The sequence below is a fragment of the Giraffa tippelskirchi genome, chromosome 11 (assembly GCF_054371585.1).
Source record: "Giraffa tippelskirchi isolate mGirTip1 chromosome 11, T2T-mGirTip1v1.2.pri, whole genome shotgun sequence".
Taxonomy (NCBI): Eukaryota; Metazoa; Chordata; class Mammalia; order Artiodactyla; family Giraffidae; genus Giraffa; species Giraffa tippelskirchi.
The window spans coordinates 98,173,461-98,317,639 of record NC_137285.1 but is presented as its reverse complement, the minus strand read 5'-3'; the positions used below and the strand labels follow the sequence as shown (position 1 = coordinate 98,317,639).

At 45.0% G+C, this 144,179-nt stretch overlaps 1 long non-coding RNA gene across 3 annotated transcripts in view; it reads left to right on the top strand.

The window, feature by feature from the left end:
• Window positions 1-141,393: 141,393 nt before the first annotated feature.
• LOC145525336 (uncharacterized) overlaps window positions 141,394-144,179 on the top strand; it is a 9,959-nt gene continuing 7,173 nt past the window's right edge. Inside the window, exons 1-3 of one of the 3 annotated variants that reach the window (XR_014068116.1) lie at window positions 141,956-143,061; window positions 143,311-143,419; window positions 143,585-143,730. This is a non-coding gene — a long non-coding RNA (uncharacterized LOC145525336). Of the gene's footprint in view, window positions 141,504-141,955; window positions 143,062-143,310; window positions 143,459-143,584; window positions 143,731-144,179 lie in introns of those variants that run through there. The other 2 variants (XR_014068117.1, XR_014068118.1) reach the window with 2 other exon arrangements.

The following is a 144,179-nucleotide window of genomic DNA, read 5'->3' as shown; positions in this document are numbered from 1 at the left end:
TTGGCAGGGTCCGGACTAAGACGTAGCATCCATGCACCATGCCCTGTTTCCAGCCAGCCCATCCCGAGAGCGGAAGGCAGTGTGGCCAGCTTGAAGGCCCTGAGAACAGCTGGTGGTGGTGACCCTGGAGTCTGGCCAGCTCAGAGGCGGAGCCCCTGTGAGCGTCAGGAGGCTGTCCTAGCTCAGAAGTGGGCCCGCCTGTTGCTTGGGCTCCCAGACCTCTGCACCTCCCCTAGTACTTCACCAACTCCCACCCCCCTTCAGTGGCTGGCAGGCAGCCCCATGGAAACAGTCTGCTTGATGAGACGTTACCCCTGGAAGCAGCCTCTGCTGTGGAGCCTTCACCAGCCTCTCTGTGCAGGGGCGGGCACCCTCACGGCCTAGAAATGTCAGTTCTCTTCTACCGGGGTTCCCTCTGCTCCACCCCCATCTATCTTGGGGAATTTGTGTCCGGGTGTGCCAAGTCTCTTCCTTCTCTCCGAGGTGGGAGTCACTCTGTGTCCCAGGCCTCCGTCTCAGGGCCTTTTGCCCAGAAGTCCCTAAGGAGCCCCCTTGTTCTCGCTCTCTGGGTGGAACAGTGGCGTGTTTTGAGGAATCAAAACTGCTCTTGTCACAAATATATGCCTTTAGGCCCACCAGATGCAGGTGCTGAGATGCCCCAAATTCCAGTCATGTTGTTGTTAAGGATGCTTTTTTTTTTCTCCAGAAAGACCCTGTCAAAATGCAAATGTTGCTGCTACCCGAAGAGGTTAGCACATCAACTTATTACCATCCATTATCGCATGAGTGCCATTTATCAGCTTCCCAGCTGAGAACAGGGAGAAAGAAGGGTGCCTAGCAGGTAAGGCTTGATGCTGGGAAGGGCAGGGAAAGGGTGAGAGAGGAGCCCTGGGCCGGATGGGGGGTCTGGATGAGTGGGGAGTGGCCCGGGGACAGCAGGAGGCAGGGAGGCCTGTGGGCCCGACCTGGTGCCGCCAGTGGGCAGCTTCCTAGAGCCCCGTGTCCCCTGTGTCACCTAACTCTCAGGAGGTGGATAAAGACAGTCCCTTCCAGATTATAAATGGCAATGAACAAAGCTCTGTGGGTGAGCCGGGAATTATCACATGGCTTTCTTAACCCTTTGCTTCTTAAGCAAATATAGATTACCTCTATTCCCTGGAGACACCCACCAACAAGAGAGGAAGAAGAAACCCAAACTACAGGGCAGGAAAAGGCAGACCAAGATTAAAGCCCTGCTTGGGTAATCCTCAAAGAGCATGGCCCACGCCTATAGGAGATAAGAGAGGGCTTGCTGCCTTAGGCGATGTTCCCAGCAATTCCCCTTGGGGAAGGCAGCTGAAGTCTTCCTGCTTCCTGGCTCTGACAGTCACACCAAATAGGTGTTTTGTGTTTGTTTATTCTGCAAAGAAAAGCAATGATGGTGCTTGACAGCAGTAACGTCCTTCCAAAGAAAGCAAGCCCTGTACCCACAGGCCTGCTACAGGGTAGGGTGTGGAGGTGGAAAGGGGGCGCTTCCCCCCTAGGGCAGACAGGGGCGGCTTGCCTGTGAGAGTGAGAAGAGCTGGGGGATCTGGGGACGGTTCAGAGGAAGGAAGGAGGAGGGTAGCAGAGAGGCTGAGAGGAGTTATAGCAAGAGCCCCGGGCATGGTGCCCAGGGGACTGGAGGCTGGTGGCTGGCAGAGGGCTTGACCAGGGCTCCCAGTGTGTTCTGCTCTAATTTCAGGGCGCAGGGGCTCAGTGACACCCTTCAGTGCAGTCTGACACACACACACACACAGGAGATAGAACCCAGGACAAAATCAGGAGATTTGGAGCAATCTGCAGTCAGAGCCAGTGTATCCGCACCCCAGCACTCTGCTGGGCTGGAGGCTGGAGAAGGAGGGCGTTTCCTGGTGAGAGCCCCGGGAAGGACCCACTCCCCCTGGGCACCCTCCAGGCTGAGTCCAGAGGTGGGCGTGGGTAACAGCAGAACCTCCAGATCAGTGTGGGGATCCCAAGGGTAGAGTCCTTGTGTCTCTTCCCAGTGAGAGGAACATAGCAATTTCCAGAGTTCCGGGGTGCCTCGCGGGGTGTGGGAGCAGAGACACTTCTGTGGCATGTCCAGTCATATGGGGAGGGTCCCCACAAAGCAGAATGCATGACCTGCTGCTCACAGCTGTTGGCAAGTGGCTCAGAAAAGCTCAGGAACATGGAATGGTTTGTGGCTGAGACAAGGAGGATCCAGCAATGACCTATGTGGCCCAAGGGCTGCAGTCCAGTGGGGACAAGGAGTGTGGGTGGAGGCCCTGCACTGAAACTAGAATTGCCCTCTGACCCCACTCCATGCCAGGGCACTAGAAAGCCCCTCCCCAGATTAGAGTCAGGCTCCAGTAAAGTGAAAAATGAGAGCCTGGAATTAATGATGCTTGTTTCCTGCCTGAGAATGGAAACTCAGAACCAGAAATCATTTTAGTTAGAGCAAAAGTAGTTGCATTTTTGTATAAATGATGCTGTGATGTGAGCTGAGGTTCCTTCAGTGTTTGGCTTGGGGAGTTTAGGGTCTCAGCCTGGCCATGGGAGAAGGTTCAGGGATGATATGGTGGCCTGGGGCGGGTATCATAGGGGAGGGGGTCTCCCCTGCTCCATTGTTCCCAGGGGGAGGAGGCCGTAGGTGGGCAGGGAGCTGGTTCCTGAGGTTTGCTTCAAAGCAGCCTGCTCAGACTCGGAGCAGCCGGAGCCTTCTCTTTCCTCCCCCACAGAAACCTGCCATTTCAACCCCAGAGTCACACTATCTCTGCAAAAAGGATGAAACTGATACAGGCCAGACGCTGAGATTCTCTTAAGGACACAGTGAGAGCCTGACCGCCCCCAGCTGGGCTGCAGGGGGAGTGACTCAGCCGCAGGAGAATGGCCAAACAAAAACAAGGCTGGGGGCGGTCAGAGCCACCCAAGTGTCAGCAGAGAGAAAAACTTTCAGTGAATGATCCCAGAGTGACCCACAACAGCCGCCTCAAGGTCCAGGGCTAAAAATCCACCAGGGTGGCCCTGCCTGGCAGGCAGCTGGCCCCACCCATGGATGGTGGGTGAGGGGACAGGGAGAAATCCGAGCTTCCCTGAGTTGCCTGCCCTGGAAATTCACAACAGGGGTCCCTGCCTTGGCTGGCGGCCCACCCATGCTCAGCCTCTCCTCTTGAGTCTCAGAGCTCCAAGGAGATAGGGCTCCCAGCCTTGTACTTAACCTGCTTCTTGTCTCACTGAAATCTTTTTGTACCTTTTCTCTGATGAGCGAGTGGGTGCCATTTATGCAGCAAGAACTGATCAGTTCACAGTCTTAAACTCCTTTTCTTGGCTTCTCTTGCTTTCCTTCATCTGCCTTTGGGTTTCTGAGGATCACTGTCTCAGCTCAAGGCTGAAGGGAGATACTTCGATAAGATGCTTGCTTCTTGGGGTGATTTATAGGACTCAGGGTGACAAGGGATGAAGTGTTTTAGCATTTGTACCCCAGCTATGCTTTGCACCAGACTAAGAGGGATATGGCCAGGGCACCCTCCTCCCCAGAGTTCCCATCCCCAGAGGTCAAACATTAATCACCTCCTGGAAGCCTGTTGCAGGGTTTGTAATGGAAATGACTCCGTTGTCATGGTAACCCTGGCTGGCCTGGCCAGGGGCTGCTCAAGACCTGCCTGGCTCTTCTGGGTTTCAGGTTTATTTTACAAGCTGAGTGTTCCAGCCTGGTAGGTCTTAAGATCAGCTCCTTGTGATGAGGGGAAGGCTGTGAGTGACCTAGGCCTAAATTTGTCCTTAGTCAACAATGTGATTCTAAATCTAGCTCACCCAATCCAGGAAAATGAGCCCTTTCACTACACTTCTATCACAGTGAGCATTGATTGAATGTGTCCGTAAACTGGTAGAATTGAATATTTGAAAAATCCTGGACTTTGGAGGAGACACACCTGACTGTGCCAGTTAAGAGCTGTGTGCCTTTGGGCAAGTTACTAAAACTCTCTGATCTTCAGATCCTCCTATCTCTCGGCAGGGATAATAATACCTAGTTCACAGTGTAATACTTAGACTTCAATAAGATAATCATAGAATGTGAGAGTGACAAACATTTTCAATACAGGGCCAGACAGTAAATATCTTAGGTTTTACAGGCCACATGATCTCTGTTGCAACTACTCAATTCTCTTCTTCAAGCACAAAAGCAACCAGTGTCAACAGTTAAGTAAAGGATGTGTCTGTGTTCCAACAAAACTTCAGAGTCCATCAGCCTCCAGGTGACCTTTGTTGGGTAGTCTGCAAGGAGCACGCTTTCAGGGCAGGAGGTGTGTCTGAATGAATGATTCACATCATGGTCGTGCAGAGAAGAGACTCCAGTGAAGGCCAGCCCTGGGGTCACCCAGCCGAGGGCAGGACAAGGAATTCAGGCTGCCGCGGGCTCTGCAGGGCCCTGTGTGTCTCTGAGGACATGTGTAAACACCAAGTGACCAATGTGCTGACCTGTGGTTTATTACCGCTCTTAACCTAGGCCTTACTCAAAGAGGTTTGCTGGGAATGAGGGAAGGATTCGGGGTACCTAAGTATGACTTCCCTGGTGGCTCAGATGGTAAAGCATCTGTCTACAATGCAGGAGACCTGGGTTCAGTCCCTGGGTGGGGAAGATCTCCTGGAGAAGGAAATGGCACCCCACTCCAGTATTCTTCCCTGGAGAATCCCATGGACGGAGGAGCCTGGTAGGCTACAGTCCATGGGGTCGCGAAGAATCGGACACTACTGAGTGACTTCACTTTCACTTTCAGGCTATTCATGGCACTCTGATTTACACAGGCTCCAGGCAGTGGGGTTTTCCTGGCCCCTCTAAGAGTGAAGGGGTTTTGAAGCTGTTTTTAATTTCAATTCACAGGTTCAGAACAACCAGAAAGATGCTCAGCCTTATTGAGGGGGAAGCAGGCCTCAGCCCACCTCCTTGTGAGATAAGAGGTCGGGTCCTCAGGGCCAGGAGGCTGTGGGCTGTGTGCATCTCTCTTTCCAGGGTGCTGGCTCACTGCAGTGGAGCAGAACCCGCTTGCAGAGCTCAGGCAGTGACTTTGAGTCAGACTGTTGGTGTCAGGGCATCATGAGGGAGATAGAGCTTGGTCTGGTCTAGATGAGTGACCATGTGACCACAAGGAAGGTTTCTCCCATCCCGGGGCCTCAGTTTGCCTCTCTGTAAAATTGGTTCATCCCCTGTACCCTGCCCATCTCTGCCCATCTCTGAGAGGCCCAGGAGGTGTGGGGGAGCGGGCTAGCTGCTGGGGCTGTGGGCACAGGCGGTGCACGACTCCCCGAGAGGTCTATTTCTGTGCTGATGACTTGCTGTTTTCTCCCAACAAGAGCCTAGCAGCTGTTCCTCCCCGCTCACCCCTGTGGCATCCCGCAAAAGGGAGTGTTTCTAGCCTCACTGACAGCTTTTGGTGCCGCGGGACGCTTTCATCGGCTCCTAATACCAAAGCCGTATGCGTGTACCGCACTTCACAGTTTACAAAGCAACTTCGGACACCGGACGGGGCTGATTTCATCTCCATAACGACCCTTCCAGGTTGGCTGGTAGGCAGGTCCAGGCCCCAGTTAGGAATGAGGAATCCCAGGTAGATGGGTTCACCTCGTGCCCAGTCCGCGCCACCAGCGGGGTCAGGGCTGGGACAGGGCTGGCTTACCCCCCTGTCCAGGGCCACTGCATCCACGAGACCTCTGCCTCTTCAAAGCTTCTCAGGAAACCTGCTCTCTGTAGAGACAAACACACATGATTGTTCCGCCTTACGTCTAGTTTTTCACTGTAACAAAAATATTAAGGAATACTTTGGGGGCTTTCCCGGTGCCTCAGTTGGTAAAGAATCCATCTGCAATGCAGGAGATCTGGGTTCGATCCTGGGGTCGGAAAGTTCCCCTGGAGAAGGGAAAGGTAGCCCATTCTAGTATTCTTGCCTGGAGAACCCATGGACAGAGGAACCTGGTGGGCTACAGTCCACAGGGTGGCAAAGAGTCAGATGCGACTTTGGGAGGAGTTAAAAGAGAGAGAGGAAAAAAAAGGATGAAGCTGGTTTCTATGCTGGGAAGCTGCTTTCTCTCCCCAGAACTAAGCTCCTGTCAGCATCACTGGTTCAAAATAAATTTCATTTTCAAATGTGACTGTTTCCCCCAAGTCTTCCACAAACGCAAGCCAGACAGGTTTGAGGAAGAGCGCGAGCTATTTTTACCACAGTCTGGGGTTCTCCCTATTCATTGCTGGAGGGGGAAAAAAAAAAAAACAACAGTTGAAAATCCCGAAGAATGTTCTCCGGTTGTGAATTTGCCCCCAGCTGTCTCCCTGTGTCCACACCCAACACCCTTCCGGCCATTCCGCTGTGGGCCCTGAGGTCAACACTGCTTTCCTCTTTGAGAGGCCTGCTCAGCCCTCCACCTCTGAACGCAAGCAGCAGTGACAAGCTGACCACCCAAGCCCTCGCTACGCCAGGGCCCTCCAGGTCTGCGAAAACCTGGGCACCACCTCCTGTATCCAGGGCGGGGGCAGGAAGGGAGCGCTGGCCCCACAGCATAACTTCTAAAGGGGCCCGTCCTCTGAACCTCCACCCTTGGGCCCTCTGCCTTCTCTCGGTCCCGCTTGAGTGGTGGCCAAGATTGTGAGCCACTGAGATAAAAAATAAAAACGATAGCAGAAAAGAAAAGCCGTAAGGCTGAGCCAAGCCTCCTGACAGCAAAAGGCCCTCTGAAGGAAGCGAGAACCAACACAGAGAAAATCTTTGCAAGCAGTCATCTTTCCCCACTTCCTGCCCCCTCCTCTCTCCCCTTCTTCTCCACCCCTTCTTCCCCTCATTTTTGTTTTCTCTTGAAGACCTACCTTCGTGACAGAGCAGAGCACCTGCGGTGTAGACATTTAAATGTGTTCTCATCTAGAACCAATGAGGTTTGTGCCATATTTTAACCCTAGGTAGAATTTTTGTTAGAATGAACAGTGATTTCCAAGAAACTGTCTAAATAATTTTTTTATGTTGGAAGTTTTTCTAGCAAATGTTGTTAGGAAATAGGAAAAAAAAATATGACTGAATATGTTTGAGGTCACAGAGTGTTTTAATTGTAAGGGTATTTTAATATTACAGGAATACCCGAGGTGTGATGTTGACATTTACTCTGACCCTCAAAGCTTCACTTGCCACCCCGACCAGACTCCTTTCAAGTTCCCCGAGATGCCTCCGTTCAGCAGCTGGCCAGGTGTTCCTCACAGCTGTACCATCTGCTGGAAATAATTATCCACTCAGGATTCTCTGAGGACTTCTTGTATGATTAGCACCTGGCTGGGTGCTGTGAAGACACCCAAAATATGACAAGATTCCTGCCCTCGTGGTGTTTACAGTCTAGATGAGGGAGAGGCATCAGTACATGGACAGCCAAGGTGAATAAAACAGGGCCATGCCTAGGGTAAGTGCTATACTGTGTGGACTGCAAATGCCACCCTGTCCGTCTGCCATGTGAACCCACTCTTCCAGACACAGGCAAGGACTAAGCCAGTCCTCCCCTCTGTCCCTACCCTCCCAATGCCTCACACTTCTTTGCACATGGTATACAAATCCCACTATAGATCGTATCACATTGTGTTGTGTGTTGGTTATTTTCACCTCTGTCTCTATAAAGTGTTTTGAGCTCAAAGCCTCCATCTTGCAAAGCATCTAGTGAAGTACCGGGCACACAGTCAGGTTTTAAGAAATTTTAAAGATGTTTATTGGATGTATAATGTGAGCTAAGGACTGGTGCGAGGGAACTGTTGGCTGGCTGCCCCTCCATGTGGGATTCTGTAACAGGGCTACACTCACTTCCTTCTGCTGCCAAGGTACATCAGGAAATGAGATGCTGCAGAGGGCTGCGTATGAGATCCCAGCATACTCAACTCATGGGAAAGGAAATTAGAATCCTGAGGGTCACTTCTCTGCACATAACTTTGGGATCAGGAAATCTAGTTTAGAGAAGTTGGAGGTGGAAACAGGCCTCTCTGGACCCCTCTCTTGGCTGCATCTTTGGGAGGATTGATGTCTGCATTTTAATTCTCTCCAATATGTCATCAACTCCCACCCCCCCCCCCCGACACCCTTCTCACTGAGACAAGAGCCATGATGAGGGTCGGAGGAGGAGAGACAACTCTCTTTGAGGGTCCTGTCCTTTGCTCAGTGAGAAATGATCTATTAGAGGCTGACAAATCAATAAAGGCAATTTAAGCCCCTTTCTTGGAGTCTGTGTGACTTACAGGAAGGCAATGGTGTAGCGCCTGGGTGGTGCCATGGGCCCCTTGCTCCTTCCCCTCTCCGCAATTATAGCAAATTTGCCTAATGCACTAAAAGCCAATGAATCATGTCGACTGGTGATGGGATGGGGAAGGCAAGAGGGAAGACGTCGGATGCTGGCAGATGCCCTGCTAACCTTGGTTTTAATTAGGTTTGAGTGAATAACAAACAAAACAATCCTTCATTTGCGACAACCAACCATAGTGAAAAAGAGGTCCCTAGTCGGTTGTTGCAAATGAGCGATATCCTGGGTGTTGTGAGAAGCCAATATGACTCCTTCCCTCTGGAGCACATCTCTTGAAAAGGAGCTCTGCTCAAACACTGGTGTTTTTAGACCCATATTTTCCAAGCTGGAACCCAGGTTAACACCTTGTAAGTATTCTACTTGGGAATCCTCTGGTGACTGGGTTCATTAGCATTAATCACAAAAAAGAAGTTACAGCATTCTTCTTTCATGCTAAGGATAGAATTTTAGTAGTCTTAACATTTAATAGAAAACTCTATAAAATAACTGGACTATATTGATCAAAACTGCCAAGGTCAAGAAAGATGAGGGAAGGCTTCAAGGCTATAAAGAGACAACATGACAACTAAATGTAACCTGCAATCCAGGATTTTCTTCACCCATTTAGAGCACTATTAGAATAATGGGAAAATTTGAATAAAGTTTGTAAATTAGCCAATAGTATTGTTACAATGCTAATTTCCTAATTTTGATTATTATCGTGCTATGTTACCATAAGAAAGTGTCCTTAAGTTTAGAAACTAGCCACTGACGGGATGAAGGGGCATCGTATGTGCAACTTAAATGGTTCAGAAAAAAATCTATCCAAAGCAAGTGTGGTAAAACATCACTATGTGTGGAATCCAGATGAATAGTAGATGAGAATTCTTTGTACCAATTCTGCATCTGTTCTGTAAGTGTGAAATCATGACAGAGTATTAATAAAAAGCTTTAAAAAATCCAACTGGTAAAGAGGTTGCTAACTATAGCCAGTGGAAACAAATGTCTTAGTCCCTTTCTCTCCTCTTCCCAAGCCATCCTCTCTATCCAATTCATGGTCAAGTTTGGGGTTTAAATCTCTGAATACACAGGGACTTGTGGGTGATTTCTGTAGGTAAAGAGGTTTCTTACATGATGAGGTAACATGAAGAAATTTGCTCAAAGAACCAGTGAAAAATGAAGGGGTTGGGTCGGAAGATCACCAAGTTCTCTTCCAGCTCCCACATTCTGTAAATGTCTGATTCCATGAAGTTGGGAGAAAAAAGAACTATAATAGTTTGAGGCCTTTAAAACAACTTGAAACAACACCCCTGCTTTGCTTGTGCTACTGATATTCCCCAGGACCACATGGCAGAAGAGGTGACCATTCTATTTACTGCTGTGTGGAGGGCTTCCCTTATTCTGGAAGACAAGGGGATGATATTCCCCCACTATCTCAGACAGCCCACCCCAGCTTCTTCTCTCAGGATAATCCCAGCTCAAATTTGCTGACCTAATGCACTTCCTTGGAGAAGGCAATGGCACCCCACTCCAGTATTCTTGCCTGGAAAATCCCATGGACGGAGGAGCCTGATAGGCTGTAGTCCATGGGGTAGGCTGTAGTCCATGGGGTCGAGAAGAGTCGGACACGACTGAGTGACTTCACTTTCACTTTTCACCTTCATGCATTGGAGAAGGAAATGACAACCCACTCCAGCGTTCTTGCCTGGAGAATCCCAGGGATGGGGGAGCCTGTTGGGCTGCCGTCTATGGGGTCGCACAGAGTCGGACACGACTGACGTGACTTAGCAGCAGCAGCAGCAATGCACTTCCTCAGGGTTCCCAGGACCAAGAGTATGAGAATGCACTCTGTTAAGATGCAAAGGATTTGTACTCAATGTATCTCTATAAATATACAGATGCACACACACATTTGCCAATGCCAGTCTCCAAAATTGTAACTCTGGAACAGTATTTTTAAATGACCTCCGTTATAAAGTATCTTTTAAAAATATTGAACGAGTGATAGTCATCAGTTCTGAGTTTCTTCAGACTTAAAGAAACCATCTGTCAAGAATGGCTGTGGCATCTTTTGTAGGTACTGAATAAGGTGGCTCGGGGCACTTGTGGGAATAACCCCAGGGATGTTTAGCCCCAGGTCACCAACCAGGAACTGATTCTTCTATTTACAGATAGGAAGTAAGAAGTAGATTTTTGGTTTTGAAAGGAGAACTGGCCATAGTGGATGACAAATGGTCTAATAGACATCTTTTGTCTTTGACTATGTAGCTGATAACAATGGCAGATATTGTTAGTTGACATGCCAAATAACCATTCTTTTCTTCTTCTCTATTATCAGAGTCTTGTTTTTGCTTGCGAGTAAAAATACTAACCTTCCCACACTGTCCTAAAGCTAGGAGTGCTCATAGAATCTAGTTTTGGCAGGTGGATTACAAGAAAAAATTTCAGGGAAGGTTATTTTTCCAGACTAAAGAATAGAGTCAGCCATGATAGCCTTTTCCCTGTCTTTAAACCCAGGAAGTAAGTGTCTGTGATGCCTGGACTGGAGAACAGCCTTTCTTGGAGCCGTAAGCATTGGGAACCACAAGTGGCGTTGGTGCAGTTGGGTCTAGAAGGAACTTGAGCTCTTGGCTCCTTCCTGGGCTGCCTGCTGCTGGACATCTCATTATATGGGAAAAATGTACCCCTTGAGCTGAGGATTTTACTACATGCCCCTGAATGCATTCTCAACAGAGACACCCACCCTCTCCCTCCTCCTTGTGATTTTCTGTGGCTGTGACTCCACACACAGGGCCACTTATCTGCTCATCAGACAGTCCCCTTCTCTGCTCTCCAGTGTCTGATTCAGGGATCAGAACACAGCTTAAGCAGAACAATTGGGATAAATAAAAACTTCTGTACCAAAAAATAATTTTTTTTTAATCTGTGGATTTGGAGTTACAATGGTACGAAGTCTAGAATTGCAGCGACCATGTGGTTGAGATGAGAAGAGAACCTGCTAAGTAAGGAAGCTAACATTTAGGGACATAACTCCCAGCTGAGAGATGAAGGATCTGGGTTCTCATGACATCTTGAGACCCTATGTCAAACTGTGCCTAAAGCTGGTCCTCACCTTAGACTTCCTCATCATATGAGCCAAGAAATTTCCTTCTTCCTTAAGCTAGTTAGGTTTTCCTCGAGTCAGGTAGTACTATAGAAGCCCTATTTGATTTAGAGCTCACTGAGGGTGAGAGCCAGCTGAGGGGAAATTCTTGGAGCAGCTCTTGAGGACTTGGAAAGGGCCTCCGGGCTGATGACCTGGGCTGTGCTTTGCAGGAGCAGCAAGCTTAGTGTGAGGAGAGTTTGTGTCTGCGTCAGTGTTATTCTGCATCCCAGCTGGACACACATTTTGATCTTCAGGCCCAATGAGAAGGGTTCTGTCTGCTCTGAAAATGAGACCCTTCTTGGAGAAAAAGCGAGGTCTATTTTGTTTGCCTTGGGGGAGGGTAGTGCAGGCTAATGGAACGTCCTGTGGTGAGTTATCTGCTCATCTTTCAGGAAACACAATCACTGGGGACAACACTCACTTTCATAAAATTGTCTCTGACACCATCTTAATGCCACAAATTACTGTCAACCAGAGCTGTAAGGAGCTATTTTTAAACTCAATTTACTTGGCAGGCCATAGGGCAGGCTTTCAGAGTATAGTTCATAGATGGTCCTAGAGCTGTCCAGGTGAGACACCTGGCCCTTCGTGTGTAGTTTAACCCAGAGGAGATGGGAAGGGCCCAGCCTGGAGCCGTGGAGGGAACGGCAGGGCTCAGGGGACACAGGAAAGGCCCATACCCTGTCCTGTGGACTTAAAACCTTCAGGGACAAGCCTACCTGACAGAGTGTGATGCGTTTGCTGGAGGAAAGGTGAGACCAGCAGTCCCCGCTGACGTAAGGCAGGGGGCCCCTCATGTACTGCAACGTGTCCCTTCTTTATCTAAACCCTCGCCTTGAGAACAAAATCTACCTCAGAGCTTAGCATCACCGCTCTTCTGAGGCACCATGCCTCCCTCTCATTGTCTCCCAGGTCAGCCCTGAGCCCCAGGAATCCACAGGTCCCCCAAATGCTGTGACTTGTACCACTGGCCTTTCAGAGAAGGCTGGGCCCTCCTTCCTGTCCCTCCAGCACAGCTTCTGGATTCAGGCAGAGACCACCCACCCTCTCCAGGGCCTGAATAGGAAGAGCCAGGCTTCCAGAATGATCCACACGGGCTTCCTCCTCCTAACCTGGGTAGGCACTGAGACAGACTGAGACCTAGGGCCCTTTGCTGTGGTCCTCCCGCCTGGACATACCTCTCCTCAAGCAATAAAATACCAAGAAACTATATGGGACTAAAAATAATGGCATGCATGGGCAATTGGGACAAATTCTGGACAAAAGACACAAGGAGACCAAAAAAATCCAGCTGCCACGTCTTAAGAGCCTGGAGCAAAAACAGGGTGCTGGGAGCAAAAGCAGAGTACTGAGCACGCCCCCTGCACTCAGTACCACCAGTGAAAGTGTCAGTCGCTCAGTCGTGTCTGACTCTTTGCGGCCCCATGGACTGTAGCCCGCCAGGCTCCTCTGTCCATGGAATCCTCCAGGCAAGAATACTAGAGTGGGTAGCCATTTCCTTCTCCAGGGGATCTTCCCAACCCAGGGATCAAACCTGAGTCTCCTGCACCGTAGGCAGATTCTTTATCTCCTGAGCCACCAGAAAAGCCACCAGAGAAGTGGGGAGACCACCTGAGCCACCCTCCAATCCTACCCCCGGACACGTACTTACCCTGACCCCATGTAAGGAACAAGCATGCTTCCCCTCCACGAGCAAGGGAACTGTTTGTTCCCTGTCCCCACTTGCTGCAGCAAGGGCCCCAACAAAGCCTTGCCTGATTTTCTTGCCTGAACTCTAGTCAATTCTATTGACTGGGGAAGGCCAAGACCCCTGGTTGGTATCAGATACTACATAAAACTGAGGGATGAGGGCTCCTATAGAGCTGTAGTACCCTCACCCCACACACCTTAGGGATGTGCTGTGGGGCTGTCAACGAGAACCTCATCCTCACAGCGGTTCTATATGGTGAGTGTCCCATATAGAACTTCATAAATCCCACTTCATAAATCAGAAGATGGGGCTCAGAGGAAGTGAGACATTTACCCAGAACATGCAGCCTGTACCACAGCTGGTCTCTGACTCTGAGGTCAGCGCTCCCAGGGTTTTGGACCCCTCCCTCCCTGTCAAGCCTGAATTTCCCCAGGAACCCTGTGGCCAGAAGACAGTCAGGGCTTTGGGGGCAGGTGGCAGTGTGGGTGAGCTGATGTTCACTGGAGCCTCTTGGCACCTGACAGCTAGGAAGGCGCCTGGGGGGCAGAAGAGACTGTGCTTCCACCCCCACCCCACCCCCCACTTCTCCACCTTCCTTCACTTCAAAAGGGGAAAAAAAAGAACTTTAGCACCTTTATCTCTGACCCAGGTCAGAGCTGGAGAAGAACACAAGTGAATCAGTCCTTGTGGCTCTGAAAACCCCTGGCTGCTTTCCTGAGGTTGAGTCATGTCTCTGCTTCAGGAAGGTGTCATTAATTTGGTGCAAGAAATGAACAAACGCAAGTAACAGTGTGGCAGAGAGCTCCCCAAAGGAGTGAGAACTTTCTGGGTTGTATCCACAAGCGTGGGCTGAAAGCAAAGATTGCAGAATTACAGAAAGCGCTGATGGACCTGGAGCTTGAAAACATTCCTTTGGAGCAATTAAGAGGCAGCTTAGTGCCTCACCGGGCTGTATGTTCTTTGAAGATGCCTGGAGTTGGATCAAGAAGATGTTTTTTCCTTCAAATATGGTTTTATAATAAGTGTGTGTGTGGGTGAGAGTTGGTCTCAGCCCCTGGGGCAGGTGCCCCAGGGATGTGGATGGAAGTAAGCGGGTGGCAGGAAGAAATGAAATAAAAATTGTCTTTGGAGTTTCTGTCCTGAAGACAGCAGGACCCTGTAGCATGTGACGTGATGGACTGGAGACGGTGATGTCTTTGGTCTCCCACCTGGGGGTAAAAGCAGCATTCCAGAGAGGATTCAGATCCTAGTGTACAGTTTAGCTGGGGGGGTCGGGGGTGGAAGGGTGTGTGTCCAGGACGTGTCTACTTCTGAGGGGTGACCCAGGGGAGTCTTTGTGCATAACATTTCTTGGACTTGTGCCTAAGTGCACACAGGAAGCCTGGCCGCAGCCAATCAGACCAGGATCTCCTGCTGGAGCCAGAGACGATTGGCCTAGGGATGTTGGCAGGGGGCTGGGGGGGTTGGGTGGGTAGACACTGGGTCTTGTTTTTAATTTGTCTCTATTGTTTTTAATTTATTTTTGAAATTTGAAAAATAACACCTGTATATATTTAATATGTACAATGTGATGTTTAATGTACATATACATTGTGAAATGATCACCCCAGTCAAGCTAAGGAACGTATCCATCATCGCAGGGTTACCATTCTGTGTGTGAGTGATGAGAACACTTAAGTTTTACTCTCTTGGCAAATTGCAAGTATACAATAGAGTACTGTTAACTATGGTTGCTATACGGCAGATCTCCAGACCACATTGGTCCTACTCGACTGAAACTCTGTACTTCGACGTCTGCTCATTTCCTCCCTGCTGCCTGGCCCTGGTAACTACTACTCCACTCTCTGTCTCCATGAATTTCACTCTTTGAGGTCCCACATACAAGTAAGATCATGTAGTATTTGTCTTTCTGAGTCTGGCTTACTTCACTTAGCATAATATCCTCCAAGTTCACTCATGTCGATGCAATTGGTGGTATTTTGTTCTTTTTGAAAGTTGAATTCCATACATATAGGGCAATTTTTTAATCCATTCATCCATCAGTGTACACCTAGGTTGTGTGGTTGTGTCCCTATTTAGGCTATTGTAAACAATTCTGCAAGGAACGTGGGAGTGAAAATCCCGATTTCATTTCCTTTGATACCTATCCAGCGGTGGTACTGCTGGATTATATGGAACATCGGATGATGACAAACCAACCCAGTAGGAACCCCTTTTTTTGCTGGATGTGTTTTAGGAGCACAGAGATTGGACTCTCACCCCAGCTCAGGCTGTGTTCTGGAGGACCCTGACCTATGACAACTCTAGATTTCCTGAGACCACTGCACATCCAGGCATGGATGCCTTGGGCCGCTGAGGGACTGTGGAGCTGAAGCAGTGTCTCCTGGTGTCCCAGGGCCCTGGCAAGCAGACTTTGAACTAAGCCCCATGTTGGAAGGGAGCAGACTTAGGAGGAGGATGACCCCACAGGCCATCAGAAACAGAGGGAAAATGACTCGTCTCTTCTGCTTAGACTCTCTAATCTACTGACCCAAGGCTCCCACAGGCCACTTTTTTCTCTTGTATCCCCCAACATCCTTCTCTAATGAGTTCCCTTGCCTCCCCTTTTTCTAACTTTGTACAATCCAACAGCTGGAGAGGTTTTTATGTCTCCTAAGGGAGCCACCTCCAATCATTCCTTTCCCTTGGCTGGCTCTGGAAGTCTCTGGAGCCCCAGGTCCCTGAGCAAACCTTCCAGATGCCTACCAGCAGACTTCCAGCAGAAACCCACCTGTGGTGCTATTGGGCTGAGCATATTTGTCAGTGTGCAAACTTTCAGCGGCGTGAGCCCCACTGAGCGGTCCCATAGACCCTGTTGACCCCAGGTCCATCCTTCTGAGCAGAATCTGCAGGGGAGGGCCAGGGCTGGATGCTGGAGCTGGAGAGACATCCATGGTCAGTGCTCAGGTCCAGCTCTCCACCTCTTAGCCCCATCCCAGGGCTTTGAGGGGGGCGTGCATGCTGCCTTCCCCTCAGTCAGCAGGCAGAGCTGGCTACTTTCCAAGGAGTCTCAGCCCTGGAATCCAGACTCTTCTCCTCCCCTTCCTCTCCTGCACCTCAGAGGACTTTGATCAAAGTGAGAAGAGAGGTTAATAGGTTTCATGGAAGCACAGTGCAGAAAGGCTGGGAGACGTAGTTAGCTATCTGTCAGCAATTTAAACCTAGAAGGTTCCCAGAAATGACAGAGCTGGGGAATTGACCCCCAACTTTCTGGCCTTTTGCCAGTTGGAAGAGAACTATGAAGAATGGAGCTGCAGCCTTTAGTTCGGAGCACACCCTCCAGGTGAATCTGCTCCGCTGTTCCAGGGCCTACAATGCGCACAGCCTTCCTCCCAACATCAAGGATCCTACAAGGGTTTGCGTTTACCTGTCAAGCATGAGACATGCTCAGAGGTTTGTCCAGACCCTGTGTCTGAGCCAGTAGCTTATCACCCTTCCCCTGCCCATGAGCAGAGGGTGGCATGTGCTGTCTGGGCAAATACGAGGCAAAGTAAAGGATGCTGGGGAAAGACCTGGGAATCCTTAAGTGGTGAAGAGCATGGGTTGAAAGCCAGACAGATCTGATCCAGTCTTGTCATCTGATGATCTTGGGCAAGTTACTAAACCATGCTGAGCCCCAGCTTTCTGTTTGTTGAGTAGCAGCAATCTCACCTACCCTTAGGACTTCTGTTTTGCAAATTAAGGGAGCTAGTCCATGTAAAACGCTTAGCACTTTGCTTGCCACAAACTAGACCTCAAAAAAATGTAGCTAGTATTAATTGGTTTTTAAAAGGACTTTGAATTTTAGAAGGAGACTTCAAATGCCCAGGAATTTCATTATAAAGTGTCCACTTACATACTTGAAACATAGGACAATGTGAGTCCCCTCTTCTCTGAAAGGGACACAGGAAAATGATAATATTTTGCAACTGGAGGGGCCCAGTTCCACTGTCATCCCACATCCATACTAGAATATCTGTCAGAATCCACTGCCTATATATCAGGAAGCCTTGGGGCTAGAAGAAATCTTTAATATTATCCCCAATATCCTCACAGCTAAGTTGGTAAAGAATCCGTCTGCAATACAGGAGACCCCAGTTCAATTCTTGGGTTGGGAAGATCCTCTGGAGAAGAGATAGGCTACCCACTCCAGTATTCTTGGGCTGCCCTTGTGGCTCAGCTGGTCAAGAATCCACCTGCAATGTGGGAAACCTGGGTTCAATCCCTGGGTTGGGAAGATCCCCTGGAGAAGGGAAAGGCTACCCATTCCAGTATTCTGGCTTGGAGAATTCCATGGACTGTATAGTCCATGGGGTCACAAATAGTCAGACACAACTGAACAAATTTCATTTTCACTTTCACATCCTGCCAAATAGCTCTTAACCACTTCTATACCATCTTCTCTACTGTCTCTCTTAGTGAATGCAGGTATTCCTAAGAGATATTTCAGTATTGGTTCCAAACTATTGCAATAAAACAATTATCTCAGTAAAGCAAATCATACAATTTTTGGTTCCCCAGTACATATGAAAGTTATGTTTATGCTACAATATAGTCTGTTAAGCATGCGATAACATTATGTCTAAAAAAATGTACATGCTTGAATTTAAAAATACTTTATTGCCAAAAATATGCTAACCATCATCTGACACTTCAGTGAGTTGTAGTAGTAACATCAAAGATCACTGGTCATAGATCATCATAAAAAAATACTGATTACTAAAAAGTCTTAAATATTGGAAGAACTACCAAAACATAACACAAAGATAGGAAGGAAGCAAATGCTTTTGGAAAAATGGCATTAATATCCTTGCTTGACTCAGGATTGTCATAAGTGTTCAATTTGTCAGGAACACAATATCTGAAAAACACAATAAAGCAAGGTATGTATATATTTTAAACTCTTAATGTTGTAATATCCATCCATCCATTCATCCATCCAATGAATAGTGTTAATAGTTGATTACCTGCTAAGAACAGGACACACACAACTCTGATACTTGTGAGTCTAGTGAGTAGAGGTGAACACTTAATACATCATAACACTGATATTTAATTACAATTACCATTAATGTTATTGTATACCCAATTTAACTGGGAATGCCCACAGTCTAGATAAAATCAGCTCATATTCCTAAACCACCTTCTGCTTTCCCAGGATTCCTAGTGGTGGGGGAGGGGTGGGAATCTTAGGTTCTCACGGTCAGCCTTGGGGCCAAGTGCCTGCTTCCTCAGTTCATGGACCACCTAATTCTCTTTTGTGTGCTCCTGTTGTTTTACACTGTATCACCTGGATATAAAACTCACCCTCATCATCAATTTCCGAGAAAACTCTACTAATACTACAATAATTTGTTAATGAATATATAATGTACATAGATGTAAATTCTGACATGAAACACACAAAATATGTAATGGGGAGTGTATAAAAGGAAACAGTTTTGTGTGCTTTCAAAGTTAAATTACTATCAGATTAAAGTAGACTGTTATGAATACAAGATGTTTTAGACAAGCCTCAGGGTAGCCACAAAGCAAAAGCCTATAGTAGATATGCAAAAGAGAAAGAAAAATGAGTCAAAGTTATAGGAAATCATCAAATCACAAAAGAAGACAAAAAGTGGGAAAGAAACTTCTTCACAAGAAATCTTACCAGAAAATAATTAACAAAATATCAACAGTAAGTCTATACCCATCAATAATTACTTTAAATGTCAATGGACCAAATTCTCTAATCAAAAGACATAGAGTGACTGAATGGATTAAAAAACAGACCCAATTGTATACAAGAGACTTCAGCTTTAAGAACATACACAGACTGAAAGTTAAGGGATAGAAAACGATATCCTGTGCAAATAGAAGCTAAAAGAAAGCAAATATAGCTATATTCATATGTACAAGAGACTTTAAATCAAAAACTGTAAGAAGAGAACGAGAAGACTGTTATATAATGATAAGGGAGTCAATTCACCAAAATGGTATAACATTTATAAATATTTATGTGAGAAACCTGTATGCAGGTCAGGAAGCAACAGTTAGAATTGGACATGGAACAACAGACTGGTTCATAATAGGAAAAAGAGTACGTCAAGGCTGTATATTGTCACCCTGCTTGTTTAACTTATATGCAGAGTACATCATGAGAAACACTGGGCTGGAGGAAGCACAAGCTGGAATCAAGATTGCCGGGAGAAATATCAATAACCTCAGATATGCAGATGACACCACCCTTATGGCAGAAAGTGAAGAAGAACTAAAGAGCCTCTTGATGAAAGTGAAAGTAGAGAGTGAAAAAGTTGGCTTAAAGCTCAGCATTCGGAAAACTAAGATCATGGCATCCGGTCCCATCACTTCATGGCAGATAGATGGGGAAACAGTGGCTGACTTTATCTTTCTGGGCTCCAAAATCACTGCAGATGGTGACTGCAGCCATGAAATTAAAAGACGCTTACTCCTTGGAAGGAAAGTTATGACCAACCTAGATAGCATATTAAAAAGCACAGACATTACTTTGCCAACAAAAGTCCATCTAGTCAAGGCTATGGTTTTTCCAGTGGTCATGTATGGATGTCAGAGTTGGACTATAAAGAAAGCTGAGTGCCAAAGAATTGATGCTTTTGAACTGTGGTGTTGGAGAAGACTCTTGAGAGTCCCTTGGACTGCAAGAAGATCCAACCAGTCCATCCTAAAGGAGATCAGTCCTGGGTGTTCATTGGAAGGACTGATGTTGAAGCTGAAACTACAATACTTTGGCCACCTCATGCGAAGAGCTGACTCATTGAAAAAGACCCTGATGCTGGGAAGGATTGGGGGCAGGAGGAGAAGGGGACAACAGAGGATGAGATGGCTAGATGGCATCACCGACTCGATGGACATGGGTTTGGGTGGACTTAGGGAGTTGGTGATGGACAGGGAGGCCTGGCGTGCTGGGGTTCATGGGGTCGCAAAGAGCCAGACACAACTGAGTGACTGAACTGAACTGAATGTACCCAACACAAGAACATTTAAATATATAAAGCAAATAGTAACAAATCTGAAGGGATAAATAGATAGTAACACAGTAATAGCAAGAGACTTTAATATCCTACTTTCAAAAATATATCATCCAGACAGAAAATCAGTACGGAAATTTTGAACTTAAACTTTATGTTAGACTAGATGAACCTAAGAGATAAACACAGAACATTTCATCCAACAGCAGCAAAACACAAAATACAAGACATGGAACATTCTCCAGGGTAGATGATATGTTAGGCCATAAAACAAGTCTTAGTAAATTTGAAAAGGCAAACCATATCAAGTACCTTTTCTAACCACAATAATATGAAACCAGAAATCAACTACAGGTAGAAAACTGGAAAATTCACAAATAAGTGAAGGTTAAACAACATTCTCCTGAACAAACAATGTCAAAGAATAAATCAAAAGGTAAGTAAATAACGTCTCAAGACAAATGAATGTGGAAACAGAACATACCACGGCATAGAGGAGGCAGTACAATGAATTCTAAGAGTGAAGTTGAGAGCAATAAATGTGTCCATCAGGAAAAATACTCCCTGATGCTGGGAAAGACGGAAAGTAAAAGGAAAAGGGGGGTGCAGAGAATGAGATGGTTAGATAGCGTCACTGACTCAATGAACATGAATTTGAGGAAACTCCAGGAGATAGTGAAGAGCCAAGGAGCCTGGTGTGCTACATTTCATGGTGTCATAAAGAGTCAGACATGACTTAGTGACTCAACAGCAATAACAGAAGAGCTCACATAAACAACTCAAATGTTTACCTCAGGGGCCTAGAAAAAGAAAAAAACTAAGCCCAAAGTTCACAGAGGGAGTGAAGTGAGGGTCTCTCAGTCATGTCTATGGACTGTACAGTCCATGAAGTTCTCCAGGCCAGAATACTGGAGTGGGTTGCCTTTCCCTTCTCCAGGGGGTCTTCCCAACCCAGGGACTGAACCCAGGTCTCCCGCACTGCAGGTGGATTCTTTACCAGCTGAGCCACCAGGGAAGCCCAAGAATACTGGAGTGGGTGGCTTATCCCTTCTCCAGCGGATCTTCCCAACCCAGGGACTGAACCCAGGTCTCCCACACTGCAGGTGAATTCTTTACCAGCTGAGTTACCAGGGAAGCTCAAAATGGATAATCAAAGGAAGGATACAAAATTGATATACAAAACTCTGTTGCATTTCTATACAACAATAATGAACTATCAGTAGAAAAATTATGAAAACAGTTCTTTTATAATTGTACCAATTGGAAGAAAATACTTTGGTAAAATAAGTTTAACCAAGGAGGTGAAAGACCTCTGTACTGAAAACTATAAGACATTTATGAAATAAATTGAAATAGACACAATTAAATGGAAGAAACATTCCATGCTCATGGGTTGGAGAAATAAATATTGTTAAAATGTCCATATCACCCAAAGCAACCCACAGATTTAATGCAATCCCTATAAAAATGTCAATGGCACTTTTCACAGAAATAGAAAAAGAATCTAAAATGTGTATGAAACCACAAAGATCTGGTTAGTCAGCCAGAGCAACCTCAATACAGAACAACAGAACAGGAAGCATCACATTTCCTTATATCCAGTTATATTACAAAGCTATAGTAATCAAAACAGTATGGTATGGTCATAAAAACAATGGAGCAAAATAAAGATTCCATAAATAAACTATGCATAAATGGTCAATTAACTTTTGACAAATGAGCCAAAAATATATAATGGGGAAAACATAACCTTTTCTATCAATGGTATTGGGAAAATGGATTGCCATATGCAAAACGAAACTTCTATCTTACATCATACACAAAAAATCAACTCAAAATGGATTAGACTTGAATGTAAGACCTGAAACTACAAAACTCCTAGAAGAAAAGTTAAGGTGTAAACTCAACATTGGCCTTGACAGTGATTTTTCAGATTTGACACTAAAATCATAGGCAACAAAACCAAAAGTAAATAGTATTACTACATCAAACTAAGACATTTCTGCTCAGCAAAAGGAACAATCAACAAAATGAAAAAGCACCCTATGAAATGAGAGAAAGTATTTTCAAACTATATACATGATAAGGGGCTAATATCCAAAATATTGAAGTAACTCATACAACTCAATAGCAAAAAAAAAAAAATTAAAAATAGACAAAGGACCTAAATAGGCATTTTTACAAAGATGAAATACAAATAACCAACAAGTATATGAAAATGTACTCAATGTTATTAATGAGGGAGATGCAAATCAAAATCACAATGAGATATCACTTCACACTTGTTAGAATGGTTGTTATTAGAAAAAAACATGAAATAGCATGTGCTGATGAGCATATAGAGAAAAGAGAACTCTTGAATACTGTTGGAATGTAAATTACTGCTACTACGGAAAACAGTATGCATTTCTTCAAAAAATTAAAAAGGGAACTAACATATGATACTGCAATCTCACTTCTGGGTATTTATCAGAAGGAAATGAAAACAAAATCTCAGAGCGATATCTGTACCTCCATGTTCAAAGCAGCATTATTAACCAAGGTCAACAGATGGAAACAACCTGAGTGTCCATCAGTGGATGAATGGATAAAGGAGGTTACAGAACAGAGAAACAGAGAGAGTAGAGAAGTGGTTTCAGGTATCAGAGGGCAGAAGAAATAAGGAGACATGGGTAAAAGGGCATGAACATTCAGTTGTAAAGATGAACACAGTCTGAAGATCTAATGTATACATGCTGACTATAGTTGATAGTACTGTACTGGGTAACTGAAATTTGCTAAGAGAGCAGACTTAAATGTTCTCACCCACACTAAAAAAAAGTAATTATGTGAGATAATAAATGTGTTAATTAACTCAGTGGGAAGAGAATCCTTTTTGTAATGTATTCATATATCAAATCATTATGATGTATACTTTAAAGATCTTATAATTTTTTTTTGTCAATTATACCTCAGTAAAGCTGAATAAAGAAGAAAACTGTGCTTATATAAGAAAACGTGTGGGTTGTTAGACCTACCTGTGGATTTTGTAGGAAGGAGGTATGAGAGTAGGGGTTTTTATAAGAGCAATCGAAACAGCAGCAAGCTATACATCAAGCATGTGTGTGTGCGTGCTCAGTGGCTCCAGTCATGTTCGACTCTTTGGGACCCTATGGACAGGCTCGTCTGTCCTTAGGATTCTTCAGACAAGATTACTGGAGTGTGTTGCCATGCCCTCCTCCAGGGGATCTTCCCAACCCAGGGATCAAACTGACATCTCTCATGTCTCCTGCATTGGCATGTCTCTTTACCATTAGCACCACTTCTTTCTTTTTTTAAAAATTAATTAATTTATTTTGATTGGAGGATAAATACTTTACAATATTGTGATGGTTTTTGCCTTTCATCAACATGAATTGACCACACTCCAGACATCTAAGCCCTGGGGACTCTACTCACCCACCCAAGCCCATACCTTACTCAGAGATGCTCCCAGCCTCTCAGCGTCTGTATGACTTCCTCCTTGTATTTTTTTCTCCTCTTAGAAAACACACATTTCTCTCATCTCATATGGAACAGTTTTGCTTTTCTCTCTGTGTTGTATAAGTTCCTGAAAATCCCCTGAGGTCCTCTGCTTCTCCCTGAAGCTGATCATAAGGCACGTTTCTAAGCAAAGGACTTCCCACATTGGAGGCGAGGGCTGCCAGCTGTCAAGGCATTTTTGTCCCAGCCATGCAATGAAAAAGTACAGGTTTCAGGTCTGTATCATGGGAGTGGGATGCCTGCCTTAACTTAGAAGCCAAAGAAGTTGAAGGACAAGTCAAAGTAGCCAGACAAGGCGGAAGGGGGGACAGAGGACTTGAAAAGCCAGTGTGATGGAGATAAGGACATAAACATGGGGAAGGATGCAGGTGCATCACCCCTTCCCCAGAAAAATGATCTCATTTTTGAAAAGCCTTCCAGGGAATCTTCTCCACTACAGTCTCCTGTCACTTTTACCCCAACCCCTGAAGCTGCCCAGAAGGACAAGGACAGTTGGATAGCATTCCTCTGACCCTTCCCCTGGTAGCTGAAATTCTCAATGATAATGTTGTCTTTTTTTAAAATTCTTAAAATTTTTTTTAAAATTTATTTTGTTATTGAAGGATAATTACTTTGCAGAATTTTGTTGTTTTCTGTCAAACCTCAACATGAATCAGCCATAGATATACACATATCCCCTCTCTTTTGAACCTCCCTCCCCATCCCACCCTTCTAGGTTGATTCAAAGCCCCTGTTTGAGTTTCCTGAGACATACATTCCAGCAAATAATGTGCCAGCCAGCATCTCCCTTCCTTGTCCCCCACCCCCAGGCCTCTTTTTCAATGTGAAAACTCACAGAACTGAGCCGGCCTCTGATAACTCCTTCCTTCGCACACTCTGTTCCATCTGGATAGAGCCCCTGGGTGGGAGCAGGAGCCGCACTGGATCCACCCGCCTCTGCCGCCTTCTTGGCCTCCCCCGCAGGCAGCTTTGGTCACAGTCAGACTTCTCTCCCTACCAGCTTCCCCAAGGCATCTCAACTTTCCTTGTCTCGGAACACTGGGAATGCCCCAGCCTATACTGAGCCTTTGTGCGCATGAGAGACACCCCGTTGGGGACGATGCAGAGGTTGGGCAGAGGAGCCTGGGCCGGAGTTCAGTGGCCCCCTGACCAGGCCCCTCTGGGCAGCCCACAGACTGCACACCTGAGCCAGGCAGCCTGCTTACAAGCAGCCTGGGAGTGCGGCCAGGAAGTAAGAGCTCAGCCTCACTGCAGAGGAAATTGAAGCTCTGGTTGGCTGAGCAGTTTCCTGGCCCATGATTTAGGCAGATGCAAACACACCACCTAATGGGAGAAACCCTGGTTCAGCCTGACAGGATGCAAAGGGCCAGGCAGATGTACCTTAGAATGTCACCTCTTCTTCTATGCAAACTTCGGCTTCCTGAAGCCTCTGTTTTGTTGTCTACAAGATGGGACCACAAATTCTCATCACACAGAGCCATAAGGGTTAAATGAGAGAATAGATAGAAGCTCCAGGGCCTGAGGCTGGCACAGGACATGAGTTGGTCACCTGTCCTGAGCCCTGAGTGGAGGCAGCAAGCCAGGAAGCTGGTGTGGAGGTTCGAGGGGAGGGAGGAGGCCAGAGCTATGCTCAGTGGAGGCTCCTTTTCCTAGTGACTCACAGCCTGGTGACTAGCAAGGCTGGCAGGCAGCACATCTTGGTGGGGAGGAAGCTCCCCCCAGCTCCACAGAGTCGGCATATTGTGGGGGGGTGGAGGGCAGCCTGGTAGGCACGACACAGCTCCTGAGAAATCTGTTGCAGTTTGAGAAATACAGAAAAACAGGAAACACTCTGGGCAAATATCAAAATAAGACTTCCTGTAGTGTGAGGGTCTGGGAACAGGTCCTGGTGGAGAAAGACTGTATCAGGGATGAGTGTGATGTACCAACCTGGGCTTTACCCAGACCTGAAACTCAGCAGGGACAGGGGAAAAGTCAGGTAAGACAGTTTCCTACCACACCACCTGGAGAACCATACCTCATGGGACAGAAACCTGACTCCTCCAGCCCAGGGCCCCTCTCTTGGTCTTTGGAAAAAGAGGTGACTTTCTCTAGTCACTCATGTGGCCTTATAGGGGCTAGATCTGTATCTCTTTGTCCATTCGTTGAAAGCAGATTCATGGAACACTTATTCCAGGCACTGTGCTAAACACTGAGGTTACAAATACAAATAAGATAGGCAGCATACCTTCTATTTTTTTTTTTAATTACTAACATGATATGAAGAGCCGACTCATTTGAAAAGACCCTGATACTGGGAAAGATTGAGGGCAAGAGGAGAAGGGGGCAACAGAAGATGAGATGGTTGGATGGCATCACCATCTCAATGGACATGAGTTTGAGCAGGCTCCAGGAGATAGGAGAACAGGGAAGCCTAGCGTGCTGCAGTCCCTCGGGTTGCAAGAGTCAGATACGACTTAGCGACTGAACAACAACAATGCATATGCGAAATGTGTATGTGTGTGTACATTTGGTGTCAATCTTTGTGAGTTTATGTACATATGTGGCTGTGTTTATATATGTGTTTTCATATATGTACCCATGTGTGTAAGTCTAATATGCATGCAGACTTAAACACTGAGGGGGTTAGGGGTGCTGACTTTCTGCAGAGTTGCAAATTTGAGTATAACATATGGTTGGGCCTCTGTATACACAATTCCTCCATATTCACGGTTCCACAAACACAGATTTGCCGCAGCTATCATGTCACACTGTATTTGTTTTTAAATCTGCATATAAGTAGGCCCGTGTAGTTCAAATCCATGTTTTTCAAGGGTCAACTGTATATGTGTGTATATGTTTAAGCACATATGATTATGTACATAAGTCTGTGTGGGTAGTTCTAAGTGTTTCTGTGTGTCTGCTTTTCTCTAATAACTAAGAAGAAGAGGCGAATTCTCTGGGATGGGTGTGAGGTTTATGGGCAGAGAACGGGGAAGCAATTGTGGGGAGCATTTGATCCAAGGATCCGGGGAGCTGGGAGATCATGCTGCTTCTCGTCGCCCTCACTGAGGACATAAAGAGCCATGTCGATAGAAGAGACTGACCACAGGTGAGGGCAGGAAGGAAGCCAGGACCCAGGAAGGCAAGGCTAGAGTCAAGGAATTTGCCCAACCCAAGGGCTAGAACTGGCAAGAGGTTAAACCTGCCAGCGAGGACTGAGGGCTTGGCAGCTAGCAGAGGCCTAGAGGAGTTAGAGGGCTTACCTGGTAGGTCAGATGGTAAAGAATCTGCCTGCAATGTGGGAGACCTGGGTTTGATCTTTGGATCAAGAAGATCCCTTGGAGAAGAGAATGGCTACTCATCCCAGTAGTCTTGCCTGGAGAATCCCATGGACAGAGGAGCCTGGCAGGAGTTAGAAGACTAGGAGTGGACCAGAAAGCATCGGATACCCGCACACGCTGGCCAACGGGCTGTGACTCTCTCCATCAGAGCTCAAGGTGATTTCTAGACAAAGGCTGTCTCACGCAGAGCCTTACTGAAACTTCCTGCAGGGTGGCCCCATCTCCTGGCTTGAGAGCCAGTAAGAAATCAGTGTCTGAACGTAACTTGGCTCTTCTGCCGCCTCCAGTGGAGGCTGAAACTGTGGCATGGGATGTGAAGAAGGGTGGCCGAGGAGCCCCAGATGGGCCAGAACAGGATTGGGGGAGGGTCAAGACAGGACACCAAGGTCACCTAAAACTATATGACCTTTGTTTATTATCGTCTTTAGTGTGGTTTGTCACTTGGATGGGCTTCTCTGAAATTTATATTCATATAATATTGTTTTTATTATGCAGTTAATCACAAGACGGAAAGGAAAAAGGGAGTGTATCTGAATGCTTCTATTTCATTTGCTTAATGGAGCGCTCAGAGTAGGAGAGAGAAAGCTCCCTAATCATTTATTTTAGTAATCAGAGTTATAGTCCAGAGTTTCTGACAGTGACATCCAGCCGTTCCGGGCAGGGAGACTGACGGTCTTTATCTCAGTCCCCATGAATGGAACCAGACATGCCTTCAAAGCTGTGCTGTCTTCTGGGAGTGCAGATAACTGTGTTGATAGGAAGAACAGGGCTGAGGGAAACAGCAGAGGTACACTCTCCAGTCCTCTCAGGGCTTGGAAGAGAATTCAGTCTTACTTTGCACAGTATCCCAAATTGGTGGTTTTGGGGCTGTGGGGGGAATTTTAGATATTCACTACCATTTCTTTGGCCTGGAGCTGGATTTCCTTTCAGCTGTGGGCTTGTGAACTTGAGTTGGCTTCCAGCGTTGCTTAAGTCTGTTCTCAGCACAGGGCCTGCACCCCTGAGATAGGTAGTTTCTTCCTACTTGGCTTGACTTCCAGGCTGTGAGTCCACATTTCTTTTCCAAATGAGACATGCATGCATGCATGCTAAGTCACTTTGTGTGCTGCGCTTAGCCACTCAGTGGTGTCTGACTCTTTGTGATCCCATGGGCTGTAGCCCACCAGGCTTCTCTGTCCATGGGGATTCTCCAGGCAAGAACACTGGAGTAGGTTACCATGCCCTCCTCCAGGGGATCTTCCCAACCCAGAGATTGAACCCGGGTCTCCTGTACTGCAGGCAGATTCTTTACTGACTGAGCCACCAGGGAAGCCCAAGAATACTGGAGTGGGTAGCCTATCCTTTCTCCAGGGGATCTTCCCCACCCAGGAATTGAACCATTGTCTTCTGTATTGCAGGCAGATTCTTTACCAGCTGAGCTACCAGGGAAGCCTTTGTGACCCTATGGACTGTAGCCTGCCAGACTCCTTTGTCCATGGGACTCTCCAGGCCAGGATACTGGAGTGGGTTGCCATGTCCTCCTCCAGGGGATCTTCCCAACCCAGGGATCGAACTCACGCCTCTTATGTCTCCTGCATTGGCAAGCAGGTTCTTTACCACAAGCGCCACCTGGAAATGTGCTAGTTGATAAGTGCACTGCTTCTGGAGTCAGGCTAATTGGGCTCAGTTTCAATACTGAGCCCCTAGTAGGTGGAGTCTTGGACAAGTTACTGGGAATCTCAGCTGCTGATACCACAAGGCAGTACCCCCTAGTGATAAAAGGGGTGACCTCCAGAGCAGACCTCCAATGTGTACTTGCTAAGTGACCTTGAGCAGGTTATTTATCTCCATGTCCCAGTTTCCTCATCCACAAAATGGACATTATAAAAGTACTTATCTCATCAGATTATTATGAGGATTGAGTGAATAAATATATACATATACAAGCACATACATACCGATACATACAAATAGCTCAGAACGGAGCACTTAGTATTTGATCTTATTTATTTGACTATGTCTGTAAAATGGAGATTAGGGAGGTACCCACGCCGCCCGGTTGTTATGAAGATGCCGTGAGGCGGTGCTTATAAGATGCTTTGCTTACTACCTGGCAGACTGTAAGCTCTCCAGAAATGCAAGCGGTTGTTGCTAATGAAATCAGCCTGGACGCCGCCGCCCGCCGCCGCCGGGGTGAGGTCCCAGACAGCAAGACGATTCTGGCCAGATGGGCCCACCCACCCATGGCCTCTCCTAAGGGGAGGAGGTCTGGGCGGGCTGAGCCTCCTGACAGGAGCATGGCTGCTGCAGAGACGCAGCTCAGCTCAGCCGAGTCTCGCCGACAAGCGTTCCCTCTCTTATCGACCCAGGGAGGCGGCAGACCGAGGGGCCCGATTCCTTCATGAAAGAAAGGTGCCTGCGCCTCCGAATTCCCGCCGGGGGGGGGGTGGGGGTGGCGGGGGGCAGAAGGAGGAGAAGTGGGCGAGCGTGGGCAAGGGATCAGGCGGAGGAGAAGGCGGGAGTGTGGGTTGGGGCGGGGAGCGGAGAGCTGGCTGGGCTCCTGCCGGAGGGAAGCGCGCGCTGTCGGCGCGTCTGCAGCCGCTGGATGCCCACCTGGCGAGCGCAAAGGCATCCTGAGCGCATGCCGGCCCCTCCCTAGTCCGAGGAAGACCCGCGTTCAGAAAAGACCCTGGCAGAGCACAGTGCCAGACCGAGTGCCCCCTGAAGGTTCTGAGGTTGAGAGTCGGCTCGCACCACCCCTTCTGCCAGGCGAGGAGCTTCTAGCTCATTCTTTGGAGGATTCCAGACAAGCAGGCCTGAGTGGACTGGACACAGAGGGGACGAGCATGGACTCTTAAACCCAGCGGTCCCAGCACGGGGAAGGAGCCAGGGGAGCTCTGTCCTGTGCAGCTGGTATCAGCGAGCCCCCCACCCAGTCCTAGGCTGGCGCCTCCCCTATGACCTCGGGTCTGTCCTCACTCCACAGGACTTGGCCTGAGAACAAAGTCACCGCTTTCTGCTCGAAGAACCCGTCCCATGTCAAGGTTGTGCTGCATTATTATTTAGCAAATGGTAATAGTGACGAACTGCCATTTAGGCGACAGAAAGAGGAGTGGGACTGACCTGGGTGGTTTCTGTAGCGGGCTCTGCATTCATATTGGCCTGATTCTACTGTTTATTGACTTAATTTCTAAAACCTCTGTTGCCTCACCTACTAAATGGGGGACATCCCACTGTGAGGGATTGTTGTCCTGAGGATAAATGAGATACACATGGTTAAGGGGCATAGCCGTGATGGACACCTGGATGCCTATCGAGGTGGAACTAGCAGCCTCTCTCTGGGGAGCGTGGGTGGCACTGAGCCCTCCCTCTGCTCCTTCCGGTCTGCCTCAGCTGCACAGAGCTGCTCTGGCTAAGGTCATGCCTTTCCTGAGGAAGCCTTGGAAGCCTTGGCACAACACACATGACCCCGAGGTTGGGAGATAAACCCGGAAAGACCCAGGGGCCTGCCAAATCCATAAAAGTTTTAGGGGTGCAGTACTTAGATAGCTCCATCCAAGTCAAGGACAACTGACTGAATTTCCAACCTCCTATCACAGTCATGGACGTCAAATATCTGGTGAGTCTCTCCGGGTTCCGGAAGCAGCACATTCCAAACCTGGGACACTGCTCTACCCTATCTATCAGATGACATGGAGAGCTGCCAGCTTTAAGAGAGGCCCAGGGCAGGAAAGGGCTCTGCGACTGGTACCTAGTCCAGAACTCTTCTGTGTGGGAGGTGTCAGTGATAGGAAAAGATGCCATGTGCAGTTTATGGTGAGTCCCCATAAGGGAATCACAGCTCAGGCCCCTGGGGTTTTGGAGCATATGCCTTACAGAAAATGGCTTCCGGTGTGGTGGGAGGTCTGTAGACATGGGATACCTGATCGTGAGATGACAAGGGATGATGTGGATGAAACTGACCGTGTTTCAGCTCGTCTATCATCGGGTCAGGCAGGCCCGACAACTATTCACAGTAAGATGGAAGGGGCGAATCCAAGATTGAGGAAAAGCAGGGCCAGAGGGCACAAGCAATCTGCATAAATATCAGCCCAGACCCCCACAGCACCCACTGCTGGTCACCAGAGTCCCTCCCTCGGCTCATACCTGGGACCCCATGGGGGGAATCTTCTGAGACCCACTAAGGAGGAAAAAGCCTGAGTTGGGTTTGTGCAGGGTACACTCTGTAACTAAGCACTAGTGGCCTTATAGGAAAGTGGCCTTTGGCTTCCAGGAAAATGGAGTAGACATAACTTTCCCTATTCCTTCCATTAAGTATAACTAAACACCTGGACAACAGATATAAAACAAACAGGAGAAGGCTCTGAGAGATGGAGAGAAGCAGCAGACCGGGTAGGGGTCTTGGGATCTGAGGAATAACACAGACGTGAGGGAGATAAGTTTCTTTGTGTCTCCCCTTTGCCTTTTATATCCCAGACTTGGAAGTGAAAAAGCTGGGCGCCTGGAATACCAATAAGTACCGATAAGAGAGCCCCCTAAAGACTTTCTCTCTCCAGCCAAAGGACCAGGAAAAGGAAAGTCTAGCAAGAAAGAAAACTTTAGACAGTAATCTCTCTACTCCCATCAAACACCATAGGATAAAGTGTGGCCCTACCCCCACCCCACCAGCAAAGGCCAAGCGGGGGTCCTGGACTCCCACCCTTGCCAGGCTGTCATTGGGTGGGGGCTCTAATGCCTCTGCTGCATGGTGTCAGAGAAGACCCAATAGAGAGAAGGGCATTTTACACCCCCACCCAATCTTACCTACCTTTAGCGTCAGTGGGGAGCAGTTGGGAGCTGCATCTGCATCCCCATCTGACCGTCACAAGGGGCCTCTCCCCTCCAAGTGGGTAATGTCAGAGGAGGTCCATTGGAGAGACCAGTTAGAGGTAACGAGGTCCCCCCGACCCAGTGGTGTCATGGAGGCCTTCTGGGAGCCTGAACTCCAATCCTTCCCCCACGGAAATGAGGATTTTATCCACAGAGTGTCAGGAGAACTTCTCCCCGCACCTGGCAGGGGGGCAGCGCCGATCCTTCCCCTACCAAAACTGTGTCAGAGGAAGTCCACTAAAACAAGGTTTAAGTAAGACACAAAGTCTCTTCACATGCCCCAGATGCCCAGGTTTAAGTAAAAATAAAAGACATACACATCAGAAAGGAAAAAATAAATCCCCTATTTGCAGATAACATGACTGTTTATACAGAAAATTCGAAGGAATCTACAGAAACCTCCCAGAACTACTAAACGAGCTCAACAGGGTCCCAATATATAAGAAAATATACAAAGCATAATTTTATTTTATATATTAGTAAAGACTATGTGGACACTAAACTTTAAAAATACGATACTAACAACTGCTCAAAAAATGAAATGTTTGAGTACAAATTGAACAAAACGTGCACAGTACTTGTATGCTGAAAAATGTAAAATACTGACAAAATAAAACAGGGAAGATCTAAATACATGAAGACTCATACCATGTTCATAGATTGGAAGACTCAATATCGTAGCCAACATAGAAGTGCAGCATAACAGTTTCAGCACAGCTTCTTTTGCGGTCTCTTTCCTTGGCTTGCAGGCCTGCTTGCTGTGACCTCACATGATCCTTTCTGTGCGAGAGTATGCCTGGTACTTCTTTGTGTGCTCAGATTTCCTTTTCTTGTAAGGACGAGTCAGGACACGAGTCAGATTGGATTAGGGCCCACCCATATGACCTTGCTTGACCTTAGTCATCTTTAAGACCCTGTCTGCAAATGCAGTCACACTCTGAGGACTAGAAGTCAGGACTTCAATATATGAATTTGGTGGGTTGAGGGGATAAAATTCAGTCTGTAATAGTCTCTTTTTTATATTTTAGTATTTTTTTTCTTTTTTAAACTTTTTATTTTGTATTTGAGATATAGCGGATTAGAAATGTCATGATCATTTCAGGTGAACAGTGAAGGGACTCAGCCATACATATACATGTATGCGTTCTCCCCCAAACTCCCTTCCCATTCAGGCTGAACTCTGAATTGAGCAGAGTTCTCTGTGCTATCCAGTAGGTCCTTGTTGGTTATCTGTTTTAAATACAGTAGTGTGCACATGCCCATCCCAAACTCTGTAGTCTCTTTAAGCTGACACGGGCAGTTCGCTATAGTCTGGCTTTTCCCAGTCATCTCTCCCCACTTCATTCCCTACGTCTCACTCACACCCAGACACCTTGAGTTCTTCCAGTGCCTCTTGAGGGTTCTTACCTCCACGTGTTTGTGTATTTTGTTCCCCCATCTCCAGTACACTCTCCATTCCCCACCATAAACACTCTCTACCCCCAATTCACCAGCCTACTCTGCCTCATCCTTCAGATACCAATTTAGATACCCCCCCGCTTCAGTACGTCTTCCCTGATCCCAGGCCTGGGCTACCTGCGTTTCTAGGCATCCCCACCCCAGTACCCTCGCCACTCACATGCTCCAGTAACTGCTGGCTCACCTGTCCATCTCCCCCGCCAGACTGAGGTCTGTGGAGTCAGAAGTCATCTCTGACTCAGTGACTGCTACAGTCCCAGAGCTAACAGTGTCTGGCATATAGTAAATACTCAGTATTTGTTGAGTAACAAACTATGAATTGGAGCATGGGGTTAAAGGATTTGTGAGGCTGGCTTCGTGTCCTACTTTCACAGGTCTCCTGCCTCCATCACCTGAGGGAAACAAGGTCTTTTCCCCGGCCATGCCTGAGATGTATGGTTGGGAGTCCTGCACGTCTCTGCAGGGGTGTCTGAATCTGTTTGAGTAGCCAACCACATGCAGCCATGCAAGGGCACATCTATTTTACTAGTGTTTATGGTATAATGCGAATGCAAATCATGTGATTATGGGTACTGGGTTTCATCATCTTCAGCTAACCTGACTCTATTTAAAGTGTTACTCTGTCACTTGTTTCACCCTTTTTCTAGTCAGCAGGTTTTCTGGACCTTTGAGGTCCCTACCCAATCTTGCCCATTCACTCTTCATTCTCCCTGAATTACACATCTTTCCTGCTCAATCAGAGGTGTATTTTTCTCTTTCAGTTTCCCAGGACTCTACATGTGTGTGTGTGTGTGTGTGTGTGTGTGTGTGTGTGTGTGTGTGTGTGGTAGGAAGAGGTATTTTCTGAATCTTACGTAAACATCTTAGGCTTTGGGTTGAAACTGCTCTCTACAAAGTCACGGAAATTTTCTCCACAGCCTCCATTTGATTTTGCCTCAAACCCTTGTCTCACTAGAGTCCTGTCTGTTCTGAGCCCCCAAAACTCTCATAAATTCATCTGCACTGAGCCTCTGGTTCACAATGAGGCATGCTTATGTAGCTGGGTTTGGATTTCACCTCCTCTACTGGCTGCTTTTAATCAAGTAACTAAGACTCTCTACACCCCACTTTCTTTACATGTAAAGCAGGTTTAAAAATGATGCCTGTCTCCTGGAGCCTAAATGAGGTGGCAAATTACCTTTTAATAATGTTAGCTTTCTGCTGGGTTGAGTCAGCCTTCTTACCTCCTCCCTTTTTTCTTTGAGGTCTAGAGTCATGAGACTCAGGTTTCAGACTCAGCTCTTCCACTTTACTGGCTTTGTGACCTTGGGCAAGTCAACCTTTCTGATCTTTAATCTTCTCTTGAGTCTGAAAGGCTCAGAGACTCTCTCTTGTAGGGCTGTTGTGGGGATGAGAGATCATCTGCTGTGGAAGCTCTTTCTCCACATGGTTGCCATGCAAATGGCATTCAGGTGATGGCACAAGATCCAGGAACTTGCCCATGGTCCTCACAACAGCCCCTGTCAGCATCACAAACTGGCTGTGACATAACAGCTCACACCTGCCATGCACATCCACATACTAAACTCTGGTTCTTTTCCCATCAGCTTCCCTGAGTCTATTTCCATGACTCTGCTTCCATTTTTTTCTTACAATATTGATTTGCTTAAGAGTCCCCGTCCTCCCAATCAATAGGTAGGTGAACACACACACACACACACAAACACACACACACAGGGTCTGGGGACCTCCACCAGTCTGCAGGGACTGGGGGGAGGAGGTTTGAGAGGTCCTTATATGAATCTGGAATCTTGGTTGGACTTATTGTTTCTCAGTGGTTATGTTTGGGCTAGAGTAGCACCAACATCATCATAATTTTATACAAAAAAGAAATTTTGGATCTTTGGAATCTGTAATTTGACTTCTTTATTAAAGAGGGCAGGAATCCAGGATAGAAGGGAAAGTCTGGTCTAAGACCATATGCTTGAGTTTCAAACAGGTTTGGGTACCTTTTTAGGGTGGATTCTTCAGAAGCAGATCCTGGAATAAGGATTCTTTGTAAATGATTTATAAAGGAAAGGCTTCCAGGAGGAACTGGAAATGAGGGAGGAAAGACAGAAAAGCTAACAAGTGTGCAATATCAAGCAGAGTTCATGGACACTGTCATCCGCCTGATCCTGCAGGGAATCTCTGGGATGTAAATGATGCCTCAAAGTTTGTCGGGATCAGAGACAGGACGGCTGAGTATACATCCACCAGTCAATGGCTAAGGGTCAGCAAAGAGCAGGGGACAGTGGAGAGAACTAACCTGCTAGGCACTACCTCTTGGATATCTGCACCTTTGGGCATGCAGCCACCAGGTGGGTTTTCCGGAGAGTCAGGGGTGGAGCCTTGAAGCAGAACTCACAGAAAGCTGGGGAGGAGTATATGGATAAGGTAAGAAGCTCCCTGGGCGTTTGGGTGAGCACTGACAGTATTTCCCTTAGTATTTCATTCCTGTTCTGGCTGTTTTTCCTCCTTTTCCCCATCCATTCCTCCAGGCCACCGTTCTTTGGGAAATAGTTTGTCATTGACTTCTAAATTTGAATAGCCTAAGCCCTAGCAACTCCCACCTGGTTGTAAACTTTCTTTCATGTATGGTAACGCATGCACAAGAGTATTCAGAGCACAATAGCCCAGAATTGGAAGTCAAACCACATAGTACTGTAGATATATCAATAGTACCATAGGTATAAATTGTATTATTATCATGAAATATTGTAGAGCAATAAAAATAGACAGGAGCTTCACACTAATGTATGGGTGAATTGCAAATAGATGTTGAGTGTAAGAAACCACAACACAAAAGCACATATGATTTTACTTACACAAAATTTAAGAAATAGGCAAACCAAAACTACAAAATTTAAGGTTGCTAAGAAGAGGGTCATGTTCTATTTCTTGACTTGGGGAGTGTTTACAGTCAAGTTTGCTTTGTCATAAATCATCAAGAAGCATGTCCCTGTTTTGTATACTTTCCTGATTGTGTGGTGTATGTTCCATAATAAAAAAAAGTTAAAATATCGAGGGAACACTTAAAAAAAAAAAGTTTTAATTCCCTTCCCCCTTCTGCTTTTTTCCCACTTTTTCTATTGTAGAAAACTAAACAATAATGTAAAATTTTACTTTTAACAATTTTTAAGTGTATGATTCAGTAGCATTAAATACATTCATAATGTTGTGCAACTGTTGCCACTATCCATTTCCAGAACTGTTTCATCATCCCAAGTAAAAACTCTGTGCCCATTGAGACATAACTCCCTGTTCCCCCTCCTTCCAGCCCCGGTGATATCTCTTCTGTTTTCTGTCTCTATGAGTTTGCCTGTTCTCTTTACCTCATATAAGTGGAATCATACAATATTTGTCTTTTTTGCCTTGATTATTTCACTGAGCATATCTTCCAGTTCATTTATGTCATAGCGTGTATCAGAATTTCATTGCTTTTTATGGTTGAATAATACTCCGTTGTATGTACAGACCACATTTTGTTTGTCAGTGTTGACCTGTTTCTACGTCTTGGCTATTGTGAATAATGCTGCTATGAATAATAATGTCTGAATGAATACTTGTTTGGATTCCTTCTTTCAGTTCTTTTGATTTATGCCTTTGAGTAGAAAGGCTGATGGAGAAGGCAATGGCACCCCACTCCAGTACTCTTGCCTGGAAAATCCCATGGAAAGAGGAGCCTGGTAGGCTGCAGTCCATGGGGTCGCTAAGAGTCGGACACAACTGAGCAACTTCACTTTCACTTTTCCCTTTCATGCACTGGAGAAGGAAATGGCAACCCACTCCAGCGTTCTTGCCTGGAGAATCCCAGGGACGGGGGAGCCTGTTGGGCTGCTGTCTATGGGGTCGCACAGAGTCGGACACAACTGAAGTGACTTAGCAGCAGCAGCAGAATGGCTGAATCCCCTTCTGCTTTTAAGCTAAGGGAATGGGCTCTCATTTTTGCAAGAATTTTTGCCTAAATTCCAGCCAATAAGAGGGCTGGCTGAGGCAGGGAGCAACAGATACTCCCAGTCAGTTACTCAGGACTGAGGAGGAGCATCCTTCAGGAGGCCAGGATTCTTGGGTTTTGTGCCAGTTCCATTCATCATGTCTTAGATGCTCCCATTCCTATGGCCAGTGACCCCACTGTTAGATCAGCACAATGACTCTCGTTGGTGGGAATGAAAATAAACAAGAACAGGTGGGAGATGCCAGCCCTGAAAGAGATATCTTGGTGTCGATAAAATACAAGGTGGGGAATGAGATGAAAAATATACTGTGGCTCGATGGGCTAAGGACAGGAGGAGCCAATCAGGGGAGAAGGGAAAGGGTACAAAGTGTGGGAGGGCGAAGGTGCAGAGGGATGGCAGAGGGAGTATGTAAAGAGGATGGAATCCAAAGAAGTAGAAGAGGATGATGCTTCATCTCTAAGACAAAGAAGGCATGGGGCTTCCCTGGTGGTCCAGTGGTAAAGAGTCCACCTGTCAATGCAGAGACATGGGTTTGATCCCTGGTCTGGGAAGATCCCACATGCCATGAACCAACTAAATCCTTGCACTGCAACTACTGAGCGCACGCTCTAGAGCCTGGGAGCTGAAACTGTTGAAGCATGCACAGCCGAGAAGCCACCGCAGTGAGAAGCTCGTACACCACAACAAGAGAAGCCTCTGCTCACTGCAACTAGGGAAAGCCCAAGCTCAGCAGCAAAGACCCATCACAGCCAAATCAGTAATTTTTCTCTTTTTTTGCCACTGAATTCTGGAGGAAAATAGCAACCTGTGACTCTCAGCAACTGGCATCCCACTTCATGGGGCCTAAAAGCATGGACGCAGCCACATTGATAGAAACAGGAGCATTTAAATCAGTGAAACAGAACAGTCCTCAGCCTGGCCCTCCTGAAGCACATTCCTACCTAATATATTATTGACAAGGCTGACTTTTATCAAGACGTTCTGGTCTGCTGTGTAATAAATGTGTATCGTCCCCTCTTTATCACCCATTACCTCATTAAAATAATTTTCTTAATTTCATTGTTAAAGTGATTAATAGGGCAAGTGCTAAAGGAAATTAATACTCAAAAGAAAGAATAGCTGTAGCCAAAAAAGAACTCCTCTGAATTGGTCTGGTAGTGAAGTTGGGGATTTGGTAGTTAATGAGCCTTAGAGAGTTAAATATAGAACAGTCCAGGAGATCTGCCAACTGGGAGAGATGGAGGGGTGGAGCCGCAGAGGAGGGGCAAGGAGAGGCGGGGAGAGCGGGTCCTCTGTGCCCACTCACGGCGAGCTCCTGGCGGGGACCCCAGAGTGCTGCCTGCCACCTGCACGCTCCTGGGGACTCAGTGTTCAGCTGCTGGCCAGGAGAGATGAAGGGGCCCTTGCCAAGTGTGGACCCTCTCCTCTGAGTTGTATGAGGGGGTCAGCATCTTGTCCTTTCTTCCTGTGTCCGTCCACCAGGGTCCCCGAGGTCTTTGTGGCTTCTGCTCTGCTGACCAGGCAGCTGGATCCACAGCGCAGACTGAGCCGGTGCCTCATTGGCTGTTTATCCCCAGAGGTGACCTGGGGCTGGGGGATCATTGTTCCCTTTGACAGTTTTCTCACTCCTTCACAGGGCTTCCGTGACAGCTCAGTTGGTAAAGAATCCACCTGCAATGCAGGAGACCCTGGTTCGATTCCTGGGTTGGGAAGATCTGAAGGAAAAGGGATAGGCTATTGACTCCAGTATTCTTGGGCTTCCCTTGTGGCTCAGCTGGTAAAGAATCTGCCTGCAATGTGGGAGACTTGGGTTAAATCCCTGAATTGGAGGAGGGAAAGGCTACCCACTCCAGTATTCTGGCCTGGAGAATTCCATGGACTGTGTGGTCCATGGGGTCGCAGAGTTGGACACAACTGAGCAACTTTCACTTCACTTCACTCCTTTCTTCACCATTTAATAAGCATCTCATGTTTATTAAGCTCTTGGGATGTAGCAGGTTTTACTTTAAAAATTGGGTGTTCAGCCACAGAAAGACAAATACTGCATCATTTCTCTTATATGTGGAGTTTTAAAAAGTTGAATTCATAGTAGCAGAGTAGAATGGTGGTTGCCTCAAGGCTGGGGGATGAGGGAAATAGGGAGAGGTTGGTCAAAAGGTACCAAGTTTCAGTTATACAGGTAAGTTCTTATGGTCTAAGGTACAGCATGGTGCCAGTAGTCAATAATACTCTATTGCATACTGGAAATTTGGTGAGAGTAGATCTTACATGTTCTCACCACATACACAAAAAGTTACATCTGTGTGAGGTGATGGGTATGTTAATTGGCTTGATTGCAGTAGTCATTTCACAATGTATATATATATATATCAAGACATCATTTTGTACTCATAAACATGTACAATTTTTATTAGTCAATTATATCTCAATAAAATTGGAAATCGTTTTAATTAAAAAAACAAAAGCTGGTCATATACAGATAGAGAGACTTGGCTTTTTTATTCAAAGAATTTCCAGTCTGGTGGAGACAAAGACATATGCAAACAGAAGCACCACACTGGCCTTGTCTGTTAACACTGACTCTCTTGGAAATATGTGTGTGTGTGTATGTCTCCAGTATTCAGTTGTTTAAATAGATATTTTTTTAATTCTGAAAGTTCTCATAGGCTCTCAATCAATGCAATTATTTCCAAAGATCTCCCTGCGTGTTTTGGCTGACGGATGCACCAAGAATGCCCTTGGCAGCTGATCGGCGATGCATGCTCTACACTTGGTTTGGCTCGTCTTCCAGCCCTTTATTTTGTGTGCCTGCAAACAGTTGTGATGCTGAATGCTAACCAAGGATGTACAGTAAGGATGGCGGTTCTGCTACAGAGAAACAAGAGCATCACCACAGGATGTGCACGTGTGAGCCCAACTGCTATTCAGAGTACCTGCCAGGAAATGGGTGAGGAAAGAGAGACTAAAGGGAAGCAGGCAATTAGGGAGTGCAGACGATCTTGGCCAGTATTTTTCACTACTTATTTATTTGGCTGTACCAAGTATTAGTTGCAACGTGTGGAATTTTCAGTCTTCGTTGCGGCCTGCGGATTCTTTAGTTGCAGCAGGCAGGGTATACATAGGTATGTATGTATGTATGTGTGTGTGTGTGTATATATATATTTAGTTGCAGTATGTGAACTCTTAGTTGGGACCTGTGAGATCTAGTTCCCTGACCAGGGATTGAAACCCGGACCCCCTGCATTGGGAGCATGGAGTCTTAATCACTGGACCACCAGTGAAGACCCAACCGTGGCCTTTATGAAAGATGTCATAAACATCACTGCAGCCTGGGGGAGTGGCCAATGATTGTACGAATAAAGCTAGAAGGAGCTCAGGTCCAAGACAGAGGACACGAATTGAATAGAAGAGCCCTGAGTCCCTGGGAAACCTCTGCTCAGAAAGGATGCCAGGGCCCTCTGCAGCGCTGTTCCAGGTATGCCATGCATGGACACTGAGTTCTGGAAGGCTAGAAGTTCCATACCCAGTTCAGCTTCATTTCTGACATCCTTGGATTGTGTATAACTACTCTGACCACATAGGTTACTAACATATAAAGTCAGCAATATTGGTACTATAGAACATTCCATTAAGTTTAGCTTCTATTTACATATTTCCTTTGAAATGTGGGATGGTAATAATCAAATATATGAAAAAATCTCATACTTTTTTTGTTGAAATTCTATCAATTGGTTTAAGAATAAATATGTGTTTATTATTGAGAAGTTAAAATGGTGCAATAATTCATGAAAGCTGTCAATTTTTTGTGCAAAAACATTATTTAGAACCTTCAAAGAGTTAAATAAAAAGGAAATTGAAAGTGTATTAGAGACAGAGCTTTATGTACTTTCTGAACAAAGAAATATTTGTAAAAATTTAAATAATAATACAAGCTGAATGGATAGATTAGATTATATCATAATTCTTATCTTTTATAGGATTGTTTTGTATGTTAGCATTCATAGCACTAAACAAAATAACCTTTAAAATTTGTCTTTAGTGTTTCATGTAAATTCCATTTAGACCATGAATCCCTCCTATTTGCAAGGTCTTCACATTTTAAGAGTTTGAATTAAAAATAATATGTCAAAATCAGGATTCTGTGAAGAGAAAAACCTCTAAAATCATTTGCAATAATATCCATGATAAACCATCTTATGTCAAGACACAATAAAATATGCATATGAAATGGGAAAACCCTCTACTGGAAATAACTGAAGCACACTCTAAATATCCTGGTATCCTGCCGATCTCAGTTGAAAATGAGTATCCATTAGAATTCAATGTCTGCAGCAGGCTTGTTTTTGAACTACAATGTCAAACTGCTGAAGTTGAAAAGTTTTATGAATACATCTGTAATAATAATTACTTGGGTAACATTTCCAATTTATTTCTGAATTCTGGAAGTTTGTCTTATGATGGTAATATTCAGGCTCTGGCCCATTATAGATTTTAAATTTGGTGTCTGGCCAAAATACGAGTGTAGTTGGTATACCTCTATCCAGTGTGATGGATGCTCTAACAGACATGATGGCAGGGGTAAAATCCTTCCTGAGTGTCTGAGAGAAATAGGGAAGGCTGCACATAGAAGTGAAAATGAAGATTGGTAGGATACATCCAAAGTTTGCCGGGAGAATGAGAAGGAGACAGAGATGGGGTCAGGCGTTCCAAGAAGAGGGAACAGTTAAAAAATGTATCGGATGCTTTTTGAATATCAGATACCACTTTGGTATTTTCTACACGTGTTACTTCCTTTCATCCTAAACCAGCAGGATGAAGTAGATATTCTTTTCTCCTTTTTTGCACAGGAGCAGACAGAAGCTCACAGAGGGGACGTGACTGCTCACAGCCTTGCAAGTGATTCCAGAACAATCTCCCTGACTCACGGAAATCAGCCTGAAAATGCAACATCTCTATAGCCCCAACTCCACCACCACCTCCAGTAGGGTGAGGGCCTCCCTGGGGCCGGGGGTGGGGGGAGTGGGGTGGGTTGAGACCTGATTCCTTTGAGACTCTGTGCCTTTAGCTTTATTCCTAAACAGTGACCTTATTTTTAACGTCACACCAGACTATCCTCCCTAAGGACACCATTTTCTTATTGCAGACAGGCCAGGGCAGAGGTCTCAGGTGCCAAATAGAGCCCTGGCTTCCTCTGTGGCCCAGCGGGTCACCCTGCAAAGCTCTCTTCTAATGGCCTGATTCTCTGTTCAGACGCTTTTCTTTTTTCTTGGATTTTTCTTTCTTCCCTTTCGTCTCTTCTGGGGAAGGCCTGCTGCCTGGCACAGCTATTGTATTTGGAAATGAGCCTCCTGGGCTGGTGAATAAATTGCATTTTATCCCTCCCTGTCACTTCTGGTTGGAGGAGCACTGGAAGATGAAAGCTGAGACTTCAAAAGTGCTTCTTTTGACATGGGCGGCATTTCTCATTTCCGAGCCCTGCGGGCCCTGCGAAGCTCGGCACCTCGGCGGCACTGGCAGGAGCTGAACCTCCACCATCCCCGGAGATCTTCTCAGCTTCCTGGGCCAGGCTCCTGGTGGCAACATCTTCACTCAGTGGGCAGAAAAGTCAGGGTTCCATCCTCAGCGAAGCATCACTGGTGGCAGGTGCTTCCATGTTTCTTGGCAGGAGAAGCCAGTTTCCTGCCTGGAGTAACTGAGTGGTTGGATTTGCATTGTATTGATAATACCAAACCTTATACAGCTGAAAGTCATTCATGTGGGAATCACAGGATTCTGATACAGCCTTGCCCTGAGTGGCGGGTCCCATGTCCCTCCTCCTCCTGCACTTGCCCAGCACTTACCTCCGTGCTGCCGGCTGAGGCATTGCTCATGTTAAGACTCGTGAGCAGCTCTGTTCATTCACAGATGGGCACGGATGGAAGATGCAGATGGGGAAAGCCGTCACCTTGGTCAAGCACCCATCACCCATGCCCAGGCTCCGAAGGACAGACACGTCTCCAGCACCCTTGTCTGGAGGGGCTGAGTGGGCTGGGAGAACTCCCAGGAGCAAGCTGTCTTCTGAATTGAATGGATTCCGCAGAACTGCGGAATCTGACAAAGTCAAGAGCATCTCTACCTGTAGGCAGGCTTCTACCCCCTCTGGAATAGCCCGTGCATGATGAGATCCTAGCTGGCTTAACTTCTGAGTGTTTCCGAAGTGTAGCAGAGTGTTGCATGCAGAGTGAAAAATATTGTACCTGGAAGGCAATATGTGCAGAGGTCTCAGAGGCCAGATTCTGCTCCATCACTTACCAACCGAAGATGGGTGGTGCGGAGGCTCTGCCTCCGTCTCCATGTCTATAGAATGGATGTTCCTCATTGCTGTTGTGAAGGTTGAATGGAATCATTTATATAAAGTGCCCAGCCCAATACCTAGCACAGAATGATCAGTAACTGGTTATTTTTATAACTTTCTGGCTGCACACACTTGACAGAGTGTGTGAGTTAATGGAAAGGGCACAGACCTTGGAAGGGCAGGGACTGGGCTCAAGTTCCACTTCAGTCCCTCTCAGCAGTTATGACCCTGGACACGTGTTATAAGAATAACCGTGTGTGTGTGTGTGTGTGTGTATATATATATATATATATATATATATATATATACCTATGGCTGATTCATGACAGGAACCAATACAGTACTGTAAAGCATTTATCCTCCAGTTAAAAATAAATAGAAAAATATTAACCACCATCACCAGCAACTACCATTAATGCAGTTCCCCTCATGTACCAGGTACTTGTCCTAAGGTACCATTTCATTATTGCTTATAAGGGGTTAAGTCACTTGCTTACATTTCTGCTGCTTGAAGAAGCAGGGATAAGATTCCGGTTCATGGGCTTAGTTCATGCTTCCAACCTCTGCCTCGCTTCACCATGCAATTTCCCCTAAAGGCCCGGAGCCTGTTTCCTCATTTGCAAAATGGGGATGACAATGCCCACTTCTGAGGTTTAAGATAAGAATTAAAGAAGATGACACAGGAAGGACATCCCCCAGATAGGAATCTTTCTACTACTACTAACTTCAGAAGGCAACGTTTAACATGAACGATTCCATTGTGCAGTCAGAGACTCTGGGGCTGGGAAGAGATTTTTATAGAATCATCTGACTGCAACCTCCTTCAGCACCAATGTCAGACATGAGACAGCTGTTGGGCTTGGCATGACCAGCTGGCTGATTTCTGGGAGAGGCCAGGGCAGAGTGTTCCAGAAGATGATGAAGATGTCCAACCAGGATTTGAGGATTATGTTAGGGAACTTCATGGAGCTGAACATTAGGCCAAGTCCCAAGTTTCCCACTCTTGTATTCCTTCCCCACTTTGCCCCTGCAAAACTCTTCCTAGTTGGAGAGGACCCAGGCTGCATTTGCAGTGATGTTATCAGTTCTCTTATTTAACTTATATGCAGAGTACATCATGAGAAACGCTTGGCTGGAAGAAACACAAGCTGGAATCAAGATTGCCGGGAGAAATATCAATAACCTCACATATGCGGATGACAGCACCCTTATGGCAGAAAGTGAAGAAGAACAAAAGAGCCTCTTGATGAAGGTGAAAGAGGAGAGTGAAAAAGTAGGCTTAAAGCTCAACGTTCAGAAAACTAAGATCATGGCATCTGGTCCCATCACTTCATGGGAAATAGATGGGGAAACAGTGGAAACAGTGTCAGACTTTATTTTTGGGGGCTCCAAAATCACTGCTGATGGTGATTGCAGCCATGAAATCAAAAGACGCTTACTCCTTGGAAGGAAGGTTATGGCCAACCTAGATAGCATATTTAAAAGCAGAGACATTACTTTGCCAACAAAAGTCCGTCTAGTCAAGGCTATGGTTTTTCCAGTGGTCATGTATGGATGTGAGAGTTGGACGGTGAAGAAAGCTGAGCACCGCAGCATTGATGCTTTTGAACTGTGGTGTTGGAGAAGACTCTTGAGAGTCCCTTGGACTGCAAGGAGAGCCAATCAATCCATCCTAAAAGAGATCAATCCTGGGTGTTCATTGGAAGGTCTGATGTTGAAGCTGAAACTCTAATACTTTGGCCACCTCATGCGAGGGGTTGACTCATTGGAAAAGACCCTAATGCTGGGTAGGATTGGGGGAGGTAGGAGAAGGGGACGACAGAGGATGAGATGGTTGGATGGCATCACTGACTCAATGGACATGGGTTTGGGTGGACTCCGGGAGTTGGTAATGGACAGAGAGGCCTGGCGTGCTGCAATTCATGGGGTCGCAGAGAGTCGGACACAACTGAGCGACTGAACTGAACTGATCAGTTTTCTGCCACTTAGGGTTATGGCCCCAACCTGTCCTTCATCACAACTCAAAGACTGTGGAACTGATATCTCCTGGGACATCTCTTCAGCTGTGTTCTATGCAGGAACCTTCTCTGGACTGGGGCTATGGCTTCTGTTTCTGATGGGAAGAGAGGCCACTTGGAGAAGAGACCCAAGGGGAGCTGTGGTTCTTTATTGATGGGACGGGAGGCTGAAGACACGAGAGTCAGGGAGGGTCCACCCCTTGTTGCTGGCCCTGACTCCCCTTTGAGTTCCCTGGGGAGGATGGGCCACTTGTTTAGCCCTGGTCCCCTGGGGTTTGGAAGGGCAGCAGAAGCTGTGTGACATGAAACCCAAAGGCTGCCGGACGTCACCACATGAGATAAATTCACAGAGGTAGCAGGAATAAAACCCTGATTACTGATGGCTGTGCAGCTGTGAGAGGTAAAGTTTCCAGAATTGCAATGAGCAGCCTTGTGCTGGAGTTTTATATCATTTGCTTTGAATTCCGTTTACAGTTATTTCTTGTTTTTATATCATGTTTTATTGAAATCCATTTTTTACTTTAATGCTTTGGGTTCAGTCGTGGATCTCTTCTCCCCTCCCTGCCTCTTGCCTCCTGAGCATGCGAAGGTTCACATTATGCAAACGCCACAGAAAAGAGTTTTGAAGCGTCATGGAATTTTTGTCCCTTTCTGGTTTTCTCAGAGATGAGGATTTATTTTTCTGGAAGCGGGCTGGGGATGGAACTGTGTGATTGGGTGTAGTTCAGAACCCACGGTGGGCTCTCTTGCGGGGCAGGGCCCGCCCCCTCTCACCTTTGTAACTCTCTGGGGACTCAGTCTGTTCCTGGGCTCAGGAGACTGCAGTTGCGTGACCAGCTAATTGACCGATAGACTAGGTGTTTTCCTACTCTGAACTGCAGATCCTTCAGGCAGAAAGGAGAAACAAGACTGTGGTCTTTGAGGCTCCAAGGCAAACGAGAACAGGTCTGGGAATGAAACCCAAACAGGAATCAGATGGGCTTCTCTGTTCCTGGAGCCCCCACCCCGGACCCTCATGACCTCTTACTTGAGAGGCCCCCAGAGCCTCCCATGGGGCTGCCTGCCTCCTCCAGCTCTTCCAATGAGGAGGATGTCCCCCAAATGCCACAGTCATGGAGCATCTCCCAGCTCCTAGCCTCTGGGCTCCACCATCCCTGATTCTCTCCATGGGACTCTCCAGACCGCTCACAGCCTTGGTGACCAACAGGCCAGTCTCTTCACTACACTGGTCCCTTCCAGGTTCAAGGCCAGCTCCACTCGTTTGGCCAGTGGTCCTGTCCATATGAAATGGCTTCCCTTTCTGGTCTGTCTCTCCAGGAAGCTCTCTGACTGCTGACGCCCTTTCTAAACTGTGACTATTTGAACAGCTTCTTCAGTGGTGGCTCAGATGGTAAAGAATCTGCCTATAATGCAGGAGATCAGGGTTTGATCCCTGAGTTGGGAAGATCCCCTAGAGGAGGGCATGGCAACCCACTCCAGTATTCTTGCCTGAGAAATCCCATGGACAGAGGAGCTTAGCAGCCTACAGTCCATGGAGTTGCAAAGAGTCAGACATGACTAAGCAGCTGACACTATATTTTATCCAAAATCAGGCACTTACCACATGGAGGAAGGCTGAAAACTGGGAGAGGAGAAACCAGGGGAAGTGCCTCAGAAACTGACCTGCCTTTTGTGAGCTAGAATTAGGATGGACACTGGGGACTTGGAAGACTTTCTGTTTTTTCTGTTTGTATTTTTTAGAATTATTTTCGTCTTGCAAAGGCTTGGTATTTTATAAAGTTCTCTAATCATGTAGAGACAGTTCCTTTTTTTCTCTGATTCTCAGTGCCTTGCCTTTTCGTGTGCTAAATACATTTCACCATTTCATTTACAATAAAAAAAAAAAACACCTGCAGGTACTTAGACATCTTTCCCTATGCCTCATGTTGATATAAACTGTATATTGTCCCTTGATGAAGTTTGTATAAGAATTGCGGTAGGTAGAATCTGACTATGAATCCACAAGGACTGTATTATTTTACACTGGTCTGCGAAGACAATCAACTCAGTTACTCTCTTTGTGTCTCACTTTCCTCATCCATAAACTGGAGATCATTATAGTACCTAATTTAGAAAGATGTTTAAAAATTAAATGAGTTAATATATTAATACATAGATTAGAACAGTCCTCCTGGTGGCTCAGAGGGTAAAATGTCTGTCTGCAATGCGGGAGACCTGGGTTCGATCCCTGGGTCAGGAAGATCCTCTGGAGAAGGAAATGGCAACCCACTCCAGTATTCTTGCCTGGAAAATCCCATGGACTTAGGAACCTGGTAGGCTACAGCCCATGGGGTCGCAAAGAGTCGGACATGACTAAGCGATTTCTCTTCTCTTTAGATTAGAACAGTATTTGAAAGTGAAAGTCGCTCAGTTGTGTCCGACTCTTTGCAATCCCATTCTCCAGGCCAGAATGCTGGAGTGGATAGCCTTTCCCTTCTCCAGGGGATCTTCCCAACCCAGGGATAGAACCCAGGTCTCCCGCATTGCGGGCAGTTTCTTTACCAGCTGAGCCACAAGGGAAGCCCAAGAATACTGGAGTGTGTAGCCTGTCCCTTCTCCAGCAGTTCTTCACAACCCAGGAATTGAACCAGGGTTTTCTGCATTGCAGGCAGATTCTTTACCAACTGAGCTATGAGGGAAGCAAATATAAATAAAAGTTTTATTATTATTAGTTCTAAATAACAAAAATAAACTCAAGATGGCTTAATGTTTTAAAGGATAATTTATTATCATAAGGAAGTTGTACAAATGTCTTGTAGAACCTAAGGGCAGGGGTGGATCTGGTCTTGGTTGGGTGTTGGTGCCAGGTGGGAGATGTGACCTTGGTTACCCTGTGAGTTTCACCTTCTCTGCCTCTTGGTCCTCTAGCAGGAAACACGGCCACTTGTAGCTCGTGGGTTACCTGCCCAGCCATATGGAGAGAGAGAGCTCTCCTTATAAATTTCTTGGGGAAACCTCTGATTGGCTTAACCTTTATCCAAACAACTCTCTCCAAGGGAGCATGGCAGGACCACAGTGTACAAAGTGGCTGCAGGAGCAGTGTGGTTAGGTGTGTGTGTGCAGATGCAGGGGGTGATGAGCAGGAGAAATAATGAGGTACCAGTCGGCCACCAGTCACACTGTGTCTCTCCCAGGAACAGAGAGCTCTCTCTACTTGTCCTGTATTAGCTCACATGTAGAATGGTATGCCTCACACACAACCAGTCCTTATTACAGCTTAACCAAGGTCTAGATGCAGACTCAAAAAGCAACGATCATAGCTCTTTGGATTTTCTTATTAAAGTTTGGAATGAGTTATAGTCAGAGAAATGTCCAGAGCTCCCTGGGGCTTGAAACAACGAAACGACTCTTGTTCCTGTTTCTCCTTGCCCACCCCCACCCCCCACCGCATGCCAAGATATTAGCCAATGGGAACCGCTTCAGTGAGGACAGATTGCATTCAGAACTTTGGAAATGTGCAGTTAGCAACACTCTCTTTGTGCTGAGAGCCAGCAGAGGCCTGTACCTCCCACTCAGCGGGCCGTGACCTCCCTTCTCCTACAATGAATGGTCTATCAGGCCACAGGCACTGGAAGTTTTCCTTCGGGCACTGACCGGGTGAGCATCGGCCAGGGGGGTCTGTGCGGCGAGGTAACAGAGAAGGTGATGAGCATACGTCACACACAGGAGTGAGACCAGACTCCAGGGAAGAGTGAAGACGGGCCTCCTTCACCCTGGGTCCCAGATCTCCCAACTTTTCACACTCAGCTCATTCTCATCAACAGAGAAACCCATAGAGTCTGCCGGCGCCTATGTTACTTATCTTCATTCCGTAGGGCAGTGGTTCTCCACCCTGGCTGTGCTGTGGAATCAGCTAGGGGGATGGCATGTGTGGGGGGTAAAAATCCCAATTCCCAGGCAGCACCCCAGACCAATGAATCAGATTCCCTGGGAGGTGGACCAGGCATCTTTCAGCATTTTTTAAAGCTCCCAGGTGGTTTCGATAAGCAACCAATTTCTAAAATCATTCATTCATTCATCTGTGTGATTTTACCTCTTAGATGACTTGAGAACCTATCTCACCAGCCCTACATGTGCCTGCTCTCATCCCAAACTTCTTATTGCCGAAGTGGATCCTCTCTTGGGTAACTGATGGACGTGTGAAGTTTATTACAGGTTCTGAATTCTTGTTCCTTCCTTCCTTTCCAATTTCCTTATCACCATTTCAAGCTCTTTCCTGCCTTGTCATCAAAAGCTGGTTCAGAGCTTGGCTAATCTGCTCACTCCTCTCCTCAGCACCTTCACTGTGTAAACACTTCATTTGGGCTGCATTAGCTGGTGCTTATGTCGCTTTATTAAAATATCAGTTATTATAAGCTTCTGGAGGGTAAGAAGGAACCATGTGTCCTACTTCCATGCTTTGCATACCTTCTTAGAGTACCTAGTAAAAGGTTGACTCCCAGTTAATGTAGCTGCCTAAAGACAGACAAAGGAGAATGCCAGCAAGGGTGGTTCAAGCAGAGCCAAGTAGGGGCCTGCTAGGGCTGTAGGGCCTCTTCTAGCCCTCTTAATCCAAGAGTGCGGTACACCAGCCAAGGGCAAAGAAAGAGCCCTTTCTCTTATATCTGAGAGTGGTTAAGTATTAAAGGAACCTGGAAATGTGTGCTGAGAAGTTCTATGGATGTTGATTATAAAGGGGGAAGCTTAATAATAATAGGTACCACTGATTGAGCACTCGACTTTGTGTCTGGTTCTTTATACACAATTATTTACAATAATTGTATTATTTGGATGTTTCTGAACCTCAGTAAGTTTAAGTTATTTGCCCAAGGTAAATGGCTGGGTTCCAAAGGACCCATCCAGTTTTAGTAAGCTGACTTCAGGTAGGGAGAAGACAACCAGACAGGTGAGTTTGTCCCAGTTCCAATCAATCTTCTCCTTCACACTTAAGGACAGTGGTCCAGGTAAAGGTTTGCTTATGGTCCTGGAGTTGTGTGGATCACTATCTTTTTAAGAGGAAGACAAGCCACATTTTGGGGGGAAACTGAAATCAGAGATAAAATCTATCTTTATGCACATATAATAATCATCGTGGTCATCATCATTATCGTTTTTCTAGTGAAAACTAATTGGTTGCAAGTAACAGAAACCAACTAAAGTTGACTTAAGTAAAATAAGGGGAACATTGGGCTACAGGGTCACAATGTGGCAGCCAGAGAAAGGATGTAGCTGAACACTAGGAAGGGGCTGGGTATTCCTCTTTCTTCCATCTCTGTCTCTCTGTCTCCCTCTATCTCCCCTGGGACCTTCAGACCTGCTTCCTCTGCTCCCCTGTAAACACTGCCCGGCATAGTACCCAGAACCTTTGGCTTTGCTTGTTACAGTCTTTTACACCTGGAAAGCTTGGCTTCCCTCTTGGCTCCATTTCTAGCTTTGTAGAGAGAGCCTCCCTCTGGCCCATACTAGCTCATATACATCCTGACAGCATCCCCATCATGCTGGTTGGTGGTGTTTTGACCAGAATGCCTGTGTCTCTAGATAGGAAGAAAATAATCAGGGAAAACAGAGTATTGTGAATTGCAAAGGTGCCTCAGCAAGGGGTTAAAATAGCAAAAACAGTATTTTATTGACGCAGATACTAGGTTAGGGGTTTTCAATTTTTCTCTAATTCTCACAACAACCATTCAAGGTAGACATTGTTACTCCCATTTTTCAGAGAAGGCAATTAGAGATTATCAAGCCCTGAAACCCTGATACTGGTAAATTCAAGCACTTTTGATATCTTCTTTGGGAAATGCTGCTGGGCTATATGTCAGCTATGTTTATTCTTCAGGGTTTGCTCCTAGCAGTAAGGTGTACTTGAGTGTGTGTGTGTGTGTGTGTGTGTGTGTGTGTGTGTGTGCGCACGCACACGTGTACTCCTTCTGTGAGCTTGTATGTACTTACTTTTTCCATGGCTGTGTGTATCCTGTGATTCCGAGAATGCACATTTTTCAACAGGGTGAGAATGTTCAGATGGAGCCCGCCAGCCTGAGTCAGCCTGGAGCCAGAGGCCTGGCGGGAGTGGACAAAGATGCTCTTTATCCACCAGGAATGCAGTGACCTCACTATGGCTTTCCTCTGCTGGCGGCGGCTTGGGTTAAGCAGAAGGAGAGAGATTTGGGATTGGGGCTCAATGCTTGGCCCTTTGGGATTCCCTGTTCATGGGCTCCTCTGTTCCCTTTCTTTCCCCTCATCAGCCAGTGTGGATGGAGGCCAGGAGCTCTGGTTTCATGGCTATGAGGCTAAAACAGAGCTCAGGTTGGAGCTGAGGTTCCAGCACACTGCGAGGCAGGGACACCCGGAGCGGAAAGGTCGAGGACTCCAGAACGATGAGACCTGCTTCCCACTGGGCTTTCTCTTGGCGCCCATGAGGTTCCATTCACATCACGTTACCACATAGATTTCAGGACCGTGGAGGATCAGAGGATCCTTTGGGAGAGAATGGTTACCCACTCCAGTATTCTTGCCTGGAGAATCCCATGCATAAAGGAGCCTGGTGGGTTACAGTCCCTGGCGTCGCAAAGAGTCAGACACGACTGAGTGACTAGCACTTTCGCTTCACACTTGGAAAGGTAACCCTCTCATCTACAACTGCCCTAGCCCTTTTCTTCTGTTCTTTAGAGAAAGCCACAGCTTAGAATGAATAAAGCAGGTGGGCCTGGCAGCCCTCTTCAGTCTGGCATAGAGCACAGGTACATAGAAGGACATCCTGCTTGTCACTTTAAGCTAGAGATGGAGGGGTGTCAGGAGGTTGTGGATGAGACTAGTTTCTTTAACAAGGAGAGTTTGGAAGTCATGGGCTACCTGTGTTACTAACTTTCACCTTTGGGTCCCAGCTTCCTCAGCTGTAAAAAGGAACTGCCCAGGTAGATGGTTTGCAAGGTTTTTTCCAGCTTTGCATGTCGCAGGTTGCTTGGGGAGCCTGAGGACACCCACCCTTTAGAAATCCTTCCCCTGCTTCTGTTTATGTTTACTTTGAACACACCCATTTTCTAGTCCACAGTGGTCCAATCGTTATGGCAAGAGAAAGAATATACGTGTTGTGTGTGTGAGGGAGAGGGAGTGAGGTGGTGATTCAGAGAGAGAGAAAGGCATGGATGGACACTAGGGAAAAAGACAAGAGAATGAATTTTCAAGCCTCCAGGAATCTGTCATGTGTTAATTGGTTCTCATAAACCAAAGCCATCAACTCTTCCACAGAAAACACTCGTCTGGGTAATAAACTAGAAATGATGGTCTGAATTGTTTAAATCTTTCATATTTTCAGGCCACAATCACCCACATTTGACCCCAAATTCGGATAGATGTTGGCTTAGAGACCAGCAGCAGATCTCTATGCCAGCTGGGGACACCCGGCCTGGGGGCTGGTGCTGATGTGGCCCCTCCCCCTGCCGGTATGAGGCCACTGCCAGGGGCTCCTCATCCGATCCTACTTCATGCTGGTAATTTAGCAAGTGTCAGAGCTTTTGACGCAGAACTAAAGGTAAATTGCATTTGCAGTCAGCCTATATTTGAGGCGTATCTGTAAAGGGCCGCTTCTTCTTGTGGGAGAAGTTACTATTTGGAGACTACTTTGCACATATACATGCTAAGTTGCTTCAGTGGTGTCCAGTTCTTTGCGACCCTATGGACTGTAGCCCTCCAGGCTCCTCTGTCCATGGGATTCTCCAGGCAAAAATACTGGAGTGGGTTGCCATGCCCTCCTCCAGGGGATCTTCCCTACCCAGGGATCAAACCCATGTCTCCCACAGCTCTTGAATTGCAGGCAATTTTTTTCTTTTACTGATGAGCCACCAGAGAAGACCGGACACTACTTTGCAAAGTACAGGCACAAAACCTGGTTTATTTCACTGGAGCATTTTTCTTATAATTTGTAAATAGTATTTTATTGGGACACTCAAAAGGATTAGCTGAGAAGAACTGAACTCTCACATTTGGAAATAAGCTGCACACAGAGACAAAGCTTTAATACAGCCAATTACAGAGGATATTCAGATATGATGATCTCTTAGGGCTGGTGTTAACTACCAATCTTCTTTCTAAGGATGGTGGTGGTAGGAGCTGGAGTGGAGGCAGGGAGGGAGAACAAGAGGCAAGGAATGTCTGTGACCTGGCCTGATGTGGAGCTTCTTCTTTGTCACCTCATCCTGAGTCTGTCACCACATCATCTCCTCTGAACCTCAGTCTGGTATCCATCAGAAAGGCTGCTTTCAGGCACCAGAGATGATGCCAGATTATGGAGATTTCTCAGGGTCTGTCTGCAGCTGCTCAGTACATGTAAGATAACTGTTTTCGCCAAATAGAATCCATCAATCATACTACTCTTTCACCTTCAATTTTCATTCCTAATTGTTAGTGCACAGACCTCCATGCCACAGGCACCTCAGAAAGGACAATTTCCAAATGCAAAAGTCTTGGAAAAGTCTTAGAATGTCTCTTTTGGTGGTGGGAGGACTTTCATGATGTCCCAAGGTGTTGCTTAGAACTCTGTGTAACTCAAGAGCTTAATGATGTATAGGAAAGACTTCCCATTTTATTCAAAAGCCTTTCCTCTAGACTTGTTTTCTTTGTCTCTCTTTGAATCAACTCCTCCCTCTCCTTCCCCTCCCATCTCCTCCATCACACACACACACACACACACACACACACCCCAGCTGCAGCCGCTGAATTAAAAAGGTGCCCCTCATAGCAAATTCCACTTCACCAAAACTTTATTCGTTCTTAATTTCAATTATGTGAAAGAATGTTCTATGAAATGCTGTGAGACCCTCCCCACTTTTAAAGTTAACTGTCAGGGCAAGACTAATTATAAATAGGAAACTTAAAATGCTCTAGAGTCTGGTTATACAGTTACATGGGTGAACGTTGCATGTTTCTACCTCTTACCTTATTGCTCTTAGAGACCTGCTAGCCGCCCCAGATCAAAGATGTCTGGGTTCCTGAGGCATTGTGGCCCAGGCTGAGTGTATATGAGGCAATGAGAGCTCTTGGCTGCTGTAATCACCCTCCCGTCACATCCACTGGCGCCTGACTCTCCCACCAGACTGTAACCCACGGTAGCATCTGAGAGGACTCCCCTCTCTGTTCCCCATTACCTCGTAGCTCTGACCACAGCTCCCTGGTGAGTTATGCTTCTTCAAGAGTTTAACTGATCAATAATTCTGTTTGAAACTAGCAGGCCACTTCAGCAAGTTCATCTTTTCTCCCTGCTGGTAACTGTTTTTCAGTTTTCTTCTTTTTTGCTATGGATGATGATGTCCCATGGGCAGAGGATGCCAGTGTGGGTTTGGAGGACACTAACATGGCCATGGGTCAGAACCAGAGTGACAGGGTTAAGACAGTAGTGGGGGAAGTATCTGGGACAATCCTTGGGAAAAAGAAACATAAAAATCAGATGAGAAAGGAGAGAGGAAATGTGATGAGAAGTTCCACATTAGAAAGAAATTACAGGAAAGTATTTCCATGGGATCGCAAAGAGTTGGACGCAACTGAGGACACACACACACACACACACACACACACACACACACACACGCACACACATGTGTATTGCTTCAACCAAGGGTGAAAACTTTCTTGAGCAGGTAGAAAATTTGACATTGTCTGGTACTTGGAAAAGAAGTTTCCTTGTCTTGCATAAAAGGAGATTCAAATTGCTCTGGAGGGTCCAGGTGCTTTTGTAATTGGGACTTGTGCCTAGTACCTTCTGCAAATAGCTTTGCTTCCTGAAGGATGGGTGTGGGTAAAGCTTACTGAGAGGTCATCTGACTATAGCAGGGAGATGTCTTGGGGGAGGGGATGACTTTGGATAAATTAAAAGCAACTGTATGTATGTCCCATGGGTAAGGTCAATAAGGCTAGATTCTGAATCCCTGGTACACACTGAATATTCTTATCAAAATGTATTCTGGGAATCCTCACTGTACTAGAGATATTTCAACTCAGCTTGTAGGTACCCTTTTCTAGGAAGCTTTTCCTTATCCCCTCCCCTTATTGTTTTTTATTTTCTCCTCCTCTTCATTGCCATAGCGTGGGTGACTTGATGTGCTCATTTACCCAGAACAGTCCTAGTTTGCATCTGTTGTCTTGACATTATCACAAATACACTAAGTCCCCTACATATGAACAAATTCCCTTCTGAGAGCACATTCATTAGTCCAATTTATTCACAAGCCCTACAAAGTTAGCTAGGTACCCAACTAACATAATCAGCTATATAGTATTGTACTGTAATAGGGTTATAAAACTTTTCACACAAATAGTACATACATTAAAAATAAACACAAAAAAATAAGAAAACACTTAATCTTACAGTACAGTATCTTGAAAAGAATAGTAGTACAGTACAACAGCTGGCATACAGGGCTGACATCACATTCGCATCTTTGAAAGCTCTTAACTTGAAGGTTCATATGTGGAGGACTTACTATAATGCATCCTTTTATTCTTCTAAGTATCCTGGTTTGGACAATAAATTGCATGGTCACCTTATCATTGTACCTCTGGACTTCTCCATCTCATGGTCCTCAATGATCTGTATATGATCTGATTGATCTAAATCCTTCATCATACACCATCACACATCAAGATCTTTGAGTGTGGCTACCATGACTGCCTTGTTTACTGTTGGATCCTCAGTACCTAGTACAGAGCCAGGCACACTCTTGGTGCCCAAAGATGTATATTAGATAGATGGAGGCTGTGCTGTGCTGTGGCTAGTGAAGTGAAAATTGCTCAGTCGTGTCTGATTCTTTGCAACCCCATGGACTGTAGCCAGCCAGGCTCCTCTGTCCATGGGGATTCTCCAGGCAAGAATACTGGAGTGGGGTGCCATGCCCTCCTCGAGAGGATCTTCCCGACTTAGGAATTGAACCAGGGTCTCCTGCATTGCAGGTGGATTCTTTACCAGCTGAGCTACCAGGGAAGCCCCAGTTGATGTATTCCCAGGGGTTGCCCAGCTAGAAATGCTTCATGGATTGTTCTGAGCAGGATAGACATCACATAGAGAATAAAGGAAAAGGTTCATCACCCACTGTCCCCACCCCACTGCTAAATAACTTGACTCACCTGCACCGGCAGAGCTCAGTTCCCTCTGTCACTCGGGTGTGGTTTCCACAGGCGGTCCAGGTCGTTCTCCTCTTTGCAGTCATTGCTCTATCTCAGCTCCCCTGCAGGCTGCCGTCCACGTGAATTACTCCCCGGAAATGATGCTGATCTAAGAGGCCGGCAGCTGGAGGACAAACGGGGGAGGGATGTCAGCAGGAGCACTAGCGGCAGAGTCCAGCTTTGCCATTCAATAGCTTTGTGACCTTGGTCAAAGCCCTTGGCCTCTCTGACCTTGCAAGAGGAAGATTTCCCTCCAGCTGTCACCCTGAGTCAGTGGTTGTCCTGGGATTCACTGGTAAATAGGAGCCAAAGGCTGTGAGCCAGGATTACAATAACATGTTCTGCTCATGCAAATGTCATGGAGAGAGTGCATGGCCTTCGGAATTCTCCATCTCTGCCTCCTCCCCAGCCCAGGGCATGCAGTGCTGAGTGCTGAAGCCCCCGAAAAGCCCCCAAAGTTCTGTCTGATAGGACTTCTTACTCAGCAGGGCCTTTCTCAGGCCTCCATTCTTCCTTCAGATTCCTGTTCACCGATCCTAAGGCGTTGGCCGTTCTGCTCCATCAAAGACCTGGCAGAGATGGGAAGAATTTAGGGGTGCATGATCCCAGGTGACCACGTGGGTGGTACCCAGCCTGGCCCAGAGCAGAGTCACTGGGAGAAAATTCTGAGCTGCAGGTTGAGAAAGAAAGCAAAAGATGAATCAGAGGTGGAAGTAAAGCCAAAAACAGGGAAATGGCATCATGAGATCATAACTGGAACTGTTTGGTACAGTTTAGGAAGCAGAGGGCAAAACTGGTGAAGGTGGAGAGTGGTGTGGAGGCTGCAAGGCAAGAGACTCAGTGAATGCTGTGCTCTCGTGGGGTTTAGCAGAGTGGGAGTCTCCACTGCTGAGAAGGACTGGAACATTAATGGGTAGTAAGGGTTCACATGGTACTGTGTTTGGGGTTCTTTGAAATTAAACGGAGGCCTTCCTAGAGATGCCACACCTTCGTTCAGAGCGCTAATTCTCAAATGATAGACTCTCAGACGGTGTGGTGAGCCTGGAAAGGGAGATATTTGCAGCCACAAAAATTGGACCATAAAGCCTCTTGTCTTCCCTCAAAACCAGACTTAGTAAGAGAAGTAGGATCTGGAGGGCGGGGATTATTGAATATGACAAAAGGTGAAAGGTTGTACAGGTTTTCCATGCTACAACCTTACTTGAAAGCTGAAGACAACAGCTAGTCAGTTGTGTGTGAAGAAGCAGGTCTAACTCTGGGCTTCTAAAACGATCCCTTAGAACAGAGAAGGGTGCACCTGTGCCCTGGGATTCTGGAGGGCAGAGCTTGAAGTCATTTCTTAAGAAATCTGAGTTTCTGAAACTGGTGGTCACCAGAGGGGAGAAGAGTGAGAGGCTAGGGGAAATAGGTGAAGGGGATTAAGAGGTACAAACTTCCAATTATAACACAAACAACTCACAGGAATGTAATGTACAGCATAGGGAATACAGTCAACAATATTGTAACAACTTTGTATGGTGACAGATGGTTACCAGACTTATCATGGTGATCAATCCATGATGTATATAAATGTTGAATCACGATGTTGTTTGCACCTGAAACTAGTTTAATATTGTATGTCAACTATACTTCAATTTATAAACACGTAAGTACATAAAAATTTTAAAAAGTAAAGGTTCTTGTGGCACCTGCCCTCTTACCTGGGAGGGAAAGGGCTGCGGCTCAGATACTGTGAAACTGAGGACCCTTGATTGGTGGCTGCTTCTTTTTTTTTGTTTGTTTTGGAGTATAGCCGATTAACAATGTTGTGATCATTTCAGGTGAAGAGCAAAGGGACTCAGCCATACATACACACGTATCCACCCCCCCCACACACCAAACTCCCCTCATGGGGGCTGCATCTGGGGGACCCCTGACTCTGAGAGTGGCTTCCAATGGACCTTGAAACCCACACAGTCCCTGGGAGCTTCCTCAGGAGTCAGCAAAGCCAGAGTGGCGCAGAGAACTGCCTGCTCCCTCCCCACGATCTCTCAATCGTGGAGTTTAAGAATCTCCCTGACAGTTTGGCAACACTCTAGGTAAAGGCGGCAGAGCTAATTTGTTAATCTGCCAGAGCCGTATCCAACATCCTTCTGTGCGCTGACACCCGAGTCCTCGGAAGGCACGAGTCCTCGGAAGGCACTAGCTCAGCTGCAGCTCGCCTGCTGCAACTAAGCCACGGCGTTCTCTGCATAATTCATCTGTGCATGAACTGGAAGCTTAATAGCATAAGTAAAGCACTAAGCAGAAATTGGTGGTAAATGTCTTCTTCAAGTCTTAAAGATAGACTCTACTTCACTCATAAAGCCCAACTTGGTTGTACTTAATGGCATAAAATGTTTTTCTCTGAAGCTATATCTACTGAGTGATTTTTGATCCCCACCCCGCCCCCCTTTACCAAGCCCTTGCCTGCTGAGATGGTCCATCACCCTCTCCGCCTCCCCATCCATCTCTTTCCACCTGGCGCTGAGCCCTGCATCCTCACAGGATCCCATACCGTCCCCCAGGGGGCGCCCTAGCAGCAAAGGCTAGAGGCACCCAAAGGCCAGGCAGAGCCAGGCCTGGGGGCTTTTGGCATATGGATCGCTGAGACCAGCGAGGTTCCAGGGTGAGCGCAGAGGGACATTAGTATCCATCCTGGGTCAGGAGCGGTCAGGAGCGGTCAGGAGCGGTCAGGAGCGGGAGAGCTGGAGGAGTTGGCCTCTATTACTGCAGAATCAGGAATGCCTCTGATGAGCCGGTTCTCAACAGATCGGCTTTCGGCTGAGCTGCGCCTGCGCAGAACTTGGTAGGTGCTGAGATGAGTCAGACTTCAGTAGAACTGACCTCTTGCATTGTGAGCTTCATTTCGGTTATCTACTGCTGCACACAAAAAAATTAAAATACTGTGACTTGAAACAGTCACGAGTCACATTCCCCCTGACAACAGAACTTTTGAGCCTTTTCATGCTAGAAGAATGCGCGCTTTGTTCTGACCTTAAGTTAGTTATAAAGCGTCCCTGGCTTTGCAAGGCACAATGCCTGATTACTGCTAATTCATCCCATTCTGTTTCCCTTTTCCTTAACGGTAGTAGGTGAGGAAGGGCAAGTCAGCCACAGTGAAGTAATCGTTTGAGTCGTTTCTTCAGGGCCTGATTCCACCTCAGGACAGTAAGCTCCAGGATGGCAGTGGCTTTGTCTGTTTTGTTCCTTGCTGCTAAGCGGTATGTGGGACCACAGATTCCAGCGTGTGGCAGCACTCACCAAGTGGCTGGATGAATGAATTCAGCAGCTCTCATATGCCAGGCACCGTGCTGGGTGCCAGGAATCTTGTAAGGAATAAAACACAGTCCCTATCCTCCCAGAGCTCTGATCCTGTCTGTGAGTCCGTGTATGTTTCTTGGGTGTTTCTTCCTCAGACCGGGGATCCAGGCATTTCTCAAAAACGATCTGACCATATGGGGACCATCTCTCTGTACAACATTCCAGATGGTGGCTTCACCAGGCAGGATTATTTAGGGGTGATCTTCTCCCAACCTCCCTCTTCCCAGCCCTCACTTAATTACCCAGCATGCCTCGTAAATAAAGGGGGAGGGATTGCCTTCGCCTTGTGAGCATAAATGTTTTCTAAATGATATTGTTCCTGCAGCTTCCGAGAGCCTCGTAAACATGCCTGGCCCTGGATTTATAACCCGACGGTAATCCCGCTTAGCCAGCTGCTGAGATTCACAGTTCTGACCCCTACTCTGGTGCCCCACCCTATCACCCCTTGAAGGGGAACTAGGGGCCAAAGGTGAAAGGTTGCAGAGCCTCAGGGACTGTGCCTGGGGCCGGTGTCCAGCAGGCTGATGCTCTCAACCAAGATGAGTGTTGCTGCCTCTTCCCATTACATCTGCTCTCAAAGCAATGGAGCCAGCCTTCCCCCCGGACAAACCTCCAGGACTTCTGTGGCAGCAAGACAGACCTCTGCAGTAGCAAGGGGACCCTGCCCAGCCCTGTTGCTCTTCCTAGCATGTTCGTCCCTGCAAAGCCTCTTGAAAATAACCCAGCCCACCTATGTCTATCCTGGGAATGCTCGGATCACTGCAGGCATCAGCGGATGGCTCCAGCATCCTTCCAGCCCCTCTTGTCCACCTAATTTGCAGCTTTTCCATGTTCAAGACCCTCACACACTCATTTTGGCTCCATCTTTCAGGTTCTTTATCTTAGTATTGACAGGCTGGTATGGGACCAGCTCTCATAGTTGGCCTCAGAACCTCAACTAACTATGACTTCTGTTCTCTGTGATTTTATTTCAGATGTGTGGATGAGAGATCGGGCCGCCCAGACCCAGAGGCACCCCCTTGTCTGCTGGCCTTCCTGACCGAAGAAGTACCTTGGACTTCAGGGACTGATTACTGTGACACTGAGGCCCTGTTGACAGCATTTCTGGAACGCACATCCTGTTATCTGTGTGGCAAATGAGTGTCATCCAAATATATCTGAGCCATACTGCTTCAGCCTCAAGGCCTGGTTTCCTACAGCGCCACATTAAAAAGAAAAACAAATCTAACTCCAAAAGCTGTGAAAAAGCAGTGTAATTTTTTTTTCCCCTTAAGGTTCTTGGAGAGATGGCAAAGAGGAACGTATATCACATCACACAGAGGAAAGCATTCTAAAATCCCTGCTTACTCATCCGTCTCTCTGTGGGCCTACCATATCCAGCAGCAGACTTGTAATATACAGTTATGCAGGTTGTGCACTGCACAATTCAAGGGGGCACCACTCACATTTGTAGCTATCATAGATAAGTATTTATTATTGCAGTTTTATGGCAGGTGGTACTAACATGTCTTGAAGAAAACAATGGCTTTTCCATTTTTCTATATAACAGCTTCTCTAGTTCTTTTCCATCTCTCTTCCCTCATCTCCGCCCTTTGCTGGCTCTCTTGCTTTACTACATCCATTTCTCTCACCCACATCTCTTCTTTGAAGCGCAGTCCATACATTCCCTGGGCCATCAGTTTAACCTCAGCCTCTTCCAGGTCTTTGCCATCTTCTGTCATCACCATTGCCCATGACCAGGTCTGCAAGAAATTCCCTCTTTAAAATGATACTGTTACCTCTCAGACCTCAGGGGCGATGTTGTCTAGAAGAAGATTTGGGAACCTAGAGGAGACAGAAGAAGAACACTCACCCCTGCAGCAGGAGGCCTTTGGTCTGCTGTCTGCCACGCCTCCAGCCAGTCCTTCCAGCCAGACATATCCGGGGATCTGAAAGGGCTCCACGGAAATGCTCCCAGCGCCTCTCTCTCATGCTTCCCAGCATCTCAGACTATCTCTGCAGAGTGACTTTCATTTCTTTCTCAGGAAGCTAAGTGCCTCCCCTGGCAACTTAAGCCATAACCTGTGGTTCAGACCCACAGCAGGGAAGGGCTTTCTGCTGGTGCTCCTCAGAATAGAATTTCTATGCCAGCCATCTCCTCTTCAGACCTTATACCCCAAAGTATGGGTTGGGAGGGGGGGGAGTGACCCTAACAGGGAATTCCCTAATTGGGGGCTGCTCCGAGAGTGGGCCCTGATGCCCATCTGGCCCTTATCCTCTTAGATCTTGCTTTCAAAATCAGCGTATTCTCTCTCTCTCTTTCTCTCAGTCTTGCTTGGAACAGTCTCCAGCAGACTCTGATGTCAGGAGAAGAGGGTCCATTGGACCCTTCATCATTCAGCCAGAGCTTCCAGAAGGACCTGCTTCCCCACTCCCCACCATGCTGCTCAATTCTGCAGATGCTGCCCTGTGCCAGCGCTTGCTATCTCAGGTGTGGGCAGTGGGTTTCCTCAGATCTTTGTCCCTCAGGACAACCTCCACTCAATACAGCTGATTGCTCTTAACTTAAGCTAGAGCCTCCTCCCGCCCCCGCCCCCCCCCCGCCCCATGAAGTGCATTAACCCTTTCAGAGGAGCCAGTTCCATAGAGAGAATTCCTTTCATTGGAGCCTCCAGAAAAATCCCTGCATCATGGAAGGCAGCCAAGTTCTCCTGTTTCCCCAAGGTCTCTTGGGGACTGCTGGTTGACTGGTCCCTGCCTGTGGTTCAGACGGGAGTGGGTGACCCCCAGTCTAGAGCCCACAAGGGGGAGAGGGTCTGTTCTCTCTTCCGCCATCTGCCCCTTCATTTTCTCTTTCCCTCCATTCCTCTCCATTTTCTCCCTAAAAAACACATCATAGTCTAACTGAATCAATCACCCTCGCTCAAAATCCTTCCCGGGTAGCTTCTTTGGAGAACATGGTACAATCTTCCTGTCATTTTCTCATCTGCTAAAACCCAGCAGAGATGAGCAGCGGTTCCTGTCGGCACCTTCTACTTGGAATGGGGCGGAGGAGCAGGGAGCCGGCAAAGCAAATGCAAGTCCGTGTCTTCTGCTTTCGTTCCTGCTGGGATGAGCTGGGCCCTGGAACCCGCCCATCCCCTGCCACGCACATGCATATGTCCCAGGGAACTCCAGAACCAGCATTTGAGGCTTCATCCCCTGGGACAGTCAGCGTCTCTACTCACCTGTCACAGCATTTAGAGATGGAATCATAAGGGCGGTAGAGATCAGAGGAGGACAGAGGCTGGGACACAGCTCTAGAGCATGAAGGTGAGAAAACGCACACTGGATCCAAAGTGTCAGATGGAAATGTTGAGGGAACTCAGCTACTGAAGCCTAAACACAGAAGGAAGAAGTGGAAAGGAGGTTGGAGATGATCGTGGGAGGTTGGAGAACTGGCTAATAAGAGGTGGACATTTTATTCTGCGGGTGGTTGGGAATCTGGTTGCGTGTGGGTGGTCTGACACTCAGGGAGCAGCCAAGCCTGGCTTAGATATCGTGTCTCCAGCCCCTCTGCCCCATCCCCATTCTAGGCTGGCATCATACCATTCTTCCTGTCTCTCTTCTGCCCTGGCCATCCTATATCGAGCTGCCAACAAATCCTTCCTGAGCTCAGTTCCAAATGTGTCGCTCACACCCAGAATGTTGCAACGGCCCCACACCCTCCCCCACTGCCTATCAACAGATTCTTTATTTTGACCTCGCCCAGCTTTCCGTGCCCACCATGCCTTAGTTTTTCTCTTTCATTCTAGCCTTATTTCACATCAGGTAACCTTGGACTCATCCAAGCCAAAGCCACCAGCTGGCTCATGCTCTGTTCTAATCAGAGCTACGATGTCCAAACCATCCCCACTTTTCCAGGTCCAGTTCAGAGAACACCTCCGGTAGGAAGTTTCTCTGATCACTTTCTCCTCTGTGCTCCCATAGCACTTTGCTTTTGCCCCTTCAGTCACCTTCTACCTTGACTTATTATTATTTATGTGTGTGCGTTACCACCCCTATTCTATCCCCCCCAAGGCGTGGGGTCTGCATCTGTCTCTTCCCCTGGGCTGAGTTCAAAGCCTGGACAATCAGTAAACATCACGGATCTGTCCCAGATAAAGACTCCTTTATGTCATAGGTTAGTGGACATCGGTGGTCACCTTGGCTTCCATTCTAAAGATAAATAAATAAATAGGAAAAAGACAGACATGAGATGGAGGCTCTGAGAGACAGAAGTACGAAGATCTGGGTGTTTATTTCTGGCTTCCCCAGTTGTTTATTATCAGCTGCTCTCAGGTACAGCACACTCTTCACATCCTCACCAACAATTATTGAGGAAGCATTCGACTAATTTCCTCAACTCCAACTCCCTCTAGTACAATCTAATTTTAACATTACTCTCAGCTGTTTTTTAAAGATGCAAATAAGCTGAAATAGCAGGTGCCTGTGTGCTTGCCTGCCTGTCTGCCTACCTGTCCGTCTGTCTTTCAATGGGTAGGCCAGGAGATGCACAGACTTTAGGGGATGCCACGCTGCTTCTGTTCCCTAAAAGCTGGCCAGATTGAGAAAAATCCACTCCCTGGCTCCAACAGGGGAAGCAACCCAAACAATGACTTTTCTAAACTTCTAAAGTCATCAACCATTTGTAGATGTCTCCACAGAAAGCCAAGAGCCCTGCTATCTGTCCTGTGTCGAACAGTAAATGGTTTAATTACCCTGATTGTTGGACAGAGAGTAAGTGCAATGTGGTAGAAGGTGGATGATGAAAGTGAGAAGTTGGAATGAAGGAAGTAGCTCTGGCCACTGGCAGCAGAAACAGACTTTCCTTGCAAGAAGCCTTAAGGTACAAGGACCATTGAGGAGTCTTCTGGTTCATTCTCGGCACCCTGACAGGGCTCCTGGCCCTTAGAGAAGAAAGCCAGCAGAATTCTTTGTCACCTGCCCCAGGCTGTCTAACATTCATGCCAAGAAGAGTTTTTTTTTTCTGTACCTCTATCCTCTTGCTGCAGCTTCAGTCACATTGTACTTTTTTCTTCTCTCAGAGGAGACAAAGTATTGCTTTTTTTGCTCAATGTTTCTTTCTATAAAAATAAAACTGGTTAAACAGTGCTACATCAACATCTTCTACTAACTTTGAATAGTGTATATATTTTAAAAACAAAATGTACACAACAAGATACACCTTTTTGAACAAGATTATATTATCCATACTGTGCTTCCCAGCCTACTAAGTATTTCTTCCACCTACATTGTTTCATTTACTCTTTACAACAATCCCATGATTCAGGTACCTTTGTAACCTCCTTTTTCTCTGTTGAAAGAAAAAAGTGAAGCAGCTCTCCAGGGCTTCACAGTCAACTTGGACCCGGGTCTCAGGATTTCAAAGCCAGCATTTCTACCATGCTAGGCTGTCTCTCATTAAATGCCTTCTAAAGGTTGCTTTGAAATGGGTAGCACCAGCCTCACACCGTTAAGTGCCTCTCCCAACCTTGAGAACTCTTCATTCATTGGATAAATACTGCTTGAGCACTACTTACTCTGTCCTAGGCACTGGATGGACACTTAACATTGCAGTTAATTAATTAATCAGTCAAGTGTAATTCTGATAAAAGCTGCCCTAGAGCATTCTACCCCCCCCCCCCACCGCCCACAATCACCCTCACCCTCTGGTTTTTAGATGCTCTGTCTGCACAAACTCTGCCTTTCTTCCCTGCTCTCTTTCAAACTCCAAATTAAAATCACAGCCATTGATTCCTCAGAAACTGCATGAACCCACCAAGGCACCCTGAGAGTTAATGACTGACAGCTGAGTGTCTTAGCTTTCCTCTAAGAATTTCTAGAGAGCTTTTTTAAAGAGTGTCAAGTCTCCAAACTTAGGTACATCTAGATGTACATGAAGATGTTCTAAGAGATCGTGAGCTTGGATGCATGGAAAGGAATTAATTTCCACCTCTTCACCACCCAGCACACTCTTTCGAAAACTGCTCTGCTGAGCAACAAGCCTCCTGCTGAGATGCCATGCTGTTTCTACCTTCCCACTTCCCCTTTCACAATCAGGTTTCTTCCATTTTACAAAAGAAAAGCATCTCCCTTGCTTGTTCTAAATCTTTCTCTAATGCATGATGTGTGCAAAGGTAAGCCACCTCCAGAGCATCAAGAAAAGAGACAATTCAAAATATCAATATACCAGTCAGGGATTAGTGCAGAAAACAGAAACTGTTCCAAGCAAGAAGGAATTTAGAGCAAGAAGCTAGGTACTTATAAAATCACTAGGAAGGCTGCAAGTGCAGATTCTAGGCTGGGTCCCTTGGAATGATTTCTAGAACAGTAGAGGACTAGTCCGTAGGGATGCCTCTGAGCCACCACTGGATCAATGCTCATCTGGTACAGAAGCCACCATCACTGCTTGAGCAACTCTTGCACCCCAGAACATTGCATATGGGCTCCCGAAACTGTGATCTGGGATTAGAGAGTGATGCCAAGGGGTTGACAATGCCATGACTGTTGCTTGACACACAGAAAGCAGGAGAATAAACACTAGAATGTGCTGCAGACAAATTTCTACCTCTCTGACTAGGGAGACCAGCAGAAGCCTCAGAAAGGCTACTACCATCTCACTTCCACCTTCCAATTTCCACACAAGTGCATCACATGGCAGAAATCAATTGCACCCCCAATCGTACCTGCAAGGGAGCATCAACAATGTAGTCGCTAGCTTTCCATCCTCTCCACATAAAAGTGTGAAATGGAGACTGAAGAGCTACTCTAAGTACCTGCTGCAGTTGGTGTCCACGAAACCGTGAAGCATCATAAACTTTCTGGGTGCTCCCATCCTTCCTTGCCTTATATGTATTTCTGTTAAACATAAGGTACAGCATGTTGGAAAGTTCTGAATGCATGGGCTGATGGAGTTTTAGTTTAAAAAACCTCACCTCTCCCATCCCCAACTCCCAAGGGACAAACTCGCAAGCAAAGAGCCATGAGAGCATCAGTAGGAAATATGAAGGCAGCTTTATTTCATCCAGGTAACAAATTCATGGCAAGGCACTACACAGCTTAGAATTAGAACGCTGGAGATTTATGAAAAGCTAGCTGAGAAGTTTCAGTCTCTTAATGAGGCATCCAGTCTGCATGTTCACCATTCTCAATCACGAGAAAGGACTCGATGAGCAACTCTTATTCACCCACGGCTCATTCGTGTCTCAGTTACACAGTTTGTATGGTCGCAAGGAGAAGGAAATAAGTCCCCACTTGCATCTGACTGCTCAATATTGCACTTTCAAGTCAGAGGGGCATTTATTAGAGGTGTATTCATGTTCATTCATCATTTGGGCACCATCTCCTCCTCTTCATCATCCACTTCTCTGCTCAGTTATTCATTCCTTCCATGAGCTTATGAGGTAGAGATTAATTTGATGAAAACATATTGTGGATCTTACTGTAAAAAATGCTCTTCACTTCAATCAGTAATAAATATACTATGGTAAGCCCCCATCTACTTATCATTCAACCCCTTCTCTGCTTCTGTTATTAATATTGTAGCAATAGTCAACAATCATCCATGGACACAAATTAATTGTACAGAGGAGGCTCATGTTGCTCCTTAAGAGACAATTTTCTAAAATATTCTCCTCTGTTTATTTAATGCTTTCACTAAAAATGTTATATGTGTATGTTGTTTTTAATCAATTATATAATACTAATTATTTTAATAGTATTTTAGTGTAAAGAAAAATATATTACCATTTACAGCCTTATGGTCACAGGAATTTTTAAAATTAGTTTTAATATATATATGATGGGATGATCAATGAGCATTTTTAAGTATAATAGGATAATATCTTTATAGAAAAATTCCGTGGGGAAGTGAAATGGAATTTGAGGAGAAAAAGGAATACCTGGTAAAGAATTTGAGTTTTTTGTTGTTTCTGCTATTGTGTTTTTAGGAAGACGAGGGTACATATCAACTTGCCATGGTATTTAGTTTCCTTCTGACACATTTGAAAGAGTTCCATAGTGATTTCATTATAAAATGGCAATATTTATAATAACCTGAGAATAACATCTTATGAAACTATTTAAACTGATGATATAAAAAATATTAGATGTCAGCTTGAAAATATGCAAGGCAGTACTTGGTGTTTTTCATTTCTTTTTGGGAGCCCACAAGTCAAATGTTTGAGGATCCGTAGTCTAGAGCCAGCAATGGCCAAACCCAAGGGGTGAACCTGCATGAAGACATTTTGAGCACAGTTGGAGGGCAGAGGGGAAATACTTTTGACCAGTGGCAGTGTGAGGAGGTGACGTTTGTCCACCAGGTCTTTTACTTGCAATGTCTCATTTCAAGGCCTCCCCTAAAGGAGGCATTTGCGATGAGTGCAACTCTGGAGCCGCACTGCCTGGATTCCAATCCTGGCTCTTAGCACCTGCCTATCAGATGACCCTGGACACATGCTTTGCGCTCTCTGAAAGCCGGTCCCTCATAGTTTCTAGGGAGGACTGGATCCATCTCTCAGGGCTTCCGTGAGGACCCAGTGTGATGATTCATGCAAAGTCTTTAGCTTGGCACCAGCCCTGGAAAGGACTCAGTGGACATTTGCTCTTTGTATTGTCCCCTCTGTTTCCAGGAAGGAAACTGAAGCTCAGAGGAGCTAAATACCTTGAGACTCGACCCAGTGATCCCCACCGCAGGCCCCGCGCCACCTTCTGCAGAGCTGACAGTGGTAGCCGGGCCCGTGGTCACCTGCTGCTGCTGGCCAGCTGTGGCTCTTTCCCCCTGCACCTTCCTGCTTCCCTGGGCTTCTCTCCTTCCCCGTCTCCATGGAGGGAGGTGGCACAGAAGCCCCTGCCGGGCAGATGCTCTGGGGGCAGGACACGGGGGGTAGCTGGTGTGACTGGGAAGGGGGGGGGATGAGGGCAAAGTGCACAGTGCCCTTCAGTCTGCCCAATAGATATGCCCTTCCACCTGTCAGTTTCAGTTCTTTTGTCAAAATTCACAAAATACTTGCCTCTGATTTGAAGGACTTTCTTGCCCTTATGAGCATCTGAATATATCAAATCTTAGTACATTTCTGAAAGGGTGAAAAGCGAGGAAATGGGGAGGGGATTGAGGTGTCATCTTGTCACTTTTTCTCACAATTTATCCCAGACCCCGGACTCTGCTACCCCGAAACAAATCAGGGAAGAGAGAGACCCACAGACTCTGGAAGCCATTGACGGATGTCAGTGGATGCTCCACTTCCATCTATGATTTGCCCTGTGGACAGGGCTTGTCAGAGCCAGGCTGAGGGGAGACCAAGAACAGGAGAGAGACTCAGTTGCCCCTGGGGCATCTTTGTTCCAGGTCCCCAGACGCCTCAGTCAACAGGGCTCCAACCCTCAATACTCCTGAACCAAAGTTCTTCGGACCAGCCTCTTGTTTCTCCTGTGCATTAACACAGGCCCCTAACAATTTTGTTTGTTTGCTGGTTTATCATCAGTATCCCTAGAGGAGGGATGAGTGAGTGGGGGCTAATGAGTGCTAAGTCACTTCAGTTGTGTCTGATTCTTTGGGACCCTATGGACTGCAGCCCGCCAGGCTCCTCTGTCCATGGGATTCTGCAGGCAAGAATACTGGAGTGGGTTGCCACGTCCTCCTCCAGGAGATGGTCCCGAACCAGGGACTGAACCCTTGTCTCTGGCTCCTTACCACTAGCGCCACCTGGGAAGCCCAAGAGGAGAGATATGATAATAAATCAGAGGGATACTAATGATAAATCTCAACGTGTCAGGGATCTTGTGTGTTTTGCCACTCTTTAGTATAGCCTCTAGCATACAGCAGGCGTTCCATAAATGTTGAGGTTCACTAACAGATGACTGCATACTGAAAGGCTTCCACCACCTTCATGGACCTGACCTGGCCTCTTATCCCCTCAACACCCAAACTAACACGTTCACCATTAATTCATCAAAGATTCAGTGAACTCTGGGTTCATGCCAGACTCTGTAATAGACATCAGGTAGACAAGGAGCTTGCAGTGCAGGAGAGGGACAAACATTAAACAAGGAAACAGATCATGCTATATTTACCCCTCTGATGGTCTGTGAAGGAAAAGAAGGGAATACTAAGAGAGACGAAAAGGGGAATGGTGTCTAATTTAGAATGTGGGGCCAGCAAAGACCTGAGAGATGACTCTAGCAAAGGGAAAGGGAAGGGGCTTTGCAGGCAGACAGACAGTGTGCAGGTGCTTGGAGACAGAAGGATACCCACGTGATGGCTGCAGAGTAAGTGAGGGAGGGGCAACACTGCCTAAGCCTGGAGAGGTGGGAGGGGGCCAGAGGGCACAGAACCCACTGATGTGCTTTGTTAAGGATGTTTGCTTTTTTTCTCAAGGCTGTGAAAAGCCTTGGAGAGTGTTGAGTGGGAGAGTCACATGATCCCATTTATAGTTTAGAAAGATCTCTGGCTGCTGAGTGAAAAACAGATTAAAGATGGGCAAGAGTGCAGATGCAAAGACTGGTTAGGGAACCCTTGAAGAAATGCAGGAAAGAGAGAGAACTCTGGTGGCTTTGATGTAATTTCTGTCCCTCTTAGGTGTGGACCCCCAGTGACAAGATCATCCCTTCATTCATTCCTTCACAGTTTATTCATTCTCAAACTCATTATTGATACCTTTGTATGGCAGGTGCTGGGAATACAACCAATAAGACAGACATGGTCCTTGCCTCTGTGGAGCTTAGGACCTAGTAAGAGAAACAGACCATTAAACCCACACTTCCAACCTTCCAGCCAACTGAGAGGGGGCCTGCCACAGTGGAGGGAGGGAGGGAGGTAAGGGGACCTCGGGAGAGGCACCCAACTGACTTGGGATGTCAGGGACTGTCAGGGTAGGGAGATCTAGACCAGGATTATAAAACCCCAGGTACCTATGCACTCAACCCGTGTCTGTCTCCTGAAACAACCAAGGGGTCTCCATGTTTAGCCATCTAATTGCCTGCTAACTAACTCCACCAAGCAGGCCATGGGCAAGTCGGCCGTAATGTGGCCGAAATCGTCCCCATGCCCAAACCTGTCCCTCCACTGTAATCTTTGACTCAGAGAGCAACTTTTCCCTCTACAGAGTTATCCAAGCCATCATTCCTGGCAGCCCTCTCTCACCCCTTGTCTCCCATCGCTGCTCACCGAGACCTATTAGTTCAGCTTCCCAGGGGCCTCTTACCTTTCTCTCCTCTCTTGATCCCATGACCATTCATCTGCTCCAGGCACCACCATCTCCTGCCTAGTTGCTGCAACACCTCTGCTTCTTCGCCCACCTCCAATCTTCCGAACATCCCCCCATGCATCCAGGGGGGCTTTTCAAACATACACTTCTGCCTGGCTGTCTTCTCCTGGTTTCTCCCTCAAGCTTCATTCAGCTCGGTTGTCACTCCCTTTGGGGAGACCCCTCTGAGCCCTTCTCTGGTTTGGGCTCCCCCAGCCCACGATGCCCTAACACAGGGCCTTTCCCATTTATGGCCACAGTCACATGTTACTTCATGTGCAGCCTCCCCCATCAGACTCCACCCTTTGATGGCGAGTGTGGTGGCTTTCTAGCCCACCAACACTTTGCAAACAACTTCATCCCCTTCAAACAGAAATTTCTATAAAGGGTCATCTTACAAGGAAGCGGGGATCCCTTAGCTGGAGAATCTGGAGGACTGTCCTGATATTGTGTGGGTGAAAATCCCACAGTGGGGGCCCCTCACCCAGCCTGGGCTCCCCCTTCCCCAGCCTTTCTTCTCCTTCACTTTCCTTCCTCCCCGAGCTGACTGCTGTGACCACAGATGGTGAAGGGAAACACAATTTATACTTCTTTATTTGGTTTTGAGAGCGCTGTGACAGACAGAAATAAATTCTCTCTCCCCTTACCCCACCTTCAGTCTCTTCTCCTTTGGTTTGTGAATCTTTGAAGGCAGCTATCTGAAAGAGGCTGACAGGAAGGTGCTGGAGGCAGGGAGGGAGCTGGAGGGTGTTTTGACTGGGAGGAGAGTGCTAATGCCTCTTCGGCTGCCACCAGAGCTATGACAATTATGGTTATGGAGGAGCTTCCATGGAGGAAAAAGAGAGGAGAGAAACCATCTCCGTATGTGTCAGAGGTGAGAGCAGGGTATGAGCAGGCTGTGGCCTCTCACTGCCTCTGAAGATCTCTAAGGACAAAAATAGACAAACAAACAAGCAAACACACACACACAAAAGCAAACCCAGGTCTGTCTGGACCTGGGGAGCAGCAAACGGATCTGACGCAGTGACCTAGGGGGTGCTATGTTCTTTTAGTTGCTCCCCCTGGAATCAATACCTGCAGACCCTTCCGTGGAAACTTCTAGTAACTCGGTACGGTGGCTCTGCTCTGTTCCCCCTGCCCCAGGGTCCCTGTTTCTACCCTTAAAGCTCAGAGAATGCAAGGTGATCCCTGAACTCTGCCCCTACTTTACCTGAGCCTTTGTCTTCTTCAGATCATGTGCACTTTTGATTTTTTTTTTTTAAACTTTCACTTTAATGGAGAAAGGGGAAGATACGCTAGAACTGACAAAGTGCCGAGAGTTAAAAGGTACTGTCAGACCCAACAGCTCTGCTTAACTGCACAGGCCCATCTGAGAACACAGAGGCAGCAAATGAGAGAGAGAGAACAGAAATGTAGTAGAGCCCTGAGTCCTCCTGACAGTGAAACCAGAGCTGGAAAATGTCAGCTGACTTCTGCATGTCTGCTGCAGAGGCAGACAGGAGCGGGGTGAGGGCTCAGGATGAGCTGTGCAGGCCCCTCCATCGACTCCACCCATCTTTGGGAGGGTTCAGGGTCTCCTGGGAGCCAGGCAGGCAGAGACAGTCTCTGTTGCAGATTCTGGGGAAAGGCAAGTGACACTGTGTTGTGTTCCCTCCCTTCCTAAATAGCTAGGTTCTTCTACCCTTTCATCTGCTTGCACCCCAACACATACACACACACACCCTACTCCTCTTCCGCCACCCCCCCCCCCAACCGCAGCTTTTGCTGGGCAGCTGTATCAGGCAACTTACATCATATTGGCAACTAACCAAAGGGAAGAAGCTAAAATCAAGTCCCAGACCTGGTGATGTCTCCATCCCATACAGGACTCCAATCTTCATAGTCTTTGCCCACCCCAGAATATAACAGAAACAGAACAATTTATACTTTTTTGGTGCTACAACAGTCCTGGCATAAGCACTTTTGAAGGAGGTGAACATTACAGCCATTACCCCTGCCATAGTTTGGCCTGAGGCCAAACTACAGGGAGGGAACACAGCCCAGCCCATCAACAGCAAATTGGATTAAAGACTTACTGAGCATGGCCCCGCCCATCAGAGCAAGACCCAGATTCCCCCACGGCCAGTCTCTTCCATTAGAAGGCTCCCACAAGCCTCTTATCCTTAATCATCAGAGGGCAGACAAAATGGAAACTACAATTATAGAAAATGAACCAAAGTGATCACTTAGATCACAGCCTTGTCTAACTCAATGTAACAATGAGCCCTGCCATGTAGGGCCACCCAAGACAGACGGGTCATGGTGGAGAGTTCTGACAAAACATGGCCCACTGGAGAAAGAAATGGCAAACCACTTCAGTATTCTTGCCTTGAGAACCCTTGAACAGTATGAAAAGGCAAAAAGATAGGACACTGAAAGATGAACTCCCCAGTTCAATAGGTGTCCAATATGCTACTGGAGAAGAGTGGAGAAGTAACTCAAGAAAGAATGAAGAGGCTGAGCCAAAGCAAAAGCAACACCCAGCTGTGGATGTGACTGGTGATGGAAGTAAAGTCTGACGCTGTAAAGAACAATATTACATAGGAACCTGGAATGTTAGGTCCATGAATCAAGGTAAATTGAAAGTGATCAAACAGGAAATGGCAAGAGTGAACAACAGCATTTTAGGAATCAGTGAACTAAAATGGACCAGAATGGGCAAATTTAATTCAGATGACCATTATATCTACCACTGTAGGCAAGAATCCCTTAGAAGAAATGGAGTAGCCATCATAGTCAACAAAAGAGTCCGAAATGCAGTACTTGGGTGCAATCTCAAAAATGACAGAATGATCTCTATTCTTTTCCAAGGCAAACCATTCAATATCACAGTAATCCAAGTCTATGCCTAATCACTAATGCCAAAGAAGCTGAAGCTGAATGGTTCTGTGATGACCTACAAGACCTTCTAGAACTAACACCAAAAAAGATGTCTTTTTCATCATAGGAGACTGGAATGCAAAAGTAGGAAGTCAAGAGATCCCTGGAGTAACAGGCAAGTTTGGCCTTGGAGTACAAAATGAAGCAGGGCAAAGGCTAACAGAGTTTTGCGAAGAGAATACACTAGTCATGGCAAAAATCCCCTTCCAACAACACAAGAGACTACTCTACACATGGAAATCACCAGATGGTCAATATTGAAACCAGACTGATTATATTCTTTGCAGCCGAAGAAGGAGAAGCTCTATACAGTCAGCAAAAACAAGACCAGAAGCTGACTGTGGCTCAGATCATGAACTCCTTATTGCAAAATTCAGACTTAAATGAAGAAAGTAGGGAAAACCACTAGACCATTCAGGTATTACCTAAATCAAATTCCTTATGATTATATAGTGGAAGTGACAAATAGATTCAAGGGATTAGATCTGATAGAGTGCCTGAAGAGCTATGGATAGAGGTTTGTAACATTGTACAGAAGACAATGATCAAAACCACCCCCAAGAAGAAGAAACGCAAAAAGGCAAAATTGTTGTTTGAGGAGGACTTACAAACAGCTATGAAAAGAAGAGAACCTAAAGGCAAAGGAGAAAAGGAAATAGCTATCCATCTAAATGCAGGTTCCAAAGAATAGCAAGGAGAGATAAGAAAACCTTCCTCAGTGATCAATGCAAAGAAATAGAGGAAAACAAGAGAATGGAAAAGACTAGAGATCTTTTCAAGAAAATTAGAGATACCAAGGGAACATTTCATGCAAAGATGGGCACAATAAAGGAAGGAAATGGTATGGACCTAACAGAAGAAGAAGATATTAAGAAGAGGTGGCAAAAATACACAGAAGAACTATACAGAAAAGATTTTCATGATCCAGATAACCACGATGGTGTGATCACTCACCTAGAGCCAGACATCCTGGAATGTGAAGTCAAGTGGGCCTTAGGAAGCATCACTATGAACAAAGCTAGTAGAGGTAATGGAATTCCAGTTAAGCTATTTCAGATCCTCAAAGATAATGCTTTAAAGTGCTGCACTCAATATGCCAGCAAATTTGGAAAACTCAGCAGTGGCCACAGGACTGGAAAAGGCCAGTTTTCATTCCAATCCCAAAGAAAGGCAATGCCAAAGAATGTTCAAACTACTGCACAGTTGCACTCATCTCACGTGTTAGCCAAGTAATGCTCAAAATGCTCCAAGTGAGGCTTCAACAGTACATGAATCAAAAACTTCCAAATGTTCAACCTGGATTTAGAAAAGGCAGAGGAACCAGAGATCAAATTGCCAACATCCGTTGGATCAAAGAAAAAACAAGAGAGTTCCAGAAAAACATCTATTTCTGCTTCATTGACTACACCAAAGGCTTTGATTGTGTGAATCATAACAAAATGTGGTGGGAATATCAGACCACCTTACCTGCCTCCTGAGAAATCTGTATGCAGGTCAAGAACCTGCATATAGTTAGAACAGTTAGAACCGATCATGAAACAATGGACTGGTTCCAAATTGGCAAAGGAGTTCGTCAAGGCTGTATATTGTAACCATGCTTCTTTAATATATGCAGAGTACATCATGTGAAATGCCGGGCTGGATGAAGCACAAGCTGGAATCAAGATTGCCGGGAGAAATATCAGTAACCTCAGATATGCAGATGACACCACCGTTATGGCAGAAAGCGAAGAGGAACTAAAGAGCCTCTTGATGAAAGTGAAAGAGGAGAGTGAAAAAGCTGGCTTAAACATTCTAAAAACGAAGATCATGGCATCTAGACCCATCACTTCATGGCAAATAGACAGGGAAACAATGGAAACAGTGACAAACTTTATCTTCTTGGGCTCCAAAATCACTGTAGAAGGTGACTGCAGCCATGAAATCAAAAGACACTTGCTCCTCAGAAGAAAAGCATAACCAACCTAGACAGCATATTAAAAAGCAGAGACATTGCTTTACTGACAAAGGTCTGTCTAGTCAAAGCTATGGCTTTTCCAGTAGTCATGTATAGATGTGAGAGTTTGACCGTAAAGAAAGCTGAACACAGAAGAACTGACTCTTTTGAACTGTGGTGTTGGAGAAGACTCTTGAGAATCCCTTGGACTGTGAGGAGATCAAATCAGTGAATCCTAAAGGAAATCAGTCCTGAATATTCATTGGAAGGACTGATGCTGAAGCTGAAGCTCCAATACTTTCACCCCCTGATGTGAAGGGTCCACTCATTTGAAAAGACCCTATTGCTGGAAAAGTTTGAAGGTGGGAGGAGAAGGGGATGACAGAGGATGAGATGGTCGGATGGCATCACCGACTTGATGGACATGAGTTTGAGCTAGCTCTGGGAGTGAGTGATAGACAGGAGGGAAGCCTGGCATGCTACAGTCCATGGGGTCGAAAAGAGTCAGACACCACTGAGCAACTGAGCTGAACTGAGGGCTAGGCACTGTGCTGAATACTTTGCAAGACTTATCATGCATTAACCTCCCACCGTCTCTCTGTGATAATTTCAGTTATTAACTTCATTGTTTTTAGATGACACGACTGAGGCTAGAAACTAAACAGACAAACAAAGCAAGGTAACCGAAAATCCTGTGTATTGGGTTAGCCAAATTATCCGTTCGAGTTTTTGTTACATCTTGGGGAAAACATGAATGAACTTTTTGGCCAACCCAGTAGCTACTAAGGATCATAGCCTCCAAGAAGTCTTTCTGATTTCCTATAGCTGACTTTGATGCCCTTCCTTGGGTTTCTAGTAGGATCTTAGCACTTTTCACACAGATTATAATTAGGAGTTTATATGCTGTTACCAGGGTCTTCCCTGGTGGCTCAGTGGTAAAGCCTCTGCTTGCACTGCAGGTGATGCTGGACATGAGGGTTTGATCCCTGGGTCGGGAAGATCCCCTGGAGGAGGGCATGGCAACCCACTCCAGTATTCTTGCCTGGAGAATCCCATGCACAGAGGAGCCTGGCAGTTTAGAGCCCATGGTGTTGCAAAGTCTTGGTCACAACTGAAGCAACTGAGCATGCACAGTTATAACCAAGCAAGGCCCCTTTGGAGCCTTCCTGAGACAGATGCCACTATGTCCTCTGCCTGTCTCTTGCCTGTAGAAAATTTTTAGTCAAATAATAAATTTAATCTGAAAAATGAAAAAATTCAGAAACAGAGGAAAACAGTCAAATAAGACAAAATAATAGTAGTTTATCCAGTAAGTTTCCCTGGTGGCTCAGACGGTAAAGTATCTGCCTGCAGTACGGAAGACCAGGGTTTGATCCCTGGGTTGGGAAAGATCCCCTGGAGAAGGGAATGGCTACCCTCTCCAGTATTCTTGCCTAGAGAATTCCATGGACAGAGGAGCCTGGCAGGCTACAGTTCATGGGGTTGCAGAGTCGGACACGACTGAGCAACTTTCACCTCACTAGCCAGTAAGCAAAGTCAAGAACTTTTATTTCCTCCTCAAAAGCTATAGATAATATTCTAAGCCATACCCCGCAAGCTGTCTTATAGATACTGAAACCCCTACCAGGTGAGAAGTTAACTATATAATGACCAGACTGTAGCCATGATATAAGCTGCCAAAATTCTGAGAACTGGACTCAAAAAAAAAAGGGAAAAAACTGACCCTGGAACTGAAGACCAACTGTACTTAAAACAATCAAGATGATGCTGATCAGACCACTGATGACCAATTTCAGGAGCTGACTGTGCTGCTCTGTACGTAGTCCCCTTCCTCTGCATACACACCCCTGAAATTCCCCTTTAAAATTTCCTGCCCCCTGATCGGAAGTGGGGAATTGACTTTGGACATGAATCCACATTCTCCCCAGGTTGCCAGCTTCCTGCATAAAGCAACCCTTTCTTTCCTTCCAATGCTTCTATCTCTAGTATTGGCTTGTGAGCAGCTAACAGCCAAACCTGAGTTCAGTAACAATTTCATGACCAGATTCTCACTAATCAAATGTCAGTTGAAGCTACAAGTGTAATTTTTAAGGCCTTTGTGCACCTGTGACTCAGCTTCAACCATGTACACAAAAGCAATGCCCTACAACAGTGATTCTGAAACTTGGATACCGTTGGACTGAATGTGTAACCAAGTTCAAGAACTACTGCTTTAGAAGATACTGGACAAACAAGATGGAAGGAACCTGTGTCCCTGGATGACTGTCTGGAGCAGAATCTCTTGCCAGTAGGAACATCTGCCTTGAAGAGTTACATGAGAGACATCAACCTCTATCACATTTACCATCACAAATATCATGGAGAAGATGCTTAAGGAATAATAAGGAAAATCTGATAACACTTAAATGCCTGGAATGTCAACTATTGTTCAGGAAATGCGAACGCAGGCACCCGCAATCACTTGCTTGTAAACACACTTGTGCGCGTGTGCACACACACACATAGCTCACATACTTTTCCGCATGACTTTCTCTTCCTAGCCACTCTTAGAGCAGCACTCAGCTAGAACCACAGCTTTCCTGGCTTCCCACCAGATTCTGATTAATGGGGAACTTCTCCACCCACCTTCTCCCACCCCAAGATAGGCTAATCACCAACTTCCTCCTCTTCCTGATCCTATAAAGCAATTAAAGAAAAATTTCCTGTAGACTCTGCCTTTCCTGTTTTCTCTCTTAGAACCTGGCTCAGATTCTGTCTGGTTCTCGATCCACAATTTTCTTCTTCTTCTAGTTCAGGAGGTGAGGAAATTCCACAGCGCCACTGACGGCAGTGGGGCCTCAGGCACCAGCCTTGATCCCTGGTGTAAAACTCAGGTAGAATCCTGCTCCTTGGAAGTGTGGGGCCAGGCCATCTCAGTGGCCTGGCAGTTTAGGAATAGGGCTCCCAGCAGGCAGGGCCCTGAGTGTGAGGAGTGCTTAGAGGAATGACGGCAATTCCTCAGGGACCCAAAGTGCTAGAGCCTGAGTCCAGACCAACGGACAGAGAAGAGCTGAGCTGAGGAATGTGTGCGCAGGAAGAAAGGTCATTCTCTGCATACTGGGAAGAAACTATGGCCCCGCCTGGGAAATCAGCACCAGGAGAAGACACCTCAGACATCTACCCTCCATCAAGAAGGGATGGTGCCCCTTGGAGATCTGGGTCCAAAACAGAAATGTCAGTGAAAACCACGTGCAGTGGTGCAAGCAACCCTCACAAAGGTCCCAGCCATGTGATGACTTCAATTGCATCGAACAAAGGATGCTATAGAGCTCCATTAGGACTTCTCTGGTGGCTCAGATGGTAAGAAATTTGCCTGCAAAGCAGAAGACCTGGGTTCGATCCCTGGGTTGGGAAGATCCCTTGGAAAAGGGAATGGCTACCCACTCTAGTATTCCAGGGACAAAGGAGCCTGTTGGGCTATAGTCCACAGGGTCACAGAGTTGGACATGACTGAGCAACTGACACTAACATCTAAGCTCCATGAGGAAGACACTTCAACCCAAGCTAAAGTCCCCTCCTGCTCCCTGTGGGGCCTTGGGTAGGTCAGTGGGCCTCTCTGAACTTCAGTTTCCTCATCCACAAAATGAGCGTGATGGTAATATCTTCCCTACTAACTCTACTATCATGTTAATAAGATAAATTAGGTGGTGTATGTGAAAGTAAAGGGCAACATGTAATTGTGATAAATATTCACACGCTCTGATTCTCTCCTGGCTGCAGATGGAATTCAAGTGCTGAGAAGACAGACTTTACTGTAGAAGCTACTCATTAAATATTTACTAGAGCATTGTTGATTTTCTTGTTTAAAAAAAAAAAGGAGTGAAGTGAACTCGGTGGCTTATTTTCAGAGGGGAATGGAATATCGTCCCAGTGATAGAAGGATATGGGAGACAGGGTTGAAGGTCCAGACCTGTGTGGCCCACCAGTGCTCCTCAGAGGGCTTCCCATCACTGCTTCAGGGCAGGTGCTTTGGAGCCTCCATGGACTGAGCAGGAAAGAGGCAAGCAGAGAAGCAAGCCCCAAGGCCCTGGGCCCCCAGACCCTCTTCCTCGTTGTTCTAGATGGATCTGCTATACCTGGTGTCCTTGTCTCAGGACCTGTCCTCCCCACGCCTCCTGCATCTGCTCCCCACAGCCCCGAAGGAAGCGCGTTCTTCCCTGCGGAGCATCCCCTCTACTGACTGTAGTTGAGTGATAGACATCCAGCCCAGGGGTCAGTCTACAGACTGGTCAGAGGCCAACTCAGGAAAATCCCCACCCCCCCAGCCCCTGGAGATTAATGCTTCAGAGCAATATGGAAAGAAAAGACAGTGAACAGTGAACGCAGAAGTTGAAGGGCCATGAGGTGGAGAGGCTGGACAAGGGAGCGCAGTGAGCCATGGGCAGGCCAGAGTTCTGAGCAAGCAGAAGCCCCAAACTGGTCCATTAAATGGAGCACAGAGCAGGAGAGTCAGGAGGCAGCAGGAAGAGAAGACGATGGACCTGCCGTGATACAAACTCAGAGAGAGGAGCTGAGATATCTCGATAACTCTGCTCTAATGCCACTGCTGAGGCCTGAGAACCAGAGCAGGGATCGAGGGGGCCCTTCTAGCCTCAGCCTTCCCAAGGCCTGGCTCCCCCTGGGCCTGCTCTGACCAGAGCATCTCTGTTTGGCTTCTCCAGAGCATCTGGGAGGCCCAGCTTTGTGGCCGGGGTTCTCAGTTTGTTATCCCCATGTGCATCCTTATCACAAACCCTCCACTCTTTGTGGAAGCCTGATCGAGGTTTTGCTTCTTGAATCCAAAAGCCAAAGTAACAGGCTGCCTCTGAGAATCTGGAAAAGTGAGTTTCAGAGCCCAGGGTCACTGGTGGGTCCCTATGGTATGTGTCTTGCCAAGCTAAGGGCTGAGCCCAGCTCCCAGTCTGGAAGAGCTGGCCTTGAATGCCCGAGGCTCCTGTTGCTGGAGTCTGGTCTGACGTCCTCGCCAGTGAACTTCCAATGAGCACGGTGGCTGGTGTGTGGGCCTGGTCCTTGTCCACCCACACTAATTAACCAGGGAGGATCCTGTCTGTGCCTTAGTCCTGCCTTGGCATCGGGACTATAATCAACCAAGAATGTCATGGAGGGGGGTAGCCTAGAGGTGGATGCTCAATCTGACAACTTTATGCAATCCCTCCCTCAAAATTTGCAAAGCCTGAAGCAAAGGTACAGAGCGCCTGCCAAGTGCCTTTCTCTTTACACCCCTGGCTCCACCCCACACCACCAGGCATCTCCTGAACTTATGCGTGGGTTCCCTGCCCACAGTTCAAGCTCTGTCTATGTCTGCCTCCATCCCCATCAATAACCATTCTTTGACCAATCTTCAAGCCTAGAGGTGCACACACCAGTGGTGAAGTCCACCCGTGGGAGGGTGGGCCGACCCAGAGAAGAGGTCATTATAAGTAGCTGAAAGATAGTTCAGATCTGTTTGGTCTGGGGTTCCAAATACCTTGAATGTTGTCCAGAAGGGGGTGCTGGTATAGAGTAAGCACTATTCTCTGTCCATAGTACCCATGGGAGAGCAGCTGTTCTTCTGGCTTCTTCCTGGGCTATGGATCAGAACAGCTATCATTTACAGAGAGCTTGCTATGTAAAAGGCACAGTTCTAAGCATGCTTCTTATATCCACTTACTTGATGGTCAAACAACCTTGAAAGTGAAAGTTGCTCAGTTGTGTCTGACTCTTTGCGATCCCATGGACTACACAGTCCATGGAATTCTCCAGGCCAGACTCCTGGAGTGGGTAGCCTTTCCCTTCTCCAGGGGATCTTCCCAACCCAGGAAGGGAACCCAGATCTCCTGCATCACAGGCGGATTCTTTACCAGCTGAGCCACAGGGAAGCTCAAACAAACAACCCTGAGTTATCATTATTCCTGTTCCACAGATGAGGAGACGGGAACTGAGACATTAAGTAACTTGCCCAGGAGCACACAGCAAGTAAGTGGCAGCAGCAAGCTTCTAACCAGGGCAGTATAACTAACTCCCGGGTCTCTGTTATAACCATCCTGTGACACAGTCTCAGCAGCTGAAGCGGCAGCAGGGCTCCCCGCCCACCTGACACACCAGGCCGGGCCCAGTGGAGGCTCAGAAACCACTCTCCTCTCATTTCCCTTCCTGTCCATAGCTCTGAGCATAACACCCCAGTCTCAGCCTTGTCCACCTGGGAGCCTCGGCAGGCAACTCACAGACGCATGGACGAGAGGCCGTCTGGGGAGGGAGTGTCAGGAGGCCTCCCCATCTCAGACAGAGGAGGGACACAATCAAAGCTAATTTCCACTCTTCAGTGAGCACCTGCTATGTGCCAGGTATTGGCTTTACGTACATGATCTCATTTAATCCTCATATGACTGAAAGGTAGCCATCATCCCCACTTTAAGATGTGTAACTAAAGCTTTAAAGGGTCAAGCAATTTTCTGAGTCACTCAGTAGTTGGCTTAAGCAGGAATTAAATCCAGTTCATGGGGCTCTAAGCGAATGGCAGCTGGCAAGTCACAAGGTGTCACCTCCCCTCTGTTCCTCATGCCTCCCTTTCCTCCACTCCTTTCCACCCTGCACAACATCGCTCCCTTATCTCATCTCTTTTTCTCTGCGCCTGGGGGGAGACCACCTGGGTTGGTCCCTTCCATCTCTGACAGTGTCCGATGGGTGTCCCCGAGTCAGCACGTGTGAAGCTGCCCTGGGAAGGCTGTGGATGCGTGGGAAGCGGGTGTGAGAGTGAGGGGACGAGGATCCAGCCACCTCGGCAGGGACTTCAGATGGCCACGCTGGCTGCTGACCCCCAGGAACATGAATGGAGGTTGGTTGTGGCTCTCTCTGACTCCACCCCCTCCAACAGTAAGATAAAACATCTACAAATAAATATTACACTCATGTGATTTGCAGCCTCAGTAACACTGAGGCTCAGTAACACTGAGTCTCCTCAAAATACTGACCCAGTGGCAACCTAGAGAGGGCAAGTTGGCCTGGGGCTTGAGGCCAGGGGACCGAGAGGGACCAAGCAATGTTCTTCACTCCTCTGGGGGCTTTTCTAGGACCCCTGGCCTGTAAGTCTCCAAGAGGGTGGGGGACATTTCCTTACCAGCATATTAGGGAGCAGTGAGCCACTTTGGAGGGCTTCCCTGGTGACTCAAGGGTAAAGAATCTGCCTACAATATGGGAGCTGGGGGAGATGTAGGTTCAATCCCTGGGTTGGGAAGATCCCCTGGAGGAGGGCATGGCAACCCACTCCAATATTCTTGCCTGGAAAATCCCCATGGACAGAGGAGCCTAGCAGGCAACAGTCCATAGAGTTGCCAAGAGTTGGACACGGCTGAAGCAATTTGGCATGGCATGGCCACCTTTGAATGTCTGAGCTAAGGGAGACTACTTGCTGACACCCCTCATTTCACAAAACTTCCACAAAGTCAAAAGCTGCCTACAGTTCTAAGATCATGGTGATTTGGTGGTTGTAAAAGACAGAGTGGGCTCACTGCTACAACGAACACCTTTAACACAACATGGCTGTTCTTCCTTCACTTAGCGATTCTCCAGGGCTTAGCAGAACACAGCCAGAGGGCTCTGCTCCACACGCTCATGCAGGGACCCAGGCTCCTCCTGTCTCCAGCAAGTCAGCACAAGATGGGAAGAGGAGGTGCAGGGGTCGCTCGTGGGAGGTTGGGAAGGGCCAGGCCTGGGAGTGCTGTGCCTTACTCCTCTCCTCACTGACCTGAACTCAGCTCATAGCTGCCCTGAACTGCAAGGGAGGCCAAAAGGGAGCGGGAACTCAACACTGGGGAACCCAGCCATCCCACCGCTCTCTAGAAAGAGATCTGTCTCTCTTTCTATGACTCTCTCAGGCAGGGATAATCATGAAAATGACAATGGATCATAAAAAAGAGCCAGCATGTTTGAGTGCTTCTCATATGCCAGACCCTGCACAGAGATTATTTTCTTTACCCCTCATAACCACCTACGGTCAAGGTACTGGCCTTATTTCCATGTTAGAGGGAAGGACAGGTTAAGAGAGGTTAAGTGGCTCCTCTTGGGTCACACAGAGTGTGGGTGGTCCCGCTGGGAGTTGAGCCCGGCTCTGTCTGACTCCTGGGAGTGCTCCAGGGCCTCGCAGCTGCTGAGCACACCCAGGCTGAGAAGCCAAAGACAACCAGGCTGGGTTCCAGACACAGTGGGGCCACTTCACCCTCTTGCTGACAACAGAGAGGCTGGACCACTATACTCCGCAGCAGTCTTCTCACCCCACCTCCCAAGCAGGGGTTGTGAGGCAGAGAGGGTCCGAATCACCAGGCAACTGGATGGCACATCTGCTGAGCACAGTTGCTTTAAAATCAAGCATGAAATAATCTAAAAAAGAGTGGAGCTATACATATACATGTATATGTATAGCTCACTCACTTTGCTGTACACCTGACATGAACACATTATAAATCAACTATACTCCAGTAAAAAACAAAAATTTTTTGTGTATATGTATAGCTCACTCACTTTGCTGTACACCTGACATGAACACATTATAAATCAACTATACTCCAGTAAAAAACAAAAATTTTTTTAAAAGCACTTGCTCTTTATGCTCTAATTCAGGATGACATTGCATGTTCTCCAGCATATCCTACTGCCCTTTCCCATCAGCTTCTGCCTTCTTTATACCCCCTGCTCTCAAGCTGCCCCTTTCCTGGTGGGCAGCAAGGCTCACGCCCTGAGCCCAGGTCCTTCCCCATCGTTGGAGGAAACTGACTTCACAAGACAGGCTGGGCTGCCCCCAGCTGTGGTCTGGCTGCCTCCCTTCCATTTCCTCTTGGTCCCATAGCCCCAGAGCCTGCCAGTGCCTCTGCTCAGGTCCGAGTGTACTCACCGAGACCACAGACACCGGGGTCAGACAGGCTGGGCTCAAAGCTGGCTCCACCACTTACACGTTAGTTATGACACCTTGGTCAATACGTGATCTCCCTTGGTTTCTTTGTCTGGTAACTGTTGGTAATAATATCTGCCCCACAGGACTGTGGCAAAGATTAAGTGACATGATGCAATTTCTTGGCCCAATGCCAGGCACAGAGGAAGAAGAAAGAGCTTGTAGACATTATTAGTTCTGGGATAAACACAGTCAACTCTTTCCTCATTACTGAGTAAAGTGGGGCCACCCTCACTCAGCTTCTCACCCTTACTCTCTGAGGCAGTCTCTGCACCATACTAGCTCCCACCTCTGAGTGATGCTAAGTCACCATAAGGGAGCCTGAGGAAGAACTTAGCTAGAGAGGCAGAGTTATCTATGTGATCGACTGAGGGGGAGGAAGTTAGTCCAGGTCCTCTGAGCAGAAACCAAGACGGGATTAAGGGTGTGGACTTCATTAAGGAAATGCCTGTGGAAAAGAAAATAGCGAGGAGACTGGACAAGCCAGGGAGAGCTGTCAGGTCTGGCCCCAGAGAAGGGGAAACAGAGAGGTGAGTGGAGGCACCCTAATCTGATCTGCCTTGCAGCCTAAGGAATTTTCAGCCAAACCATTGAGAGTCCTTGAACCAAAGCTGGCTGACAAAGTGTGTCCTGTAATCCAGGAATGCCTGAGTGTTCCAGCCACACACAATCAGTGGTGGAACAGCCCAAGGAAGCATGTTCAGTTCAGTTCAGTCGCTCAGTCGTGTCCGACTCTTTGCGACCCCATGAACGGCAGCATTCCAGGCCTCCCCGTCCACCACCAACTCCCGGTGTCCATCCAAACCCATGTCCATCGAGTCGGTGATACCATCCAACCATCTCATCCTCTGTCGTCCCCTTCTCCTCCCGCTTTCAATCTTTCCCAGCATCAGGGTCTTTTCCAATGAGTCAACTTTTCGCATCAGGTGGCCAAAGTATTGGAGTTTCAGCTTCAACATCAGTCCTATCAATGAACACCCAGGACTGATCTCCTTTAGGATGGACTGGTTGGATCTCCTTGTAGTCCAAGGGACTCTCAAGAGTCTTCTCCAACACCACAGTTCAAAAGCATCAATTCGTCGGCACTCAGCTTTCTTTATAGTCCAACTCTCACATCCATACATGACCACTGGAAAAACCATACCTTTGACTAGACAGATCTTTGTTGACAAGGTAATGTCTCTGCTTTTTAATATGCTGTCTAGGTTGGTCATAACTTTCCTTCCAAGGAGTAAGCGTCTTTTAATTTCGTGGCTGCAATCAGCATCTGCAGTGACTTTGGAGCCCCCCAAAATAAAGTCAGCCACTGTTTTCACTGTTTCCCCATCTATTTGCCATGAAGTGATGGGACCGGATGCCATAATATTAGTTTTCTGAATGTTGAGCTTTAAGCCAACTTTTTCACTCTCCTCTTTCACTGTCATCAAGAGGCTCTTTAGTTCTTCTTCACTTTCTGCCATCTGCATATCTGAGGTTATTGATATTTATCCTTTCAAGGAAGCATGACCTTGGTGCAAGGTGGCCATGGATTTCAACGCACGATAACCAGGGCCCTAGATCAGTGACTGAAGCACAATTGGTAACAGGAGGTCATTCTCTCGGTCACCACAGATGAATACAGAGAGAAAGAAAGTGGGTGGAACCTGGGGTGTGAATGGTGGAGGAGGCTGTGGAATGAAAGATTGCGGAGCAGTATGGGAATAAGAGGAATGAGAATCTAGAAATTGTTGGAAATTACAAATCATAATCTCTTCCATATTTCTTTAAAGATACAAGTTAGAGCCTGGGAATTCTTTTGACTATTTCTGGCCACCCGGCCTATGCTTCTCCCAGTGTGATTGCTTCTGAGACTAGTTCCAGTCCTCATCAAATTATTCTATAAAATGTGGTGCTTACGATGCCACAGATGTGGTTCTAAGTACCTTTTAACTATTGAGTGGTTTAATCCTCACAACAAACTTTTGATATGTGTGCGATTGTCATGATCATTTTAAGAGATGGAGACCTGGAGACACAGAGAGGTTGAGTAACTCACCTGAAGTAACAGCCAGGAAGTGGTGGAGGTAGGATTGGAACTCCAGAATCTGGGCTCTTGCCTGATACACGAGGCTGCTATCAACCCCTGGCTACCTCCATGTCTCCTATTTCCCTCTTCCTGCTCCTCTCCTCTTCATGACAGCCTCACCTCTGCTCACCAGTCCTGCAGCCACTCCCCTGTCTGATCCCCAAGTCCCATGCATGCTCCTCCAGCACTTAGCACAGGCCAGCCAAGGTGGTCACTACATATCTGCTGATTCTGGGTTTGGATAATCTTCTCAAGCATTTGCACCCTCATCTCCCCAAAGTTGCTCAGTTATTTGGGTTAACCTTATTTAACATTAGGGCTTCCCTTGTGGCTCAGATGGTAAAGCGTCTTCCTGCAATGCAGGAGACCTGGGTTCGATCCTTGGGTTGGAAAGATCCCCTGGAGAAGGAAATGGCAATCCACTCCAGTACTCTTGCCTGAAAAATCTTATGGATGGAGGAGCCTGGTAGACTACGGTCCATGGGGTCGCAAAGAGTCGTTCGAACACGACTGAGCGATGTCACTTTCACTTTCACTTTTACTCAACATTGGCTCTTAAGTAGGGCTGAGTTTCATTCTGAGTGAGGAGGAAGAACGTCCCCATAGGAGGACATGGCACAATCTTCGGCACCGCCTATACCAGCATCCCACAGCCTTCTGAAGGTCTAAACACTTCTTGTTATTCCCTCATCATACCCTTTTCCAGCCTCTAGTGAAGTCTTCAGCCATCTGCCTAAAAGTAGGATTAAATGCCACCCGTGTACTTGCCTCCCTGGTTGCTGCCAGGTGGGGCCCAAGGCACCTGTGAGCGTCTGCACTTGCCAGGAGTATCCCTGAGCACAAGACGGTACAACATGAAAAAGCAGAGCGAAAACACTGTGACAGACTAAGATGCAAGTTTTATATTTTAAAACTTTAAACAGGGAAAAGTTTTAGATTTTAGAATCTTTAACAGTACTTCTCCCTGGTTTTTAACAAGGAGTCCACATTTTTATTTTGCAATGGGCCCCACAAATGATGTAACCAGCCCTGTGTTCACTGCCCTGAAGTGTCAGGACTTCTCACTGAAACTAATCTGGCAAGCTTAGAGTTGGGAAGAAGGGTCAGGTCCCACAAGGTTAGGGACCTCCAGGAACACAGCAAAGAGGAGACGTCAGTGTTCCATCTTCAGTCTTCAAGTCCCCAGTTCACTAGCCTACCTTGGTGGGCTCTGACAGCACTTGGCCTCCTTTCATATTCCCCCAGCCTTTCCTGATTTCCTGCCGCAGCTTGCCTCTCTGCTGCTCCTCCGCTGACTTTTCTGCCTTTGCCCCCTAATGGGAGTGACCCTTAGTGCTCTGTGCCTCAGTCTCTCTTCTCTCTCTTTCCCTAACTGATCACGTCCCCTACTTGGCTCTCGCCTACTCCTCTGGCAGCGATGACTTCCTAAGGTCACTCCCCACTCACCCGTTTTCATCCCAGCTCCTGTTGTCCACTAACAAAGACAGCCAGTTGAGCAGGTCTTCCTTGGATGCAGGCGCAAGGCATTCCCAGGGCAGACTGTTACCCAGTCTCAATGGGTTCAGAATGGAAGCTACTCATCTTCCTCCTTGAGTCATTCTTCTTTCTGATTTTTCTATTTCCAGCCGTGATATTCTCATTCTTACAGACATCCAGGACTGAAACCCCCTAGTAGTCTTTCTAAATTTTTTTAATTTATTTTTTAATTGGTGGAAATTACTTTACAATTTTGTGTTGGTTTCTGCCATACAACATGCAAATCAGTCATAACTCTCTCTCTCTCTCTATGTATATATATATATATAAAATCCCTCTTCCCTCCTGAGCCTCCCTCCTCTCCCCCCATATCACCCTTCTAGGTCATCACAGAGCACCAGGCTGGGGCCCTTGTGTTATATCTCAAGTCTCCACTAACTGTTTTACACATGATAGTGTAAATATGTCAATGCTGCTTTCTCAGTTCATCCCATCCTTTACTTCCCCTGCTGTGCCCACAAGTCTGTTCTCTCCTGGTAGTCTTTTACTCTTCTCTTTCCTTCACCCCTGACCTCCAAGAGCACTCAAATCTTGTCATTCCTTCCTTAAAAATGTGTCTTGCGTTTGTTTCCTCCCATGAGTTCCTATTTCCAGTGGCATAGTTCAAACCTTATTAACTCCCATTGAGACAAGGGTTTCCAAATGGCCTCTCAGCCTTGAGTCTCTTTCCCAGACAATTGTTCATGTACATGGCTCTAGGAATAAGTTTATTAAAAATTGCTCTGCTGATGGAATCATTCTGCTGCTCAAGATTTTTCAGTGGTTCCCTATCAGCAAGTCTAGCACGCCTCTCTCATTTACTAGTCACAAGGACTGGTCATGTCGGGTACGATCATGTTTATCTCCCCTACTAAAATCTTCATGGCTTTCTATTGCTTGGAATAACCTTCAATATGACCTGGACACATGCAGACTAACACTCACTTTGCCTGGGTAATTCCTGTTAATTCTTCTGAGCTCAGCTTTCTTGCCATAAAGGGTTATAGTACTTCATATTCCTCTTGTGAAACACTTACCGCTATTGTAATTTTACTGTGCAATCAAAGATTTAATTTTACCCTTTCCTTTTAGAATGTAAACCTAAGGGTAAAGACTGAGTTGATCTCATTCAGACAAACCTCTCTCCTTGCCCTACATATAACTGACATTTAGTAAATATTTGTTGAGTAGATGAATAAGCCACCATTTATTGAGCACCAGAGTGATCTCGGTCAGGTATTTCATCTCATTTCATCCTCACAATACCTGCTTGGTATTATCTTCACTTCACAGAAGCTGAAAATACCAAAGGTCACAGGTTTTATAGACAAGAAGCTGTTCTGCATCCTGGCTAAACTGGTCTCCACCACTCGCCAAACACACCTTGTACTTTCTCACCTCTCTGCCTTCTTAGATTTACCTCCACCTGAAATTTCCCTTCTCCATTCACCTGCTGAAATTCTTGCCACATTTAAAGCTCCTTCCTTCAAAGGAGCTCCTGCTACCTTTCTGTCTGGTCTTGAATATGTGTAGTGGATTGGAACACGAGCCCTGGAATCAGACAGACTTGGATTTGAGTCCTACTAATAACTACTCTCTACTTCTACTCGCTGGTGACTTGGAGCAAGTTACTTGAGCCCAGTTCTCTCATCTACAATGCAGTAATGTTAACACTTTTGAGCACCTGCTCTGTGCCAAGTTTCATGTTGAACACTGTACGTACATCACCATCCGTACCTGCCTGCTCTATGATGTAGACCTTATTATCCTCATTTTAGCTCCATCGTGTGGGTGAGAAAGCCTTTTTAAAGGTAGCCATTTCCCTCTTGACTTCTCATACATTAGAAAAGTTTAAAAAATTAACACCACCAGATACCCTCCAAGAGAATGATGCAGGGTACATACTCCAGTCACCCGAGGCAGAGCCTGGAGGAGGATTCTTGGAGAAGGAAGAAGCTATTTCTTCTGATTGGGCAAAAGCATCATAGTCATTAAGAGGTGAATTAAACATTCATTTCTCCCAGTCCCTAAGCTCTGCTCAGCATTTTGTTCAACCCTACAAACTCAGGCAGTCCCAGCACTGAACATAGCACTCCATAATGGGCAGCAGGTGATGCAGCTAATTCAGCACGGAAGCTGAGTGCAGTTTTTGGCTATACAAAGGATTATTATAAGCAGCCAATAAGAAAAAAATTAATGATAAAGAATTACTTCCACCCCCAGAACCTGCTGTGTTGTTTCTGCATATTTCCGAGCACTTAGGATGTCTGAGAGGTGTTATTCAAGGGAATAAATAACATTTTAGATTTTTCCCAGAATGAGGAATCAGCTTTGTATAATCCCCTGAAACTGTTCTCAGCATGGATGTCCATGTTGGGGAACAATCTCATGGGAAGTCTGAGGGTAGGTCTTGCTGGAGCATGGGCCCCATGGTGCGCAGATCTGGGTTCCCAGGCATCCACTCAGGAGTACTTCCAGAAGCATCACTGGCCCCAGCTGGCTCTCTTGGGACCTACTGCTGGACCAAAATCCACTTCCACACAGAGGGGAACTATTTGGGGTGTTTTTAGTCATTAGTGGGCTTCAGAGAAGGCAATGGCAACACACTCCAGTACTCTTGCCTGGAGAATCCCATGGACGGAGGAGCCTGGTAGGCTGCAGTCCATGGGGTCGCTAAGAGTCAGACACGACTGAACGACTTCACTTTTCACTTTCATGCATTGGAGAAGGAAATGGCAACCCACTCCAGTATTCTTGCCTGGAGAATCCCAGGGACGGCAGAGCCTGGTGGGCTGCCGTCTCTGGGGTCGCACAGAGTCGGACACGACTGAAGTGACTTAGCAGCAGCTGGTGACTCAGACAGAATTTGCCTGCAATGCAGGAGACCTGGGTTCGATCCCTGGGTTGGGAACTTCCTGTGGAGACAGGAATGGCTACCCACTCCAGTATTCTTGACTGGAGATTCCCATGGATAGAGGAGCCTGGTGGGCTATAACCCATGGTGTTGCAGAATCAGACACAACTGAGTGACTAACACTTACTTACTTACTTACTTAGTCATTAATACTACAGAGAGAATTCATCAACCAGTTTTCTTCCATGAAGGCAAGCTCCTGGGAGGCCCAGAAGCAATAGGAGTTTGGATTGAAACAAGAAATCTGAATTTGCAGTATGGGGAAGAGGGTTGACTTGATGGGCCTAAAGGGGGACTGTACTGGAAGATGGATAAAAAGGAAATGAGTGGTAAGAGATGGAGATCTGCTGAAATCTCATTTTCAAGTCTGTAGAAATCTCATTTTCCAGACCCTATGATTTACCCTCTAGAATCAGCTTGCTCACCCAGTGTTCTCTCCTTTTCCACCCCAGCCCAACCCTGTCCTCCAACTTCAGTGATTTCCTGTCAGGTCCTCCATACCCCTCTCCAGGGAGTAGCCTTTCTCCTTAAAAGACTTGAGAAAATTGAACAATTAAGCATAATACTAATTATGCTTTGCTTAGGATGGGGGCGTATACCTTAAAGGATCCTCAGGACCACCAGGGGTCTGCTTATGAGAAATGAAGAGGTTTCTTTCAAGGAAAACTTCACTTTAAAGAAAGGAGGGTCAAGGGGAGATGACTTTTGGAATCAGAAGAGCAGAAGGATTCTGAGTTCAGGCTTGCATCTGCCCTTGGAATCCATCTCCAACCTCTGCGATATGGAAAGTGAAAGTGGAAGTCACTCAGTCATGTCTGACTCTCTGCGACCCCATGGACTATACAGTCCATGGAATTCTCCAGGCCAGAATACTGGAGTGAGTAGCCTTTCCCTTCTCTAGGGGATCTTTCCAACCCAGGGATTGAACCCAGGTCTCCTGCATTGCAGGTGAATTCTTTACCAGCTGAACCACCAGGGAAGCCCAGCAATATTGGAGTGGGTAGCCTATCCCTTCTCCAGCAGATCTTCCTGGCCCAGGAATCAAACTGAGGTCTCCTGCGTTGCAGAGAGATTCTTTACCAGCTGAGCTACCAGGGACTCTGTTGTAAAAGAAGAGGTCAGAATGATGGTGATGATCATGGTCATGCAACACAACTTCATTAGTATCAGCACTGGGCGTGTAGAGGCATAGGCAACTGGAAACAAGTTTCTATCACATGGGGTGGGGGAGCTGTTGCAGCTTTGGGCCAGTGGCAGCTGCAGGAGTGGCCTTCAGCCTAACCAGACACAAATTAACTCCAGGAGCAACTCTGTGAGGAAAATATCTGATCCATCACAGGGGGATGAAGAGGTCCAACTTGTATAAACCTTGTTAGGCTTTTGAGACATTCTCTATGGACTCCCAGAACCATTTTGGAGGTATAAGAATGGGGTTGGAATTCCTACAGAATGAGAAGGTAAAGAAGGAGAGAAATTCTGATGGGTGGCAGAAATCCTGAAGATTCACAAGGGCATGGCCTGACAAGTTAGGTATCTAACTTCAGAAGTAGAGTAGGCCTTATGGAATCATGGAGCTTCCTCTATCAGAGGTACTTCCTTGGATCTATTTGTCATTTCCATTGTATCATACTTTGCCTACCTGATGCGAAGAGCCGACTCATTAAAAAAGACCCTGATGCTGAGAAAGATTGAGGGCAGGAAGGGAAGAGGGTGACAGAGGATGAAATTGTTGGATGGCATCATCGACTCAATGAACATGAATTTGAACAAACTCTGGGAGATAGTGAAGGATAGGGAAGCCTGGTGTGCTGCAGTCCTTCAGGTAACAAAGAGTCCAACACAACTGAGTGACTGAACAACACAACAATGCTTCCTCTACTTACAGCTCTATCTTTATTAAAAGATAATTTTTCTAAGAAAGCTCTAGGCAAAGGCTTTAAAGGAAAAATAGGATATGTTTTCCCTTTACCCTAAAACTTTGCCTAATTGCTTCCCAATCCAATGTGACACCTTCTTGGCAAAATACAGAGAAGAATCAGCTCATGGTATGTATTTTACCAAAAGTTCCAACATTTTGTTTACTATAAATAATTTGCTTCCCAGGAAAGGAGTGGTGAAGGTAGGTACTCAATCAAAATATATGGAATTCATTAATTCATTGCAGTTTCAGTTATCTCAGTTCCTGAAATAGAGGGATAGCTTTTAAAAACTCTCAACTAGCTGGTTGTTTTTTCATATAATGAAGATGATGTTGGTTATAAGAGATCAATTTTAAGTTTAGCTTCTGGATCATATTGCCTAATTAGACACTATTAACCTCACCATAAAACTTTGCACTGTGGCTAGAAAACAAGGAATGAAAAAAACATTTAGCTTCACCTAGAGAGGCCTTTGGTTTCTCCGGTGGTCATGTATGGATGCGAGAGTTGGACTATAAGGAAAGCTGAGCACCAAATAATTGATGCTTTTGAACTGTGGTGTTGGAGAAGACTCTTGAGAGTCCCTTGGACTGAAAGGAGATCCAACCTGTCAATCCTAAATGAATATTCATTGGAAGGACTGATGCTGAAGCTGAAACTCCAATACTCTGGCCACCTGATGTGAAGAACCAACTCATTGAAAAGACCCTGATGCTGGGAAAGATTGAAGGCGGAAGGAGAAGGGGATGACAGAAGATGAGATGGTTGGATGGCATCACTGACTTGATGCACATGAGTTCGAGTAAACTCCGGGAGTTGGTGATGGACAGGGAAGCCTGGTGTGCTGAAGTCCATGGGGTTGCAAAGAGTCAGACACAACTGAGTGACTGAACTGAACTGAACTCAGAGAGGCCTTCTCCCCTCCCACCTTCTGGGATTCCCACAGCTCAAATTATCTGTGATGAGGTCAGCATAGTCCTGTTTCCTCTGGGTTCCTTCCCCCACTTTGGGAGGGCATGTCTTGCTTGCTATGTGTTGAGTGTGTTATTAAGTCCGTCTGTCTGTCTGTAAGCCGAAGGGAAGGGAGCCACTGAAAGAGTGATTATTCTGCTCTTGCCGCCTATTAATCCTCCTGCCTGCCAATTTCCGATTGAAATTTCATGGTCACATACAACTCTGGTGTTCTGGGTCTTCTGTCTCCTGTGCTCCTTGAATGCTTGATTCACCTTCAGTCAGTGATGCCAAAGGGTAGCTTGGGGGCCCTTCAGCCTTGTCTCCATCCGTCTCTCCAAACCCACCTCAAATTTGAAAAAGGCACTATTGTTGGACGAAGACAGTGGGTATTTTATCACTGAGATATAAACAGCATATTTATCCAATGTTAATCGTTTTAATGATGTTTACATACTCTGTAAAATAAAGCAAAACAGGGTTTCATGTAAATGAAACTCCAAAATATGACCCTTGACCCATTTTTAATCAGAGTCCCAACTTTGGGGCAAAGCGTCGGTTTTGGCTAAAAAATAAACCACTCCTCATTTATGTGGCTGGACTCTTCAGTCGACATAGTGAACTTGCCAACAGAGGTAGGAATATTATGTCATTTTCTTGAAGTATTTTCATTGTGGTTATTGCTGTAATTGTTGAAGAAAAGAAAATAGCACCTTTGTTGACCATTCTACTTCCATTCCCCCATATAATCATTGCAATTCATTTGACATATGCCTTTTCAGCTCACTCGTCATATTGGCCAAACATAATAATAAATAATATTGTTTTGTGTGGTTTTAAATTTTACCTATATGAGATCATAATGTAAATATCATGCCACAGCTTGGTATATTTTCTCTCACTAATATAGTTTGAGGTTGATACAAATAGATGATGCCTTCCATTCCATTTAACTGACCTGATAAAACCCCAGCTTGCTACATTTCGTCTCCCCAATTGCATATTGTTGGTCCATTTAAATAGACTACACTTTTCTCCTATTAAAAGTGAAACAGAGAGACTTGCGCTTTCAGCAAAGATAAAGTACCACAAACTGGATTACCTTCCTGCCTGAAACAACTAAAAATACTGGAAAATTGTATGAAACAATAACTTTTAAGACACTTAAAGATCACACAATAAAGCGAGTCAAGTCTAAGAGACAGGAAACAAATGAGTTGAGCTCAAAGACTTCCCCAGTTTACCACCTTGAAAGCATTTTCAAGCCATAGCATGGCAACTCAGGCAGAGACCTCTTTGATTTGAGGAGATAAAGCCAAGAGTCTGGGGAGACAAGGGTAGCTAGAGTCCCCAGGGCAGAGTACAGGAACCAGCTGCATGGTGACAGAACTCTCAAGAGCTACAGAGGATCTCACTTGAGTCAATAGCAGAGAACTGATTAGAACATGTATGTGAAGAAACCATCAAAGACCAAGGAAAGAACCACTCAAAAAGGAATGGAGGAATGGTACCTAGTGCCTGTACATGGCTTGGAATAATACCTGCTCCACTAGCCACACTGGAAAAATCTCATAATTCATAGAGCACTGGACTGGATATTTAGAAGAGTCTTGCTTTAGTAGTGAGGAATAATTATTTTTAAATTAAATTCTGCTTCAGTCTCATCTAACAAATCTTAAAATCATTAATCTGTGTCTGAGTGTCTTCAGTTCAGTTCAGTTCAGTAGCTCAGTCATGTCTGACTCTTTGCAACCCCATGGATTTCAGCACACCAGGCTTCCCTGTCCATTACCAACTCCCGGAGCCTACTCAAACTCATGTCCATCGAGTCAGTGATGCCATCCAACCATCTCATCCTCTGTCGTCCCCTTCTCCTGCCTTCAATCTTTCCCAGCATCAGGGTTTTTTCCAATGAGTCAGTTCTTAGCATCAGGTGGCCAAAGTACTGGAGTTTCAGCTTCAGCATCAGTCCTTCCAATGAACATTCAGGACTGATTTCCTTTAGAATGGACTGGTTGGATCTCCTTGCAGTCCAAGAGGCTCTCAAGAGTCTTCTCCAACACCACAGTTCAAAAGCATCAATTCTTCCGCGCTCAGCTTTATAGTCCAACTTTCACATCCATACACAACTACTGGAAAAACCATAGCTTTGACTAGACAGACCTTTGTTGGCAAAGTACTGTCTCCTTTTTAACATGCTGTCTACATTGGTCATAACTTTTCTTCCAAGGAGCAAACATCTTTTAATTTCATGGCTGCAGTCACCATCTGCACTGATTTTAGAGCCCCCCCCCAACAAAGTCTGTCACTGTTTCCATTGTTTCCCCATCTATTTGCCATGAAGTGATGGGACTGGATGCCGTGATCCTAGTTTTCTGAATGTTGAGTTTTAAACCAATCTTTTCACTCTCCTCTTTCACTTTCATCAAGAGGCTCTTTAGTTCTTCTTCGCTTTCACCATAAGGGTGGTGTCATCTGCGTATCTGAGGTTATTGATATCTCTCCTGGCAATCTTGATTCCAGCTTGTGCTTCATCCAGTCCAGCATTTCTCATGATGTACTCTACATATAAGTTAAATAAGCAAGCTGACAATGAACAGCCTTGACATACTCCTTTCCCTATTTGGAACCAGTCTGTTGTTTCATGTCCAGTTCTAACTGTTGCTTCTTGACCTGCATACAGATTTCTCAGGAGGCAGGTCAGGTGGTCTGGTATTCCCATCTGAGTATCTTAATTCATCCCAGATAAAAACATCAAGAATATTTATAGGGACACAAAGATATCTAGCACCCAACAAGGTAGAACTCACAGTGTCTGGCTTTCAATAAAAAATTATCAGGCATGCATATCATATGCCATCTGGAAAGTAGAAATTAAACCAATAACAAGATGCCATCATACATCTATCGGAATGGCCAAAATCCAGAACACTGGCAGCACCAAATGCTGGTAAGGATGTGGAGCAACAGGAATTCTTATTCATTTCTGGTGGGAATGCAGACTGGTGTAGCATTTTGGAAGACATATTGGCAGTATCTTACAAACCTAAACATACTCTTACCATATGATTCAGCAATTGTATTTCTTGATATTTACCCAAAGAAGTTGAAAATGTATGTCCACACAAAAACCTGCACATGGATGTGTTTATAGCAGCTTTATTCATAATTGCCAAAACTTGAAAGCTGCCAAGATGTCCTTCAGTAGGTGAATGGATACATCCATACAATGGAGTGTTATTCGGTACTAAAAAGAAATGAGCTCTCAAGTCGTGAAAAAACGTGAAGGAAACCTAGATGCACATTAACATGTGAAGGAAGACAGTCTGAGAAGCCTACATACTATATAATTAAAAAAACATAACATTCTGGAATAGGTAAAACTATGGAGACAATAAAAAGATCACTGATTGCCTAACAGCCAGGAGGAGAAACAGGTAGAGCTCAGAGATTTTTGAAGGCAGTGAAACTAGTGCTCTCCATGATACCACATGATGGCTACGTGTCATTATACTTTTGTACAAACCCATAGAATGTATGCCATCAAGAGTGAACTTAATAAGGGTAAAACATAAAGTTTAGGTGATTATGATGTGTTAATAATACAGCTGCCTCAACTATACAAATGTTGATAACAATTTATTGTTGATAATGGGGAAGCTATGAATGTGAGAGGGCAAGAGATATGTGGGAAAACTCTGTACCTTCTGCTCAATCGCTGTGCAAACATAAAACAACTCTAAAAATATCAAATCTATTTTTAAAAAATTATCAGGCATAAGAAGAAGTAGGAAAATCTGGCCCGTAATGAGGAAGTAAATCAGTCAATTGAAACTGAGCCAAAGACTGACATAGATGTTAGAATTAACAGACAAAGATGTTCAAACAGTATTTATAACTGTATTCCATATGTTCAAAAAGCTAGAATAAAGGGGGGGGGAAGCTATAGGAAATATTGAGTATGTTGAGTAAAAACCCAAATCAAACCTGTATAAATTAGCAGTTCAAGGTATTAAAAATACACTGGATGGGGTTAATAGCAGACTAGAAAGGGCAATACAAAAGATCAGTGTACTTGAAGACTAGTAATAAAAAAAATACCCAAAATGGAGGAAAAGAGACTAAAATGTGAAGAGAGCATCAGCAAACTGTGGGACAATTCAAGTAGCCTGAAGTACGTATAAGTGTGGTCCCCAAAGCAGGAGGTGGGCAGGAAAATTATTTTAAGAAATTATGGCCAAAGCTTTTTTCCAAATTTGATGAAAACTATAAATCACAAATCCAAAAAGCTCAATGAGCCTCAAGCACAAGAAACATGAAGACAATGAACCAAACACACATCATAATCAAATTGTTCAAAATTCGTGATAAAAAGAGAATCTTAAAAGCAGTCAGAGAAAAAAAGATACCTAGGAACAAAGGAACAAAAATAAGCATGACTTCAGGTTTCCTGTCAAAAAAAGTGCCAGTGATAAGTCTTTGAAGCAATATCTTTAAAACATTGTGGGGATAGATATCTTCTCAATATGAAGGCAAAATGAAACACTTTGGTCATTTAAAAGGTGAGAGAATTTATCAACAACAGAAATGCACTACAAGAAATATTCAAGGACTTCTTTCAGAAAGAAAGAAAATAGTAGCTGAGGAAAATCGAATCTATACAAAGGAATGAAGAAAACCAGGAATAGTAAATCCATGCATAAACCTAGAGAATATCTTCCTTTATTATGCAAATCTCTTTAAAAGATAATTGATAATTTAAACAACAACAGTAATAATAATGTAGTGTGACATTTGTAACATCTACAGAGTTAAGATGTAGAACAAAGACGCACAAAGTCCATCTTTGTGCTTAGGGGAGAAATAGAAGTATACTATCGCAAGTTTATTGGAGAAGGAAATGGCAACCCACTCCAGTATTCTTGCCTAAGAAATCCCATGGACAGAAGAGCCTGACAGGCTACAGTCCATGGGGTCGCAAAGAGTTGGACACAACTGAGTGACTGAGCATGCATGCATACATTGGAAAGTTCTTCCACTATATGCAAAGGACTGTACCATCACCTGAAGTGGTGCTAAGGTAAGTCAAAATGTGTATAAAAACCCTAGAGCAATCACTATAATAACAAGCAAATAATTACAGCTAAAAAGCCAATAAAAGGGATAAAAATGGAATAATAAAAAATACTCAATTAAATCAAAAGAAGTCTTTAGAAGAGGAAAAAAAGAAGAAGAGATGGGACAGAAGGAGACAAATAGCAAGATGGTAGATTTAAATCTAACCATATCAATAATCACATTAAATAAAGTCTAAATACTCCAATTAAACGGCAGAGACAGATTGAATTAAAAAAAAAGACTCAATGCTATGCAACCTACTAGAAATTCACTTTATAATGAAAAAAATTGGTTAAAAATAAAATGAAGGATAAAGTGTATCATGTGAACACTAACAAAAAGGGAGATGAAATGGCTATATAAATGTCAGACAAAGTAAACTTCACTGCAAAGAATATTAACAGAAGTATAAGAAAAGTTCCTTTTATAATTATAAATGGATCTAGTCATACAGAGAACATAATTTTAACATATATGCACCTAATAACAGAACTTCAGAATACATGAATCGAAAACTGATGAAATTGTAGACAAATCTACAATTTTAATGGGAAATTTTAATATCCCCTCAATAATTTATAAAGTAGACAAAAAATATGTAAGTATATAAAAAACTTAAACAATAACATCAAGCTTCCTTCAGCTATAAGTAGCCGAAATCTCCAATTCAAAGTGACAAGTGACAAGCAGTAAAATATTTTTCTTAAGAGGAAGTCCAAGGTAGGGGGATTCAGTGTTTCAAGAACTTATATTCTACCGTTTTGTCATTCATTCGTCTTTAGTATGTCAATTTTCTCCTCAGACCAGCTCCTTTCATGGTCACAAGATAGTTAAAGCAGTTAGATATCACATGAGATGTATCAACATGTAAAGGAGGGAGAGATGTCTTCCTATCTCTCTTCCTACACCTCTCTCTTATAAGAGAAAAGCATTCCCATAAGCCCTCCAGCAGATTTCCTTTCAGTCTCATTGGCCAGAATCGTGTCACATACTCATGTCTAAGCCAGTAATTAATATGGGAAATAAGAGCACCATGATTGGCTTAGGACAATCAGGTCTGGGTCTAAGAATCAAGCAAGGTTCCTCCTTGAAGCATGACTAAATGAAACGATCAGGAATATAAATAAAATCAGGGTTCCCCTTGGGATGGAGGAAAGGAATGAAACAGGAAATTTAATACAAGCCAGGCAATTGATAGTAGATGCTACCCCAATTTCTTCTGGCTATTACCTGGGTTCATTCTAAAAAGAGATCTAGTCGTATTTGGAATAGACCAGAAACAGCCATAGGAGTGAAAAATGCATGCTCCCGCGGAACCAGCGATCAATACGGGGCTTCCCAGGGACACTGGCTCATCTCCTCCAGGGCCATTTCTCCCATGTGCCTCCATGCTGCTGCCTCCATCTCTTTTGCAAAATCTAACTTAACAAAACCAGAAGCAACTAGCTTTAAAACTGCTGTCATGGGAGCTTTGCCTCTTTTCAAATAGCAAGATTAACAGCAACCTCAGGAAACTGCCCCACCAAGGAGCCATTAGCCAAAAGCACTGACAGCTGGAGAGCTGGAGTGAGTCCACCAGGCCAGATCTCTCCAGCTGTGAGGGGGTGGGGCACTGTTGTACACAGTTGAGCTTGTTGCCATCATTAAGCCGTGTTGACCTCATTAAGCCGTGTTGACCTCAGGATCGGGGAATGCTCTGTTCCCACCCCACAGAGGCATTTTACATGCACAGCCAACCTAAAGGCCAATGGGGAAGGGGACCAGTAGGAAATAAGAAGAAGCAGAAATTGAATTTCAAAGGTCAGTCTTTACTGTTTAAGATTGCTTTAGACCACTTCTGAAAATGTAGTATCATCAATATCATCATCATCAACTGGGAGCTTGGTAGAAATGCAATTTCTGAGCTACACCCCACATCTATTGAATCAAAATCTCAGGATTAGAGGCCTGTAAATCTGTGTCTTAACGAGATCTCCAGGGATTTCTTCAAGTTTAAGAGGCATTGCTTTAGATTTGTGTTGTGCTTGTGGCTTTTCCTAGAGCATTGGCAGATCTTAGGAGGGCGGGGTAGTCAGGAGGGAGGAAGGGCAATGGGTAAGGCCCCAGACATCCTCCACTGGAAGAAAATAATCACCTAGATATAAAAAATGGTGAGGGCCTGGACAGATCAGTAACTTACCCTGAATGGGTATTTCTGTTAGAGGTATCATCAATCTGTAATAAAATCCAGTGGGCATCAGCAACATAACAAGGACGTTGCAGGGAAGGGCTGTTATGAAGGAAAAGCCATATACTCGGGGCCACTGCCTGTGTCTCTCACCGCCCACTGTACAACTCTCGAGGAAGCTATGATATTATTAGTGTCCTGGAATTGCACAGCCTGGCAGCCCTGCTGATACACCCCTGAGATCAAAGCATTTTGATCTAGAAAGGACTGTAAATCTCAATCCCTTCAACTTACAGACCAAAGAAAGTGAAATAACTTGACCAAGATCACAAGGTCTTAGAAAGCAGAGCCAAGATCTGAAAATACAAATTTCTGTCTCAGGAAGTGAGTCCTTAGAGAAGAATTCAAAAGAGATCAAGAGCTGAATGTTAAAAAATATTGATTTCATTTCAACAACAGTAACAGAAAAACCTCAAGAGATGTTTCTAAGAAGATGGTAGAGGTTATGTAAGTTACATTAAATTTAATTACATTGAATGGTTATGTAAATACATAAATATATGTATGTATATACATACATACATATATATATGTATACCTAAATTGTATATGTATAAATATGTATACTACCAGTCATGTAAGTGAAGAGGCTATCTTGGACATTCCAGCAGATGTTTTGCATTTCCAACTGGAGGCAGATCTGGCACAAAATGTTTGTGATTCTTAATTCCTCTTCTCTCCATAGCTGGTGACATTCATATGAATGTGAGAGCTGGACCATAAAGACAGCTGAGCTCCGAAGAATTGATGCTTTTGAACTGTGGTGTTGGAGAAGATTCTTGAGAGTCCCTTGGACTGCAAGGAGATCCAACCAGTCAATCCCAAAGGATATCAGTCCTCAGTATTCATTGGAAGGACTGATGCTGGAGCTGAAACTCCAATACTTTGGCCACCTGATGTGACTCATTGGAAAAGACCCTGATTCTGGGAAAGATTGAGGGCAGGAAGGGAAGGGGATGACAGAGGAAGAGATGGTTGGATGGCATCACTGACCCAATGGACATGAGTTTGAGCAAGCTCTGGGAGTTGGTGATAGACAGGGAGGCCTGGTGTGCTGTAGTTCATGGGGTCTCAAAGAGTTGGACATGACTGAGTGACTAAACAGCAAAACATTTATGTGTATACTTATATCTTTATATATAGTTATTATAAAATTCATCTTTTTTGAGCCTTCTCTCTTATCAGTGAGTAGAGAGTAGAAATTAATGATGCAAAGAAACATAGGCAGCTGAAGTGTCTATGAGGTTTAGCACAACAGATTTTTAAGATTTATGGGCTTCGGATAAATATTTCCAAGAATCAGGGCTAGCTTTTATGGGCTTTCTGCCTAGTCCAGCAGAACTTAACATGTAGCCCACCTCCTTAAAATGAAGTTTTATTCAACCAGTTTTTTCAGGGTGGGTGGAGTACACACTACTGTTTACCTGGTTTTGATGCTTTAATAGGATTCACCTGAATTAAGCATATGATAATACCTGAAGGTTTCTTTAACAAATGATTTCGTTAAAACCATGAAAGGAATTGTTAAATCTCTAAACTGAATTGCTTATGATAGTTGTATGCACATTACCATCTCTGATTCCTCTTCAAAACATTTGTGTGAATAATGGAACAGGGTCTGTCTGCCCCCATCTAAATGCTTCTTATTTCATGCTCTATACATTCTCTTCCATATATCCCATCCTGTCTGAGCATCAATGTCTGACTCTGTAGGGACCCTTACTTCTTATTAGAGAAAGTTCTCATCTTTGTGTAAGCCATTTTCAAAGAAGGGTCTTTAAGGACCAGTTGGTTTACCTGGAAGATTTGGTTTCTCTACGAAATGATTTATAAAATCCTGGGTGCCGAGTTTATTTGCTAATCCTAGGAATGGCTTTTCTTCTCCACTCCAGTCACTGTTTATGCATCTGTATTCCCCTTGGTCTTCATAAGTGTTCCCAGAGGTAGGAAATACCTAAACTTTCTTTAACAAGAAGCATAACTTCCTTATTAAGTTTCAACCTGGAGACGGCTTCCCTTTATGCATTCTTCATAATGCTGTAAACATCTCCTTGGCAGCAGGAGCTCACTGGCATACAGTACAGTCACTTCATGCCCAGGATCATGTGTATCACATACACATCACATACAACTATTTATAGGAAAGACTAGAAGAACTGACACGAAACAGTGCTATTGTGAAACTGTAGGTGAATTTCTCTTTTACCCAAGTTTTGCCTACAAATATTTCTGCTTTTGAGATTTAAATAACTTTAAAAAATAAATCTGTGCTATTTCCATCAAATTATACCACCTCTAATGTTCCTTCTTTGGATTCATTGAGCACATTTCTCAAAAGAGGAGGTTATGCCTTTCCTGGCCCACTGAACCCCAAGAACCCAATTTTTAGAGAACATATCCTACTTCTTCGACCCTCTGGTTTTAGTGAAAACTTATCAAATACAACAGCAGTATGAATCTGAGCAGAAGTGCCCTGTGGAGCTTCTGGGTTGGTCCAAGTTGCCATTGTCCTTGCAAAATAGCATGAAGAACTTCAACATAGGGAATGAAGGGTTTTACTGACAATAAGACAAGTGCTGTGGCTTTGTGGGGAGGTAGAAAATCCTAGGGGATACCCTCAGCAGATGCCCAGTCTTAGAGCCAAGAAATCCCCATGAGAATTACTTAATTTCACAACATCATCCCTGAAATAGGTCAGAGCTTTGTATTATTTCTCCAATAAAGGATCTTGGATTTCACAAGAATGGTTGTTATGGCCATTTGATCAGCATTCTTGACTCAGCAAACAAGTTTCTATTGAAGTGTCCAGGTGATTTATGGGCATCCAGGGGAATAACACACAAGCTCTCAGGGGGACTACAAAACCTGCGCTTCTTGTAGGTAACTCCCTCCACCTGCTTTGGCTTTGGAAGCTTGCTGTGCTTATTATTGTTGTTGTTCAGTCACTAAGTTGTGTCTGACTATTTGTGACCCCGTGGACTGCAGCATTCCAGGCTTCCCTCTCCTCCACTATCTCCCGAAATTTGCTCAAGTTCAGGTCCATGGAGTTGATGATGCTATCTAATGGTATCTTCTTGCTGTGCTAAATTCCCACAAAAGAGAGTGTCCAGAGTTGTACCATTGCTGATCACGATGTGTGACTATAGAAAACACTGTTGGATTGATTGCTCAGTTCACAAGTATCTCCAGTCTCTGTGAGATACTTTATTTGCAGGAGCAGCCGCAGAGTCTTTATTGGTTCTCTACAACCTCTCTACAACCCTGAGCCTAAGGACCTGCCCAAGCTTGGCCAATCAGATGCCTTCCCTGGGATTTTTAAAATTGGCTATAAGGGACAAAGGCCACTCTTTGCTGATCCAGGAGGTGAAGATTAAGAATTTTCAGTGACTATTTTTTTTTAAATTCCCTTATCAGAAAAGAGAGGAAAGAAATGGAGACTAGCGATGGAAAAACTCCTAGGGTCATTTAAGTCTCTAATTGCAATGCTTCCTGAGGCCCTTTTCTTTTTCAGTTATGTAAGACTAAAAATATTTCAGTAATCATCCAAAAAATTGCTATTCATTCCTAAAATGGTTTCACTATGGTAACACTATGATAAAGTGTCCTAAAACAAGGACCCTGGGGGTGGCAAACCACATAGATCTGTCACATAGGAACCCCCAGTCGTCTGTCCCGTCCTTGTGAGGGAGCAGATTTGATCAAGGGCTACTGGCAAGTGTCATCAGTAACTCTGTTATGAAAAGTGGAGAGAGAACACCCTAAACTCAGCCTCAATCAGTCTGAAAAACCAAGTCCTTCCCAACTTTCTGTTTCAAGAATGTCCTGACATCCAGGTACTAGACCTGGAGAAAAGGAACTCTTTTGAGCTTACTTGCAGAATCTTTCTCTTGCACATACCCTTTCATCCTCGCTTCTATGTGTGTAATCACCAGGGCTGGGATGAGAGTAAAACAAGCCAGGCACTGAATTTAAAGATGCGCAACTCTCATGGTCTCCCAAATGCCCTAGCCCCCAACCTGCTCACCCTAGTGCTGGCCCTCATGATCACATGTGCCTCACTGCGGTTCATGACATGGGGTGTACACATTCAGAGTGGTGTGGTGTAAAAAATTTAGAATCAGGACTAAAAAGCAGAATTTTCATCTTGGCTATTTCACTGGCTCGTTAATATCACAAAACTCTGTATGATGTCTGGTCATCCATTTCTAACTGATAAATTAAGGATAACCACCTTTATACACGTTGCATGTGTACATGCGTGCATGTGTGTGTGCTAAGTTGCTTCAGTCATGTCCGACTCTTTGTGACCCCATGGACTATAGCCTGCCAGTTTTCTCTGTCCATGGGATTCTCCAGGCAAGAATACTGGAGTGGGTTGCTATGCCCTCCTCCAACGGATCTTCCCAAACCAGGGATTGAACTAGCGTCTCTTGTGTCTCCTGCATTGGCAGGAGGATGCTTTACCACTAGCACCACCTGGGAGGTGTATACTTAATTAAGCTTAAGCTTATACATAATTCCAAAAAATATGACAAGAATAACATAAAATTGTGTACAGGGAGGTTAAGAGACTGAGCCGAAGTTGGAAGATTCATTTTCCAAAACACTAGGCCTTCTCTCTTGGGTTTGCCTGTGACTCATTACTTATTTCATTAAACAAACATATATTAAGTGCCTACTGTGACAAGACCTCAAGGAAAAATTCAACAAATAACATGTCTAGAGCAGGGGTCCCCAACCTCCGGAATCTAATGCCTGATGATCTGGGGTGGAACTGATGCAATAATAGAAATAAAATATACAGTAAAAATAATGCAATTGAATCATCCGAAACCATCTCCAACACCCCAGCCTGGGGAACAATTGTCTTCCATGAAATTGGTTCCTGGTGCCAAAAGGTTGAGGACTGATGTTCTAGAGGAAATGGATGTTGGATAAAATTCGAGTGGACACCAGTACCCATGTATCCCCATGCCCAGTGACCCCTGTGACACAACTGTCTTCCACCCCAGGTTCTGAGCTCACCCAGATCTCTCAGATGTGACTTGCTTGTTATTCAAGGTCCATGTGTATCCAGAGACCAATCAGCAGGAGGCCCAGAGTTATTACTGGGAGGATGCTCCTTAGAATTGTCTTAGGAGAAAAGGAATCAGTCTCAAGAACAATCACCTACACCCTTGATTTACCTGGAGCCTCTTAGTGCCAGACTCATGAGACAGAATTAGGCAATGAACAGGTCTAAAGGAGAGAGTTCCCGATGAATATTCTTTATTGCTGTTTTTGGTCTTTCTTGACCTTCAGTGACACAGTCTTATATTCTGAAGTCCAGGATAATTGGAAGTAAAATGAAATCTCCTATGTTCGTGAGTTTGAACAAGTTCTGGGAGATGGTGAAGGACAGGGATACCTGGCGTGCTGCATTCCATGGGGTCACAAAGAGTCAGACCCAACTGAGTGAATGAAAAACAACAGCAATGTTCAGAGTTCATAGCACCTCTGAACAGTGGCTGGGGGGAAATTACACTGCACATTTAATACCCTGCATCAACCAGCAAGGTAAAAAGTCCCCTGCAAATCTCCTCCTTTGCTGCCCTATCTGTACCAAGAGATGACACCAATTTAACAAGCACAAGGGTGTAAATCATGCATTGAAATCTCTCACCAAGGAAAGCCAAAGATTTTCTAAAAGAATGAAAAAAAATCCACCCAGCACTAGGCATTTTTGGAGTCAGTGTTCATGTTTAAATGTTAAACATTTACATTTTACAGTGAAGTGACATTTTTAGAGGGGTTATATTGCCCATTTGCAGCCATTAGTCACTGCTGGCCATGGACTTGGAGCTGGAGCTGGGTGATGAATCAAAGACACCCTTTGTGTCATGTCACTAAGCAACTCCCTCCTCTTCTGTCTTTCGCAGAGCCTGGGCTGGGCACACAGCCTGTGTCATCCACATGATGGATTTACAGGTCGCAATTTATGCCAGCCAAAGTTTCCTGAGGAAAAGGCAGCTGGAGCTGGGTTTTGGCCATGTCTCAATTACGTGCTGGGAGTAAAACGTGGAGAGAAAGTGGGGATTGGAAGGCATGGACGAGGTCAGACCTGGCCCTTTGTTACAGCCTTCCAAACCAACTGTCTAGAATGATGCTTTAGTCTATAGAAGATAAATACATAGCAGAGGGTATGACCCTACTGCCACCCAGAAAAGATATCTGTAATTGATCATAGTGCTCTTTCCTGCTGAGCCAGACATGGCCTCATATGCGTACTTGCTCCACATTCCAAGCAGCCATTTCACCTTGGTCAGCTGGTACAGAGATGAACTTGTTTGGCATCCCTGCCTTGGTTTACACGCCAAAGTCTGCCTCCAATCTCCGTCTTTTTACAGAAAATGGGAGGCTTCAGGAATCCTCCATACACAGCTATTTACAATAACAACATTAACAATAGTAGTTTTTTTTTAATTGAAGCATAATTGATTTACAGTGTTCTGTTGGTTTCTCATGTACAGCAAAGTACATCATTATACATAGATATTCTTTTTCATTATAGGCTTATTACAAAGACAATGAATATAGTTCTCTGTGCTATAGTAGGACCTTGTTGTTTATCTATTTTATATATAGTGGTTTGTATCTGCTATTCCCAAACTCTTAATTTGTCCCTCTCTCCCCTTTCCTTTTGGTAATCAAACATTTGCTTTCTATGACTGTGAGTCTGTTGCTATTCTGTAAATAAGTTAATTTTTATCATATTTTAGATTCTACATATAAGTGATATATTTGTCTTTCTCTGACTTTGATCTCTAGATCCATCCACATTGCTGCAAATGGAATTACTTTATTCTTTTTTATGGCTGTGTAGTATTCCACTGTATAGACTATCTTTATCAACTCATTTGCTGATGGTCATTTAGGTTGCTTCCATGTCAAGATCTTTCTCATCCACACGCCTTTACGCCTGCTGTTCATTGTGCCAAGAACTCTTATCTGGTAACAATTATCTGTTCCCTCCTCCATGATCTCCATCTCCCCAACTCTGGCACTTTTGTCTGGCCAACTCTCACTCACCATTCATGTTTTAGCTCATCTGACCTCCTACTTCCTTTTGAAAGCTGAGTTATAAGCTTGCTTTGTGTTTTCCTTAGCACCCAGCACTTCCTCCAGGCCAGCATATGCCATACTGTCTGCCTACTCCACTGGGTTATAAGCCTAGTGGGGATGAGTATGTGTTTGACTTGCATCCCCAACACCTGGTACTGTCTCTGGGTCTGTACTGAAAGACAATTGAATAATGGATGATTGAATTGAATGGATGGATGAACCCACTGTTGAGATGCAACTGAAATGGCATGCATAGAGAGATTCTACCCACCTAGCTTCTATGTCTAGTTAACTGTGATTGACAGATTCCTCCAGGCTGGTGGGAAAATGAGAGAAACCACCACACCCCACAGGAAGTTCAATAGTGAAATCTAAGAGTGATGAGAAAAAATGCCCAGAAAGATTGCTTTATTCAGGTGCTGTCCATCAAACAACTTTAGCTATAAAGGAAAGCAAACATGAGCAATTACATCTTAGTTTCATTGCTTATCATAGCCAAAATCTATACCTGATATTGAAAGAAAAGTTTGAAATTTGGTCTTGGCATATTGACTTTTCAAAAGTAGATATGTGTTTACCTATCAAATGAGAATCCTTTCCAGAATCTAAGGACAGGGCTATTAAATGACCCCTACTTGCCATAAATTTAATGAGATTTGCCAACTCAAGATCAATGAAGGAAGAAGGGTACTTGGCTGATTTACATAGCTGGGAAGAAGGGGGTGGAATGTGTCTCAGGCACGGTTGGACCCAGAAACTCAAACTATATCACCATAATTCTTTCCTTCTTGAGACTCAGCTTTGCTCCACACATTGCTTCCTCCTCTCCTACTGTAGACAGGCTTCACCCTTGGTCTGTATGTCTTCAGACAGCTTTCGTCATTCATTATGCTGGCTTGGGAACCCTAGGGGAGAAAGAGAGCTTCTCTATGTATATAAATTCCAAAGGAGGTTATCACCTGATGCAGCTTGGGTCTCATGCCCCCACCCCTTGACACAAGCACTATGGGTGATAGACACTATGAATGGGCAGACCAGTACCCAGCTGTGATATAATAAGAAAGATATATTTGGTCTCTGCCACTCATTCTTGACACAGAGCTCCTAAAGCCCTTGTAATTTCTCAAATTCAGGAATATATTTTGCTTTAATATTTAGTCTTAGTTTCTGGTTTCTTAAACAAGAGATTCCAAGATGCTTGAACTCTCCAAAGTAATAAATTTTTTTTGTATTAATAAGAAGACTAATTGCTGGGGTCTCCAGATAGCTTGTTGCCAGATGAATCAACTGTACAGTTATAGGGTTGGAACTTTCAGTCACATCCTCAGCTCCAGCCTCCAAGGAGGGAAGAGAGGCTGGAGATTGAGTTCAATCACCAATGACCAGTGATTTAATCAATCATGCTTATACTAATATATTGGCACCTCCATAAAACTCCTATGGGATTTGGAGACCTTCCAAGTTGGTGAATGCATCCTTGTGCAGGGTGTGTAGAGCACTGAAAACTCCATGGAGAGAGATGCTCCTGAGCTTGGGACCCTCTGGACCTTGACCTCTTCATCTGACTCTTTGTATCCTTTATAATAAGCCAGTAAACACAGGTAAAGGGTTTCCTTGGATTCTATGGGCCATTATAGCAAATTATTGAACATGAGGAGGGGATGGTGAGAACCACCAATTTGTAGCCAAGTCAGAAAGAATTTGCAGGTAGCCTGGGGACTCACTACCTGTGACTGGTGTCTGAAGTGGGGGAGCCATCTTTTGGGACTGAGCCCTCAACCTGTGGCATGTATGCTAACCCGGGGCACTTAGTGTCAGAATTGAATTGAACTGTGGCATGCCCAGGTGAGGTCCCCAGAGAACCAGAGAATTAGTTGATGTGGAAAACCCATACATTTTGTATTAGAAGTGTTGAGAGTAGGTGGGAATGTAAATTAGTACAGTCACAGTGGAAAACAGTATGGAGATTTCCAGAAAACTAAAAATAGAATTACCATATGACCCAGAAATTTCACCCTTGGGTGTATATCCAAAAATAGAAACAGTAATTTGGAGAAGGCAGTGGCACTCTGCTCCAGTACTCTTGCCTGGAAAATCCCATGGATGGAGGAGCCTGGTAGGCTGCAGTCCATGGAGTCGCTAAGAGTCGGACACGACTGAGCGACTTCACTTTGACTTTTCACTTTCATGCACTGGAGAAGGAAATGGCAACCCACTCCAGTGTTCTTGCCTGGAGAATCCCAGGGATGGCGGAGCCTGCTGGGCTGCCACCTATGGGGTCGCACAGAGTCGGACACGACTGAGGTGACTTAGCAGCAGTAGCAGTAGCAATTTGAAAAGACACATGCATCCCAATATTCATAGCAACATTAATTACAATTGCCAAGACATGGAAGCAACGTAAGTATCCATCAACACATAAATGGATAAAAAAGCTGTGATATACACATACCCACACACCCACACACAGTGGAATACTACTCAGCCATAAAAAGAATGAAATTTTGCCATTTGCAGTAATGGATGGACTTGGAGGGAATTATGCTAAGTGAAACAAGTCAGACAGAAAGATAAATACTGTATGATACTGCTTATATGTGGAGTCTAAAAAGCTACAAACGAACTAGTGAATATAACATAAAAGAAGCAAACTCACAGAGGCAGGGAACAAACTCATGGTTATCAGTGGGGGGAGGGGCAATACAGTAGTTGAGATAGGCTCAAGTATGTATTTATTGTAAGGGCTTTCCTGGTAAAGAATCCATGGTAAAGAATCTGCCTGCAATGCAGGAGATACAGGTTCAATCTCTGGGTCAGGAAGATTGCCTGGAGAAGGAAATGGTAACCCACTCCAGTATTCTTGCCTAGGCAATCTCATGGACAGGGGAGCCTGGAGGTCTACAGTCCACAGGGTTGCAAAGAGTTGGACACGACTAAACAACAACAACAATATATATTGTACAACATGGAGAATAAAGCCAACATTTTGTAATATCCGTAAAGGGAAAGTAACCTTTACAAATTGTACACAAAGTTTTTAAAAAAGTAGCGTTGACAGTAGACAAGTCATTTGGCCTTGTGGTCAGGGGTGGCCAAGGTCCTGTGACTCACCAGAACTACCCAGAAAGGAGCAGGGAGGAATGAGGAAAGGGAGGAAGGGAGGAAGGAAGGAAAAGAGGAAGGGAGGAAGGAAAGGAAAACAGGAATAATCTATTTCTTGATTGTGGTAATGGTTACACAGACACATAAATTTATCAAAATTTATCAATATGTATATTTTAAATAAATTTGCATTTTGTTGTATGCAAATTATACTTCAGTAAAGTTGATTTAAAGAAATTAACTCTTCTAGGGGGTCTCTGACTTCCCAGACAGATTTAAGCACCCACACCTGTAGATTTTCCAGTGGTCTCTGTGACGGTCACAACACAACCCGTGCTGCTCTGACATCTGCTTAGCTGTCTCTCAGACTCTGCTGTCTCTCAGACTCTTTCGTGAGCCTCTGAAAGGCAAGAACTATGCTCCATTCAGCTTTTGTACCCAGAAAATTGGTGCAGTGCTCAATATATAGTAGACAATTTAGTTTGAGGTCTGTAGAATGAAAATGCCATGTACGAAATTCGACTATACATAAGTAGCATAAATTAAGGAGATTTCCAAAACCTAAAGCTAGAGTAATTGTAACATCACAACTCACTTCTCCCCATTCCTCCAAGAATCAACCAACATCTTGAGAATGCTTTAGCTTCCAGAGGTCTTTACTCCTTTGATTTGAAGGGTTAAAGAGATTTCAGCTGACAACTGGGTAAGAGGTTCAAACCAGAATTTTGTTCAAGGCAAAAAGAGTAGAACCCGAAAGCAAAAGATGAATTTTGTATAGATGCAACTGGAAAGCTTCTTGAAGGAGGCAACGTCTGAGTTGGAATTAAAAAAAAAAACAGTTTTTGGAATCTAGAAAAATGGCAGAGATGAACCTATTTGCTGGGCAAGAATAGAGACACAGACGTAGAGAGGAGGCATGTGGATACAGAGGGAGAATGTGAGGGTGGGGGGAATGGAGAGAGTAGCTTCGACATGTATACACTACGATGTGTAAAATAGAAAGCTAGTGGGAAGCTGCTATATAACACAGGGAGCTCAGCTCGGTGCTCTGTGATGACCTAGAGGTGGGAGGGAGGTTCAAGAGAAAGGGGATATAGGTATACACATGGCTAATTCACCTCGTTGTACAGCAAAAACTAACACACATTGTAAAGCAATTACACTCCAATTTTAGAAAACCAAAGCAAACAACAACAATCAAACAACATTTTTGCTGTTTTATCTGAAAGAGGCAACCTATGAGCTAAAATAAAATGCCAGGACAGAGAGGAGAAAAGGAAACTCCAGGTATTGAGACTACAGAGCAAATAAATAATTCGATCAATTAATCCTAAAATGGCACAGTGTGGAAACTACCAACAGTTTGGTGCTGCTGGAGGGCTGAGTGCAAGGAAGGACGTGAAAGAGGAACATGGAGAAGTCAGCTTGAGGCACTTGATGAATTCCACGTAGCAGGTGAGAGCCTTAGGAAATCCTCAAGGGCACAGCAAAGGGAAGGTGCATCCAGCCCTCTGGCAATCTTCCTTTCTCTCTGACCAGCAGGAGACCTGGACCTGCTTTGGAGAAGAGCCCACAGCCCCCAGGCTCCCTTCCAACCTCAGAGCATCATCCAGAGTCCTTGTTGGTCCTCCAGCTGAGCGCAGCAGGCAGCGATGCTCCAGGCCTCATCACATGGTTCTTTTTCTGATCGCGTCAGCTTGCCAACTGCCTTGAAATATTTGAATGGAAAGTCTTTTTACTGAGTTTTATCATATGTCTATATTGTCAGACTGATTTTCAAATCTTTTTCTAAAAACAAAAGGAATGTTTCCCCCAAACAGAAAGTATATAAAACTTCAATATACAAAAAAAGATAAGATTGCAGTAGCTTTGTTGAAGCCAGGTGGAGGGGCCTGCAGAGAGGGGCCTGTTCCCCTCTCTCTGCCCCCTGTAGCATACCCCTTCACCTTCCTGCCCCACTTTTACAAGGTCCCTCCAGGGGAAACCAGGGCTCTCAGAGGCACAACTGAAAACCATCAAACAGAGGTGATCCCTAGGACAAAGAGTGTGTCTTCGCTATTCCCAGGACCTGGAGCCTGGGGGATGCTCAGGGTACCCCGAGGACAGTTCTAAGAGCATCTGTGGTTTGTCTGGCTTCTCAGGCAGCACACTCATATTCAATCTTTGTCCAAGTCCTTCTCCCCGTGCTTCCTAAGTGGGAAGGAAACTTTCCTTGTCCATATTTGCTCCTCTCTCCCTGTTCATTGTGATTCCCAGCCCTGCTGTAAACAGAGTCATAGGGACCACTGGGAAGTCTATATGGGAGTGGTGCTTAAATCTATCTGGGAAGTCAGAGGCCCCCAGAAGATTTAATTTCTTTAAACCAACTTTATTGAGGTATCATATGCATGCAATAAAATGCAAATTTATTTTAAGCATATATATTGCTGAGTTTAGATAAATTTATATGCTAAGCATCGAAGAATTGATGCTTTTGAATTGTGGTGTTGGAGAAGACTCTTGAGAGTCCCTTGGACTGCAAGGAGATCCAACCAGTCCATCCTAAAGGAAATCAGTCCTGGGTGTTCGTTGGAAGGACTGATGCTGAAGCTGAAACTCCAATACTTTGGCCACCTCATGCGAAGAGCTGACTCATTGGAAAAGACCCTAATGCTGGGAAGGATTGGGGGCAGGAGGAGAAGGGGACAACAGAGGATGAGATGGTTGGATGGCATCACCGACTCAATGGACATGAGTTTGGGTGGACTCTGGGAGTTAGTGATGGACAGGGAGGCCTGGTGTGCTACAGTCCATGGGGTCATAAAGAGCCGGACACAACTGAGTAACTGAACTGAACTGAACTGATATGTCTGCGTAACCATTACCACAATCAAGTTCCCTCAAGTCTCACCATTTTCAGTTTGTGTTATGCTCAAACCATCTCCCTCACCCTAGCTGTCCTCTGTCACCCAGCAGGCTTTAGGATTCTCCTTGATCTCTTGTTATTTGAATCACAGGCTCAGACCCTTCACTATAGCCTGTGTGGTGGGTGTTTTCTCCCCATGGCCCTAGTGTAGTGAAGTGGGGTGAGCCTGGCACAGGTGGGTGGGGAAGACTACTCCAAGTGATCCTGGGGACTGCAGACATGTTGCCCCATCCCGTGAGCAGGGGAGGTTAGGAGCTCAGCCTCTGGCTCCAGTGAGAAAGATGTCTGCTCCTCCAAGACCCTGCCTTCCCGACCTGAGGCCCCAAGGATCACGCAGGAAAGAGTTAACTGAACCACATGGTTATTTGTAAGAGATTTGCTTTTCTTATCTCTTCCTGTATGAAACTCAAATTGAAATTTTATTCCTCCTCTCTAAAGCTCATCATATCTGGATTTATTTTTTCCTTCTTTACACACAATAACACCATATGTTGGGATAAGCGATACGAGAGTTTAAATCTTACTCCATGAATTCAGGTGTGCTAGATAGTCACGCTGTTTTATTCTCTTTAAATCTGAGTTCGCTGCACCCCTGCCCTAAACACTGACTGGCAGGAAATTCAGTATCGGTCATTGTTGCTGTTCCCTGTCTGGCCTCTGGCATCTCCCAGGGACTCCCCGGAGTCTCAGGGGTCCTCAGAACCTATTACAGGCTTTGCTTCTGATCCTTAGAAAATCTCTCTGCTCCCTAAATTTGGTACCTGCATTCCTAGAGTCCCCTGGACCCCTCCTTAAGACTCCAGGCTTAATCTCAACTATCTCTCTCCTCTATTGCTATATGTATCTGGCCAAAAAAATAAAAATAGAGACTATTTGTTAAAAGGTTCACCAAAGCCAAGGAGTATGTTACCTCCTTTACTCATCACAGTGGAGTCAGGCACTCCCAGGTTGGAACTGGAGGCTCAGAGTTTTGTCTGCAGAGGTGGAAACAGAAGCCTAGAGAGAAGAAATCTCCTGCTCAAAGCCATGCTGAGCACCCTGGAGGGCCTGCCTCCCCACGACCACCCACCACATTCACCAGCCTCACTCCAGTCTTTGACTTAAGGCCACATCACCCTCGCCTCCTCAACATCCTTCAGTGTCTGGGCATTTTTCTTGCTGTGGATCATTCCAAGATGCCTTTCCCAGGACCCTGAGGGCATTTGGCTCTAAACATGGTACCTTCCGGCTTCCCAGGTGGCACAGTGGTAAAGAATCCACCTGCCACTGCAGGAGAGGCAAGAGATGCGGGTTTGATGCCTAGGTCAGGAAGATCCCCTGGAATAGGAAATGGCACAACCCACTCAAGTATTCTTGCCTGGAATATTCCATGCAGAAAGGACGCAGGAGGGTTACAGCCCAGGGGGTCAAAAAAGAGTGGGACAGGATTAAGGACTGAGCATGTGCGCAACTTCACTTTCACTTTTCACTTTCATGCATTGGAGGAGGAAATGGCAACCCACTCCAGTGTTCTTGCCTGGAGAATCCCAGGGACCGCGGAGCCCGGTGGGCTGCCGTCTATGGGGTCGCACAGAGTCGGACACGACTGAAGCGACTGCAGCAGCAGCAGCATGCACACAGGCCCGCCCCGTACCTTCTCTGCTTCTTTGTGGTCTTTCCCTTCTGCCCACGCCCACTTTCCACTGAGTTTCCCTCCAGACCCGCCGCCCACTCACTCCCAGCCTGCGCCATCTGACTGTAATGCCGAGCCCTGCTTCTTCTCCAAGACATTTCTCCGCTACCATTCAAGCTGCACATTCCCTCCTTCGACAAGTGTTTCCTAACTTGCCTGATGGAGCGGACAGCTTGCCCATTCCGGCCAGGCCCCTCTGCAAATGAACACCCAAACCCTAAACTGTAGAGTTTGGGAAACATGTCAAATCAGGAATTCTAACCTTCTTGTTTCACGGAAAGGGAAAACAGCTGAAGCGCAGAGAAAGAATCCAGCCAGAGAGGATCAAGCAGGAGGAAACCCGTGTCTGCATGCCCACGCCCACCTGGGCGGACTCACTTTCCATTTCTTCTTGCAGTCCAATCTCCACTTCCCCTTGGGGCATGAGCTAAGGAAGCAAGCAGGGGTACCCCCTAGGACATGGAAACTACATGACAGATTGGACACCCCACAGCAGTTCCCCAAGTAGTCAGATATAATTAAATATTAAATTATCTCAGTTGCTTCTGGGTGACAGTTCAGAGCAGAAGAAAAAAAAAAAACAAAACTTCCTAACAAATTTGTCGAAGTTCTAAAATGGGAATTGGTACACAATATCAAACTAATAACATTTCAACTAATCACAGAGACAAAATCAGCACAAATTCTGGATGAAACTGCTATAGGATTGACACACATATAATTTATTTGACAGGCGTAGACTTTTTAAAAAGAGAAAACCACTATTAAATGTTACCAAAATCACTTTCGATTTGGAATTTGACAGCCCACTCATCACTTTTGAGGCACCAGCCATCCACGGCCCGGGCACTGCCAGCTCTACTCTCTCCCTGGGGCCCTCAAACCTCACCCCTCCTGCAACCCCTCCTTCCTCTTCCCTGACACTCCTCCCCTTCCTCCAAACCAAGTAGAAGGGTGCACTCCCTTCTCCCTACTGAGACTCAGCACCAGATTAACATAATCACAGCACTTTACAGTCATCAATATCTCTACGCAGCGCTGGACCTCTTGTTAATCCTCACAGCAACACTGTGTGTTCGGTTCTTTTGTTATTTTATAAATGAGGAAACCTAGGCCCACAGTGAACATGCACCTGCCAGGCTTCCTCATTGAGCAGTGGAAGCCATGACTCCAGGGTCTCTGGTTGGGTTCACTTTCCCTAACACCTGCTCCACGTGGTGGATGGAAGATCACATGAACAATGCATGTGACAAGTGTGCACGTACTGGTCCCTCATACATGTCTGTTCCCTTCCTGCTCCTGATGGATGTCTATATCAGAATACATGCATCTCCCTCTCCCACTACACTACCCTTAATTTTTCTATTAGAGATATATTGCTTTGAGTTTTTAAGGAAAAGAGTTTCAAGGATACCAGAGATTTGCACTTTCAGCATCACTGCACACTTATCAAACATTTTGAAATAATTATCAGCATTTAATGGCTCTCTTTTGTCCATTCACTAGTTTCTTCTGGCCACTATGAACACAAACATAAGCTATTTAGTGTGAATAGATTCAGAATTTAGGGTCCAGGAAGATAAATATTGATGCAGGTGGGATTCCATGTACAAGGAATGTTGACCTTGGTAGTAAGGACCTTGGTTAGCACATCCCCTGCAGGACTCCAAGAATCCCTGGGCCTTGCCAGGGAAAACCTCTGAAGGTTAGGCCAGACTGGGCTTCCCAGGTGGCTCAGTGATAAAGAATCTGCAATGCAGGAGACGCTGGAAACACGGGTTCTATCCCTGGGTTGGGAAGATCCCCTGGAAGAGGAAATGGCAACCCATTCCAGTATTCTTGCCAGGAAAATCCCATGAACAGAGAACTGTAAACCTCTAGGCTCCTGTCCATAGCATCACAAAGAATCAGGCATAGCTGAGCCACCAAGCATGCAGGTCAGAATGAGTCATCATTAAAAATCCATTCATCCACCTTTTCCATGGACCCATGTGCACAAGCCCATGGACTCTGGAAGGGAGTTACCCATGACATGACTATCAGCTTTACCTGGGCTAGTGACCCAACCTCTCCAGGTTTATTCATCTCTAAAACTGGGATGTTAATAATAACACCTACATCACAGGATTATTGTAAAAATGAAATGGAATGATTCACTTAAGCACTTAGCACTGTTTCTGGTATACTGTGCTGTGTCAACACCAGTTCTGGCTGTCATTAATAGTAATAGTATCCATAGCTGTAATGGTGATGGTAGGAGTTGTAGGAAAGACATGTTCCCAGCAAAGCCTGCCTCAACCATATAAATAAGAAGCAACAACTCAGATTAATCCTGAGCTGTGCTTTCGAGAGAGTTAATTCTTAGATAGGTTGATAAGAATTTCAGGGTCCCCGAGGAGGCAAAAGGGGTTAGGTGCTCTTGAGGAGGAGAAAAGGACAGAATTTTTTTCTACAATTCCTTTGTCTTCATCACATAAAACATCTTTTTCTTTAAGCCCAAAGCTAATGATTACACAACAAAACAACTCATCTTGCCCAAGTATACGTTTTCCCTTAAACTCTGTACCAATGATTATATAACAACAATGTATTCTGCTGCAGGACATGTTTCTCCTTAAAAACCTACTGACTAATCCTGTCATGTTAAAGTGTATATTGTGGGAGTGGGTCTGGTAAGCTCTTTTTATTGTTAGTTGTTTTATTGTTAGTTGTTATCTAGTTTTTATGGTTTATTGTTATCTTAAAATGTAAATTGTGGGAGTGGGTCTAGTAAGACCTTTATAACCTTGAAACATCCTTTTGATTTACTATAATAACCAATTCAAAAAGTATATAGCTCCCTTGCTAAGACTAGTGAGGGGGCACTCTTTGCCCCCTTCTGATGTCTGTGTCAGAAACTTTCTCTGTCCTTTTTTACTGTAAGAAAAATTCTGTCACATAAGAGCCCTAAGTGATCAAGCCTGGTCCCTGATCCTGAAGCTAAAGCCTCTAATTCAGAGATTAGGAATCTGACATTGTTCTCCATAAGCTAAAACTTTTAATTTGAATAACCTGATATCCAACATTCCCTGGATCATCGAAAAAGCAAGAGAGTTCCAAAAAAGCATCTATTTCTGCTTTATTGACTATGCCAAAGCCTTTGACTGTGTGTTTATTTATTTTCACAATAAACTGTGGAAAATTCTGAAAGAGATGGGAATACCAGACCACCTGACCTGCCTCCTGAGAAATCTGCATGCAGGTCAGGAAGCAACAGTTAGAACTGGACATGGAACAACAGATTGGTTTCAAATAGGGAAAGGAGTGCGTCAAGGCTGTATATTGTTACCTTTGGACTGCAAGGAGATCCAACCAGTCCATCCTGAAGGAAATCAGTCCTGAATATACATTGGAAGGACTGATGCTAAAGCTGAAACTCCAATACTTTGGCCACCTGATTGATGCGAAGAACTGACTCATTGGAAAAGACCTTGATGCTAGGAAAAATTGAAGGCAGGCGTAGAGGGGGATGAAAGAGGATGAGATGGTTGGATGGCATCACTGACTCGATGGACCTGAGTTTGAGGAAACTCCGGGAGTTGGTGATGGACAGGGAGGCCTGGTGTGCTGCAGTCCATGGGGTCGCAAAGAGTTGGACACAACTGAGTGACTGAACTGAACTGATATACTTTATGTTCATAATTGCATCCCAACTTACCTCTCAAAAGAACTTAAGACATTACAAAGAGACACTTAAAGTAGAGGTTTAGAAAGTTGGAAACCATGTTGCAAAAGAAAAGAGGAGATATTAGAAGAAATTGAGGTTGCATCTCACTTTCACTTCTGACCTTCCCAGTAGCCAGGACAAAAGAGAAGCCAGATAGGCTCTGACATGTTTGTTATCTGATGTTTGGTACATATCGGTTTAGTGTGAATCCAGATTAGCAAAGTTATTGTTCTTAGAATTTGCTACACAGCAGCTGCTACTGACAGAAAATGATTTCATCACCTATCTTTGTATTGAACATGTCCATTCTCCCCCACTGCTCTGTAAATTTCTTGGGAGGAGGAGCTGCTTTATCTTCACATTTGTATTTCTAAGCATAGTTCCTGTCTTCAGTTGGTGCTTTAAATTTTTTTGAACAATAAAGTCTTGTATATAAATTGCTTAGCCCACAGCCTGGTAACTTAGTTGGTGTTTGCACAAGTCACAAGCAAAATCTGAGTCTTTCTGATCCTCAAAACCTATATTCATTTCTAATACTCTACTGTTCTAGATATCTATTTCTATATTACAAACTGCCAAGACCTGGTTGCTTCCAGATAAAAATTTCATATCTTTCATAGCTCTGTAGGTTACATGGGCTCAGTGGGGCTGCTCTTGCCCAGGATATTTTCTTGAAATTATAATCAGATATGGCTGGGCTAAAGTTGCATAAAGATTACTTCAGTCTCCTGTGTTGGGTCTGGGTCGGTACAGCTAGAACAGGTGTGGCTTGTCAGGAATCTCTCCCTATACGTAACCTCTTTGTATGGCCATCTTGGGCTTCCTCACGGCATGGCGGTATCAAGATAGTCAGAGGACTTATATATTGCCTGGTTTGTTCCAGAGTGAGCATTCCAAGAGACCAAACAAGGAACTGTAAGACTTCTGACTTAGTCTCAGAATACACATAGAAAGTCTTCTGTCGTATATTAGTCAAAGCAGTCACAAGTCCACGCAGATTCAAGAGATGAAGAATAGACTGCATGTCTCAATGGGAGAGTACCTACCTGTTTCTAAGATATAAGTTACAGTAAGCCACACAGTACACTGTTTGCAAGACAAAGTTACAGCAAGCAAGACAGTGCAGGATGGGTGTTAGAAGACACAGGAAATCAATAGAACAGAATACAGAGTCCAGAAATATTAATAAGCCCATACATTTACATTTAATTGATCTTTGACAAAGGATGAAGACAAGTACAGTCTTTTCAACAAATGTCACTGGAACAAAGACTATTCTTATAGAAATATATTTATCTTTTATGTTTATATATAAATATTTAAATATTATAAACATATTATATGTTACATAAATTTAATTTGAGATGGATAATAGACTTAAAAATAAAATCTATAACTATAAAACTTCTAAAGAAAAACATAAGGCAATATTTTTGTGATCTTGTTCAAAGTAGTTTTCTTAGACAAGACTTGAAATCAATACCATAAAAGAAAAAAATGGATAAATCTGACTTTCTCCTTTTGCTAATCGAAGATACCATTAAGATAATGTAAAGCAAGCCACTGATTGAAAGAAAACATTGTAAAGATAGGTAGGTAAATAGATAGATAGAGTTGTCTCCAGTAAGCACATGAAAGTGTTCAACATCATTGATAGTCAAGGCATGCAAATTAAAGCCCCAATGAAATATCACTGTGTACTCACTAGGATGATTAAAATTAAAAAGATTGACAGTGTCAGATACTGATAAGGATGTTAAGCTGCAGGAAATTTCATGTCTTGTGGTGGGAATATAAAATAGACATAAAATAATTTGATCACATTAGAAAACCTTTTGGTAGCTTCTTATGAAGTTAAATATACACCTGTATTATGACCCAGAAATTCCACTTTTAGTCATTTATCCAACAGATACAAAAAATATGTGCTAAGAAAACACTTGTAGAAAAAAATCAATGCAATTTTACTCATAATAATTCCAAACTGAGAACAACCTAAATCTCCATAGTATGAGGATGGATAAACAAATTGTGATGGAGGAGGCATTGGCGACCCACTCCAGTACTCTTGCCTGGAAAATCCCGTGGACGACAGAGGAGCCTGGGTAGGCTGCAGTCCATGGGGTCGCTGAGAGTCGGTCACGACTGAGCGACTTCACTTTCACTTTTCACTTTCATGCATTGGAGAAGGAAATGGCAACCCACTCCAGTGTTCTTGCCTGGAGAATCCCAGGGATGGGGGAGCCTGGTGGGCTGCCATCTATGGCATCACATAGAGTCGGACACGACTGAAGCAACTTAGCATGCATACATGCAAACAAATTGTGATACAGTTATACAATGGGATATTGTTTAGCAATAGAAACAAACACCTCATTTAAAAAAAACACATCAAAACACCAATAGAAATACATGAATAGAAACACATGTCAAACACAAATAGAAATACACAGACACAAATAGAAATATAGAAAAATAAACATCAAACACAAACTCTCAAAAACATTATGCCAAGTGAAAGTAGCCAGACAGAAGAGTACAATTCAAGCGCAATTCAAGAACAAGCAAAATTATGTTGATAGGAATTTTTTTTTAAGTTGGGATGAGAGTGAAGAGATTGGCTGATAAAAGACATGAGGGAATGTTCTGGGGTGATGGAAGTGTTCTCTATCTTGATTAGGTGGAGATTATGTTGGGGTAAACTGTTATAAAATTTCCCTGGAATTGTAAACTTTAGATTACAGTGTTTTCTTTTTAATTGTATCTCAAAATCTTACCCAAAAGCCAGCAAGAAAACAAGAAACTCAAAAGACAGATCAGGCAGGAAAATAGAAAGCATATGGTAAGATAGTAGATTTAAACCCAAATCCAGCAACCACTGTATTACATGTATATATGCCAGATGCTCCAATTAAGAGACAAAGATTTGTCAGACTGGAATTTTAAAATTCCAACGATTTAGCTGTTCATAAAAGAAATGTCTAAAACATAAGTTGCAGAAAGGTTGAAAGTAAAAGAATGAAAAAATAATCTATGCAAATTTTAACCAAAGAGAAGCTAGTGGAGCTGTATTATTATTATTGGTTAATGTGAACTTTAAGACTAATGAAACTGCAAAGGAAAAAGAAACCACTTCATAATGATCAAGGTTTCAACTCACCCGGTAGAAAAACAGAAATTCTAAATATGTACACACCTGGCTTCAAAATATCTAAAGCAACAGTGAAGAGGATAAACCACATTGATAAATCACATAGTCAAAAATTTTAACTCACTTCTTTCAGTAATTGCTCGAAAGCATCCCCCAAAATCAGTAAGAATATGAGACATTCCAACAACTTTAAGTGTATATTTAACACAAATAAACAGAGTACTATGCCTCAAGCTGAATAATACAAATAATTTTCCAGTCTTTGTGAAACATTGGGAAAACTAATTAAACATTGGACCACAAAACAAGTTTCAATAAACTTCAAATACTGAAACGGAATACATACGTCGACAGCATAAGAGTTTAGCTAGAAATAAGTTGTTAAAAGATAACAAAGCTTTCATTAAGTGTCTTTAAAATATATTTTCAAGTAATTAATAGTTCAAAAATTAAACATGCCAAAATTCAGTTCAGTTCAGTTGCTCAGTCGTGTCCTACTCTTGTGACCCCATGGACTGCAGCATGCCAGACCTCCCTGTTCGTCACCAACTCCTGGAGTTTTCTCAAACTCATGTCCATCAAGTCAGTGATGCCATCCAACCATCTCATCCTCTGTCATCCCCTTCTCCTCCTGCCCTCAATCTTTCCCAGCATCAGGGTCTTTTCCAATGAATCAGTTCTTTGCATCAGGTAGCCAAAGTATTGGAGTTTCAGCTTCAGCATCGGTCCTTCCAATGAATATTCAGGACTGATTTCCTTAGGATTGACAGTTGGATGTCCTTGCAGTCCAGAATATGACATACTAAAACAGAATGCAGCTAAAGCAATATTAAAGATAAATTTATACTTTAAATGGATTTATTAGAAATAGAAAGAAATTTTTTAAAAAACCATTGATGTAATCAATCATTCCAACAGGTTAGAAACAAACCTCAGTGAATTAAAACCTAAGAAAGTAAAAGGAAGAAAATAACAAAGAAAAATCAGGGCAGAAATTAATAAAACACAAGCAAACAGAAACAGGATAAACAGAGCCAAAAGCTGGTTCTTAGAAAAGAGTCATAAACTTGATTAGTCCTTGATAAAGCTGATTAAGAAAAAAGGAGCAGGTACCAACGTTAGGAATGGGGATGACATCCTCATGTATTATACAAACATTAAAGAGATAGTAAGAGGACACTATTGGCTTTATGCCGAAGTTTGAAAATTTGATTAAATTGTCAAAGTCCTAGGAGAAATGCAACTTAACAAAAAATGACACAGAAAAAAGTTGAAGATATAATTATATAATTATTTAAGACATTAAATAATCAATTGGAATCTCCAAAGATAATGTTCCCAGACACAAGCGCCTTCACTATAGTGAGCTCTGCTAAATCTTTAAGAAACCAAAAAAGTCAATCTTATTTAATTCTTCCAGAGAATAAAGAAAAGGCAGTAGTTCTCAAGTTATTTTATGATACAAACATAATCTTAATACCGAACTTGACAAGAACATGATGAAAAGAAAAAGTACAGGCCAATTGCACTCAGAACACAAAAGCAAAAGTCCTAAACAAATGGTTAGCAAATGGAATCAGCAATGCATAAAAGAATAATGTATCATATCAAATTGAATTTATTCCATGAAAGCAAGGTTAGTTTAACATTCAAATTTCAATCAGTCTAATTCACAATAACAGAACAAAAGAGAATAGTTGTAGGATAATCTTAATAGATAAAAAGAAAAAGCAATAAAATCTATTCATCATTCAACATCCAATTCATCCAACATCCATTTATCATTAAAATAAACAAATATCACTTAGTAAAGTAGGAATAGAACTCATTAGCCTGATAAAGTAAATCTACAACAAGCCTATAACAAAAATCTGATTTAATGATAAAATGTTGAAAACTTTCTTTTTGAAATAGAAAATGAAAAATTTGAATAACTTTGATACCAGCCAACAGCAAACTTAGCCAATATGGACTGAAGGTCATAGCCAGAATAGTGAGGCTAGAAAAAGAAAAAGAAAAGCATGAAATTAGAAAGGAAGAAGTAAGACTTCTTTATATATCTAGAAAATCAAGAAAGAACCTACAGATTTCTTAGCAAGTTTATGGGTACAAAGCCAATATACAAAAATATACAAGGGCAGCTGTGCTAAATAGTTGATTTCTATCTAGCAAAAGGAGAAATTTAGTAATTTTTTAAAAAATTTAAAGATTCCCAGTAACAGTATCACTAAAAGAATTAACTCTCTAGGAATAAACCTAATAATAACTGTGTGAGACGTTTATGCAGAAATCTCTGAAATACTGTTGGATGAAATTGTTGTTGTTGCTGTTGTTCAGTCACACAGTCATGTCCGACTCTTTGCGACCCTGTGGACTGCAGCATGCCAGGCTTCCTTGTCCTCACCATCTCGTAGGGGATGAAATAAAAGGAGACTTTTAAATAAATAAATAAATGGGAAAGTCATGAATAGAAGCTTCCACATTATAAAGGTGTCAGTTCTTTCCAAATTTATGGGAAGAATCAGGAGAACCCCAATCAAAATTATAGCTTGTGTGTGTGTGTGTCTTGACAAGCTGATTTTACATAGGAAACAGGAAAGATTAAGATGATTGTAGAAAAAAGAATAAGGTGGGAAGAATTGCTCTGCCATAAAGCAAGACTCTTAAAACCACACTAGTTCATAACAGTGAGGAACTAGTATTAATACAAGGGCAAAGAAATAGACCAATAGGGACTTCCGTGGTGGTTTAGTGGTTACGTATCCACCTTCCAATGCAGGGGACATGGGTTCGATCCCTGGCTGAGGAACTATTATAAGATCTCACCTACCTGCTTCAGGCAACTAAGCTGCACCCTGCGACTGCTGAGCCCACATGCTCTACAGCATGTGTGCCACAGCTAGAGAGAAGCCTGCATGCTGCAAGCAAGATTCCCGGGCCATAATAAGACCTGATGTAGCCAAATAAATAAACGTGCTATGCTTTGTCGCTCAGTCATGTCCGACTCTTTGCAACCCCATGGACTGTAGCCCACCAGGCTCCTCTGACCACGAGGATTCTCCAGGCAAGATTATTGGAGTGGGTTGCCATGCCCTCCTCCAGGTGATTTTCACAACCCAGGGATCAAACCTAGCTCTCCTGCATTGCAAGCAGATTCTTTACCATCTGAGCCACTAAATAAACAAATATTTTTATAAAGAAAGAAATAGACCAATGGAATATAATAGCTCTCCAGCCCAAAACCAGACCCACAATTAGAGAGGCGCTTCATTTTCACAAAGTTGCCATGGGAGAGGGGAAAAGGATATTTTTTCAAGAAATAATTTCCCATATCAATTGGATTTGGGAAAACATTTTAAACATGACCCTTACTTTATATTGTACATCAATAAATCATTTATTAAGATGATATAAAAGATATAAATCTTATGTCTGAAACAAAAAGCTATAAATCTCCTGAAGAAAATATAGAATATTTTCATAACCTTGTGGTAGGAAAAGATATTTTACTAGAACAAGACACAAAAAAGGCATTAAGAATAAAGGAAAAGATGGATGAATTGGATAATATTAAATTAGGAACTTCTGATCATTAAAAGATGCCAGTAAGAAAGTGAAAAAGCAAGCACATGGAATTGAAAATTTCACAACACTTGTAACTGGCAAAGGCTTTATAAACATACTATAAGAGATGTCTTACAAATCAATAAGGAAAAGATGGACGACCTGAAGAAAAAATGGGAAATAATCACTGATAAGAACATCACAAAAAGGATATTCAATAAATACATGGAGAGTCCATTTCATTACTAATCAGTGAAATGGAAAAATAAGCAAATCAAAGTATAGTCATGCAGAACACTACTCAGAATGGCTAAAATCAAAGAAATGACTAGAACAAGTGTTGGCAAAGAAGTAGAGCAAGGGAACCCCACACAGTACCAGTGGGAACAAAACATTTTATAATCCTTTGTTAAAACAATTTGGCATATCAACTAAAACTAAGCATACTTATACTCTGTCACCCAGTAATTCCACAGGGGTATGAAGAGATGTGGTCAACAATGATTATAATATTTTGCTTGTTATAGCCCCAAACTAGAAGTAACCCAAATAGCCATCACTGGTGGTACTTTCACACAAAGGAAATTTATTTTCACTGATATAGCAGTGAAAATAAATGAACTCTAGTCATAATATGTACAAATCCCATAAAAGTATTGTTAACCAACACAAGCCTGACACAAAAAGTATACCAGCATGACTTTATTTTCTTACTTTAAAAACGATAGTATTAAGAACAGTCAGATTAGGTGATAAAATTTTTAAAATGCAAGTGAGTGATTACCACAAAAATCTAGCTAGTGGTCATCTCTGAGGGGCCAGGAGAGAGGAGACTCAAGGTGGCTTCTGGGATGTTGTTATATTTTCATTTGGGTGATGGTTTTGTGGATACTTGCTTTGTGATAATTAAGTTGTACCTTTTTTGGTCACTTCCTGTAATGTGTTACATTCAACAAAAACTAGTATGGAAACAAAAAGAAGTTGGGATTGGTGGTGACCCAAATCCAAGAGACCTCGGGGAGATTGTCTTCTGGGTAGACATTTGTTTTTAGTAGTAGTCCATTTGTTTTTGCTGCTTAGAATGTTGTTCAGTTGCTCAGTCATGTCTGACTCTGTGATCCCATGGACTGCAGCACACCAGGCTTCTCTGTCCTTCACCATTTCCCAGAGTTTTCTTGAACTCATGTCCATTGAATCAGTGATGCCATCCAACCATCTCATCCTCTGTTGCTCCCTTTTCCTCCCAGGAACAGTATTTACACTGAGTGGTGCCCAAATGAACAGAAGGAATATAACATAAAAATTTTGTGTCCAGGGTCATGCACCCCATTTTTCGTTTCAGCACTATACAATAGCTAGGACATGGAATTAACCTAACTATCCATCAACAGATGAATGGATAAAGAAGATGAGGTACATATATGCAATGGAATATTACTCAGCCATAAAAAGGAACTAAGTTGAGTCATTTGTAGAGACGTAGATGGACCTAAAGTCTGTCATACAGAGTGAAGTAAGTCAGAAAGAGGAAAACAAATATTGTATATTATTGTATGTATGTTGACTCTAGAGAAATAGTACAGATGGACTTATTTGCAGGGCACGATAGAGACACAGAGGTAGAGGATGGACATGTGGACATAGTGCAGGAGTGGGTGTGTTGAATTGGGATTGACCTATATACACTGCCATGTGTAAAATAGCTAGCTAGTAGGAACCTGCTGTATAGTACAGGGAGCTCAGCTCAGTGCTCTGTGATGACCTAGAGGGGTGGGATGAAGGGAGGAGGGAGATTCAAGAGGGAGGGGATGTATGTATACATATAGCTGATTCCCTTCACTGTACAACAGAAACTAACACAACATTTCAAAACAACCACACCTCAATTTTTAAAAGGAAATTGTGTCAGGGTCCATCAGGGAAAAGTGTAGTTTGTCATGGAAATTAGATGTAAAACTAGCTGGGTCTGCTTTATTTTAGAGTGCCTGGGCCAGTGATGGGTTAAACACAAAAATGTATTTTGTGAGCAGCTGCCTGAGAAACCATGATTAGAGATTCAGAGAAGGCACTGATGATTTTGGAACATGTGGTGGTAGATAAGGCTAATGATTATGGTGGCCTCCTTACAGCCCAGACCCAGAGTTCCATCCAAGGAAGTGTCCTGAGGGCACAGCAACTAGGGAGCTCTGGGAAAGCTGAAGAAGTTGTCTGAAGCCCTTGTGTAGACAGTGGGGACATAATGCCTCCTTCTGTCATTGCCGGGGGAGGATGCTGCTGGTAGGAACCAGAGGGATCCTAGGAGGCGTCTGTGCCTGCATGGCTTTCCCAAGGCCCCATGTGTGATGGTTAATTTTATGTGTCAGTGTGACTTGCTATGGGGTGCCAAGATTAAACATTATTCTGGGTGTGCCTAGGAGGATATTTTCAGATGAGATTAGCATCTGAATCAGTGGACTCTATAAAGCAGTATGCCCTCTCTAAAATGAATGGACATCATCTAATCCTGAATACAGAGACAGAAGGAGGAATTTGCCCCTTTTGTCCTGTCTCACCATTGAGCTGGGATATCTTATCCCTTTTCCTCCAGTCCTTGGACGAGGATTTACACTACCAGTTCCCCCAGTTCTCAGGACTTTGGGCTCAGACTGAGTTACACTTTCCTAAACTCCAACTTGCAGACTGAAAATCATGAGACTTCTCAGCCTCCATAATCAAAGGGGTCAATTCCTCATTATAAATCGCCTTTTCTAAATGTTCTACTGGTCCTGTATCTATGACAAACCCTGACTAAGAACCCCATCTCCAAGATACTCTGCCTCCTGGTTGCCAGTTCTCCCCCTCTCTCCTTTCTCTGTGTTCCCCTCTTCAAACATTCTCCCAGGGAAGCTGTGTTCTGTTTAATTAGAACCTGAGTCCAGAGCCTCCCCCACCACCTTGTCATTGGGACTAGACAAATTTCTGGTGTGCTGACTCTAGCTGTGGCTGAGGGCTCAGTTTTGTCTGGGATGGGAGTGACCTTTGGCACTGGTAAGAGGACTTCTGGATGGAATGAATCCCCCAGTCTGGTCTGGTGAAGAAGATACTGCCTTTAAGGCTATTCTGACCTGAGTTTAAAGTCAAGTTTGGCCACTTCCTGGCTGTAAGCTATGTATCTTTAGCCAATTACTAGGAATGTTTTCAAAAACATTGCAAAGACGTGGATGGACCTAGAGACTGTCATACAGAATGAAGTTAAGTTAGAACGAAAAAACATACCATATATTAATGCATATATATGGAATCTGAAAAAAATGGTAAAGGCAATCTTATTTACAAAGCAGAAATAGAGACAAGACATAGAGAATAAATGTATGGATACCAAGGGGGAAGCAGGGTGGAATGAATTGTGAGATTGGGATTGACATATATACACTATTGACACTATGTATAAAATAGATAACTAATAAGAACGTACTGTATAGCAGAGGAAACTACTCAGCGCTTTCTGGGGATCTAAATGGGAAGGAAATCCAAAGTAGAGGGGATTTATGTACATGTATAGCTGATTCATTTTGCTGTACAGAAGAAACTAACACAACATTATAAAACAACTGTGCTTCAATAAAAAAAATTTAAAAAAGAGCATTATCTAGAAATCACACAGTACCTGATGCATAAAAAGTACTCAGTAAATGCTATTGCTTTATTATTTATTATCATCTTAAAATTGCTACTATTATACTTATTATCAAAATGATATATTATTGATATATTACTAGTGTTAGTATTGATACTGATTATTGTTATCAGTCAGTTCAGTTGTTCAGTAATGTCTGACTCTTTGCAAGCCCATGGACCGTGGCACACCAGGCCTTCCTGTCCATCACCAACACCCAGAGCTTACTCAAACTCATGTCCATCAAGTCGGTGATGCCATCCAACCATCTCATCCTTTGTCGTCCCCTTCTCCTCCTGTCCCCAATCTTTCCCAGCATCAGGGTCTTTTCAAATGAGTCAGCTCTTTGCATCAGGTGGCCAAAGTATTGGAGTTTCAGCTTCAACATCAGTCCTTCCAATGAACACACAGGACTGATCTCCTTTAGGATGGACTGGTTGGATCTCCTTGCATTCCAAGGGACTCTCAAGAGTCTTCTCCAACACCACAGTTCAAATTCTTCGGCATTCAGCTTTCTTTATAGTCCAACTCTCATATCCATACATGAATGCTGGAAAAACCATTCTGGCTTTGACTAGATGGACCTTTGTTGGCAAAGTGATGTCTCTGCTTTTAAATATGCTGTCTATGTTGGTCATAGTTTTTCTTCCAAGGAGCAAGTATCTTTTAATTTCATGGCTGCAGTCACCATCTGCACTGATTTTGGAGCCTAAAAAAATAAAGTCTCTCACTGTTTCCATTGTTTCCCCGTCTATTTGTCATGTGATGGGACCAGATGCCATTATCATAGATTTCTGAATGTTGAATTTTAAGCCAACTTTTTCACTCTCCTCTTTCACTTTCATCACAAGTCTCCTTAGTTCCTCTTCGCTTTCTGCCATAAGGGTGGTGTCATCTGCATATCTGAGGTTCCTGATATTTCTCCCAGCAATCTTGATTCCAGCTTGTGCTTCATCCAGCCAAACATTTTGCATGACATACCCTGCATATAAGTTAAATAAGCAGGGTGACAATATACAGTCTTGACATACTCCTTTCCCAACTTGGAACCAGTCTGTTGTTCCACGTCCAGTTCTAACTGTTGCTTCTTGACCTGCATACAAATTTCTCAGGAGGCAGGTCAGGTGGTCTGGTATTCCCATATCTTTAAGAATTGTCCACAGTTTGTTGTGATCCGCACCATTATTATTAGTATTATTATCATCACCATCCTCTCACTCATTACTAGGGGATTATTGAGCAATATCTTCATTAGGAAACACATAGGAGGCAGCCTATGGAGAAAAGCATTGCCTACTTCTGTGGAGAGATAGAAACAAGTCCATTTAAATGGAGGTGTGAAACTCCAGCTTCTCCCCACACTGGAGATGGTGCCCTGGATCTCTTCCAGTCCTGAGACTCGGAGGACTCATGTTGTTTTCTTTCTTGTAGGAGATTCTGCCTGCCCGGGGACAGCAAACAGAGTCTGGGTCTCAAGAAGGAGAGAAGGGGCCTTGGCCTTGCACCCTATCATTGAAGCTATGTGGATTCTTCCATGAAAGAAGGTAAAAACATACATAGAATGGGTGCCTTTTAGGACCTTCTTGATGTGCTCATGCTTTCCATTTGCGTCTCTAATGTCCTTGCATCATGGTCTTAAGAAATGTCAGGTCAATGTATTTCCTCTTAAAAATATGTTGTTAAAGTACCAGTTTGGGATAACATGCTTGGAAGGAATGGTCACCCTTACTGTCAGCCAAAGGTGAGTGTGAGGCGTCAGGGTGAAGAGGCACAAGGTGCTGGGAAGAGAACAGAAACCGAGCAGGTGGAAGAGTCCGTGAGACTGGGAGAATCGGGGCAGAGGGGTCAGCTAGCCGCTGGGTCTGCCAGGGAGCACTCGCTTACACATCCGCTTAGAGTCTGGGGTAGACACTGGGACAATAGGGTATGGAAGGTTTTCAGCACAAGTGCCTGCCAGTAATCGCTCCCACCTTCCTACACGCATGCTGCTCTTCCCAACAAGAAGCAGAGTCTATGCCCTCCAATCTAGGCTCATCCTGTGACATGTTTTGACCAACAGAATACGTTAGAACTTCCAATTCTAGGCCTTAAGAGCCCTAGAAGCTTCTGTTTTCACCCTCCTGGGGTCCAGCCAACACATAATGAAAGTCATGCTAAACCGCTGAATGAAGAGGGGCCATATGGAAAGCAAGAATGGTCCAGCCAGGCCCAGCTGCTGCAGCCACCCCAGATGAAGTGCCAGGTGGGAGTGGAGCCACCAAGGATGTTCCAGCTCCCAGCAAAGCCAGCTGCACGGGCGACCCTCGCCAACACCTTGTGGAGGAGAACTACCCAGTGGGAGCCTCGCCAGCTCTCAGAATCATAGAGAAATAGTAAATCTTGCTGTTTAAACCACTAAGTTTGTCCAGCTTTTTATGCAGCAATAGATAACCAATACAGAGGCTGCCTTACTTGCTTAGAGACATGAGAGGCATTTCAGTGAACATCACTGATTTGCTGGTTTCAGAACATAATGCTTATTGATCTTTTGCGCTTTTAATAAAACTTACATTTTAAATATACACTGTGGCCAGCATGCTTGCAAGTGGGAAATTGGTGCCAATAACTGAGACTTACCACATGTTTCAAAGAGGAGCCAAGAAAAGAGCAATATAAACAGTGACGGGCGTGATCAGTTATTGAGTCCCCCCCATGGGACAGGCCCTAAATGAGGTGCTTTACAGTCATTATTTTATTTTATCCTCTAGAGGTAGAAACTGTGAAGCCTGTCATTTTACAGATGAGGAAACTTCAAAGATTATAAAGCAGATGCATTTGTCCAGGACTAAACCATGTGTGAGGGGCAGAGCCTGTGTTTGAACCCAGAGCTCTAAGTATCTGACCTGTAAACTATACTACCCTTCTTTTTTTAATTAATTTATTTTTAATTGAAGGATAATTGTTTTACAATATTGTGTTGGCTCCTGCCATACATCAACATGAATCAGCCACAGATATACATACATCCCCTCCCTCATGAACCTCTCTCCCACCTCCCATCCCATCCACCCCTCTGTGTTGTCACAGAGCCCTGGTTTGAGTTCCCTGAGTCATACAGCAAATTCCCGTTTCTTTCTTAAACCAGAACATTCCAGCTGTTCTTTGGTTTCAGCTGTTCCTTCTGATTGTGGGCTGGGGGTTGGGAGCTCACAGAGATAGCTTTTGGAAAATTTCTTTCTCTTTCTGGAAGAGGTTACTGGTTCAAGCAGGTTGACATGGAGGCAGGGATGACTGTCTTTGGGGCCATGGGGACGTCTCTCATCTGAAGGCCCAGCATTCAGGAATATACTCTCTTCCGGGAAGCAGCATATTCAACATTATGCAGTCTGACAGCCTGTCCTCTCCATTTCTAAGAACGGAGCCTCCCCTTCTGAAATCCATGAGTAGCCCCAGGCCAGTCAGAGTCAGCGCTCTGTGGAGTTTCTCCTTGTCCTAAAAGGAAAGAGCTTCATTTCTGCCCCCTTTTAATCTTAGAAGCCTTCCTGGGCGCGTTTAGCTTTGAGCTCTCTTTTGGAAGAAGTGAGGGAGGCAGTTGGATGAATGCTAAGTAGGACATTTTTAGTTTGAACAGCAACTCTTGAGACACTGCAGTGAAAATCTCAGTGAAGTGGGGAAGGCAGAAATAGTTCATATGCAGGGCAGCAAATTACAATTCAGATCGTTTTGATAGGTTTCAGTGATGAGCCAAAATCAACGTGATAACCTCCCAAATCAACATGTAAACTCCCAAATGTAGGTACAAATGACCTTTCATACAGTTTTAGGGTGGGGAAGAGTTGTTTTGAAAGCAGTTCATGAGAAGTCTAATTGGGAATTCAGTGAAACATACATAAACCTGGAATAATCCAACAAGGAGATGCAGCTACTAAAAGATCTAAAACGAATTCAAGTGCATAAATACATGTTTATTGTGCCTTAACTTTAGGTTAAGTGTTAGTTGCCCAGTCGTGTCCAACTCTTTGCAACCCCAGGGACTGTAGCCGGCCAGGTTCCTCTGTCCATGTAGTTCTCCAGGCAAGAATAGGTTAAGGGAAGCACAAATGACCAAATATGAAGCCTGTTTATAGTGCTGGGGTAGTTTATAATACTCTTTTAAATGGTCACAAAGTTTGAACTTCCCGGGAGAGTACTAGATCACCGGGCCCTTGGCCCAAATGTCCTTCATCCCTAATTTGGGTTGCTCAGATTCAAGGGCACCTAACTGAGTCACGTCTTGATAGAGTGAAACTTAAAAAAAAAAAAACTTTAGAATTAAAAAAAAAATTGTTTTTAACTTTTTTAAAAAAATGACATTTCCAGGCATATCAATCTCTCACCTTTTGACTATCTTGACCAGGCCCTGCCCCCAGCATCTCTCCATCTAATTCTCTTCATTCCCCCTTCTTCTCGTGGCACTGATTTAGGGCCCAGAACCACTGATCAGTCTGAGAAGACCTGGGCCAGGAGGCCTAGAATATTCTACTCTCAAATCAGGGCAAACAGTCTCTCTCTGTCTCTTTGCCTTTTTTCTTCTGATGCTGTGGGTGGGGTTGGATCTGTCATTTCTCCCATTGGAGGCTAAGATCTGAGACTCAGTGTGGCACTGAGAGGGCACAGAACCAGGCAGTCTTTGGGGCTGTACCAGTTCTGGCTGAAGGTTGACCCTGGTCTAGGCCAGACAAAAGGAATTTTCTCCTGCACTGGCCCAGCTCTGTTGAGCTCTGTGCTCGGGTTTGGGGATATGCACCTAACCGATAATAACTCTCTTCTTTGCTTCATATATGCCTATAGTTTCTTCTGGGAAAATCCTATGGATGGAATTGTGTCTTCTTCAGGTTCATATGTTGAAGTCTAACCATCCCCATTCCAGATGTGATGGTATTTGGAGATGGGACCTTTGGGGTGATTAGATTCAGATGAGGTCAGGAAGGGTCCTCATAATGAGATTAGTGCCTTATATGAACAGATCTTATAAGAAGATCTCTCTCTTTCTCTCCACCCTATCCCCTGCCACTGTGTAAAGAAGTAGCAAGAAATTGGCCATCTGCTGGCTAGAATGAGGGTCTTCACCAGATACTGAATTTGCTGGCATCTTGATATTAGATTTCCTAGCCTCCAGAACAGTTAAGCCACTCAATCTATGGTATTTTTCATTATGACAGCCTGAGATAACTAATACAGAAATCTATTCTATCTCAATTTTTTAAAAAAAAGATACTTTATTTAAGGGCTTCCCTGGTGGTTCAGTGGTAAAGAATCTGTCTGTCAAACCAGGAGATGCAAGTTCGATCAAACCAGGAGATGTGGATTCGATCCCTGGGACTGGAAGATCCCCTGGAGAAGGAAATGACAACCCACTCCAGTATTCTTGCCTGGAGAATTCTATGGTCAGAAGAGCCTGGTGGGCTACAATCCATGGGGTTGCAAAGAGTCAGACACAACTTAGCAAAGAAACAACAACAATTTTATTTTAAAAAGAAAGAAAGAGGGCATCCCTGGTATTTCAGTGGTAAAGAGTCTGCCTGACAAGGTAGGAGACACGGGTTTGATCCCAGAAGATCCCACGTGCCATGGGGCAACTGAGCCCATGCGCCGCAACTGTTGAGCCTGTGCTCTAGAGCCCAGGAGCTGCAGCTACTAAAGCCTGAGCACCCTAGAGGTTGCACTCTGCAACAAGAAAAGCCACCACAATGAGAGGCTTGAGCCCTGTGACTAGAGAGTAGCCCTCGTTCGCTGCAACTAGAGAAAAGTCTGTGTGTAACAATGAAGACCCAGCACAGCCAAAAAGGAGAGAAAGAAACAAGCAAACAAACCAACCTTTGAAGATGTGGATTGACTGAAGGCAGGATTTGGGTATTCTTCTATTGCTGGCCTAATCTGTCATAATAATGTCATCTCATAGACTCAATCCATTTCTTATTATTCCTGACACAATGCTATTCCTTAGAGATGAAGGTGAGGGTAGGCTGCTCCCCAGTTTAAAGCTGCTTGGAGAAACGAATTGCCCACCTGAGGCAATAACATCTAATAACAATATTTTCTAGAGTGAGGAACCTATGAGGAAAGAGAAGAAAGGAGGCTGTTACAAATCTCACCCTCAAGATCCTAAAACTTGGTCCTCAGTGAGGTGTGCAGTTATCATCTTGGTAAGAAGGGCAGTAACAGATACAGGACCAGGATGTGTAAAGAGACAGTAGGATTTGACAATATCATCATTGATTTCTTGGTCACCCCTGATCTAGCAAACAAAATAACTCCTTCTTCCTTCTTCAGCCCTAAGTGTGGGGAATGTATCTTACACACGACAGAAGGAATTTAAGAGATTAGATTCCCACTTCCTATTGATTGAGTTTGGGGTAAGAGCATGCCAGCTAGGTTGGACGGAGGCCCTCTTGGAGAGGCCTGGGACCCGCAAAGAAGAAGAAATGAACTCAGTGACCAAGAAATGGGAAAGTGTCACTGGGGTAGAATAATCACTGGGTCGACAGAAAGATCCAGCATCATCTTGTATGTTTAAAGGGTCACTCTGAGAAAGTGGTCGCAGGTGGGAGAGTCTAGACTAACAGGTGAAGTCACAGGGAGGACTTTTTGGATTCCACGAGGGCAGGACGTTGTGAGGCCTGGATCTGTACAGGACCGTAACCCTGCCTCCTGAGATGATGTGGTCCTTGACCCTGAAGGAGTTGAGGAACTGAGCAAGGTGAGAGGTTGGGCTAGATTCTAGAAGCTCTCCAAAGCCTTTCCCAGCAATGAGCTGGGAAAAAAAAACACCCTCACTAAAGCCAAACATCCAACTTCAGTTCTTGGGAGCAGGCGTGGGAAAGGGACCAGGCACAGCTGTCTAACAATGATTATAAATGCCAGGGAAATAGTCAACGGACTGTGACTGTTTATGATAATCATTTTCTTTCCAACTCATCTGGAGATGATGTCACCTGCTAATTGGACACTGGCATGTGGCTTGCTGCCTGCCTGACCTGCTCTGCCTTCTTGGTTTCTGGCTGATCTGAGGGACTCCTCTGCAAGAGTTAGGAGCAAAATGGCTGTGATACAAAATGAGGGAGACAATTTCATTTATTCATAAGAGCTCCAGAGTTTTCTCTACCCTGGGTACTGGGGCTGCAGAGAGGAAAGGAACCCCTGCCTTCAGTTCATAGACCATGTGCAGGAGAGACAGCTGGGATTCAGTTATCTGTTTGATAAATGTTTGTTGAGTCTGAGCTCTGTGCCAGGCACCTGAGATTGAGCAAGGACAAGAAAGATGTGGTCTGCATCCTTGAACATTTCAGAACATTCCAGTGGAAGTATCAGACAATAGGCAAGTCACACATAAAGAAGACCATGACTTACACAAAATGCCATGAAGGAAATTAAAAATGTGAGGGAATAGGGGTAGGGGGATCTTCTGTAGAAAGTGTGGTCTGGGAGACATCTCTGAGGAGAAGACAATTAGGTTCCCCTGCAAAGCTTGAGGAGCCTTCCAAGTGAAGGGTTCAGCTTCCATGAAGGCAGGAAAGGAGCCTGTTGTGTTAAAGAAGCGGAAACAAAATCACTGTGCCCAGGTGTGCTAGGCGATGCCATGAGAGGGGATTAGAAGCAGGGCTGAGGAAAGCTCCTACACGGCCTTGTGGAATTTGAGGGAGGACTTTACTCTCAGTTCAGCTCAAGATTCACATTCCTGGTGTTGGGAGTGTGGTGGTGAGGGTTTTGGAAAGACCAACATCCAGATCAGCTAGGATCCCAGTTGTCAGGACACCTGCCCTCTCGTGAGCTCGGGCGACTCCCCCTCTGCTCCATCTCCTGGCTCTGCGCTTCCTTCATGGAGGAACGGGATGAGGTAGATTCTTGCAGGGGGCAGAGGAGTTTGGACACTTTGGAGAGAGCTAGCAAGGGTCTTTGAAGGAATCAGTGGCGGTTCAGGAGACAGAGAGTGGAAAAAGAGTAGGGGCTCATGGAGATAAGATCCACGACTCTGGGACACCTGGTCACCTTCTGAAAGTCATTGATGGGGCAATTCTATCTCTGTCCCCCAACCTCTGGTCCCTCCAACACCTTAGAAAACAGAGACCTACAGAATTCCACCATGAAAGTTGCTTTCTTGGAAGACTTTGGTTTTTTCAGAGCCAGTGCTCCTACAATAACATTTACCACATCGATTCTGGAAAGGAAGAAGCATAGGAAGCTGGTCCAGGCAGAAGGCCGGAAACTTGAGAGCTTCTCTGGTTTAATCTTTTCTTCTCTGTTTTATTTTTAAAAATCCACTTTGCAAAGATATATGGTCTCCAAGTTTCTGAAAAGGGAAGCAGCAAAGAAACTCCTTCTGGTGTGAATGAAAAGAATTACATAAACCACAGCAAATTTAGTATGAAATTACATTGCCAGCCCCAGAGGAGAAAGATGCTTTTCCATCATGCATTAGCTGTGTTCATGGATCCATTATCCTGTATTCCCAGTCTGCTGCACTGAAAGAGACGCTGCAGCGTGTAGGTCTGGTCCATCTCCTAGGATGGGAGCTGCTAGAACATAAAAATGATTTGACCTTCCTCAGGGCATTGGCTTTGTACAGAAAATCCTCCTTGGATTAATATTTGTCTCTACTTTTTAAATTGGGACTTGGGCTCGTGCTGATTCTTGGGCTCCATTAAGTCATAATTTTCTTCCACAGTTTCAAGAGTTCCTGAAGTCTTAGGTCCCCTTCTAAGGAGTCTCCCATGAAGCTTCTACACTGAAAGGAGTGAGCTCATGCTTTATGTATGGGTATCAAGTCCAAAGTCTGCCAATTTCCAGCTGTGTGATTTGGGGAAAGTTCTTTAATGCCTCCAGGCCTGTTTCCTCATCTATAAAATGATGATAATGGCAGTAGAAACTTTCCCGCTTACCTCAAAGATTTGCTGGGGAGTTAACTGAGGAAATGTGTTTGTAATGCTCTTGACAGAATATCTGACCCATAGCAATTTTTCAACAAAATTTAACTACTTTTATAGTCATCTCCTCTTTCGGTTTTTCTGGAAACATCATCATCTCCCTCTGAAATGCTAATTTCCTCCAAAGGAAGCTATGTGCCCCTCATAACATGCAGCCCAGCTAAACAGGCTTCATTCATTCCACTAGACACGTATTGAACTCTATATGCCTAGTGCTGAAACAGATTCTGCTGGTAAAAAGAAGTACTACCTTTGCCATTGGAGCATTTCATGACACTGAACAAGACAATCAGGCTGGAGGAGACCATAGCATGAGAAGGCAGAGGGAAGCCCAAAGGTTGGGCTTTCCTGACCACCCTCGGTTCCTGTGAATTTAAGCCAAGACTTAGAAGTAGCCATGAGTCCTCTGCGGAGTTTTCTACAGCAGATCACCACAGATGTGAGAGAGGGACAACTTGACCTTGGGGAGTCCACAGCCCCAGCAGAACTGAAGCACAGCCCATGTACCAGGGGAGGCGGGGAAACATGGGCTCTGGCCAAGTCTAAAGAGACTAGATCATAAATTGTACAGGCCCAGGCTTGGCTGACAACACCAGTAGGACAAAGACTAGCTGTGAGGGGAAGTGGGTGGCTCTGGAGACCAAATGAATTGGAGAACTCTGAAACTTTTCCCTCTACGGTAGGTTTGCACAAAGCCCCCTTCTTCCTTCCTCAGTCTTAGGGGAGGGAAAGAAGCAGTATAAGAGACTGGGCATCTTTTGTTTGGGAGACATGTACTTTCCTAAAAGGACTATTGCATTATTGGATGAGCTCAAGTTCTAAACAAGATTGGACTTTTGGTTACTTTTCCCCCACTGTTTCTGGGAAAGGAGACCAGAGTAGTTACAGATAACAGAGCTCATTTTCCCTCACGAGTTGTCATGTGATTAAATTTTGTGACCCGTTTTCCTCCATATGTATGCTCTGTACCTGCACAGTGCTGAGCACCAATGTGACCCTTGATGAAAACAGCAAGTCTGCCTGGTAAAAACAGTCCCATCCACCACTCTGGATCCCATTTCTGAAAGACATAATCAAGCCAATGTGTACGTTTCAATAGAATACAACGCTGGACCCTTGGCCATTCATTTCCCATTCTTGATGCCAGATCCTCTCTGCCCTAGGGGTGGGGAGAAAGGCAACACACCTGTCTGGATCTGGTGCGAGCATCCATCCTGGGCCTGAGAACATAATCGGTTTTAAACCGGTTCCCACTGATGGACCAACTCCATGTCCCCCACAGGTCCCCACCCTGTCCACACACACACACAAACACAAAGACACACAGCCAGACAAACATACAGCTGAGTGGAAGTTTTCAGAGTGGAAGGATTTTGGCTGATTCCATGACAAAGAGGAGGCAGAAATAGGATGAGAAAGAGTAGCTTGTGTAGGCCTCATCTCCTCCCGGGGAGATGATATGTTGACATGTGTCACCAGAATGAATTGTCCCCTTGGGAAGGGCAGAGGCAGATGGAAAGGACAGTTCCAGACCCCAACCAGAGAAAGATTTTATTTCCCATGTGTTTTGTGACTTAAAGATGCTCTGGGGATATGATGTGGTCTGTGTCTCCTGTCTGGGAAGGTGGGAACTCGGGGCGGGGAGGGTGCTGGGGTGTGTGGATGATGTCATGGGGGGAGGAGGGGGAGCTCTGTGAGATCACAGACATGTGGGAACTTCCTGGGTGAGAAGTCTGGAGGAGGACGAAAGCGCTCGGGAGCCTATTTCTGGCTTTAATAACAGCCTTGGTGACAACCAACCACATGAGAAGGTGCTGGCAGGCAGGCCCACCAGAGAACAGTGGCACCTCCTGCCTGGAACATGGGTTTTCTGTGAGGTCTTGGTGGCCTGTAATGCAGGGGTGGGGCAGGGAATGTGGGATGCATTCTTAGTCGTGAGAAAGCACAGATGCCTGAGAAAGGATGGAAAGGGGTGGAAAACTGATGCCACGACAGGGCTTCAAAGGAATCCCTGAAATACAGTTGAGGAGGTTGCGTGAGTCAAGTGTAGAGGCTGAGAGCAGAAGCCCCGCCACCTCCTTGCTTGTGTCCTTGAGGGTTCGCTTAGCCTCTCTGTGCCTCAGTTCCTCATCAGTAGGATGGGCATAATAACCGCCCCTTCCTCACAGAACGTCAAGATCAAATAAGTTAATACAAACCTGTAAAGAGCTGAGGATGATACTCTGCTTGTATCAAGAAAGGTAAAGAATTATTACAATAGAAAGTGCTCTGGTGTAGGAATCATAAGACTGAGGGTTTTTTTGTTTGTTTGTTTGTTTGTTTTAAAAGGCAGCTTTATTTATTTATTTATTTATTTTTGGCCATAACGTGCCACATGTGAGATCTTAGTTTCCTGACCAGGTATCGAACCTGTACCCCCTGCAGTGAAATCAGAGAATCTTAACCACTGGAGCACCAGCAAAGTCCCCAAAAGTCTGAGTTTTAATGCTGACTCTGCCCGTGACCAAGTGAACGCTGCTTTGGGCCTCAGTTTCTTCATTTGCAACAAGAATATGAGGGACTAGACAAAGTCAACCTTCTCTTCCAGCTCTAACGTCCTAAGATCTTGACTCTAAGACCATGTAGGCGTGATGCAAGTCTACTTTGCTCCACATTCTCTGGGGCACATCAGTGTCTGCAAAGTCCACCATTTAGAATGCAAGCTTTTCAGATAATCATGTTTTCAACCCTTAGCTCCCTTCTTCAGATAAAATAATGGCTAGGGATGATTGGTGGGCCTTAAGTCAGTAATACACGGGAATGAATTGATTCCTCCCAAAATAAATGGTCCCTGGGTAAAGTCACACAGTGTCTCAGAGAGAAGGGAAATGGAGGAAGAATCATGAGTGTAAATTTCTGACACACGATTTCGTCTATGGGGCAGGTTAGGTCCTGCCCCATAAGAAAAGATAAAGACAAAAGCAATTGCAGTATGAAGAATCTAGGTTAACTACAAGTAGAAATCCAATTAATAGCATATGAAGGAAATCAAAACATTGAATGGGAAACTGAGGGAGGTTAGGTAGGACCAGGCAATGGACTAGGTTTCTGGGGTTCTGTTAATCACTGGTCCTGAGTCACCTGGGACCCTCTGGGAGTGCATGTCTAGGTGTCTCTGGTAGAACCTGCCCTTCCTGGGCATCTTGGAAGTTCCTCTGGAGTGAAGATTAACTGACCTTTTGTACAAAGCCCAGGGAAGGGCAACACTGCTTAATGATTCAGTGATGTGCTACCTGCTGGGCTCTATGAACTGAGCTCAGAGGATGTTGGAAAGGTTCTACAGTCATCGGGCAGAAATTGGAGTGACTCAGATGACGGCATTCTTATCATGTAAGTCAGAGGCTGAGCATTCAGCAACTGGTCCAGAGAGAGAGCGATAAGAGGGGAAAGAGTGGGAGGGCAAGGGGGCAGAATGTGGGCCTTCCAGAGGGCTATCACCTGGATGCCCCCACCCCACGACTCCAGACCAACGAAAGAAGCCAGCAGTAGAAGTGGACCCTGGAGTCTCTGTTCCAATATCAGGGGTAGAAAGAAATCAAAAGAAATGAGATTCTCTTAAGTATTCTTGGTTTCCTACAGATGAAAGAAATCCAAGGTGGCCAGACCCACCTGCTACCCCCTGCACAGTATGTGCAGGCCTCCACCAACTGATGACGATCTGTTCCACACTGAAGACTCTCAAAAGATGGTAATGGGGGAGAAGCATTCATATCACCATTAATGAATGGTGATTTCTTCATATATTTGTATAATCATTCACTCATTTGTTCCATGGTTGTTGAGATCCTACTGGATGCCAGATGCTGGGCCAGGTGCTTCGTCTACCCAGTGAAATTAGACACTGTCTCTGCAGGATATGGCCACAAGAACCAGTTGTCACAATCCAGCAGTATAGAGCAGCTTAACAGAAGGAGGCGGTAAGTGTTGGAAAGCACAGAAGTGGAGCGCCTAAGTCAGACCCGCGGCTTGGGAGACACCACGCTGATCAGAATCTTAAAGGTGAGTAGAAATAACTAGGTGGGCCTGGAACCTTTGGGGCACAGAGAACAGAAATGAATAGGGATGAGGATGCAGAAGATCACGGTGTAAATAGGGAACTGGATGTGCAGGATGCTAGTGGTATGTTGGAAAGTGGAAGCTGGAAAGATCTTCAAGGGCTGTATGTGTGTGAAACATCAGGAAGGAGAAGGGTTTGGGCAGGAGATGGAGAAGTTTCAGGTGCAGTGCAAGTAATGGATGGGAGGGGTAGACTGGATGCCCAGACCCCTTGGGGCACTATTACAGAGGAGCTAAACCAGGGCGGTGGGGACAGAAAGACTGGGATAGAGACAAGTGGGAGAGCCGTCAAGAGGACCCGGACCCCCAGGAGATGCAGACTGAGAGTCAGGGAGAAAGGAAGGGGGAGGAGTGTTGAGGGAGCGGGGAGGAGACTTGGAGGGACGTTCTCT